Source organism: Marmota monax, unplaced genomic scaffold, assembly GCF_021218885.2.
Source record: "Marmota monax isolate L192 unplaced genomic scaffold, Marmota_monax_Labrador192_F-V1.1 WCK01_AAM20220418_F8-fsc00001, whole genome shotgun sequence".
Lineage (NCBI taxonomy): Eukaryota > Metazoa > Chordata > Mammalia > Rodentia > Sciuridae > Marmota > Marmota monax.
This window is the reverse complement of record NW_026693777.1, coordinates 12399466-12543644: the sequence shown is the minus strand read 5'-3', so window position 1 is coordinate 12543644 and position 144179 is coordinate 12399466.

Sequence of the window (144179 nt, the reverse complement as noted above, 5' to 3'; positions counted from 1 at the left end):
GTGGATGAGTAAGTCACCTACATTTTTCAGTAAACCTACATAAGACATTTTAAAAATTCAAATTAAGTAGCATACTGTATAACAAAATAAACTTTATTTTTATAAAAATAAAATGCACTCTAGTGCCATATTAAAAGTGGTGAAGCAGAGAAAAGATGGGGAGCAGCTTTTTTAAAACTTCCTCAAAACAAACATTAACTATTCTCATTTATCCAAATATCCATTTTAATTAAGTGAATCTGAAATCATTAAGTTTTTCTAAGAGGAATTTCTCTTTGAAGGCTCTTATGTTTTAGCCCAGTATTTTTTTTTAATTTTAAACATTCTGATTTCTTTATTTTTATGAAAATTTTATATTTATAAATATTCTCTATAAATCCACCAGAAGACAATTCATTTACTTTAAAAGATATAATAATCTAATCCATTAATACACCCTAGAGATAGAAAAACACTTCACACTCATCTGAAAAAAAGGAAAAGTCTTCAATTACAGACATAGAGACATCAAGAGTGGGAATAGCTTTAGAACTACAGCTTCAGCCAGCCAAGACCTCAAAAGACAGCTCTCCTTGCTAACAGACATAATATTTCTAAATTCTCTTGAACTCATGAATATACAAATAAGCAAATACACAAAGAAAAATAAAATACAGAGGATATTCTCATCTTTCATGTGATAGTCTTGATCTCAATTCTTCACCTAACAGAGAATACCAAATGGCCAACCATGAGACTCAAGTTTCCATTGTTTTCACCATTGCAAAGTAAATATTCAGTCTACATGAAACAAACAAAAACCGAAATAAAATCATCAATTGAAAAGACAAAAACAAGAAGCTGGAGAGACCCAAAGTCAGCATATTTGAACCCAATCTTGTACCCAATCTTGGGTGCATACACTTCTTCAGAATGGCAGTTTAATGGGCCCCATCAGTTGGATTCACCTGCGTATCTCTGTGGGTGACCTACAAAACATTTAAAATCTTCCAGACTTTACAGCATAACTGCAAAGTAAAATTAATGCTTCAAATACTTTCATTTCATTTGTTAAATAATGGGGGTACAAGAAGATACTAAAAGTTGTTCAAAAAGCACTTAAGAAGTTCAAGAGCAGGACAGAAAAGAGGGTGGGAATGAGGAGGAGAAGAAATGTGGAGAGGAAAGAAGAGGAGAGGAGAATAAAGGAGAGAAAGAGGGGAGGAAGAACAGGTAGAGTCATAAAATTTAATTATTGATTTTGTAGAATAAAGTAGGCATGAGCACTTTATAATCCTCATAATTTGTTTTTCTTACTCTTACAGTCTTTGATCAGGATAAAAGGTTTTATAAACAAGACAGCAGAGTGGCCTGCCTTTTTCTTTGTCATCAATACTCTGAAGACCAGACATCCCCAATTTGAAGAGTACACATTCATATAGGAGATAGTTATTCCATCAGTAAATCAGTGGAGACAAGTTAGCATCACTTTGTACAATGGGACACCTACCACACAACTACTTTAAAAATTGTTCTTTCCTTGCAGTTTATTTATATTTAGAAGGGAATAAGGGCAAAGTTCCTTGGAGACTGTTTAGTGGAAGTCCATGGAAGTTCCCAGTATTAACAGTTCATTTGCTCACTGATTTGAGAGGAAGATCTTGGTATTTGGGTCAAGGAAGGTATCTGGCCAAGTGTAAAATGGAAGATAACCCAAAACAAAAAGAAAACATAGAATTGGACTCTGAAAGCTGGATGGAACTTTACAGAACACCTGATCCTGTAATAAGGATTGTAATGCATCCCACTGTTTTCGTGTATTTAAAAAAAATAATAAAATTAATTTAAAAAAGGACACCTGATCCAAATTTTCAATTACAGTTGAGAAATTTCAGGAAAGATGGATAATAAAACCTTTTCCAAACTTGCAAAGTTCATCCTAAAATCAATAATAATGATGATAATAATAATAATAACAACAACAACACAAATGACAACAAACAATTATGTTCAATTAATGTCACTATTCAAAGAACAATGGGTAAGAGGTACATTTGGGGAAATGCTTCTCTCTGACAGAGTTCTTAGTTACAGCTTACCATGAGTCTGTGGAGAGGAGAAGACCTGAGATAAGGATAAGTTTTTTATGAAAGCATCCCGTGGAAACAAATTTCAGCAACCAATCAAGTGGCGGCAGGTGCACTGCTGATGTTTAGTCTGGCCATCCTACCCTGGCAGAAGCAGTCAAAACAGGAGATAGAAATAAGTTGGCAATCTGAGTTTAATTACAATTAATAATAATGTGAGTATAACCTAACAGCTATTGGGGTTCTGTGTTAGCACATGTTCTCTTCTGTACTTAATCTTATGCATTCTTCACAATAACTGTGATATAGATATTGTGATCATCCCTATTTTGCACATGAAAAAAACCTGGGGCTTAGAGATGAAAAGTATTAAATTGAACTATTTTGGCTGGCAGTTTTTGAATTATTAATCCCCCTGATATGCTAACAAATACAAACCCAATCCTAGAGCTATAGCATAATGGAAATGCTCACTGTCTTATTCATTCAGGAGGAAACCTGAAGGAGTGACAGACCAATTACCAGGAACACATTGTCCAGGATTCCTTCTTTTCTTGTTATTAGTTTCATGTAAAGTCATTCTACATGTGTTGGTATTCTCAGTACAAGTACACCAGGGATTTCTGACATATAAAGTTCCTTTGTTAAAAGAAGCTCCATATGCATGATCCATCTCAACTATATCTTTATTCATGCAAGCTTTTAGCAAGCTCCCATTGGTGTAATTGTTGGTCTCACTGGATAATTAATGAATGCACTGTTTTCTTTAAATTTTATTTTGGAAAGAAAATCAGGTGTGTGTTGTATCATATATAAATCAAGTTGTTGAATGATTTGGGTTTCTGAGCCACAGAGCGAGAGCTTCATAGCCTCATTTAGAATATTACTCTACGATGAAGCTACCCAAATCACAGGCTTAAATGTAAAATTGAAGGAGGTAGAGGCTGATCTTGTCAATTCATTTCTATTTCAGTACAGGAAAGTTATGCAGCCAACAGTTTAGGTAAGCATCAATTTTCTTCAGTCACTTAGAAGTTCTTCCATGATCAACTTAGGGAAGTTTTTCAGTTACTTATAAGCAACTAAGACTTTACCGATGTGAACAGTGAAATTCTCTTTATCATTCACACAGTTCTGCCTTTTTTCCCTTTGGAAAATAGAAATCATATCTAAGATTTAAAGAAGTTCAATAGAGAGTAATAAATATCTACACTGTTACTTTTGTCCCTATGGTGGCAATTGAAAGGATGGCAATCCCACATTTCTATTCTTTCACAAACACTTGGGATCAAATGAGAGGGTTGCATTTAAGTTTGGAGAAGAATGGGAGAAGAGTACATCAACTTTTTATTAGATCCTTTCATTCTCCCAGCAAAACACACTTGCAACTCTAAATTATACACCATGTGGCATGTATTTTATCAATGGGAAATATTTAATCTGTCTTCCTTTCTTCAGCAAAGATTTCCTGATCTTTTCCCTTATGAAAGCCACTATGTAAAGGTATTGGCTGTAGGACCAGTTTTCTCCAGAGGTTCTGTTGTTCTCAGAACAGCTTCACTGCTTAAGAAGACTCCTACAGTGGTATTGAGTTCAGCTAATAATCCAGGATACTCTTACCTTCTCAGGAACCTTAGTTCATCCTTACCTGAAAACATCCATTTTCTATGTTACATGCCATATCCTGAAAATGGAGAGATCAAAACATCTTTGGGAGTGAGTTTTCTGCTTATACTAGTCTCAATTGCTTTTGAATAATGTATACATCTAATTGTTTTCTCTTTTGTTTTGTCAATAATCCACCTTCCCTGTTTTAAAATTTATTTTTAACTGATACTTAAAAGTTGTATGTATTAATGGTGTATTATGTGATGTTTTGATGCATATATATTGAGCATATTAAATCAGGTTAGACAGATCTATATCTTTAAACATTTATCATTTATTGTTGGTGAAAACTTTCATAAACTTTCTTCCAGATCTTTGAAATACATGTTTTTATCTAAATCTTCTTGTTCCTATCTAAGTATAATGTGGTACCCAGGATCAACCTTTTCCCCCACCCCACTCCTTTTCTAGTAACCACCATTCTGCTTTCAACTTTTTAAAAATTAAATCAACTTTTTTACATTCCCCATAAGAGTGAGATTAAGCAGGATTGTCTTTCCATTTCTGGTTTATTTCACTTAACAAAATGATCTTCATTTTGTGGCAACTGACCAAATTTTCATTCTTTCTTATGGCCGAATTATGCATATGTATTTCATTTCTTTATACATGCATGAATAGATGAACACTTAGGTGGTTTGCATTTCTTGCATATTATAAATTTGGGTGCAATGAAAATGTGAGTGCAGATCCCCCTTTGACGTACTGATATCATTTATTTTCACATAAACTCAGTAGTGGTATTTTGGGGTTGTATGATACTAGGTTGTATGTTTTTAATTTTTGAGGAACCTACATACTGTTTTCCAAAATGACTGAATTAATTTACATTCCCACTAACAGTGCTCAAATGTTCCCTTTTCCCCACAAACTTGCCAGCACTTGTTATCCTTAGTCTTCAAAAATAGCCATTCTTAGTGGGATCAGAAATTATTTTATTGTGGTTTCAATCTGTACTTTCTTTATTGATGATATTCAGTATTTTTAATGTATTTGCTGCCCATTTGTATGTCTTCTTTTGAGAATTGTCTATTTAGAACTATTGCCCATTTTTAAAAAATAATTTATTTATTTTTTTGCTATTGAGTTTTTTTTTAATATGGTATCTTATATACTCTGTATATCAATGCCTCATGGTATAGTGTACAAACATTCTCTCCAATTGTGTAAGTTATCTCTGCAGTTTATTGACTGCTTCCTTCATTGTGAAGAAGCTTTTTACCTTTGAGATAATCCTATCTATTCCTTTTCATCTTTTTTTTTTTCTGTGCTTTTGGTGTGTTGACCCAAAATTCTTACCCATTCCAAAACTTTGAAGTACTTTGCCTGTGTTCCCTCTGGTAATTTCATAGTTTTGGTTCTTACATTTATGTCTTTAATTTGTTCCAAGATGATCAGATGCTTATATATTCATGGATTTACCTCTAGACTCTAAATTCTGTTCCATTAGTCTCTGTGTTTGTTTTTATGCCAACACCATGCTGTCTTCATTACTACAGTCTATAGTATATTTGGACTCAGAAAGTGGAATGCCTCCTGCTTTATTCTTTTGCCTCAAGATAACTTTGGCTATTTTCTTCTGTGTGTGTGTGTGTGTGCACGCGTGCATTGTGTGTTTCCATATATATTTGGGGATCATTTAATCTAATTCTGTAAAGAATGCTGTTGATATTTTGATAGGGATTGCACTAATTATGTAAATCACTTTGGATAGTATGGAATTTTGAAAATTTTGATTGTTTCCCCCATGAATCCAGCATGTCTCCCCTCCTTTTATGTCCTCATCAATTTCTTTTATAAATGTTGTATGTTTTTTATAAATATTTTTATAATGTTTTATAAATTTTTTACTTAACACATGTATTCCTCAGTGTTTTAATGATGTATTGCTCTTATAAATGTGATGGCTTTCTTGATTTGTATGTCAGATAATTTTCTATCAACATATAGCTACTCTTTTGATTTTTAAAAAATATTTATTATTTTTTTAGTTGTAGTTGGACACAATACCTTTATTATTTATTTATTTATTATTTTATTTTTATTTATTTATTTATTTATGTGGTGCTGAGTATTGAACCCAGGGCCTTGCACATGCTAGGCAAGTGCTCTACTGCTGAGCCACAACCCCAGCCCTACTCTATTGATTTTTATGTATTGATTCTGTATCCTGAAACTTGCTGAATTAATTTATTAGTTCTGATGAATTTTGGTGGAGTTTTGGGGATTTTCTATACTTGATATTTGCAAACAATAGCAAACCTATCTCCTCTTTGACAGTTTGAATGCCCATTTCTTTCCCTTGCCTGATTACTATGGCCAGGACTTCCCAAACTATATTGAAGAAAAGTGGCAGAAGGGGACTTTCTTGTCCTATTCTGGATCTTGGAGAGAAAGTTATCATCTTTCCTCACTCAGTATAACATTTGCTGTTGGCTTATTATAAATGGCATATCAGCTTTCTTATTACTACTCACTGGCATGGAAGTTTTGTCTTATTTGGAGAGAGAAAAAGTGATTGATGGGAGTATTCAGAAGACTTCATGGAGGAAGAAGGAAAGAGTGAGAGAGAATTAATTATTTTGCAAATCAATACTGGGACTACAAATATAGCTAAAGTAATATATTTTCATGTAATGTTTAATTCTAATTTTTAAAATTGTTTTATGATTTGCTATTGCTATATAACAATTTACCAACTTAAAACAACACACATTAATTATGTAACAGTTTTCATGGGGTCTAGAACAAGTCAGCAAGGTCTTCTGCTTGGGGTCTCACACGGCTGTAATCAAAGTGGGAATGCACCAACTTTCATGCTTATTAGGATTATTGGCAAGTTAATTTCCTATGCTTGCATGACTGAGTCCCATAAGTTCTTATTGGTGATTGTTGACATCCACCTTCAGATCATCAAGATCCTCTTAATTACCTGATATGTAGTGTACAAGTCAAATTTTCATCACTGTGACCAAAAAAAAAAAATACTGAGAAAAAAAAACAACCTAAAGTAGGAATGATTGATTTTGGTTCAAGGTTCCAAAGACTTCGCTCCATGGTCAGCTGGCTCTGTTGACTCTGGGTCTGTGATAAGGACCATCATTGTACTTCTATGATGAGGGTGTGATTAGGCAAAGCCACTCACTTAATAGTGGCCAAGAAGTAGAGAGAGAAGAAGAGTCTGGGGACGAGATATATTACCCAAGGGCATGGCCCCAATGACCCATTGACTTGAAAAAGGTTCCCAAAGTTTCTACTACCTCCTAATAGTCACTATCAATGGATTGATCTACTGATATGATCAAAGCCCTCAAGATCAAATCTCCAAATCCCCACCTCTGAGCATTGGTGCATTCTAGTCCATGCCTGTGATGGTTTGGATATGAGGTGTTACTCAAAAGCTCACAGGTGAGACATTGCAAGAGGGCTTCAGAGGAGAAATGACTGAATTATAGCCTTAACCTAATCAGTGAATTGATCCCTGATGGGATTAACTGAGTGGTGACTCGGGGCAGATGGACTGTGACTGGAAGAAGTGGTTCAATGAGGACTTGGCTATGGGGTATATATTTTGTATCTGGCAATTGGATACCTCTATCTTCTTCCTAATCATCACGTGAGCTGCTTTGCTCTGCCACATACTCCATCATGATGTTCTTTCTCACCTAAAGCCCTGAGAAATGGAGCCAGTTTTCTATGGATGGAAACTTCTGAAACTGTGAGCCCCGAAGGAGACTTTTCCTCCTCTAAAATTTTTCTTGTTGGGTCCTTTAGTCACAGCAGTGAAACAATTACTCAAACAATGCCTTAAACATATGAGTCTCTGGAGGCCACTTCATATCCAAACCATAACATGTGTCCTTCTCCATATACAACTCTCAAAAAACTGTTCTTCAAGCCCAACAGAATTTCTCACTGAAGACTTCTGAGAAAGAGTCTTATAGTCATGTTCATATCTAAAGTAATATCTACAACAAAAGTAATAATCTTTACTTGTAGAACAAAATCTAATCAATGGTATACCATCACCTTTTTTTTGGAGGGGTTAGAAATCAATTACAGAGGATGGAATGCATACTGCTTTTCTATAACTTGAATATATAACAGGTAATTTCAGAGAAAAATCTTACAGCTTATGTCATCACAAACCGACCAGAAGGCCATGTAGAGAGAATATTTGACTGTACAAAGAAGATTATTATCCTCCCTGCTCTGTTCTTAGTTGCTCTCATTATATCAAAGAAGACATTTGGCATTTGTTTTTTAGGGATTGGCTAGCTTCACTTAGCATAATCTGCTCTAGTGCCATCCATTTCCCTGCAAATTCCATGATTTTGTCACTTTTTAATGGAAGGAAACCCTCATTGTTATACAAAATTACATATAAGAGGTTATGAGGGATTAAAATGAAACTGAATCCCTTTCTCTCGCCATGCACAAAAGTGAATTCAAAATGGATCAAGGAGCTTGATATCAAATCAGAGACGCGCCGTCTGATAGAAGAAAAGTTGGCTACGATCTACATTCGGTGGGGTCGGGCTCCAAATTCCTGAATAGGACACCCATAGCACAAAAGTTAATAACTAGAATCAACAAATGGGACTTACTCAAACTAAGAAGTTTTTTCTCAGCAAAAGAAACAATAAGAGAGGTAAATAGGGAGCCTACATCCTGGGAACAAATCTTTACTCCTCACACTTCAGATAGAGCCCTAATATCCAGAGTATACAAAGAACTCAAAAAATTAGACAATAAGAGAACAAACAACCCAATCAACAAATGGGCCAAGGACCTGAACAGACACTTCTCAGAGGAGGACATACAGTCAATCAACAAGTACATGAAAAAATGCTCAACATCTCTAGCTGTCAGAGAAATGCAAATCAAAACCACCCTAAGATACCATCTCACTCCAGTAAGATTGGCAGCCATTATGAAGTCAAACAACAACAAGTGCTGGCGAGGATGTGGGGAAAAGGGTACACTTGTACATTGCTGGTGGGACTGCAGATTGGTGCAGCCAATTTGGAAAGCAGTATGGAGATTTCTTGGAAAGCTGGGAATGGAGCCACCATTTGACCCAGCTATTCCCCTTCTTGGTCTATTCCCTAAAGACCTAAAAAGAGCATGCTATAGGGACACTGCTACATCGATGTTCATAGCAGCACAGTTCACAATAGCAAGACTGTGGAACCAACCTAGATGCCCTTCAATAGACGAATGGATAAAAAAAATGTGGCATTTATACACAATGGAGTATTACTCTGCATTAAAAAATGACAAAATCATAGAATTTACAGGGAAATGGATGGCATTAGAGCAGATTATGCTAAGTGAAGCTAGCCAATCCCTAAAAAACAAATGCCAAATGTCTTCTTTGATATAAGGAAAGTAACTAAGAACAGAGTAGGGACGAAGAACAGGAGAAGAAGATTAACATTTAACAGGGATGAGAGGTGGGAGGGAAAGGGAGAGAGAAGGGAAATTGCACGGTAATGGAAGGAGACCCTCAGGGTTATACAGTGGAGGGGGTAGAGAGAGAGGAGGGGAGGGGAGGGGAGAGATGGGGAGGGGGGAGGGTGGATGATGGGAAAGGCAGCGGAGCACAACAGACACTAGTATGGCAATTTGTAAATCAATGGATGTGTAACTGATGTGAATCTGCAATCTGTGTATGGGGTGAAGGTGGGAGTTCATAACCCACTAGAATCAAAGTGTGGAATATGATATGTCAAGAAATTTGTAATGTTTTGAACAACCCACAATAAAAAATTAAAAAATAAAAAAAAGAGGTTATGAGGGGAATGGGAAAAAAACAAGGAGAGAAATGAATTACAGCAGTTGGGGTAGAGAGAGAAGATGGGAGGGGAGGGGAGGGGGGGTAGTAGAGGATAGGAAAGGTAGTAGAATACAACAGTTACTAATATGGCATTATGTAAAAATGTGGATGTGTAACCGATGTGATTCTGCAATCTGTATTTGGGGTAAAAATGGGAGTTCATAATCCACTTGAATCTAATGTATGAAATATGATTTGTCAAGAGTTTTGTAATGTTTTGAACAACCAATAAAAAAAGAAGAAGATTATTATAGGACAATTGAGTTTTAAGTAATTTGTTATTGACAAGCCTCATTAATCTACAATGAAAGTACTCTTGATTCTCAATGCTTTTGTACCTTTGTGGTCAATATAACGTCATTTGTATAAATGATGTTATTGAGTACTTAATTATATGCTGTCAGGTATTAAGAAAAAACATGAATATAGTAAGAGTCACTGCTTTCAAAAGTTCATTGTCTTCCAAAATATACTAACATGTAAAGATATTATTATAATCTAGTGTAATAAATCTTATAATAGCAACTTTTACACTGGTTAAATGAGAAAAGTATTAAATATTCCTTGTATTGGGAAATTATTACTAGAAAAGTTTATTTGGGGGTTTATTCTTATAGAGAAACTCAACATTCATGAAAGATAAGGGTAAAATAATGAATCCTTTTTTTCAAACAAAGAGAATAGGTCACCAAAAATATGGGAGCAAGTTTTATCATTTTATGGATAAATCAACCTAATTCTTTAGATTGGAATCCTCATGAAACAGACTGAAATGAGGCATTTTGAAGTGTTATATTATTGAGGAGATGTTCCAGTTTACATTAGCATGAGATGAGAAAGAACACAGCTGCATTAGAATATACTAGTGAGCTAATTTCTGTAAAAAAAAATAGGGCTCTGATTCCTCTAGGATCATTTTAGAAAAGAATAAGAATGCTACTTCAAGATGTCTACCTAAAAGACAAGAAGTTAGAGAATTTACCACCTGGTTTTCTATCCCCAATGATGGGAAGTTGCTCCAGGGATACACACTGGCCTCACTTTCTGGCTGTGCTTATTTGTGGCCTGTGTTGATACTTATTGGCACTAGAGAAAGTCCTGAAGTGAAACAGAAAGATAAATCATTCATGGAATTAAAGGATTGCCAAGGCATCAAAGATTCTACTGACATTAAAACAATAAGGTATATTGGGGAATCTACAACAAATGATTTCATCTAGCTAAAACAGTGGGTATCAAATGGATATAGTGAAAGAAAAGATTTTTGAATGGCAGTTCAATAAAATATAAAGGGACAGATGATTTGACTCAAAATGTGATAATAGAACTAGGAGTAGAATGAGGGATTAAATAATAATTTATGATTTCACTAGAGAATTTACCAATACTGATATGTTATTCTTCTCTGAATGCTTCAGAATATTTCATGATTCCTTATAAATGTTTCAATATAATTTATAAATGTATATGCTTACATATTCGTGTGTATGTAGACATAATAATGTGATAATACCAGAAGACATTATTACAATATCCTCTGAAAAAAGAGTTTCTAATATTTGCCTAGTATTTCTTGAAAAAATTGGCCATTTCTTTCATTCATTTTATGGATAAATCAACCTAATTCTTTGATAAAATTTACCTATATGAAGGAAAAACATCTCTAAACATGAATTATGGTTTTATTCTTTTGAAACAAATGTCCTTATAATATGTTCCAGAAGCAGAATTATTTAATTAAAGGTAATTGATATTTTAATAGCACTAAGAATTTCCCTTGTACTGTTTCCCAAAATTGTATTAATCTGTACTAAAGTCAATAGTAGGTGACAATAAGGGTGAAGATGTGGACCATAATAATTTCGATCTTAGCAATAATAATATTGTAGCTCTGCTTCCAAGATTCTCCATCATCCTTGAACCACACCTAGTAATTTTGTTCCCTATGTAGTCTCCTTTCTGCAAATTTAGGATGAGTGTATGAATCACTTATAACAAAAACACTCAGCTCAATCTTAATCTAATTCTTAATTAAATCACTTCTTTATTAAAATGTTGATAGTAGTGTCTTAACAGAATTTATATTTCGCAAAATTTATAAGTGGCAAAATAATTCTTATTGTGGTTTTAATTTTTATATTTTTGATTCTAATGAAATGCATTTTTCAGTCAATAAGAACAGGAAATGAATCTGTGAATAAACAAGAGTATCATTCACATATATAATGATGTCTAATATTTTCATAAATCACTAAGTGCTGTATTCATACATCACTTAGTTCTAACACTCCATGGGAGGACTATTATTAGACACAGTTTACAGATAAGCATTTAAGGCATAGAGAAATTCAATAACTCGCCAAACTGGAAAGCTTTATTATGAAACTAGTTGGTGATGATATTGTAGTATCAAAAACTGTCAAACTCAGAGAATAAAAAGGTGGTTGCTAGAAGTTGTGCACAGGGGGAAATGGAAAGTTGTTTTTCAGTTGTTACAAAGTTTCAGTCTTGTGAGATGAATAAATTCTAGAGAGAGACTACTCAACATTGTGCCTATAGTGAACAATGCTGTATTTTGCACTTTAAAATCAGGTAAAGAGGGCATGCCTGATGTAAAATGTTCTTACTAAAATAAAAAAGAAACAGAAAAGAATTAATCTATTACTGGCTGAGTGTATACATGGTGATTAAAAATTAAGAATTCACTCAATCTCAATTCCATAAATTTACATGATAGATACAAAAGGTGAAATGGCCACATGACAACTTGTTTATGTCAATTTAAGTTTTAATTGTCATCTCCAAGATTCTTGGGGAAGAAGACTATATATTTTTTGTTTTTTATTGTTGTTGTTTGAGTCTACAGAGTAAATAGAATTCTGTTAAATTTTCAGGATATGTAACTTGTATCTAAGGAATACAAAAATCCAGTTGTATTAGCCTAACCTAATTCCCTCTTAGCCATGATTAGGTCTTAAAGTGCTTCATTGATTACCTGCTGTGCAGGCAGCGAAGACTCAATGTTTATTGAATGCAGATTTATGACTGAGGATGAGAGATGAATCCAGACAGACCATGTTTCTTAATAGTGTTAGCGTTTGGATTTCATGCGCCCTCAATGTTCACTGAAGGACGATGATATTTCTCCACAACTTTATTGGTAAATTATAGCATCTATGAGGCTCAGTAAATGGAAAAGCAGGTACAATGTCATACAGAAGGAAAACTTTGAAACTCATTTAGAAGACTTCGTATATAAACATACCTTTTTGCCTTAATGCCTCATTTGCTGACCACTCACTGTATTTTCTGTTATAAACCTAGTCTTGCCAACAGTGTATTCATAGTGCATAGAAGCAGCTGTTTATTTAACTTGTAATGGACTTCCTTAGAAAAGAATAATTTTAATTGTAATATAATACTTAGCTCCAAAAGCTACTCTGAGAGTTTTCTGGGGCTGCCATTACAAAGTACCACAGAGTGGGTGGCTTAAACCAGTCATTTACTTTTTTTACAATTCTGGGACCTAGAAATTTTAGACCAAGGGGTCAGCAGATTTAGTTTCTTCTTTGACCTCTCTCATGAGTTTGCAGATGGGCTTCTTTTATCCATCTTCACATGGTCTTTCCTTTGTATCTGTGTTCTAATATTCTTTTTTTAAAGGATACCTGTTATATTGGGTTAGGGCCCACAAACATTACCTCATTTAATCTTAATTACCTATTTAAAGACCTTTTCGTTTCCAATACAATCACATTCGGAGGTATGGAAGGTCAGGACTTCAGCATAATATTTGGGGGATGATGCAATCAACCAATAGCAGCTACTCTTTTCCCACTATTGCTCAATCCTGATTATAGTATGTGGTTTTTATAAGTCAAATGATATATAACACAGGAAGCTAATAAATATAAAAAATCCCAATTCCCTTAAATCATTATAACCCTAGATATCAAACAGGGCCAGAGAAGGGAAATTAAGTGATGGCATAAAATACATTTCAAAGGCTTTCTAAATGTAAAAAAAAAAGAAAGAAAGAAAACCTTTCCAGATTTTTCTAATCTGATGTATCCTACCCTACAGTACCTACCATAATAATTAATAACTTCTGTGGAAATTTTCTACAAGGATCTGTCTAAACATTTTAAATGATACCACTCGTAATTTATATTATTGAAAAAGTACAACTTATTTATCAGATTAGGTAGCTGCTTTTCACTAAACATCCATTGTTATACATTGTAGAAGAGAACTGATAACTGAACAGGATTATAGAGTTTTATAATATCCAATGTATGTTGATGGAAATTACAAAGAGTGTCACCAGAAATGAAAAAATGATGTTTGAACAAAAGAGAGATTATAAAGCAACAAAATAGGTTTCACTAATTTACCGTGGATGGCTAGGGTCATTGTCAGTCACTCTCAGGATCTCCTAAGTGCCCACTAATTCCTCATTGGCTCTCTTTTCCTCTTTATTAAAGAATCTCTACACACTTTCAAGAGCCACCTGTTCTCAGCCCAGATTAGCTCTTATCCCATTGCAATTACCTTTTTATTTTGGGCACAAGGAAATTTGGTTGTCCTAATTCTACAATGTACAAAATATATGATTTGTTGGATAATGTTCACAAAGAAGTTGTTCCATAGTGGAAACACATAATGTATGTACAATATCAACTGATGCAAGGTATAACATGATAAGAAAAATGTAATTTTTTAAAAAAATAGTTTCAGAATTTAGGGAAAAAAGAGATTTTACCTCTAAATATTTGGGAAGGATTTCTTATGAAAAGGACAACTCCATTGGGTTTTGAGTTGCTGAATAGGTAGATTTTAATTCCAAACAAAACTGCATGATAAACAAAGCAAAAAGAAGAGGCCTCCATGAGGAACAGCAGGATTCATTTGGCTCAAAGAAAGGGTAGATTAAAGGCAATAATGTTGAAAAAGTTAAAATTAATCTTATAAAATTTGAACTTCATCATTTATGCAAATGAGATACAGTGAAAATTTCAGATAACAGATTTGCCTCAAAAGAATTAATACTGCATCAGTACATAAAATGAACTTGAACAGGATGGGTAAACAGTGGATTAAGACAGTGTAGACATGCTGTGTGTTACCAGAAATCAGCTAAAGACTATTTCAAACAATTAAGTCAATGGTTTGTGAGGTTTGGGTAGAAATTTTGAGCCTGGCTGATTGAGAAGATATGATGTGTTTAACAGAAGCAGGTGCAAGATGTTATTTGGTAAGGAACACTATGAATTCAGTTCTATTCGTTGTGATAGGAAAAATTTTAAGACAGCATTCGTCTTCCTCGTGTGCAGACTGTACATGATCCTAAGGGCTATGAAGGAGGTGAATTATACTTATGTGATTAGATTATGTTGCACGTACCATTGTCTTTAAGAAAGGGAGATTATGCAGGTGGATCTGACCTAATCATATGAGTCCTTTAAGAGGAGATCATTTTCCCTGGCTAGGGGCAGCAAAGGAAGTAGGATGTTCAACACATCAGGAGGACTGAATGTTGAATCGCTGGCTTGAAGACTGAGCAAGCTATCTGGCAAGGATGGCAGTTGGCTTCTGAAAGCTGAAAGCAGCCTGTGGGTGTCATTCAGCAAGGAAAAGGGACTTTAATTACTGTACCCTCAGAGAACTGAATTTTGTTAACAACAAGAACAAGCTTGGAGTAGATGTTTCTCTGGAGCCTTCTGGTGAAAACTCAGCTTGGCTGCCACCTTTACTTAGATTTTTTTATAACCTGAGCAAAGAGCCTAGTCATGTTTAGACAGACCTCTAACCTACAGAACTGTAAGGAAATAAATAACAATTAGCTGCTAAATTTCTGGTACTTTGAAGAGAAAATGAATGCAGATATACTGCCTTTGAGTCCTCAGGAAAGTAGTAGTGCAGAGATTCTTGGTACTGTTGACATTTAGTGCTGGGTTAAATTCCTTAATATGGAGATCGGTTGTGTGCACTGGAAGATGCTTAGCTGCATTCCTGGCCTGGTACCCACGGGATGCCAATAGTGCCCAATGTTATTACAATAAAAATGTCTCTAGACATTCTGAAATTTCTTGTTAATGACAAAATTTCCTTAAACTGAGAAGCACTGATTTAAGGTAAGAATTACCAGTCCCTTACAAATAGAGAATGCCTCAGTCTGCTCCCTATGCTATGGCAAAATATCATAAATTTGGACAGCTTATAAATGAGAAAAACTGATTTATGTCTAGTGAGGTTCTGTTTGTCATGAACCCTAGCTTCTCACAGTCTCCTCAGAAGGCAAAAGAAGCAAGGCAGGTATCTCTGATCTCTTTTAAAAGGGCATTAATCCCAGTCAAGAGGACTCCATCCTCATGATCAAATCCTCTGCCAAAGGCTAAACCCCTTAATCCCATCATTTGGGGAGTTAGGATTTCAACATAGGAACTAAGAGGGTGGTAAAAACACTCAGACCATAGCAGGATGCCGGAGTTTGGAAGATGAGGTAAAAGATTTGAACGATTTGTAAATCAGCAGGCTGGAGATGATTGTTGAAGTTGTGAAGCTTAACAGATGAGGTGCAAGAGTTTCAAGAAAAATATCTGGAGTATTTTTCTGCTGAATGTTATGAAGAGAAAGGATGTCTCAGGCCAGAGAGGAAGCAGTCAGAGGGATGAAATAAGAAATAAAAATACTTCAAACAATCCAAAGAATAAGAAATATTGGAAAGCTGAGAATAAAAAGATCATTGAAGTTAGAACTTCATCTTCATTGATTGATTAGTTTTGGATGAATGGTTTATGCAGAAGAACAGCAACAACAGAAGGAGTGAATAATTTATTTGGAGGTGATTGTGAATGGAGTCGTTTTCCTAATTTCCCTTTCAGTGGATTCATCGCTGATGTATAAGAATACATCTGTTTATTGGTGTTGATTTTATATCCTGCTATTTTGCTGAATTAATTTTTTAGTTGTAGAAGTTTTCTGGTGGAATTTTTTGTATCTTCTAGATATAGAATCATGTCATCAACAAATAGTGATAGTTTGAGTTCTTCTTTACCTATTTGTATCCCTTTCATTTCTTTCCTCTAATTGCTTTGGTTAGAGTTTCAAAGGTGATATTGAATAGAAATGGTGAAAGAAGACATCCTTATCTTGTTCCAGTTTTTAGCAAGAATGCTTTCAATTTTTATCCATTTAGAATGATGCTGGCCTTGGGTTTAGCATATACAGCTTTTACAATGTTGAGGTATATTCCTACTATCCCTAGTTTTTCTATATTTTGAATATGAAGGGGTGCTATATTTTGTCAAACACTTTTTCTGCATCTATTGAGATGATCATACGATTCTTGAATCAATCTAACAAAAGAGGTGAAAACTACGGAACACTAAAGAAAGAAATTGAAGAAAACTTCAGAAGATAAAAAGATCTCCTATCCTCCTTGATAGCCACAATTAATATTGTCAAAATTGCCATACTACCAAAAGTGTTATACAGACTTAATGCAATTCCTATTAAAATTCCAATGACATTCTTCATAGAAATAGAAAAAGCAATCATGAAATTTATTTAAAAAAATAAGAGATCCAGAATAGCCAAAGCAATTCTTAACAAGAAGAGTGAAGCAGACGGCATCGCAATACCAGAACTTACACTATACTTCAGAGCTATAATAACAAAAACAGCATGGTATTGGCACCAGAATAGACTTGTAGACCAATGGTACAGAATAGAAGACACAGAGACAAACCCACATAAATATGGTTTTCTCATACTAGACAAGGGTGCCAAAAATATTCACTGGAGAAAAGATAGCATATTCAACAAACGATGCTGGGAAAACTGAAAATCCATATTTACCAAATGGAAATTAAACCTCTCTTACCCTGCACAAAAATCAATTCAAAGTGGATCAAAGACTTAGGCACTAGAACAGAGACCCTGCACCTAGTGGAAAAAAAAATAGGCCTAAATCTGCACCACATAGGCCTAGGATCTGAGTTCCTTAATGAGACTCCTAAAGCACAAGAAGTAAAATCAAGAATCAATAAATAGGATAAATTCAAATTAAAAATCTTCTTCTCTGATATAAGAGGAGTGACTCAAAATGGGGTTGGGAGGGAGAGCAGGGGAAGAAGATTACCTCTAGATAGGGAATAGGGGTAGGAGGGAAAGGGAGGGAGAAGGGGAATAGCAAGGATGGTGGAAGGAGACGGTCATCATTATACAAAATTCATGTATGAAGATGTGAATTTGGTGTCAACATACCTTATATATAAACAGAGATTTGATAAATTGTGGTATAAAGGTGTATTAAGAATTGCAATGCAAAAAAATTATGAATGTAATGCAATCCTCTATTGTGATATATGTAAGAAATAATAAAAAAAATTAAAAAATTAAAAATCTTCTCAACAAAGGAAACAATTAATAATGTAAGGAGAGAGCCTACAGATTGGGACAAAATCTTTACCACATGTAATTCCAATAATCTCTAGGATATATAAAGAACTAAAAAAAAAACACAAAAAAACAAACAAAATAAACAAACAAAAAACAATAACCCAATCGATAAATGGGCTAAGGAACTGAACAGAGACTTCACAGAAAAAGAAATACAATTGATCAACAAATATATGAAAAAATGTTCAACATCTTTAGCAATTAGAGAAATGCAAATCAAAACTACTCTAAGATTTTATCTCACCCTGTCAGAATGGCAATCATCAAATGTTGGTGAGAATGTGGGGAGAAAGGTACACTCATACATTGTTGGTGGGACTGCAAATTGGTGCAACCACTATGGACAGCAATTGGAGATTCCTCAGAAAACTGGGAGTGGAACCAGCATTTGACCCAGCTATCCCACTCCTTGGTTTACACCCAAAGGACTTAAAATCAGCATACTACAGTGATGCAGCCACAGCAATGTTTATAGCACCTCAATTCACAATACTTAGACTATGGAACCAACCTAGGTGTCCCTCATTACATGACAGGATAAAGAAAATATGGTATATATACTCAATGGAACATTACTCAGCTTTAAAGAAGAGTGAAATTATGGCATTCAAGTAAATGGTTGGAGTCGGAGAATACCATCCTCAGCAAAATAAGCCAATCCCACAAAACCAAAGGCCAAATGTTTTCTCTAATATGTGGATGCTAATTCACAATAAGGCAGGGGCAATGGGGAAGAATAGTGTTACCTTAGATTAGGTAGAGGGAAGTGATGAAAGGGGAAGGGAGGGGATGTTGGGATAGGAAAGATGGTAGAGGGATCCAACATGGCAGCGGGCACAGAGAGATCAAGTCTCTGACCTCTTCAGCTGCGCGGGCATAGGGAGTCGTAAACCGTCTAAATGCTGTTTGCTCAGGATCACTAGGCAATGCTGAGCTGACGTGGATCTGGGGAGAACAGTCTGGACCTCCCAGAACACACACCGAGCCCGGATCGGCTGAGTTCAAGCCCCCGTTCGCCTGTGTCTCTCAGACAAACCGCTGTGACTCAGCACTAAACGAGCCCGCTGAAACAACTGGTCGGCCCTTCTGATCCTATGGAGGTTAATGCCAACCGAGCCTTCATAGGCAGTGGCCACAGGATTGAAACAGGGCTTGGGAGAGACAGTCAGGACCCACCCATTGCATTGGTCACCCGGCAAAGGGAACGAACTGTCGCCATTTGCATGGGATACCACCATGGCAGAGAACTGACATCACCAGAATGCGGCGGAGGAGATAACTTCATTGAAACCAGCAGTGACAGGTGTGTAATCCCCTAGCCTTCCCTCTCCACACAGCGGGGAAACCTTAAGGGCCCCTCCCAGCTCTTCCGTGAGCGTGATAGCCAGACCAAGGGAATCAGGAGGGGCGCAGGACCCATGGCGCGGAACTCCCGACTACCACTCCCACCAGTGCTGACAACTGAGGTCTCTTGCACCAGCTACCGGGGGCATGACTACCGGAAGGCAAGCAAAATTCGCTGAGGGTTCTCAGCCCCAAGCTCTACAAACTTAGGGTGTGAGGGAATAGCAAACAGGGAGAGTGTGCCCAGTCGTTCATGAAAACAGGGCTCCTGGAAGCACCAGACCTGTCGTGTAGCCAGTATTGTGGTGAGCGTCACTGGTGAGCGGGGCCTGTCTTGAGGAAAAGTGGGGAAGTGACTAGACACAAGAGAAGGCCCTAGGCACTCAGGATTGAAGACCTGCCCAGTCTGGGAGGAGGAGCTGCTGCACAGTGATTGGTTCCCGCTAATTGAGAGGAGAAGCTTGGCCGGGTGGGCACAGCTCCACCTACTGGAAGAGAAGTTAATCAAACTCTAAGACTGCATTTATTAATTTTTTTTTTTAATTTGGGGTTTTTTCATTTTCATTTTTTTTGTTGTTTTTTAAATTTTTTTAAAATTTTTTTTATTTTTTTTAATTTAAACTTAAATTTTTATTTTTTTATTAATTTTTTTAATTTTTTTTTTATTTTCTATTTTTTTTCTTTTGTCTTTTCATTTCTTTTCAATTTTCTTAATCCCCCTTCCTTGAATTATACCTGCTTACTCTCATTCTCTTTAGTGACTTCTTCCCTTCCCTTCTAATACCTTTCCTCCCAAGCATCAAATAAATTTATAAGAGTAAACAGTAACTCAGCAGTCAAACAGAACAAAAAGTAACATGAGCAGCATGAAAAAGCAAGGAAGAAAAGGAGTACAAACAATGCAGGACAGCCTAAATATTCAGGAGGACCTAGAGTCATCAGAAAAATGGTCAAATAAAGAACTCAAGGAATACCTTAGACAGATGGAATGGAACCTTAAAGAGGATATGAGACAGCAAATTCAAACAGTGAAAGAACACATTGAAAATGAATTACATAAACAGATAAAAGAAGAAATTAAGCATATTTATCAGGAGATAGAGATTATAAAAAAAAATCAAACAATAATTCTAGAAATGAAGGAAACTATAAACCAAATTAAAAACTCAAATGAGAGTATCACTAACAGAGTGGAGCAAGTAGAAGCCAGAACGTCAGATAATGAAGACAAAATATATCATCTTGAAAAGAGTCTAGCCAACTCAGAAAGGCTGGTAAAAAATCACGAGAAAAACATCCAAGAGATATGGGATAACATAAAAAAAAAAACTTAAGAGTCATTGGGATAGAGGAAGGTATAGAGATTCAAACCAAGGGAATGAGTAACCTGCTGAATGAAATAATTACAGAAAACTTTCCAGAAATAAAAAAAAAGAAACAGATATATAAATTGTAGATGCATACAGGACACCGATCATACAAAATCACAGTAGACCAATGCCAAGACACATTGTTATGAAGATATCCAATATACAGAACAAAGAGAAAATATTAAAAGCTACAAGAGAAAGGAGGCAGATTACATTCAGGGGTAAACCAATAAGGTTAACAACGGAATTTTCATCACAGATGCTGAAAGCGAGAAGATTCTGGAACAACATATTTCAAAGACTGAAAGATAATGGATGCCACCCAAGAATTCTGTATCCAGCAAAAATAAGCTTCAGGTATGACAACGAAATAAAAATCTTTCATGATAAACAAAAGTTAAAAGAATTTTCCGCCAGAAAACCAGCATTGCAAAGCATCTTGAGCAAAACACTACACGAGGAAGAAATGAAAAACAATAACCAAAACCATCAGTGGGAAGTGCCTCAGTAAAGGCAAAGGGCAGGGGGAAAGCTAATCATGGAGAAACAAACTAAATTGAGAAAAAAAGATAAATAATCAAACATGGCTGGAAGGACAAACCATCTATCAATAGTAACTCTAAATGTTAATGGCCTAAACTCTCCAATAAAGTGACATAGGCTGGTAACATGGATTAAAAAAACAAATCCAACAATATGCTGCCTCCAGGAGACACATCTGATTGGAAAAGACATACACAGACTGAAGGTGAAAGGTTGGGAAAAAATATACCACGAACATGATCCTCATAAGCAAGCAGAGGTGGCCATCCTCATATCGAATAAAATCTACTTCAAGACTAAGTTTATCAAAAGGGATAAGGAAGGACATTATATACTGTTAAAAGGAACCATTCACCAACAAGACATAACAATTATCAATATTTATGCACCAAATAATGGTGTTGCGACGTTCATAAAACAAATTCTCCTCAAGTTCAAGAATCAAATAGACCACAACACAATAATTATGGGTGACTTCAACACACCTCTCTCACCATTGGACAGATCCTCCAAACAAAAGTTGAATAAAGAAACTATAGAACTCAATATCACAATCAATAACCTAGACTTAACTGACATATATAGAATATATCAACCATCATCAAGTGGATATACTTTTTTCTCAGCAGCACATGGATCCTTCTCAAAAATAGACCATATATCATGCCATAGGGCAACCCTCAGTAAATATAAAGGGGTGGAGATAATACCATGCATTTTATCTGATCATAATGGAATGAAACTGGAAATCAATGATAAAAGAAGGAAGGAAAAATCCTACATCACATGGAAAATGAACAATATGTTACTGAATGATCAATGGGTTACAGAAGACATAAAGGAGGAAATCAAAAAATTCTTAGAGATAAATGAAAATACAGACACAGCATATCGGAATCTATGGGACACAATGAAAGCAGTTTTAGAGGGAAATTCATTGCCTGGAGGTCATTCCTCAAAAAAAGAAAAAAACAACAAATAAATGAGCTCACACTTCATCTCAAAGCCCTAGAAAAGGAAGAGCAAAACAACAGCAAATGTAGTAGAAGGCAAGAAATAATTAAAATCAGAGCAGAAATCAACGAAATTGAAACAAAAGAAACTATTGAAAAAATTAACAAAACTAAAAGTTGGTTCTTCGAAAAAATAAATAAGATCGACAGACTCTTAGCCATGCTAACGAAGAGAAGAAGAGAGAGAACTCAAATTACTAACTTATGGGATGAAAAAGCCAATATCACAACAGATGCTACAGAAATACAGAAGACAATTAGAAATTATTTTGAAAACCTATATTCCATTAAATAGAAGATAGTGAAGACATTGATAAATTTCTTAAGTCATATGATTTGCCCAGACTGAGTCAGGAGGATACACACAATTTGAACAGACCAATATCAATGGATAAAATAGAAGAGAAGCAATCAAAAGACTACCAACCAAAAAAAGCCCAGGACCGGATGGGTATACAGCGGAGTTTTACAAAACCTTTAAAGAAGAATTAATACCAATACTTTTCAAGTTATTTCAGGAAATAGAAAAAGAGGGAGCTATTCCAAATTCATTCTATGAGGCCAACATCACCCTGATTCTGAAACCAGACAAAGACACTTCAAAGAAAGAAAACTACAGACGAATATCTCTAATGAACATAGATGCAATAATCCTCAATAAAATTCTGGTGAATCGGATACAAAAATACATCAAAAAAAATTGTGCACCATGATCAAGTAGGATTCATCCCTGGGATGCAAGGATGGTTCAATATACAGAAATCAATAAATGTTATTCACCACATCAATAGACTTAAAGATAAGAACCATATGATCATCTCGATAGATGCAGAAAAAGCATTCAACAAAGTACAGCATTCCTTTATGTTTAAAACATTAGAAAAACTAGGGATAACAGGAACTTACCTCAACATTGTAAAAGCCTCAGGCTAGCATCATTCTGAATGGAGAAAAATAGAAGGCATTCCCTTTAAAATCTGGAACAAGACAGGGATGCCCTCTATCACCACTTGTATTCAATGTAGTTCTCGAAACACTGGCCAGAGCAATTAGACAGATGAAAGAAATTAAAGGCATAAAAATAGGAAAAGAAGAACTTAAATTATCACTATTTGCGGATGACATGATTCTATACCTAGAAGACCCAAAAGGGTCTGCAAAAAACCTACTAGAACTAATAAATGAATTCAGCAAAGTGGCAGGATATAAAATCAACACGCATAAATCAAAGGCATTCCTGTATATCAGTGACAAAACTTCTGAAACGGAAATGAGGATAAACACTCCATTCACAATATCCTCAAAAAAAATAAAATACTTGGGAATCAACCTAACAAAAGAGGTGAAAGACTTATACAATGAAAACTACAGAACCCTAAAGAGAGAAGTAGAAGAAGATCTTAGAAGATGAAAAATATACCCTGTTCATGGATAGGCATCAAAATGGCGATATTACCAAAAGTTCTCTATAGGTTTAATGCAATGCCAATCAAAATCCCAACGACATTTCTTATAGAAATAGATAAAGCAATCATGAAATTCATATGGAAAAATAAAAGACCCAGAATAGCAAAAGCAATTCTAAGCAGGAAGTGTGAATCAGGTGGTATAGCGATACCGGATTTAAAACTATATTACAGAGCAATAGTAACAAAAACAGCATGGTACTGGTACCAAAACAGGCGGGTGGACCAATGGTACAGAATAGAGGACACAGAGACTAATCCACAAAGTTACAACTATCCTATATTTGATAAAGCGGCTAAAAGCATGCAATGGAGGAAGGATAGCATCTTCAACAAATGGTGTTGGGAAAACTGTAAATCCATATGCAACAAAATGAAACTGAATCCATTCCTCTCGCCATGCACAAAAGTTAACTCAAAATGGATCAAGGAGCTTGATATCAAATCAGAGACTTTGCGTCTGATAGAAGAAAAAGTTGGCTCTGATCTACATATTGTGGGGTCGGGCTCCAAATTCCTTAATAGGACACCCATAGCACAAGAGTTAATAACAAGAATCAACAAATGGGACTTACTTAAACTAAAAAGTTTTTTCTCAGCAAGAGAAACAATAAGAGAGGTAAATAGGGAGGCTACATCATGGGAACAAATTTTTACTCCTCACACTTCAGATAGAGCCCTAATATCCAGAGTATACAAAGAACTCAAAAAATTAGACAATAAGATAACAAATAACCCAATCAACAAATGGGCCAAGGACCTGAACAGACACTTCTCAGAGGAGGACATACAATGAATCAACAAGTACATGAAAAAATGCTCACCATCTCTAGCAGTCAAAGAAATGCAAATCAAAACCACCCTAAGATACCATCTCACTCCAGTAAGATTGGCAGCCATTATGAAGTCAAACAACAACAAGTGCTGGCGAGGATGTGCGGAAAAGGGTACTCTTGTACATTGCTGGTGGGACTGCAAATTGGTGCAGCCAATTTGGAAAGCAGTATGGAGATTCCTGGGAAAGCTGGGAATGGAACCACCATTAGACCCAGCTATTTACCTTCTCGGACTATTCCCTGAAGACCTTAAAAGAGCGTACTACAGGGATACTGCCACATCGATGTTCATAGCAGCACAATTCACAATAGCTAGACTGTGGAACCAACCCAGATGCCCTTCAATAGATGAATGGATAAAAAAATGTGGCATTTATACATCAAGGAGTATTAGGCAGCACTAAAAAATGACAAAATCATGGAATTTGCAGGGAAATGGACGGCATTAGAGCAGATTATGCTAAGTGAAGCTAGCCAATCCCTAAAAAACAAATGCCAAATATCTTCTTTGATATAATGAGAGCAACTAAGAACAGAGCAGGGATGAAGAGCAGGAGAAAAAGATTAACATTAAACAGAGACATGAGATGGGAGGGAAAGGGAGAGAAAAGGGAAATTGCATGGAAATGGAAGGAGACCCTCATTGTTATACAAAATTACATATAAGAGGTTGTGAGGGGAATGGGAAAATAAACAAGGAGAGAAATGAATTACAGTAGATGGGGTAGAGAGAGAAGATGGGAGGGGAGGGGAGGGGGGATAGTAGAGGATAGGAAAGGTAGCAGAATACAACAGTTACTAATATGGCATTATGTAAAAATGTGGATGTGTAACCGATGTGATTCTGCAATCTGTATTTGGGATAAAATGGGAGTTCATAACCCACTTGAATCTAATATATGCAATATGATATGTCAAGAGCTTTGTAATATTTTGAACAACCAATAAAAAAATAAAATATAAAATAAAATTTAAAAATGGTCCATTAACAACTAAAAAAAAGATACTTATTGGTATTCCAAAAGTATGCATTTATAACCCCCAATTTTTCAGGATACAATAAATTTAAGAGACTTGAAAAAAAAAGATACTGAGAAAAAAAAATTGGCCAAATTATATTTTGTGCATGTGAAAATATACCACCGTGTATCCCAGTATACTGTATAATTATAATGCACTATATTTTTTTACAACAATGAAAAGGCAAGCCAAAGACTTGGAGAAAATATTCTGAATATGTATATCCAATAAAGAACTTGTAGTCAAGGATCGAATATAGCTCAGTAGTAGAGCACTTTCCCAGTATGTATGAGGCATGGGTTCAATACCCAATACCATTAAAAAAATAAAAATAACTTGGAGTCAGACTATGTAAAGGATATTTATAATTCAATAAGAGTTATAAATATGTCCAAGAATTTGAGAGATACCTCACAGAAATATCTATCATAGATCAAATGAGCAGATGAAAAAGATGCTTAAGTTCATTAGTCATCAGAGAAATGTAAATTCAAATCAAAATAGGATATTAGCACCTTTCTGCTAGAATAATGAAACTTAAAAATGTTGGCATTATTAAGTATTATCAAGGTTGTAAAGCTTTTAGAATTATCATATAGTGCCAGTGGGTGTGTAAAGTGGCACAACTACTTTGGAAAATATTTTATCAATATCCTATAATATTAAGCAGTACTGACTATAGGATGCACCAATGTTCACTTCTAGGTATTTATGAAAATATACAATATCAGAAAGACCTATAAATGTGAATGTTCATAACAGCTTTATTCATAATAGATCCCAATTAGAAGCTCCTAGAATGTCCATTGGTGTGTCAGAGGATCAGCGGATTGTAATATCTTTGGGAAATAAATTATCATAAGCAATGGGAAAGAACAACTGATTACATGCAAGTATGTGAAAGAATTTTTTTTGAAGTTAGAAAAGTCAAACACAAAAGAGTGAATTTAGTATAATTTAATTTACAGGAAATTCTAGAAGAAGCAAGCCATAATGAGAGGAAATGAATCAGTGTTTGGCTGGTGGGTAGAGATGTAGTGCAAAGAGGTATAAAGAAACTTTTTAGGATGGTAAAGTGTTTTACATCTTCATTGTAATAGTTGTTACAAGGATATATACAACAGACAGAAATAAACACCTAAAATAGATGCATTTTATTGTAAGTAAATTTTGCCTCAATACAGTTGAATTTTAAAAAGCAGTGATCCAGTGTTAATCTTTAATGTCCTATTAATAATTGGTCGATTTTGGAAGTAGCCTAAATGTTCTCCTGTGAAGAATTGTTTCAGTAAATTTTGATACAACAATAAAATGAGGGAAAAAAAGGAAAGATGGTAGAATAAAACAGACATTATTACTGTATGTATAAATGTGACTACATGACCAATATGTTTCTGCAACATGTACATTCAGAAAAATAAGAAATTGCATCCCATCTATGTGTATCAAAGTGCATAAATGTATTCTACTGTCATGTATAACTAATTAAATCAAATAAAAATTTAACTAAAGAGTGAATGATTTAAGATGATAGTGTTTATGAGGAGATGGGGAAATGGTTTTTAAGATGGGAACACAGACATAGAAGAGAAAAAAGATATGGAAAGAATTGGATGAGAGCAAATACTTTAAGTATATATGTGTGGTATCTAAACTTGCCTGTAACAGTTACTTTTCCCAAATCAGGAGACCATAGACTCTCTTTCTGTTTCTACTGTAGTCCCTGGAAACTTCTTGATAATTCTGCCAACTAAACACACCAGCTTTCTCTTGCCACTGCAATTTCTTTGATGTTGATTGGTTTCTTGCTACTCTGAACTTTAATGCTCCCACAGACTTGACCCCTAGAATTCCTCCTTTGAATTTCTAGTTCACTTTAATCTGTTTTTCAGTTTTTTACCTTTACTCCTAATACTGAAGCCATGTTGTTGGATCTCACCTATTTATGTACTAAACTTGCTATCCACTACCCTTTCCCTGGAAAAACCACTCCTTCTCCCCTGTCCAGGAGACTATTTTGAATGTTGTATGTAAAAGCCTCATATTGGGAAATTTCTCAATGTAGCCTCACAATATTTATATAATTTAATTACAGATCAATACTCAAATTTCAACTGGAACAGTTTTCATTTAATTTGTCAGCACCATTCAAAGCAGAATAGTGCTGAGTCTAATCTATGACCTGGGATATTTTATACTTTCATTAATGTTTAACTTTGTAAACTAGAGTAAAATTTGCTTAAAATTGTTAGTTAAAATAAACGAGTTAAAGTAAAATTATTGGTTAAAATAAACTGGGTTATTTTCTTGTTACTAACTGATATATTCAGTATAAGTTATCATTCAATAACTGATATATTCTTTTGCAATTAAAATTCAGGTTCATTACAAATTTAGAAAGCAATAAAAATTAAAATACGTTATGTATATTTAGGTTTTTAAATTGTGCAAACTCTTAATAGTTCACATTGACATTTTAATAGAGAAAAAGATCTAAAGATTTTGTTCAAATGTATATATTACATACATATAATTTTCACCAAAATATAAGAAACAATGTGTATTTTGTAAATACATAAATATTTTTAATATAATGATTTCTTTTTTCCATGATGGATTAATAAAATATAACTAAAAGAAATTTAGCAAGACTTTGTTTATTGTTATCAGACTTAAATGAGAAGTTCTAAAAGAGAATAGGTTTTCATTACCCTCCAAAATTTGGAAATGTGGAAAGTCTCATTCTCAGATAAAGGCATCCATCAAGATACAAGTAAAGTAAAGTTTATTAACTTAGGGAAGCAAGGCAAAACCCAAACATTGTTGTGAAATAAAATCTCTAGAGGAAATGATCCAATGAATCTTACTGTTTATCTGTTGGCTCATAAGTGATTAAAATGGATTAAGTGGAGTAAGTCTTCATTAATTTCTTTCTTAATGTAATAAATGTTATTTCTGAGGACAGAAATAATTATTACTGGTTTCATATGACATCATGCCATTGTAATTGCATAGGTGAGGTGTGTGATTCTTCTGGTTTTTAGAAAATACAGCTTGCTCATTCCATTTAAGGAATGAGATGGATATACTTTGTACTGATGTTGATACTCAATGATAGAGCAAGAAGAAAAGTCACTAACTATTCTCTGCACAGTTATTATCTAGAAACATGTTACATTGGCAAATAAAATTTAAAACACTGATGAAAACAATGAAGAAGGTAATAGTTCTGGAATTATCTTCAAATAGTTTAGAGCTGTGTTGTTTAATGTAGGGGTCACTAGAGGTAGTGGTTATTTAAATATAAAGTAACTTAACTAAATGGAATAAAACTTTTACTCAAGTAGCCATACTGACCATATTTCAAATGCTCGTAAGCAGTATGTTGCACTGGCTACCAAACTGGAAGAGAAAACAAAATATTTGCCTCTTGCAGTGTTGGTATTTCAATGCCATTTTAGTACTCCAGGATTAACACATTAGTAGTGGTAAAAAAATTAGAGATTTAGGAAACATGTTGTTAAAATATGAATATATATTATGATTTGTTTTATTATATCCTATAGAGAAATGTAAAGGGTTAACTATGATAGTTTAAGATTAAAAATTAAATGCATATAATCAAAGTATATTTAATTTTATGCAAAGAATGCAACTATACATCACTTTTTTTTTCAGTGCTGGTTATCAAATCCAAGCACTCTACTATTGTGCTATCTCCTAGATTTATACATCAATGATTGAATTATTTAAAAAAAATAATTGTATATTTTCCATTTGCATATTTGTAAGTTTCTGAATATTGATATGTTGCAATTTTTCATTTTCTAAATGAATATTCAAGTTCATAAAAGAAGAATTTAGATTGTAAATTGTAAAATATTCACCCCTCAGAGTATAAAGCACATATTTTCAGCTTTCCTACCACTGAAGACCACAGGATATATATATATATATATATATATATATATATATATATATATATATATATATATATATATGAAGAGCAGTAAAAACAAGGAGTCTGTCTGGAAATTTTGATCATCCACCACTGCCAAAAATATTTATTTATTTATTTATTTATTTATTAAGGGATTACCAGAGAATGAACCCAGGGGTGTTTAACCATTGATCCACATCTCCAGACTTCTTTTATATTTTATGTTGAGTCTAGCTTATTTTCCTAGGGCCTTGCTAGATTACTAAGGGTGGCCTCGAATTTGCAATCCTCCTGCCTGCACTTCCTGAGTCACTGGGATTATAGATGTGTGCGACCACACCCAGCAAACATTTGGTTTATAAGTAATAAGTCTTTCTTCATTCAAATCAGATGTTATTAGACTAGTTTATGATTTCTTTGGTAGTAAACATATGAGTATTTTAAAATTGTTTTCTTACCCCTCCTTTTGAATATATTGTATAGATTCCTAATTTGGTTTTTGACTCCTATTCTGCATGGATGATTTTTGGAAAGCAATGGCTTCCATCACGTAAACTACAAAGGAAGCAATAAGAATGCCCAGAGCATTTAGGAATGGATCATTGAAACTTTATTTTGCAAGTTCTAAATGTTTTTCTTTTTAAATAATATTGGAGCAATTATTTTGGCCCACTCATGAAAAGAGAAGTCTTTGGTTTCTGCCATGCCTTGCTACTGCTGTTTTGCTGTCAATATTATGCTTTTCAAACTTTCATGAAACATCAAACATCAAAACCCTGAAGACAATAGCAAGCATACAAAATACTTTTGATAATCAAATTAGAAATAATCAAAAAACTGTGAATGAGGACTGAGGTTGTAGCTTAGTGGTTGAACCAAGCCTGGCATGCACTGGGCAATGGGTTCAATCCCTGGCACTGGAGAGAGAATAAAAGAAATTGTGAATGAAAGACATATTTTCTGATGTTTAGAGGCAGCATTTTGCTTAAAATATTTTTCCTTCTATGTATACATCTTTAGTTTTTAAAAACATCTCAGTGATGCTTCTCTATCATTCTTAGAAGGTGATATATACTCTCACACACATATTTCTTTCTTGTTTGTTGCAGTGGTTTTAAATGAGTAGATTTTCTGTCTTCTTAAATGCAAGAATAGACATCAATTATCTCCTAATGAATTCTTATCCATAACAAACTTCTACAGCTACAAAACTTATTGGGTGTAAATGAGAAAATTATGTTACTTCAAATTCTATAAATATAATAGAAGAGTTCTCATATTCTCTGAGGATTTATATTATGGAGATATTAGCAAAATCTGCAATGATAAAGAGATCAGGATCCATGCTGGCATTCAGCCTGAGGATTACCTTTATGAAGTCTACTAATATAAAAATTGCATTTCCAAAATATGGTACTTTTGGTAACAAATGAATATTTCTTCATCTATTCAAATAAATAAGACTTTACTTTCACTGTTTACAATGCAGGATTGAATATATGAAGAACATTGTTAATAAATATTGTGCAGGTGATTATAACACACTGAAAAAAACAATCTCCATTTTGAGGAAGTTAGTTACCCAACATACATGAACTCACAGAAGCTAATTTTTTTTCAAAGTGTTTTTCAATCCTGTACTTTATATTTCTAATTTGTTCATTGATATACATTTATTATTACTCTTTAAAATATATCTGTGATTCTTTCTATGAAGGTCAAATATATTTAGTGGATATGAATCACCCAAAAATGTATCAATTAAGCTAAATCATTAATTTCATAATTTTTTCTTGGGTACCAAGGGCACTTGACCAATGAACCACATTTCCAGCCCCATTTTGTATTTTATTTAGAGACAGGGTCTCACTGAGTTACTTAGTGCCTAGCTGTTGCTGAGGCTGGATTTGAACTCCTGATCCTCCTTCTTCAGCATCAGGAGCCTCTGGGATTACAGGCATGCACCACCACACCAGGTGAATTTCATGAACATTAACAAGAAAAATTGTAGGGAAATATTTATTTAAACACAGACTTTATAACATTGTGAAGATTTCTGATATCATTTTATTGCTATATTATTTGTAAAAACTATTTTAGGGTATAATTTTATAACCTTCAATTACACAGTTAAATCATCTCAGGGTCTGAATAATTCTTGATATTCACTACCCACCACTCTATTATTCCTAACTGTTGTTCAACTTAGGATAACAAGGCAGATTGTTTTACTTAAAGGTCAAAATGAAAGTTCATTGTATTGAACTAAAATTACTGTCTGTAAATTCATAGTCACTTGTTTTTAGGATTTCCCTGATTAAAGCATGAAATTTCCTAAAGTGAATTTCTTATTTTCTTGTGTTTTTTCCCTTTTCTTTGTAGCAATAGTTATTAAACACCTGAGTCAGATAATAAGAATTTAAACATGAAGTGAACTCAAGATTGTAAATTTAAAATCATTAACAGGCCATTCACACCACCTGCTTTTCTGTTTCTCCTTCTTGGTTTCTTCTTAAGTGTCTCCATCAGTCAACTGCTTTTGAGGGCTTTATATCTTTCCTTCAATTACTAGGTTAATATCTGGTCATTTTAACTTCCTTTCTGTCCTCCTCTTTCTGTCTTCTCCTTCTTTTTTTCTTTATTTTTTCCCTCCTCCTTTGCGTCCTCTTTCCCTTCTTTCTACCTAGTGATCACTGCTGATAATTGGGAAGAATTAATTTCATTATTTACCACTTCACTTCCCTCCCGTTTGTGTACAAACACTATAACAGTTATTTTAAATTGGGATGTGGTATTTGCTTAATTAAAAAAAAATCTTGACATTTCTTTTTTTTTGCTTTTAATTTTTATTCATTTTTTACATGAGCTTTATTATTATTATTATTATTTGCATTACACTTCAATACACCTTTATACCACAATTTATCATATCTCTGTATACAAGATATGTTGACATTTCTCATTTAAAAATATGTTAGGTACATTAGCAAAATGCAAATGCATTGTTATAAGATGATACACTCCCATTTTAATCCTTACAGTTTAATATGCATCACTCAGATTAAGAGATTCAAGTGATTTAAACTCTGTCCTAGCCCAATGATTATAGTAATTTTAGCTCTATTTTTTCTTTTCCTCATTCCTGGCAATTAAAAATAAAACATATTTATAAGAAAACCTTTAAGTTTTAAAAAATATCATATGAGTTTTTATGTATATTCATATCATTGACCAACACAGTGAAATTCTTTTTTTGTTGCTTAATACACTTAACATTTTCTTACTAAGTTTGCATAGTCATATTACTGACTACAGTTATCATGAAAACTTGAAAGTCACTTGTAAACCTGACTGAAGAGAAAGTTTATGAAAAAAAAAATAGGAAAATGGTAAATGTGCCTGTGCCCTTGAACTGTGATAATGAACTGAAGAAAGTCTGAGTGTGCTAATGTTGGAATATGCTAATCCTTTGAATACCACTAGATAGGACTTTTCATTGTGACTGATCAGCACAATGGCTCCAGGAAGACCATCCTGATGAGACTGCTATTTGACTGTATGCTCTAAATTGCAAATTGCATCCTACAAAAAATTCTTTCTCCTTTTATAGGTTCAGATCAATTTGGTTTGATAATGCCACTACACAACTTTCTGCACAATTCTGTTTAATCTTCTGCAGAAAGTATGAGAGATTGGAATACCTCAATAAATAACTGACCTCCTCACTGAAAATAAAAAGGATGTCTTAAATTTTAGAAAAAAATAATTTATTTTAGAATAAGTTAATAGTTTAAATGATGTGATAATAAATTACTGTGTAGAATAGCAAAACTATTTTGCTGTGCTTTTCTTAAGACTGTGCTGAGAAAAGAGATGTCACTCTTTGAGGAATCAAGAATGAGTTCACTCTTAGCAAATGTCTTCTTTGTTTCATAAACTTTTTTTTTTTTGAAGTGAGAGAGAAACAGAATGAAACCATAAATACTTGGTTGTCAATTTGGAAAACTGCTTAACAATGTGGTTGACCTTGGTTAGATGTAAGAGAGAATAGTTACTAGACTTACAAGGGTACACATTTTCTTCTGCAGTGTTCCCGCCCTGTCCAAGGACATAACCTTCTTTGAAAGAACCACAGACCAAGATGAACTCAGCAAAAGAGCCTAGTATTTTTTTTTTGAAGAGGAGATTAGAAGTACTACACCCATCTCCTACACTTTTTTTTCTCAAGTATATAATTTTAAGTGCTTTTATTTCTATATTATACAAAAATTGTTACCCTACTACAGAATTGGAAATGCCCCTCATTGATAAAAACAAATATATTACTGCTATTGCATAATATTTTAAAAAGTCACCAAAAGAATATATTTCACTGTCAAAAAATGTGAAGTTAGGTACTATTCTAAACAATACTTAACAGTTTTTGTTATATTAGTTTCAGAATTACATAAACACTCTTTGAGCCCCATATTATTTATGTGACATACTCTGATTATCAGTAAGCCTATGATTTTGAAACAAAATTTTGAAATAGTAGCTATTTATACTAATAGTAGATATTTATACTGATTGCTCCTTTCTCCAAAGATCATGCTATTTTTATATTTTTATTATTTTTGTGACAAATGGTGGAATAATTTCAACTGAGCTTTTAGAATACTATGTACTATGTTATTCCTCGAAGTATGGACAAGGACTATTTATATTTTCATCCCCCCCGCAGGACCCAGAATTCACTGAAATTTGGCATTCTATTAAGAAGTCTTACTATAATGTAAATATTAGCATTTATGAATCAGAGATGTTTTTGGAGATATTGGTTTATATATTGTGTTAAAATCTCCAAGGAGCTCAAGATTCCAGTACGGAAAGCTTCAGTCTGATATTAAAGACAAATTTCAATGATTGGTATCACTCATATTTCTTTTAGGAATGTTTTGAATCTCTTCTAATTGTTAAATAGATGACTTTCTCCATTTTATACAGGAGACTATAAATGGAAAAGGATGAGTACGGTTCAATAAGATATGTCAATGAGAGAGAGGCAGCAAAAAAATCATCACATGTACATGACTTTTGGTACATACATTATATCATAATTTTTCTATTTTATTAATTTCTTACTGTGCCTAACTTATAAATCATACTTCATCACAGGAATGTATTTACAGGAAAAAAGCCACAGTCCCATTCATGGTATTTTGTATGATTCCAGGCACCCCCCTGGCATCTTGGAATGCATCTCCTACTGGAAAGGACATACAATATTTTCAATTTGCTATGCTCTTTTCTTTTATGGAACTGCTGTTGGCAAATCTGTGTCATGGTTTGAGCTAGGTGTCCCTTTCAGTGTGCCCCCTCTGAAAGCCTCAGCTTTTCCTTCTGACTTGGCCCTGGAGGCAGCATTCTAGCTGTTCTCCTTTGCTTGCTGTTATTCCACACTGAGGATGTTCTGCAACTGTTATTTTCATGTAATTATTAAAAGTCCTATTTTAAGATCGTTTGTGTCCTCTTTGCAACATGTCATCTGCTAATGTACTAAATGAGTGGTTGCAAGAGTTTCCTACAATCTATAGCATGAATTGTAGGTAATACGATTTCATTTAACAACAGCTTTCTGAAGACATTAGTTTTTGTTTTGACTGATGACACAATGACTGAATAATACAGGAGAAATTTGCCTTCCAGAAAAGAGGATACACTATTTGGCTTAAATCATAATATTTCCACAGACCTCCTGGTCTGCCAATTCTAGTATTTGCTGTGTTCCCCAAATACTAAAAGTCATATGCTTTTGTTCCCTGATTGGGGGATAATTTGTTTACCAGTGGTTTCACTAAGATTTGAAAGTATTTCTTTTCCTTTTAAAAATGAAACTTTCATGTTAAGTGTTAGGGCAAGTTTTCTGTGTTTCAAGTTAAAACAAACTGATAGTATTATCTATAACCCAACATGATTCTTGGCCATAACAGAAAAATAGTGTATGTGAAAATGTGAAAAATATTGAATGCAATTATTAGAATGTACTAAAAGTTCTCCAAGTTCATAAAAAGAAGGAAATATTTTTCCATAGAATACTGCATTCTAGTATTGTTATGATTACTTATACCATGTCTACCAAAAGTTCATGCATTAGACAATGCAAGATTTTTCAGAGATAAAATAATTAGATTATGAGAGTCCTAACCTAAGCAGTGGATTAACCCACTGATGGATTAACTGGGAAGTAGCTGTAGGCAAGTAAGGTGTGGCTGGAAATAGTAGGTCAAGCTGGGTATGACTTTGAAGTTCATATTTTGTCCCTTGTTAACTCCTGGCAGTCATGTCCGAAGCTGCTCTCCTTTGCCGCTTTCTTCTGCCATGATGTTCTGCCTCACAGCTGTGGAGTCTGCTTATCATGGACTGAACCTCGGAAATTGTGAGCCAAAATCAACTATTTCTTTTATGTTGTGGGGTTTTTGGGTCAACTCGCAACATGAAAGCTGAGTAAAACACATACTAACTTCCTAAGTTAATTTAAACTTGATTAATCCATTATTAGACATGTACCTCTTTTTCTCATTTTTAAGTTGATTCCACCAATTGGCCTCTGAGATTTCTTTTGAAATGCAAATTCTATCTTTTATGGGAATCTGTAAAGAAGTGGAAAACTAAATTGGTAACCTTGGAAGAAAGGATAGATAGTTATTAACACCTGCTATTTGGTTAGAATTTAAAAATTAGCAAGATTATAGAGGGAAATCAATGTTAACAGCTTCTGACCAATCCCCTCTACCTTCGAAGTTGCAAGGAAAAGGTGGAAAAACTCACTGTTTTCTCTACTCATGAGGACTAACTAAAGTGAAATTTGAGTTTAGAGGATGTGAACAATACTTACAGTTATTTAAAAATAGAAAGAGTCATACTTTTGTGGTAGGCTTCAAGTCATCTGGATGGTTCAACAGCAAAATCAGGAGTAGGGACCCACTTGGTTATAAACAATCTTAATCAAAGAAGAGGACTGAGAAAGCTTTGTCAAGAGCAGATTACTGAAAGGAAAACTGGGCCCTGAGAAATAATTCACAAGAGTGGTAGGAAATGCGCCCCAGGCTGGACTCTGACTCAGAGGAACATCAGTGCCAGCTCTGCTCCTTCTAGTCTCTGCCGTCCTGCATGCAGACAAGAACCTAAGGGATGTGGTCCTATGAGCAAGCCCAAAAGTGATCACCTCCCATTGCCATTGAAAGCCACTCCTGGCTGGGAGGAGAATCTTGAGTGATGAAACAAAGAAGAGAATCTTCCCTCACATCTCAAAAATTACTTCCTGACAATAGTTAAGAGAGTCTACTTGGGGAAAAAAATGGCACAGTTGGTATCACACCGTTATAGACTAATGTGGTATCTGCTAAGGTAAAAGATGATCCTCTGATTTCAACAGTTGAAGCAATAGGCTCTCCGGATGAGGGAATCTAACAGAACATTAGGATGTCTGTATCAGGGCTTGGGCTTGGCCAGGAACAGTGTTGCAATCAAGAACAATTTTAGGACAGGGCTCACATCTTCAGAGATACTTCAAGAACCAATAAGGAGACTCAGTTTACTGTTTTCATTCATCTTGTACTCTCCAGTACCTAATCCCACCTCTAAAAACTCTTTAATTCTGTCAACAAATTCAAACTAGAAGGAGATGTGATAATCTTTCTACTGGTGCCCAGTAATGATCTTCTTATTCTATTAGCTGAAATGTACAAAATTCTTACTTCCTAGATTTGAGAAACAGAGGCAATAATATTAAGGAGTACATAATCTTCAAACATCTGCTGTTTGTCCAGTGGCATGAGATTCTTTGCATTTTTGTTTTTTTCTGGCATAGATGATAATTACTCATTAGCTCACAGAATGGAAGACTAGATTCTCTTTAAACACTCATAAGGTAACTTGAAAGAGTCCAGTGTTAAGAGTTGGAGCAGAGGATGGGAAATAATGTTATTTTTTATTGTTATTTGGGGCAGATGAAAGCTTAGTATTGCTATCTTTGCAAATATAAATATGAAAATGGCATTAGTTAGATTAGTGTGTGCTAAATATGATACTGAAGATCCTATTATCTCAAGCATGTTTTAGATGTTCCCTATAGTGACAACACCAAAATATCTCAAGAATATTAAATTACAATAATATATACTTCATGTTTGTATAAATATATCAAAATATACTCTGCCAGCATGTATATCTACAAATAATAAATTATATTTAAAAACAACATTAAGAAAAGTATGCCTAGCAAAAAGATTTGTGTATAATGACATTTACTTCTGTATAAATTATACCACCACATAAATGGTGAAGAATGCATCTATAAGTTGCAAAAGTTGCATTTACCAATACATTCTATGAATACATATTCTATACTTTGAGAAAAGTAGTCTATTAGATACAGAAATACAAAAAGTAACAAATATTACACTTTTGTCTTTATTTTATTGAGTACAACACACATATCATCCCATGTTCATAATGTATCACTGTTTTAATAGCTCTATGATATATGGATCTGTAAATACATGTATAAATGTATATTTATGCATATATGTAAATGTATCTATAATTTTTTAGTAATAACCATCATGTTGGTACATAAAGCTTATTTTCTACATTACTTTTTGTTTATAACACACTTATTTGAAACTTAATTTTTCTTACTCTGCAAATAATCCATTAGGCTAATTTCCAGAAGGAGAACTGATGTATGAAAACAGTTTAAAGCTTTTGGTATTTATTGTCAAACTGAATTGCAAGAAGCTATCCTACTTTATTCTCCAGTTAGTAATGTATATTAGATATTCCATTTTCTTCAGTTATTGCCAGCATTGAATATCACCATGTATAAAATTCTTTATGATTTGATCATTAAAGATTGGGGCTCATTAACATTTTTATTTTTATTTCTTTGTTTATTATTGAGCTTAAAAATGTCTTCATACATTTGTTAGCCATTTAAATTTCTTCTTTTACATGCAACTCATGCATGTCTTTTAAATATCCTGCTGTGTGGATTTATTTTAATTTGCAGAAAACTTATTATTTAATATTTATTTCCTTTAAATATAGGTCTGTTGTGCAATTAATAAAATGTGTGTTCTCAGAACATTTTGTTCAAATTTTTCTACTCTTCTACAAGATCCTGATGCTGAAATCTCAGTAATATATGTCATTTTTCTTTTCATATCTCTGTGTCTTTATTTTAACAACTAGGTTGACAGTTCAGCTCAAGGATTGAATTTTGTCATTGAATTGCTTTCCCAGTTACTTGGGAATGGGAAAAAATTAACCTTGGCAGAATTTAAGAAAATCCATTTTACATTTTAATAAAGATTAATATGAGAAATTCATCTTTATGATGGAGGAAGCATAGAAGTATAAAGTAGATACTACTCAATATAGTGGGATAGACAAAATTGTATGGTTAGAATAGAAATCATAATAATGCTGGCTATGATGAGACATATGGATCTCTGTTAAGTAGACATATGGATGTCATTTCAGTAGAGGGAAATTTCTACAAACAACTTGTTAGCAACAATACTACCAAGAGGTTCTGTGTGTCTGAATTTAGTTATTATATAAGGCAAAAATGTGACAGTCCTGAAATCTCAGAACATTCTTATAATATTCCTTTCACAGGAGACACACAAGTGTGATCTAGAGAGAAGTATTGCCTAATTTTTTTTAAGGAGAGAGACAGAGAGAGAGGGAGGGAGGGAGAGAGAGAGAGAGAGAGAGAGAGAGAGAGAGAGAGAGAGAGAGAGAGATTTTTTTTTGTTTGTAGATGGACACAACACATATGCCTTTATTTTTTTTTATGGTGCTGAGAATCGAACCTGGGTCCTGCCTGTGCTAGGCGAGTGCTCTACCACTGAGCCACAATCCCAGCCCAATATTGCCTAATTTTTAATTGGATATTTAGGATGCTTTTGATAACTTCTGGTGACCTCTACTTGAACAAAAATGTCAAATTGGAGTATATGCATTTTTTTCTCCCATATTCTCCTATTCATATCAGTTGAGGACAAGTGTTTTTAATATATAGCTTCAGGGGTAGGTTAAATGTAGAAGTTTTGCCTTGCGGTTCTAATAGAGACAGACACTGCTACTTGGTTACCTACTGCCAGCTTTTGATAGCACCACACTGGTATTTTTAATTTTTTTTCTTCCGGAATATATGCTTTATGGTTTGAGTTGTCAGAAATAAATGAATTAAATATAAGACTAACATGGAGGGATACACTTATTAGATGTACGTGAAATATTTATAGAATGCTGTGTTTTTTAATTAAATTAAAAAACCCAGATGGAATAGTGCTTTGTTTACTTTTCTAGCATAGTTCCTCTGAGAATATTAAGATTAGTCTAAAGTGAACATTGAGGATTAGAAGGAATCTATAAAGACAAAGGATCTGTTTTTTAACATTAGTTGTTGTGTACAGTTATTTCAATCAAAATTTTTATATCTTTATTTAGCTGCACATTTCCTTGAACACTGTCAGAGATCATGTAGTTCAACCTCCTCATTTTACACACGAGAAAGCAGAGATCTTAGAGGTTAAGTGCTTTGCCTACAGTCACACAACTAGTTAGTGACAAAGTGGAAGCTCAAATACACAGCTCCTAATTCCCAATCAACCTTTTCCTCTTCACTCCGTTGATTTCTAAAAGAGTACAAGACCTTAACTTAACCTTCTAAATAGTTAACTTTTTAAAGATTAGTGACATTTTTTTGTGTGAAGCAAGAAGAAAATGATATTGATTTAACTTTTTTTAACCGTATAGGTAACCTGTGTGATTTTTAAAAATTAAAACACACATATATCCACAAAATATTACATCATCATCATGAAACAAATTTATACTTGTGGCCCAGAAAGTTTGCATATTTAATGAACAATTCTAAAATCAAAGATTATTGAACACTTAGGTTTTTGATTTATTTATTTCAACTTGATTTGTACATTTCATCATGCAGGTATTTCATACTTGTTCATTTCACCCAGAGATGTGTGTGTTAGGGACTGTAAGACCCCATGTCTCTCCTGTCCTCTCCTCCTTCATACTCCTTGATAACTCTGTTTTACCTATAACCTCCCACAGGTCCTGATATAAGGTACAAGAAGCTAAAATAAATTTGGCATAGAGAATTAAAAGACTTTATTGACCTCAAGATGCCTGTTAGCAATGTGTGAGCATACCACAAAAATCTCAAGATAAGCTCACAGGTTTGAACAGTCTTGGAATTTTGTAGATATTAGTCCCCTAGCAACTTTACAATATATTTCTAATCCCTTCCTAATTAACCTCTGTCTCATCACCAAAGGATTTAAAACAATTAATACGTGAAATAATTAACAGGAATGGCAGAAGGCGGGAACATTTGGAGTTTATCTCCAGGATCCCTGCTCTTGCCCATATCATCTTTACAAGAGCTTCGGAGAGCATGTTATGATATGCACTTCTTAATAACACATTCACAGGGAGATATGCTATTCCATAAAAACCTTAGGCACAGATTCCAATTGTGGCCACAGTTGTCCTGCTCAGCCTGCAGTATCTAAAGCATCAAAGTAAATTAGCTTCAAAATACACCCTGCTACAATGATGTTGCTATCCTTGATTTCCTTATTTTACCCTAATTTTACAATGAGCCTTGAAGTGCTAATGCAGTAAAGGGGAAATTCAGGATGGGTCTTGAAGAAACACAAAAATGAAGGAGTTTTAAAGTAGCTAAAGAACATCGAGTGCAAGACAAGCTAGTGTGTCAGTATGTTATACTAATGAAACTCAATGCTAGAGATTTTTTTTTTGTACTGGAAACTGAGAACTAATGTCATATTATATTTTGTCCTTAGGTTGTTTAGAATTATTCACCCTAAATTCTAATTGAATATACCACTTATTTTAGTTTGAACTCTTATGGTATAAATTCTGAGATCGAGAATACCAGATAAAAAGTATATTGTGGAGTTCTCTTCGGAGATAGTGTGTGTGTGTGTGTGTGTGTGTACACACAAATAGGATTAAGTATAGGGAAAATTGATCTAAAACATAGTTGCAACTGAGGCTTCCCCGCAGTCCAGTATAATGTTGTAGATAGACTGACTGAGTTACAACAAACTAGGGGAAAACAGCTTTATATTTTTTCACCAGTCAGTTATCAACTTTGAGTCACATTCTGGGAGGGGCTAGAGACTTGGCAACTGTTGTCATGAGCCATAAATTTATTTAAGAAAGATCACTCATATTTTTAACCACTAATACAAAGTAAAATGTTAAAGCCAGAGAACTTCCTTGACAGCACTTAAGGAAATCCTGATCTTCTCTAGATATCTCTGAAGGGCAGAGAGTGAGAACGAGACTCAAGGTTTAATCATAAAGACGGACAGATTCAGCAGATAAACTACTTAACATCTGTGTTAGGGTGTTTCTGCTGCTAAAACAAAATATCTTAGACTATTATGTAACAGATAGATATTTATTTGTCACAGTTCTGTAGGCTAGGAAATCCAGATCAAGGTGCCTGTAGGTTGGTGTCTGTTGAGGGCCTTCTTGCTACATGCTCACAGGACAGAGAGAGGCAGCTATCTGAAGCTTCACAAGGGTGGGGCTCCCAAGACCTAATCCCCTCATAGACCTTGATGGTTATGTTCCAGCACACAAAGTCAGAGGAGGTTGCATGGTTTCTTTATCCTATGCTAACACCACCATATTTCTTTCTTTTTTCTAAGGGAGTGATAGGGTTTCTCATTCACAATCCTGACATATATGTGTAGGGTAATTAGTTGCATCCTTCCATGGGAAAGACCCGGCCTGCAAGGAAACTGGACAGGTATTATTTGCTCTGAGTAAATAATAATAATCTGCTACATTCCAGAAACCTTAAGTGTGAATAGCAGACAATATAAGAAATAAAACCACACCTTTAACCATTTTGTGTTCTTGAAAAACACACCATGCACATTCGTGTCTTGGTTCTTGAAGTTGTCTCTCTCTGGACTTCTTTTTCCCAAATGTACACATGGCTAGTGTCCTTACTTCATTTAAGTCCGTGATCAAATCCACTTATGGGTTAAAGTTCCCTTGTTCTCGTCCTGAAGAAGTCATTCCTTCCACACTGGATGCTCTATATTTCCCACAGTTTTCTCTATCTTCATAATACTGACTAATATCTAGACATTATGTCTTTTATGTATCATCTTCATCCCTCAATGCTGCTCCCTGAGAGGAAGGGTACCCAGTGATTCAGTTCACTGCTGTGTCCTCAGACCCCTACAAAGTGCACTGGTGGTGCTCAAGGAGAGTTTGCCAAAGTAATTATAAATGAGTAGGAGTCTCTTGCAAGTGTGGTGATGTCGAGGCTGCTACAAATAGGAGTTGAAGTTTAAGCTAGCTTCTGGAGAGAAAATAAAACATGACTCCAAAAAGGGAGCAAGACAGAAGTTTCCAACTGACTGCAGAAAGAAAGGGGAACATAATCAATGCCTTCAGTGTGTTATTAAAGTTAGGAAGAAGACTGATGAGGTTTTACGACTTGGCATAAACATCATAAAAGAAAACGTGGATTCTTATCCAAAACATTTTTAATGAACATATAATACATAATAAAATTATCTATTATATATATATATATATATATATATATATATATATATATATATATATAAAACGCATTTTTTTAATAGAGAGAGTTATCATTTTGGCTAAATTTTTATATTAATTCTTTTAGGTTATTTATTTTGTTGTGAGAACTGCTAAAAGGTTTATGTTTTTCTTGAAGTTTATACTAATTATAAGAGTCAGTATTTAAAAGCGTTTTGGAAAAACAATTAAAAACGAAGCATAAGAAATGACTTTATTGTGTTTTCTTCTTTGCAAATAAAGATATTATTTTATAATTAGTGGGAGCTAAGTGTAAGCCATCATGTTTTCTTACCGTTTAATTTAGTTACTTAAATTAATTCAGGCTAAACAATTTTGTAAAATATTACTTAAATTTTTATTTTCAAATAATAATTTTAAATAGTATTTTCTAATAAAATATGAGCATGAATATTGATATTCTTTTGTATTTCTGTCTTAATTGTTGACTGAAATTATCATGAAAAATTTTTCCCATACCTAAAGCCTAAATGTATTCAGATTACTGCTATGAATTTGCCAAGTGGGTGAGTAATTACTAGTTTCATTACAGAAAAATCTTAAATGCTCAGTGGCTTTGTACAAAGCAAGTCTGTTGTTCATTTATGCCCAATTTAACATGGTATGTCAGGAGAAAGGGAGTAGATTTCCTTCTGTTTGGTGTCTAGGATCCAAGCTTTCTCCATCCTCTGTTCTTGAGATCTCAACACGTGATCCCCAAGATTTTGGTGTTAAGAAGGAGAGAGCAGACAATAGTACACAGAACCTTTAGTGCCACATTCTGGAAATAATACACTACTTTTCTGTTCACAGCACTTTACTTAAATTAGACATGCTAGTCATCTATCTTCAAGGCAGCCTAGGAAACTTAGTCTTCCAAAATACCAAAGAAAAAGGAGGGGGCCCTTCATACAGGTGAATTCAAGTTGTCTCTACTATCCTGGGGAAACTATGATAATATTAGGTCTTTGTACAAAATTAAAAGTTCTCTGTTTAATTTCCAAATATTATAATAAAATTTTTTTTTATTTAGCATGGCTTTCTTTTCTCCAGCTACACTATCTATTGTAATACTTACTTATCTTAGATATGAAAAGCAATAGTTAACCAAATTTAAATAAATAAACTGTTCATTGTTGAAATCCCAAGTCTTTTATGAAGTGAAAGAAATTATTCTGCAGATAGTTCTGTTGCACCATCTTTGTTATACTAAATAATACAGAAGAATAAAGAAATGCTGTCTATACAATTAGGCTACCATTTTTTTGAGAACAAACCTATGATATGTAATAATTTGTAAATTACGGAAGTCATCATATGATTATCATTCCATGTTCTCTAAGGAATCTCCATACTGCTTTTCTGAGTGGTTGCACCAATTTGCAGCCCCACCAGCAATGTAGGAGTACACCTTTTTCTCGCATCTTCGTCAACATTTATTGTAATTTGTATTCTTAATAATTGCCGTTCTGAATGGAGTGAGATGGAATCTCAGTGTAGTTTTGATTTTCATTTCTCTAATTGCTAGAGATGTTGAACATTCTTTCATATATTTGTTGACCATTTTTATTTCTTTTTCTGTGAAGTGCCTATTTTAGCAAATTTATTGACTGAGGGTTTTTTTTGTTGTTGTTGTTTGTTTTGGTTTGGTTTAGTTTTTGGTGTTAGTTTTTTTGAGTTCTTTGTATATCCTGAAGATTAATGCTCTATCTGATGTGCTGATGATAAAGAGTTTCTCCCATTCTGTAGGCTCTCTGTTCATGTACTTGACTGTTCCCTTTTCATTGAAGGAGCTTTTTAGTTTGATATCATTCCATTTATTGATTCTTGACTTTCTTCTTGCACATTAGGAGTCTTCCTAAGGAAGCAGCTTCCTCACCAACATGGTGGAGAGGTACAAAACTTGGAATGGAACAGTGATTTATCCCAGTTATCCAACTCCTTGGTTTATACCTAAAGGAGTTTAAATCAGCATATTATAATGATATAGCTATTTCAATGTTTATAAGAGCTTGATTCACATTACCCAAGATATGGAACCAACCTAGATGAATGAATAAAGAAACAGATGAATGAATAAAGAAAATGTATCATATATACACATGGAATATTACTCAGCCATAAAGAAGAATGAAATTAAGGCATTTGCCAGTAAGTGGATGGAACTGTATAATATCATGCCAAGTGAAATAAGCCAGTACCAAAAACCCAAAGGCAGAATGTTTTGTCTCATATATGAATGCTAACACACATAGCTTTTTCTGTGAAGTGCCTGTTTTAGCCTATTTATTGACTGGGTTTTTTTTATTTTTATTTATTTTTCTTTTTTGGGGGGTGTTAGTTTTTTTGAGTTCTTTATATATCCTGGAGATCAATGCTGTATCTGATATGGGTGGGCATCCATATATGAAGGAGGGAAAGATTAGAAGTTCATTGGATTAGACAAAGGAGAATGAAGGGAAGAGTGGGCAGATGGGAATAAGAAAGATAGTAGAATGAATCAGATATAAGTTTCCTATGCTCACAGATGAATACATGATCAGTGTAACTCCACATCATGTTCAACAACAAAAATGGGATAAAAATTGGAACAAGTTATACTTTTCCTATGTATGTATAATATTTTAAAATATACCCTACTGTCATGTATATCTAGAAAGAAAATAATTTTTTAAAAGTCACCATATAATTACCTACTGAATTTTTTAAAAATTTTAGTTGTAGATGAACACAATACTTTTATTGTATTTATATATATTCATGTGGTTCTTTTTTTTTCTTTTAATTTTTTTTATTGGTTGTTCAAAACATTATAAAGCTCTTGACATATCATATTTCATACATTAGATTCAAGTTGGTTATGAACTCCCAATTTTACCCCAAATACAGATTGCAGAATCACATCGGTTACACATCCACATTTTTACATAATGCCCTATTAGTAACTGTTGTATTCTGCTACCTTTCCTATCCTCTACCATCCCCCCTCCCTCCCCTCCCATCTTCTCTCTCTACCCCATCCACTGTAATTCATATCTCTCCTTGTTTATTTTCCCATTCCCCTCACAACCTCTTATATGTAATTTTGTATAACAATGAGGGTCTCCCTCCATTACCATGCAATTTCCCTTTTCTCTCCCTTTCCATCCCACCTCATGTATCTGTTTAATGTTAATCTTTTCTTCCTGCTCTTCCTCCCTGCTCTGTTCTTAGTTGCTCTCATTATATCAAAGAAAACATTTGGTATTTGTTTTTTAGGGATTGGCTAGCTTCACTAAGCATAATCTGCTCTAGTGCCATCCATTTCCCTGCAAATTCTATGATTTTGTCATTTTTTAGTGCTGCGTAATACTCCGTGGTGTATAAATGCCACATTTTTTTTATCCATTCATCTATTGAAGGGCATCTGGGTTGGTTCCACAGTCTAGCAATTGTGAATTGTGCTGCTATGAACATCGATGTAGCAGTATCCCTGTAGTACGCTCTTTTAAGGTCTTCAGGGAAAAGTCCAAGAAGGGCAATAGCTGGGTCAAATGGTGGTTCCATTGCCAGCTTTCCCAGGAGTCTCCATACTGTTTTCCAGATTGGCCGCACCAGTTTGCAGTCCCACCAGCAATGTACAAGAGTACCCTTTTCCCCACATCCTCTCCAGCACTTGTTGTTGTTTGACTTCATAATGGCTGCCAATCTTACTGGAGTGAGATGGTATCTTAGGGTGGTTTTGATTTGCATTTCTCTGACTGCTAGAGATGGTGAGCATTTTTTCATGTACTTGTTGATTGATTGTATGTCCTCCTCTGAGAAGTGTCTGTTCAGGTCTTTGGCCCATTTGTTGATTGGGTTATTTGTTTTCTTATTGTTTAATTTTTTGAGTTCTTTGTATACTCTGGATATTAGGGCTCTATCTGAAGTGTGAGGAGTAAAAATTTGTTCCCATGATGTAGGCTCCCGATTTACCTCTTTTATTGTTTCTCTTGCTGAGAGAAAACTTTTCAGTTTAAGTAAGTCCCATTTGTTGATTTTTGTTATCAACTTTTGTGCTATGGGTGTCCTATTAAGGAATTTGGAGCCCGACCCTACAATATGTAGATCGGAGCCAACTTTTTCTTCTATCAGACGCAGAGTCTCTGATTTGATATCTAGCTCCTTGATCCACTTTGAGTTAACTTTTGTGCATGGCGAGAGGAGGGGATTCAGTTTCATTTTGTTGCATATGGATTTCCAGTTTTCCCAGCACCATTTGTTGAAGATGCTATCCTCCCTCCATTGCATGCTTTTAGCTCCTATATCAAATATAAGATAGTTGTAGCTTTGTGGATTAGTCTCTGTGTCCTCTATTCTGTACCATTGGTCCACCCTCCTGTTTTGGTACCAGTACCATGCTGTTTTTGTTACTATTGCTCTGTAGTATAGTTTGAAATCTGGTATCGCTATACCGCCTGATTCGCACTTCGTGCTTAGAATTGCTTTTGCTAGTCTGGGTCTTTTATTTTTCCATATGAATTTCATGATTGCTTTATCCATTTCTACAAGAAATGCCGTTGGGATTTTGATTGGCATTGCATTAAACCTATAGAGAACTTTTGGTAATATCGCCATTTTGATGATGTTAGTTCTGCCTATCCATGAACAGGGTATATTTTTCCATCTTCTAAGATCTTCTTCTACTTCTCTTTTTAGGGTTTTGTAGTTTTCATTATATAAATCTTTCACCTCTTTTGTTAGGTTGATTCCCAAGTATTTTATATTTTTTGAGGATATTGTGAATGGAGTGTTTTTCCTCATTTCCGTTTCAGAAGTTTTGTCACTGATATACAGAAATGCCTTTGATTTATGCGTGTTGATTTTATATCCTGCCACTTTGCTGAATTCATTTATTAGTTCTAGTAGTTTTTTTGTAGACCCTTTTGGGTCTTCTAGGTATAGAATCATGTCATCTGCAAATAGTGATAATTTAAGTTCTTCCTTTCCTATTTTTATGCCTTTAATTTCTTTCGTCTGTCTAATTGCTCTGGCCAGTGTTTCAAGAACTATGTTGAACAGAAGTGGTGATAGAGGGCATCCCTGTCTTGTTCCAGATTTTAGGGGGAATGCCTTCAATTTTTCTCCATTGAGAATGATGCTAGCCTGAGGCTTAGCATAGATAGCTTTTACAATGTCGAGGTAAGTTCCTGTTATCCCTAGTTTTTCTAATGTTTTGAACATAAAGGGATGCTGTACTTTGTCGAATGCTTTTTCTGCGTCTATTGAGATGATCATATGGTTCTTATTTTTAAGTCTATTGATGTGGTGAATAACATTTATTGATTTCCGTATATTGAACCATCCTTGCATCCCAGGGATGAATCCTACTTGATCATGGTGCACAATTTTTTTGATGTGCCTTTGTATCCGATTCGCCAGAATTTTATTGAGGATTTTTGCATCTATGTTCATCAGAGATATTGGTCTGTAGTTTTCTTTCTTTGAGGTGTCTTTGTCTGGTTTCGGAATCAAGGTGATGTTGGCCTCATAGAATGAATTTGGCAGAGCTCCTTCTTTTTCTATTTCCTGAAATAACTTGAAAAGTATTGGTATTAATTCTTCTTTAAAGGTTTTGTAAAACTCCGCTGTATACCCATCCGGTCCTGGGCTTTTCTTGGTTGGAAGTCTTTTGATTGCTTCTTCTATTTCATCTATTGTTATTGGTCTGTTTAAGTTGTGAGTATCCTCCTGACTCAGTCTGGGCAAATCATATGACTTAAGGAATTTATCAATGTCTTCACTATCTTCTATTTTATTGGAATATAGGTTTTCAAAATAATTTCTAATTGTCTTCTGTATTTCTGTAGTGTCTGTTGTGATATTGCCTTTTTCATCCCGTATGTTAGTGATTTGAGTTCTCTCTCTTCTTCTCTTCGTTAGCATGGCTAAGGGTCTGTCGATCTTATTTATTTTTTCAAAGAACCAACTTTTAGTTTTGTTAATTTTTTCAATAGTTTCTTTTGTTTCAATTTCATTGATTTCTGCTCTGATTTTAATTATTTCTTGCCTTCTGCTACATTTGCTGTTGTTTTGCTCTTCCTTTTCTAGGGCTTTGAGATGAAGTGTGAGCTCATTTATTTGTTGGTTTTTCCTTTTTTTGAGGAATGACCTCCAAGCGATGAATTTCCCTCTTAAAACTGCTTTCATTGTGTCCCATAGATTCCGATATGTTGTGTCTGTATTTTCATTTATCTCTAAGAATTTTTTGATTTCTTCCTTTATGTCTTCTGTAACCCATTGATCATTCAGTAACATATTGTTCATTTTCCATGTGATGTAGGATTTTTCTTTCCGTCTTTTATCATTGATTTCCAGTTTCATTCCATTATGATCAGATAAAATGCATGGTATTATCTCCACCCCTGTATATTTACTGAGGGTTGCCCTATGGCATAATATATGGTCTATTTTTGAGAAGGATCCATGTGCTGCTGAGAAAAAAGTATATCCACTTGATGATGGTTGATATATTCTATATATGTCAGTTAAGTCTAGGTTGTTGATTGTGATATTGAGTTCTATAGTTTCTTTATTCAGCTTTTGTTTGGAGGATCTGTCCAATTGTGAGAGAGGTGTGTTGAAGTCACCCATAATTATTGTGTTGTGGTCTATTTGATTCTTGAACTTGAGGAGAATTTGTTTTATGAACGTCGCAGCACCATTATTTGGTGCATAAATATTGATAATTGTTATGTCTTGTTGGTGAATGGTTCCTTTTAACAGTATATAATGTCCTTCCTTATCCCTTTTGATTAATTTAGTCTTGAAGTCAATTTTATTCGATATGAGGATGGCCACCCCTGCTTGCTTACGAGGACCGTGTGCATGGTATATTTTTTCCCAACCTTTCACCTTCAGCCTGTGTATGTCTTTTCCAATCAGATGTGTCTCCTGGAGGCAGCATATTGTTGGATTTGTTTTTTTAATCCATGTTACCAGCCTATGTCGCTTTATTGGAGAGTTTAAGCCATTAATGTTTAGAGTTACTATTGATATATGGTTTGTACTTCCAGCCATGTTTGATTATTTATCTTCTTTTTTTTTTTTTTTAATTTAGTTTGTTTCTCCATGGTTAGCTTTCCCCCCGCCCTCTGTCTTTATAGAGGCACTTCCCACTGATGGTTTTGGTTATTGTTTTTCATTTCTTCCTCGTGTAGTATTTTGCTCAAGATGCTTTGCAATGCTGGTTTTCTGGCTGCAAATTCTTTTAGCTTTTGTTTATCATGAAAGATTTTTATTTCGTTATCGTACCTGAAGCTTAATTTTGCTGGATACAGAATTCTTGGTTGGCATCCATTGTCTTTCAGTGTTTGAAATACGTTGTTCCAGGATCTTCTCGCTTTCAGCGTCTGTGATGAAAAATCCGTTGTTAACCTTATTGGTTTACCCCTGAATGTAATCTGCCTCCTCTTGTAGCTTTTAGTATTTTATCTTTGTTCTGTATATTGGATATCTTCATAACAATGTGTCTTGGCATTGGTCTACTGTGATTTTGTGTGCTCGGTGTCCTGTATGCATCTACAATTTGTATATCCGTTTCCTTTTTTATTTCTGGAAAGTTTTCTGTAATTATTTCTTTCAGCAGGTTACTCATTCCCTTGATTTGAATCTCTGTACCTTCTTCTATCCCGATGACTCGTAGGTTTGGTTTCTTTATGTTATCCCATATCTCTTGGATGTTTTTCTCGTGGTTTTTAACCAGCCTTTCTGAGTTGGCTAGGCTCTTTTCAAGATGATATATTTTGTCTTCATTATCTGATGTTCTGGCTTCTACTTGCTCCACTCTGTTAGTGATACTCTCAATTGAGTTTTTAATTTGGTTTATCATTTCCTTCATTTCTAGAATTATTGTTTGGTTTTTTTTTATAATCTCAATCTCCTGATAAAGATGCTTAACTTCTTCTTTTATCTGTCTATGTAATTCATTTTCAAAGTGTTCTTTCACTGTTTGGATTTGCTGTCTCGTATCTTCTTTAAGGTTCCATTCCATCTGTCTAAGGTATTCCTTGAGTTCTTTATATGACCATTTTTCTGCTGACTCTAGGTCCTCCTGAATATTTAGGCTGTCCTTCATTGTTTGTACTCCTTTTCTTCCTTGCTTTTTTATGCTGCTCATGTTACTTCTTGTTCTGTTTGACTGCTGAGTTACTGTTTACTCTTATAGATTTATTTGATGCTTGAGAGGAAAGGTATTAGAAGGGAAGGGAAGAAGTCACTAAAGAGAATGAGAGTAGGCAGGTAGAATTCAAGGAAGGGGGAATAAGAAGATTGAAAAGAAATGAAAAGACAAAAGAAACAAGAATAACAAAGATTAGATAATAAAGAAAGAAAGAAAAGATGAAAAAAATTTTTAACAAAAATAATAGTGATAATAAAAAATGAAAATTAAAATTAAAAAAAATAATAATAATAAAATAAAAAAAATTAAAAAAAATAGAAACATTGAAAAAAAATTAAAGAACAACAACAAATAAAAATTGAAAATGAAAGAAAAAGAAAAAAAAAGAAAAGAAAATAAATGATAATAATAATAATAATAAATGCAGTCCTAGAGTTCTATTAACTTCTCTTCCAGTAGGTGGAGCTGTGCCCACTGGGCCAAGCTTCTCCTCTCAATAGGTGGGAACCATTCACTGTGCAGCAGCTCTTTCTCCTAGACTGGGTGGGTCTCCAATCCTGAGTGTCTAGGGCCTTGTCTTGTGTTTCCTCAAGCCAGGCCGTGCTCACCTGTGGCGCTCACCACAATACTGGCTACACGCCAGGTCTGCTGCTCCTGGGAGCCCTGTTTTCATGAACTCCTGGGCTCACTCTCCCTGTTTGCCTCCCTCAGACCCTAAGTTTGTAGAGCTTGGGGCTGAGATCCCCCAGCGAATTTGCTTGCCCTCCTGTAGCCACGCCCCCGGTAGCTGGTGCAAGAGACCTCAGTTGTCAGCACTGGTGGGAGCGGTAGCCGGGAGTTCCGCGCCGGGAGTCCCGCGCCACTCCTGATTCCCTCGGTCTGGTTATTGCGTTCACAGGAGAGCTGGGAGTGGCCCTTAAGGTTTCCCCGCTGTGTGGAGAGAGATGGCTAGGGGATTGCACACCTGTCGCGCTGGTTTCAATGCAGTTATCTCCTCCGCCCGTGACGCCATTTCTCTGCCATGGTGATATCCCATGCAAATGGTGACCGTTTGTTCCCTTTGCCGGATGACCAATGCAACGGGTGGGTCCTGACTGTCTCTCCCAATCCCCGTTTCAGTCCTGTGGCCACTGCCTATGAAGGCTCGGTTGGCTTTTACCTCTGTAAGTTCCTAAGGGCCGGCCAATTATTTCAGCGGGATCGTTAGTGCTGAGTCACATGAAGCAGGCGAACCGGAGCTTAATTGCCTCCGATTCGGGCTCTGTGTGTGTGTTCTGAGGGGCCCAGCCTGTACACCCCAGATCCACGTCAGCTCAGCATTGCCTAGTGATCCTGAGCAAACAGCATTTAGACAGTTTACGGCTCCCTATGCCCGCGCAGTTGAAGATGTCAGAGACTTGATCTCTCTGCGCCTGCCACCATGTTACATCTCCTCAGTAATATTCATGTTGCCCTTACAGCTTCCTGGTGTAAGCAAGTTCTTGGGATTATACAAACTGCTGCTTCTGTTTCCAGTCCAGATTTCTAGAAATGAAACTCTGGGCCGCGCTGACGAGCGTCCGCGCTTGTCTGCGACCTTAGCAGAGCCGCCCTGGCCTCCGCAGCTCTTCAGCCCGGTGCCAGGCCCCAGGGGCCCAAGCAGCTGCCGCTGCAGCTCTCCGTCCCCCTCCTCCGGAGCACGGGTCCCCTGGCAGGGGGGTGCAGAACGACCCCAGAGCAGGCTCTGCCCGAAGGTGCAGCGGCGAACAGGCCACAGAGACGCTCGAGGCTGCAGTCCAGCCTTCGGAGGACAGGGCTCGGCACGCAGCCCAGCTCCAACCTCTAGGTGCGGCTGCCAGACAGTGTATACAGAGCCATCAAGACAGCAAGCAGAAAGCAAATGGCGGCTCCCGCGGAGTGGATTTTCGGCACAGAAACCACAGCCCCGCCAGCAATCCCAATCCACAAACTCTCCCTGTATAAAAAATATTCAAAAAAAAAGGCGGGGCGCACTGAGCTTTCTTTGCCTCGGGTACTTACAATCCACTGCTGATTACACATTCAGCTTCTCCGCCCGGAGCGAAGCGAAAGAGTATTCATGTGGTTCTGAGGATCGAACCAGTGCCTCACACATGCTAAGCAAGCGCTCTACCATTGAGTCAACACCCCAGCTCATACCTCTGAATTTCTAGAGAAGTGAATTTTATGAATAATAAAAGTTTGGAGGGAGAGTTGTCAGTTTACCAGAACTTTAAACAATGGTTATATTTGGCCTCAATTAATGAGTGCATTCAAAATTTGGGTAAACTTTGAATGTGTTCTTAAAAAAAATCATACCACAGTAGCTAATCTACATTTCCAGAATAAGTGAAGAATTAATTAAATGTTACAGACCCTTTGTAGGTCAGAGTAAATCTTTGGTCTGAAATTTTGATTGCTGACCATTAATTATAGGGGTAAAGACTTTAAGCCTTATTTATAGGTATAATTCAAAGTTATAAGTTGAGAGGATTTATTTCCTCCCATGATCAGATGCTACATTCATATCTATATGCTGAAACATTTATGTTTTAAAATAAGAGAAAGAACATTTCTAAATTTTGTTTCCAAAATGTCTACATCATGGTGATCAACAGACAAAAACAAACTCACTGCTGCTTTCTGCAGGCTCTTACACTATTTTGCAAGTTAGAGTTGTTATGGGCATCTTTCATCAAGAAGTTTAAGTCATTAAAAAAAATCATTCTAATTTCCTTTGAATATATGTTAGTGTTAGTCACTGAATTTCTGTTCAGTTTTCTCAGGAGAAAATATATACATGCGTACATACACGCAGGCCCTCAAGTAATAATTTGGCAGGGTTTTTTGTGTGTTTTATTTATTTTAGTTGCTTGACATATTTACTTTTATTTCTACTCCATTAGTAAGCACTCAGCTTCTATATACTGATTAAATTACTTCTGGACAAGATATATTCTCAGTATTACAACCAGTATCCATATTTTCAGTCACATATTATAGTGACCAGAGTTATTTCTAAAATACACAACTGAAGAGTCAAGCCCTATTTAATCTTGGGATAGATACCAGTAGAAAATTTCATAAATGTCATTATTTTTCTGAGAGTCTCTGGTCTAAAGTGACCATAAAAGGTCTCTGTGTTCTAATAAGAACAACTAATTGCTGAGTTCCTATTATTAATTTGCATCATAATAAACAATTGTCAAGCAATCAATATGAAGACAAGCACTAGGATTATCTAACTAAAGATAAAAATAAACTTTAGTATAAAAAGGGGAAATAAAGTGTAATTATTTCACCTTCTCTAGTCAAGTAAGAGTATATTGATTTTCCACTGAAATCATTACCAGACTGCTATACAGTGCACAGTTTAACAGTATATATCCTGGGACTATCATAATCTTTAGTGTAGAAATGAATTCCTTAGTATGAAGATTTTTTTATAATTTCAGATGAATACATAAAATAAATTAGAAATATACTTCTTCAGATTGATTCTAGTTTTTCAGTATTTTAATAGCCTAATATCATCATTTAAAATTGTATATAAACATTTCCAGAATAATTCCAAGAGGAAACACTCAAAAGAAAACTGCTGAGATTTATTATTACCATATGCATATAACAACTAATTTTTACTTTTTTAACTAATCAAAATGGGTTTGTTTTAGGCCTAAAATATTGTCAAAGTTTACTCTTTCAAATTGATCTAACTAAACACCTAGAACACAGCCTTCTACAATAAAACAGATTTAAGTTACATTAGCAATACTTAATATTCCATAAAGTGATCACGTGTTGCCTTGTTTTGAAAGTATTGTAATTCCAAGAAAATTTTGTACAACAAAATAAATATCAGGATAAGGAAGGAAAAAAAAATCAGCATTGTATTTGTAGGAGCACCATATCGGTGAGATAAACTTAAGTATCCATGCTTGTTTATTTTAAAAGTCATGTTTTTCACAAAGGATAAAGAGCGACAAATAAAAATGCTGAATTTGTCACTGGTGACAAGATAATACTTGCTTTCAGTTCATGTTATTTATTATTACACTTCATTTAAATGAAATATTTAATTCAAAAATATTTGGTTTTGCACCATACTAGCCATTGTGAATGTCTAACACAATTTAGTGTGTTAGGCACATAACCTACATGATATCATCTTTGACTTCTAGCTGTTTACAATCTAGTGAAGGAGAAACTTATGTTTGCAGAAACCATAAAGAACAATATAAAAAGCATACCTTAAAAGCCAAAGGAAGATAAAACATAGGAAAGATATATGTATCCCAGATTGTTCAAATAAACAAAGCCTCCTGGATAAAGATACCTTTCATCTATATAATTAATTGTGGTTAAGATAGGCTTATACAACTGTTAGAAGGTGATCAAGAAAGAAGTATTGTCACTCATTTATGATACCCAATGTTTTATGCTTTCATTTGCTACATATAGTAACTAAATTAAGTGTTGAAATTATCATCAACATGCCAATAAACTAGTGGAATTCATAATAGCTGACAAAAAAAACCGTAAGGGTATTTTATTTATATGTTTTGCTATAACCAGAGAATTAAACAAAGTGAAAATTTTAATAAAAGAAACATAAATACAAAAATTCCCATACACTCTTGAAAGATAAGAAGACAATTGCAAGAAAGAAAACAATTAAAAATTAAGAGCAAAAGTGAAAGAGGAATAGTTTCTTTGAATCAACAAATAATAAAAACAAAATAACAATGATAACACTAATAATAGCAATAAATATTGATAACATACGAAGTATATGCCAGGCACTGTGTTATATAATTTACCTATTAATTCTTCTTTTCTCATAAAAATCTAAATAGTAGATGCTATACATAGCTCTGTATTTTTGTGGAGAAAATGAGATTTTGAAGATTTTAGATCCTGAAAGAGATGAATTGTTGCTTATTTAAATGTTAAATTTGTGTATTCAAAAACTCCTACAGTGATTCTTCAACTAAAAGCTTCAGGACTCTCATTGAAAATGAAGGAAAAGAATAAGAAGTCCCTGTAAATAAACAATCTTCCTTATTCTGGAGAAAAATTTTACATGGACGATGGATACATGAGTTGCAATTCTTACACTATCTTTCTGTCCAGCAAGTTATTTTAAAAAATAGGAATAGAGTTTCAGAAAGAATAAGTATCCCTTGGAAATGATTCAAAACAGCCTTAGGCTCAATCTTTGACATTCATTTTTAGCTCAGAGCCAGGGTTCTGATGGTAACAAAGCAGGCTGTGCAAGCTCAGAATGGATTGCAGAAAGATAGTGCAGTATGAAGATCCAATAAATTGAGCCAAATGAGGTGATTTTTAAAAAATTAAATGGCTCTTGGTATCTTCACAGAAAAGAAAAGTGAGTAGCTACTGATAGTCTGCAATCTCTCAACAGACATGTATATCAAGGACCCAGAGGGACTCTGCTGATTGTAGTTGTCAGCAGAGCAACGTTACCACCTTATTTTCTGCCACCCATTGGTGTGGCGAAGCACAGTGTACCTGTGCTCTGTGAGCATCACCTCTGTTTTCTGCTACCAAAATGAAGAAAATAGAAGTTCTGTGTATAATATAGTGCATTGTTAGAGAAGAACCCACTTATAAATTGACAAGATTATTTCAAATGCCCCCCTCATTAGTGTTTCTAGCTGCATCAAAAGGAATTCGGGGCAGTGGGGGGGTCTTATGTGAATTTGCTTATTCTATCTATCCAAAAAGGAAGGATTCGTTTCTATGTGTATTGATTTTATTAAGAATAAGTTTGAAAAAATATTTTTAAAGATAATCTCTCTTCTTTTTGTGCTACATTTTCTTTCATAAAACAAAACTTATTTTGACAATTAGCTGTTTAGTTCTATTTTTCTTTGTATTTCCCAGGAGACAGTGGAGATAAAAATGCTTAATAAGATGTTAAAAATAAAAATCAGAGCTGACAATGGGAAAGGTGAAGCTGAGCTATAAATCGGAAGAGATGATAAGCAACCTTAAATGTCATAGTAAAGAATTTTCCCATGCTTCAGTAACTACTAGCTGGGAAATCCAGAGGGACCGATGCAGCCATTAGTAAAATCTTTATTAGAATTTTGATTTTGATGTCTGGTGAGTCTCAGCATTCTCTGTAAATAGTCAACATTCTAAAGCTTACCCATAAATAGCTGCAGCAAGTACCATATATGTGTGGTAAAAAGGGACCTATTGAGTTAGAATCTCAGACATCAATGCACTGGATCATTGTATGACATGTTCAAACATGTGCTAAGAGAAGTGAGATTGCACTGTTAGTTAAGACCAAGGAAAATCTTCCCAGTGCAGTATCAATACAGGAGGCTGGCATTAATCATATGCAAATAAAATGAGAGCTAAATAAATACATGCAGAAAGTGGATGAGAAGGTATATAACCACCAACAGCCATTGACATATGGGTATGAGCAATGGGGATTCCTTGAGATGGTGTAAGGAGGAGAAAGGTATGGTGCAATTTGGGTTTTAGAATCATTACTTTGATTTTAATATAAAGAATATGTGAAGGAAAACAAGACTTAGTGCTTCTGATGTCTACTTTCTTTTCTTCTTTCTTTTTTATTCCCATACAACCAATGTATCATGAAATCTGATTTATTCTGTTAGAAAAGTTATAAATTGATATTGAGTTCCTAAGATGATGTACTGGATGTTCTTCTGAGACACTGAAATACAGCCATGAACAAAGAAGGCACAGCCCTTGCTCCCACATAACTGGGAGTTGATGATGGTGGGTAATCTCACATGTGCCTGTGCTTCAGCTCCCAAGAATATTCTGACAATTCTCACATATTTCTATCTGGCTCCCTTTATTAAGTCTCATACCTGGTGAAATCAACTTCTTGCTTTGAAAACTCCTGTTCAGTTTTGTTCTTAAATCCACCTGGACTATAAAGTAAACTCTTTCATTTTCCTCAAAACTCTTGACTTTACCTATTACTTCTCATTTCTGTTAATGATATTACAACAATCCAGCTGTTCAAGCAACCCCAACCTTGTTGTCATCCACCTCTACTGGAGGTCACCCTGAGCCATGCCAACTTTCTCTCTCATCTGTTTCACAGCTACCACATCCTCAGACTCCAGGACGGCCACCTCCAATTTCCTGTGATTCGAAAAGTTACCTTCTAAATGTGAAGACTAAATCATATCACTTTGAGGGTTAAAATTTTCTAATGGCAGTATGTTTTCCTTAGGACAAATATTGAGAGGCCAAAATGGCTTACAAAGTCCTCCACATCCTAACCTTAACTTCTTATCTCAAAACATTTATTATCTCTCCAGAGGTGATTACTGCACACAAATAAATGGGTTTCCTTGTTGTTGCCCAACAATAACTTTCCTCCATGCTTTCAAACATTCGGTTTTTCCTGAAGAATTCTCCTTCTCCTTCTCAATACTCAATTCTCTTTTCAATACTAAATCAATTTCTTTGTGTTAGAACTCAGCACAAATATCCTTTCCTAGATTAATTAGTTAGTTTCCTTTTTTATTTCTCATAACACAATCTTCTTATTTTGTTACAATTAACATATTAATAATTAAGTATTCACTCCCATACATTCAGGATTTAGAGGAGGAACTGGCTTACATTGAGTGCTCATTTTTTTAATTGATGGGCATGTCTAGGCAATGTTGATGGGCAATTTATGTGCACAGCATGTTTGGTAGAGGCTTTCTCTTTTGTGAGCATTTATTTATATTTTTATGTGTTCATTATAGTTTAACACATTATTACTATATTATTATATAATACTATTGTCATTTTATTTATTTTTATTATTTTATATTTTCCAAAAACTCATATTTCCAGTTGATGAACAAATGAAAGAAAACATCCATAGAAATGAGGGACTAGGAGTTTACTTTCACCCAATTTCAGAGAAAAGGTAAAGAGTAGCTTAAATAATAATGCATGGGATTTAATTAGTAAAACAAAACAATAACAACAACAGCAAAAAAAGAGAGAGAGACATAAATTAGGTGATAATTAAAACATGAAGGGATTAAAATGTCCCATAAAGTAAGAGAGTATGATGAAATGAGATGGAACTGGTAGTTATCACAAAATAAGAAGTTCAAATTTCATATTTCTGAAGTGAAATAGTTTTGAATGACGACCAGATTCAAAGTGTGTAGGATAAAATGTTTGGCTAGAATAAAGTTCACTGGAAAGGAAGAGGCCAACAACTGAAGGATTTGAGTCTCATCTTAGTCCCTTATTAATGATACTTTTTAAAAAAGATTACAGAATATTTCTATAAAGCCAGATATACCTGTTTCTCCTACTCTTACTGATTTAATCTGCACTGTTTTTTTTTCTTTTTTTATCAGTTGCTCAAGACAATACAATGATCTTGACATATCATACATTTGATTCAAATAGGGTATGAATTCTCATTTTTCCACATGTACAAATTGCAATCTGCACTGTTTTCAAACTACTCTGTAGGCTACACTTGGCCTGCTGCCAATATCTGAATGGTCCACAAATTAAAAATGGTTTTTACATCTTAAAGTGGGGTTAAAAAGTAACAACAAGAATTGTACCATGTGAAACATAACATTTATATAAAATGCAAACTCCAATGTCCAGAAAAGCATTTTCTTGGAACACAGTCACATCCCTTATGTTGCACATTGTCCAAGGTTGCTTTTGCTCTACCTCTGCGTAGTGGAGCAGTTGCCACAGTGAGCGCACAGCCCATAACATTTGCAAAATGATTCTTTACAGAGCTGCTCGCAGAGCTATGGTCTATGATAATCTAAAAATCAGCAAACTTAAGCTTATTATTGTCATTTGTGTTTTATGTTTGAAAATATTAAATCTGTAACTGATTTCATTGTTGAGTTCACTCTACTTTTTACATTATTCTTCAGAAATATGGGGAGTACTGCATGTTGCTTCAATTCTCTTTAAGCTGTTAAGAACTACAAGGAAGATATTTGGTTGTTAATTTAAGGAGGATGAAACAAGCAGGGCATGGTGGTGCATGCTTGTAATCCCAGTGGCTCAGGAGGCTGAAGCAGGAGGATCTCAAGTTCAAAGCCAGCCTTGACAATTTAGTGATTCCCTAAGCATCTTTGAGAGACACTGTCTCAAAATTTTTAGAAAAGGGGGGGACTGGGGTTTGGCTTAGAGTAAAGTAACCCTTGGATTCAATCCCTAGTACCAAAAAAAAAAAAAGATTATAAAACAGAAGATGAGACCAGCTAAGCAAATTACCCAAAGTCAAAACCCCAGGAAGTTGTTGTGTAGTCAGAAATTGAAGATACTATTTTCCAAAATAAAATTCTTTGATACTTTTTCATATGTGATTTTTCTTCCTACAAAGTTCAGTAGAGTTACTCAGGAACTACTCTCTGTTCAAAGAAAAATAGTGCTCTCATGTCCATCAATTTGCGTTGAAAAGTATCATTAATACAAATCATCTCTGGCTTGCCTGCATGTCAAATCTGTGTTTTTAAATTGCTGATAAACATTGAATTTTAAATCATCATAATTTACTATACTAACAAATTGTTTTGTAATATATAAATTGGTATTTTTGGTCGGGAGGGACAAGGGGATTGAACTCAGGGGCACTCGACCACTGAGCCACATCCCCAGCCCTATTTGTATTAAATTATTTAGAGACAGAGTCACACCTTGCTTTTTCTGAGGCTGGCTTTGAACTTGTGATTCTCCTTTCTCAGCCTCCCAAGCCCCTGGGATTACAGGTGTGGGCCACCTGGCCCAGCTGTAAATTGGTATTCTAATGGGACATTCTGCTAGTATTTCCATAATATTTTGAAATAATAAATAGACCTAAGAAAAGCATCTGTATTTAAAGTTAATTTAAGCTTCTAGACCATAATTTAACTGAAATCTCTGAATACAGGAACCCTATCATAGTGTGAGGTTATTTTTACTCATCAAAATTCTCAATAATTCCTAAATCGCACAGTAATATTTACTTGATAAATTCTTAAGAAAATTAAGTACACTTGCTAATAATTAAGAATAGTTTAAATATTCTGGAAATTAGGGCATTATCTGAGGTATGAGTGGCAAAGATTTTTCTCTGATTCTGTAGGGTCTCTCTTAATATTCTTGATTGTTTCCTTTGCTGTGAAAGCTTTTATGTTTGATACCATCCTGTTTATTGATTTTGGATTTTACTTCTTGTGCTTTAGGAGTCTTCTTGAAGAAGTCAGTTTCTGAGCCAACATGTTGAAGTGTTGGTCATAAATTTTCTTCTTGTAGCTTTGAGGTTTCTGGACTGAAGCCTAGATCCTTGATCTGCCTTGAGTTGAATTTTGTGCAGGATGAGAGATAGGGGTGGAATTTCACTCTGATACATACGGATTTCCAGTTTTCCCAGAACTATTGGTTGAAGAGGCTATCTTTTCTTCAATGTATGTTTTTGGTGCCTTTGTCGAGTATGAGATAACTGTATTCATGTGGGTTTATCTGTGTCTTCTATTCTATTCCATTGGTCTTCATACAAAGAACTCAAAACCCTTAACATCAAAAACCAAAAAAAGAGCAAAAGAACTAAACAGGCACTTCTCAAAAGAAGAAATACAAATGGTCAACAATTACATTTAAAAGGTTCAATATCTCTAGCAATTAGAGAAAGGCAAATTAACACTACATTGAGGTTTCATGTCACTCTAGTCAGATTGGCAATTCTCAAGAATACAAATTACAATAAATGTTGGCAAAGAAGTGGGGGAAAAGGTACACTCATACTTTGTGGGTGGGGCTGCAAATTGGTGCAACCACTCTGGAGAGCAGTATAGAGATTCCTCAAAAAACTAGGAATGGAACCACCATTTGACTTAGCCATCCTACTCCTTGGTGTATCCCAAAGGACTTAAAATCAGCATAGTACAAGGACACAGCCACATCAATGTTTCTATAAGTTCAATTCACAAGAGCTAAGCTGTAGAACCAACATAGATGCCCTTCATCATGTGAATGTATAAAGATAAATATACATACACACACAATGGATTATTACTCAGCCATAAAGAAGATTAACTTCATGACATTCGCTGATAAATGCATGAATCTCGAGACTATCATGGTAAGTGAAATAAGCCAATTCCCCCAAACAAAGTTTGAATATTCTCTCTGGTATGTGGATGCTAACACACAAACGGGGTGGAGAGGAAGAATATAAGTTCGGTGGATTAGACAAAGTGAATAAGGGGAAGACAGGGGTGGGTTGATAGGAATAAGAAAGACAGTGGAATGAATCTGACATAATTTTCCAATGTAAATATATGAATATACCACCATGAATCTCAGCATCATGTAGATCCACAGATTGGGATCCTAATTAGAATAAGATATTCTATGTTTGTATGAATATGTCAAAATAGACTCTACTATTGTGTATAACTAAAAAGAACAAACAAAAATTGAAAAAAAGAATAATTTGAAAATAATCACCCTCTGCAGGTGAATGAATTAATATTAGTCACTTTTAAATTGCCAAAGTTTTAAAAATCTATACTCAAAAAAGCATAATATTAGATGTTGTGGAAGATAATTTTTATTTAAACATCTGGCAACTCACACACTGTCAAAATTAAAAGGAGCAGATGAGTTAATAAAAAATGAGAACTGAAAACTGTTAGCCCATATGCAATTAAAGAATCCACTGTACATTTCATAATGTTAGTTTTTAAGGAGGATACCACAGTCTGAATGCATATGTCTCCCTAAATTCATATGTTAAATCCTAATTCCAAGGTGATAAAATTTGGGAGTTTACGGTGTCATAAGCATGGAGCACTCATGAAACCCTAAAGAGCTCTCTCGTCTTATGAGGATACAAAAAGTTGATACAAAAAGTTGTAAGTCTGCAAATGAGAAGGGAGTCCTAACCAGAGCCTGACAATGCTGGCACTCTCATCCTAAGACTTCCAGCCTCTAGAACTTTCCGAAATTTTTGTTTTTCATCAGCTACTCAATCTATGGTACTTCAGTTTAACAGCCTGAAATAAGACAGGAAGGGACATTCTTGGTGATCAAGGCCGGGGATCCTACAAGAACAAAATTTTTCAACAACTATGCAAAGTTAGAACCTAGATCTAGTTTACATTAAAGGACAATATATTTCACATGAGTTACTTTAAATGTAAGAAACATACTACTGTCAAAATTGGTGAAAAACATGCTATATTTTGGCTGTAATGTTATCAAGAATTATCACTGTATTGAAGTACGTCACTAAATGCAATTATGGCTCAATTTATTTGTCATCAATTCCCATTATCTCTTTTGGTCTGTGTATTTTGCTCTTATATTCAGAGTGATTTTTTATAGCTTCGTTTTGTAGTTCTTTTGCTATTGCAGTAATGATATTACACACCAAGCACAGATTATTTTAATAATAATAATTTATACACCTTTCATTATTCCTTTGTAATTCAATTTAAAAATGTTAGTTTGGGAACTTATGCCACTATCTTGATTATATGATCAATAATGTATGATGATGACTGGTGTAGGAAATAGTTTATATAAGAGTGGCCTTTGGATCTGGTATGGTTGAAAACTACATTAAGAAACAGTGTGTGAAATCAGGTCCACAGCAAAGAAACTCACAGTTGTTTTACAGTGAGCTAGTAAGACTCAACAGAAATTTGAATCAACTCTTCAGAATTGGGTAGGATGGAACTATTGAGGAAGGAATGGAAAGTGTATGGTAGATAAGCTCAGTAACTTGAGTAATTGGGCACAGTTCTTCTAAATGAAGAGCTCTCATGGGAAAATTAGGTCCATAAAGAAATTCGTGGCCTTGGGGAATAGGAAAGCCGGCATTAGTATGTAGGTAATAGTTTGTAACCGGAAATGATTGATTTTGTGTTTTCTGCTCTTTTTAGCAAACATGACATTTTCAAATTGTTGTTTTCAAATACTAATCAGGAGGAATAGAAAATAAACACTAAATTTAAGTGTTATCTGGTGAAAGAAACAAAATATAGCAATAAAAACATTTCAAAGGAGAAATAGGGTTTTGAAGATGGATTTGTAACTAGCTATTAGTGAATGGGAGAAAAAAAATACTACTCTAGTGGCAGCCGAGTTTCCATAAGGGAATTAAAATTTCAGTTAAATAACTGCATTTTGTTCTCACATTGAAGTCCATAAAGAACTGACAAAAAAAGAGAAAAACAAAAAGAAAACTCAAGGAAAACCTATTCTTTATAACCAAATGTCCAGGATGGTAGTTGCTGAACAAGACAGAAAATGGTACAAGAGTTGTTCTGCTCCAGCCAAAGGCCAAATGCCAACAAATAAAAAATAAAAATAAAAGGAAAAAATTAATATTTCTTCCCTCCCATCTTTTAGGAAAGGCCTAATAGGAAGCCAAGATTTCCATCCCAAGGGTGGCAATAAGGTTTCACCCTTGCAGGCAACAAGTGAGAAGAGTCTTCCTGGAAATCAGGGGCAGAAACAACACCTCCACACTTCGTGCTGGTGCCTACCTAAACTTGATGTCCATGTAGGAGTCTCCTAGGGATCCAGGACTACCCTCTTCATCTGGCACTAATGAGGTGTGACCCACGTCCATTACCAGCACAGTGTCAGAACAGGCATGCTTAACAGAAGATGAAACTCAGCTCCACAGCCTCATAATAATCAAAGTGTCTAAGACTTAATAACAAATCAGTCAACAGATCAAAAACCAGGGGATGTATCCACTTGAATGAGAAAAGACAATTAACAAACACTTAACTACCGCTTCATTGTTAGATTATGTGACAAGGATTTTCAAGCAGAAAATGTTTTAAGCAGAAATGTTTTAAGCAGAATTATAAACACTAGAAACCGATGAAAAATCAAGTCTGAGCAGAACAACCAACATACACAAAAATCAAAATGAAATTTTAGGGCTGAAAAGTACAATAACTTAAATGAGAATATCTCAACTTGGGCTGAATAAGAAAATGCAAAGAACAGAGTAAAAAAAAAATCTGTGAACTTGAATATAGAAAAAATGGAAATTTCCTCATCTAAATAACAATGAGATTGGACTGATATGCCTTAAGGACACTGGAGTTATTGAAATTGCAAATGAAGAAGGTAAAGCATTCAGGGCAAAAAACTGCTAGAAGAAATGAGGGGTACAAATTCTTCAAACTGGGTGCAAGACTGATTGCAGAAGCAGAGCAAATTCCAATCAGGGTAAATTTGAAAGAAATATATGCCAAAGCTCTGAAAACTAAAGGTGAAGAATCATCTTGATGGTAGCCAAAAAGTAATAAAACTTCAGTTAAGCTATAAAGAATGCGACAGATAACACTATTTTTGATGAGAATTTAACTGATTTGAACTATATTGATAACAATACATAAATTAACATGCTTATACCACTTAAGGAAAAAAATCAAAATTAAAAATTATTTGCCACTTCAACTTATCTTTTATGAGAATATTTGTCTTTCTTCAAAATTTTTGTGTACTCACATTAAAAATATGAAAACAGAAAAACATACTTTAAGGCAGACTATCCAAAATATGTTTATGTTAAAATGATGTCAATACAAAGTTAATAGTAAGAGAGTTCACATTCTTCTCTTATATTATTATAAAAATTGTCTCTCCATTTAGACAAGTCATGTTCAAGTGCTCAATAGCCCCAATAGCTACTGCACTGCAGGGTGCAGGTCTATGGTGATGGCTTGAGAAACAATGGCATGAAATGCAGTGAAATTCCTGGACCTTATTAAAGCTGTGACAAGACTTTCTAGTATCATAAGCTCACTGACAAGTATTAACAATGCAATAAGGTCAGCATTTTTTAAATACTGAATAAAAACAATTAGATTGCCATTTTTATTGAGACAAAATATTTAAATCATTGTGGTTTATGAATTCCAAGATTTCCGTTTTCATGCCAAAGTTCCTTGGCTGGGTTGAAGTTGCTTTTACAACTTACATCAGGTTTATACAACCTGATGTTTTTTGAGATATTTTAAAAATGCCTATGACCTTAATTTGGAAATGTAAGGTTACTGTCATCCTGTCTTAAAACGCAAATGTAAAACTTAAAGTCTTAATGCAAGTTTTCCTGACGTGAAAAACTGGACTTGGTCATTAGAAATTTTGAATTTATAAATGACAATATAATGATATATTTAAAATTTAAAAACATATTCACTTTTTAAAGGTATTTCCTGTCTTCTCATTAACTCCTTAAGTATACATTAAACCTAATTATACTCTCCCTATAAATCAAACTAAGATATGACAGCAATTATCAGGTAGTGTTTCTGAGTTTTAAAATAAAAATAATACCAGTATTCATTTCTGAAAGTTCAGATCAGCCTATCAGAAGAATATTTTCCAGATCTAGTACATTTAGTTAAAACTTGTAACTACTTAAAAGAATTTATTTGTATAAAGATTCCTTTCTAAATTATGATAACAAAAAATATAGCAGTTCACAGATAAGAAGGCAGACAGCACCATTATACTCATCCAAATCTGTTACAGATTTTGTGCTAATCAAAATTAGCTTATAGTTCTTTACTTTCCTCATAGCAAATAAGCATAAAATTTGAACCAATTCAATAAAATACTCATGTTTGTCCAGTTGATACATTGAAGTGGTTTATGTGTTTGTTTATTTATGTATTTATTTTTCTGTTACTAGGAATTGAATCCAGTGTTGCTTTACCACTGAACTACATCCCCAGCTCTTTTTATTTTCGTATTTGAGACAGGATCTCCTTCAGTTCCTCAAGCCCCCCCTAAAGTGCTAAGACTGGCCTAGAACTTGGCAATCCTTCTGCCTCAGGCTTCGCAGTGACTGGGATTGCAGCTTTGTGCCACTGTGCCCTGCTGTTTAGTGTTTTTATCTGCAAACAAGATTCAAAACTTATCAAGCTTAAAAACAAGGAATAAGATTATAATTATTCAATGATTGATCTCCAGTTTAATTCACTAGTATGAACTAATAGTATAAACTAACATTCTGGTGTCATGGAGATACATAAATGAGAATAAGAGAAAAAAAGAACAAGAAAAATGTCATTAAGAATTTGGGGGGGGGAGGGTTCTGAACTGATTTTTAAGAACTTGGCATGACCACATGTAAATTTAAAGATTTTTTTTTGGACACTATTATGCTCATACTAAGGGTGCTTAAAATATAGCACATCCTAATACACAGGGTGCGTGCTAAAATAATAGCAACAGGATCTTGGCTCTCTCAACACTCTTTAAGTGAATATTTGGTCACAGCTTTTCCCAAAAGCATAAGTGAGTCTCTCCAGGAGAAAATTCATAAGGCTTCAGTCTGGGAAAATAGTGTATCTAAGTTAAGCAATCAAAATATGGCTTTTTCAAATGTGTGAGTAATTCAATTTTACCTTTTCCTGTGTGACTAAGATTTCTGATATCTCAAAAAAGATTGTCACATGAGACTCTGAAAAAGCTAATCTGAATCCTTCTGCTATGCTAATTGGTACTTTTCATTGTCATTCTTTATGAAATTATTCAAAGTATCTTTTAGAAAAATACAAAAATAAATAAATAGATAAGACTATCACTTTTGTGGTTTGCCACTTATGTTACTTTTCATGTTCAAAGTTTAAAATACTTCAGGTTCTGTAATTTTCAAAGCTGTACTCGAAAGTCATAAAGAAAAACCGAGAGTTTCACAAGATCAGCATTGAGAGGAATTAGAATATGGGTCACCAATCAAAGGTGATATGTGAACAACCCAAACACATATCTTTCAGTCACATCTGTCATTTTCCACTAAGGTCATACCTCTTGATAAAAATATTGCTCTGTGTTTGTAGTGCCATTTTGAAATATGTGGACTCCTGAGAGGCAAAAATATAGTATCTACAGTAATAAAATCATTACTGTAATAATACCTTCTTCGTACAGCTGACCCTAAGAAGCATGAGAGTGCCGATACCAAATTTTGCTGAGTGCTGATACGAATGCCTGGATAGAAATATCATCAAAAAAAAAGCAGTTAGGGGCTGGGATTGTGGCTCAGTGGTACAGTGCTTGATTGCCTGGCATGGGTGAGGCACTGGGTTCGGTTCTCAGCATCACATATAAATAAATAAATAAAATAAAGGTCCATTGACAACTAATAAATAAATAAGTAAATAAAAGAAAAAGCTCTTAGTTATAATCATTCATATTTATAGTGAGTGTGGCCATAGCATGGGAGATACAATGGCAACAATCATTCAAATGTCATTTTCCTGACTACACTGCACAGACAACCTGAATGGCCAATAGAAAACTTGGGGCAGTGTTGGCTTGAAGAACCTGCAATAGCCACTAAGAAGATTCCAGGTGGGAAAGAAAGCCTCAGAAATCATCCCTCATTTTTCAGTGGCTCATTACTAGAATTCCAGTTTTATAGAGCTGCCATATTTAAACCACAACTCCTCAGGTTACAGACAATGGTGTGGTTAGTGAAATAAAATGATTGTCATTCTCATGGCAAAGTTTGTGGGCCAGATTGAAGTTAATTACTAAAATAAATATTTCACTAATTCCTACTTCAATCGGCAGCATATGGTGGCTTTCTTTGGAAATGCATTGAATTTAAACATAGGAAATTATTTAAGTAAGTTTGAATTTCAGATTAATATATGGACCAAAGAAAAGCATAAGAAATCCAAATTGATAGAAAAATATCTGTTTTTACTATCAAATGTCAATATTCTAGAAAGGCAAGATGATAGATAAGAAATAATTATAAGCAGAACTTTCTGATTATATTAATAAAATGCATAGAAAAAAGATATGATGATTTTCCTTGTTTACATTCTATGCAATTAATTGTCACACAGCTGTTTAGATCATTACACAGATTATTTGGTTCAGTCCCTATTTGATTCACATTCACACAATGTTTAATAGAAAGATGGTATATTTGGAAAATTCAAAAATATTTGTATCATGTAGAGATAGTCTACATGAATTAAGAAGGTGTTCTTTTGGGCTGGGGATGTGGCTCAAGTGGTAGTGCACTCGCCTGGCATGTGTGCGGCCCAGGTTCAATCCTCAGCACCACATACAAAGATGTTGTGTCTGTCAAAAACTGAAAAATAAATATTAAAAAATTCTCTCTCTCTCTTAAAAAAAAGCTGTTCTTTTGCTCTTTCAGTAAGCATGCTTATTGCACCTTTAAATTACATGTTTCAGAGGAGAAACTGTTACCTACGTAGCCTTTAAAAACATTTCTATAAGAAATCCCATCATTATGAATAATTATAAAGCACCAATAAATAAAATCTTTTCCTTCAATGAGAACTTAGAAACTCAAGCTCTTCATTCTTAAATGGTTGCAACACACATAACACAATAAGAGGCTTCCAATTGGGGCATAAGTAAGAATAAATTGATTTTTAAGAAACTATTTTAAGATGTTTAATTATTTCCTCAATATGAATGTATTTATGACACTAGGTTAAGTAATATCCATGTTTCCTATCATATAATTTCCTAGAAGAGTCCAGGAAAATGTTTATGACACATTTTATTCTTTATTCCAGGAGCTAAAATAAAAGATTTGAGGAGTACCTTGAGGTATGGTGATCCTAACTATATGCAGGACATTACTGGTGAATCTATAAATAGAAAGGATATATGCCCCTTGGCTATATATTTGCCTTCTTACAAATAAACATTAAGATATCCTAACACATTATTTTGGTTATAGTTGCTAAATAATTGTATAATAAATAGTTTATTTTTGTTTAACTGACAAATACCCTGAAATTTGACAAAATAATTCATGACATAGAAGTCTAATGAAAGAGTTCTAAATTAGAAAATTAGTCCCTAAGAGCTGGTTTTCTTTCAACCTAAAGGACTGCTTTACAACTAGATTGTCAATGTTTATATTTTCTTTGACTTCTTAATTTGTGTGTGCATACACAGACACACTGACATATACACAATAATAATAAAATTTTTCACTAAAGACAACAGCTAAAATATTAAAAATATTATACAAACCAAGTTAACCATCCAAAAGTTTTAAGAATAAATCACATAATTTTTCCTTATAAATATATTGTTTCAAAATTTAAAAAGACTCTAAGATATGGAGTTTAAAACAAATTTCTTTCCTAATAGGAGAATTTATATTTTTTGATAGAGATTTTTTAATCCTATGAAGAAAAATATTTTATATTCAGTATATTCTATTTATTTTCTCTCTTCTACACTGAGCCAAGAAACATTTAAAGGTAAGTAATTGTTTTTCTCCATTACTATTCATGTACAATATATGTATTAAATGTATTCTCTTTATTTAATGTTTCCTTAATGAATAGCTATCATTTTTCAATTGAAATATTTACTAAAAAAACAAACATAGCATCATACATATAATATGCCTAATATTATTATAAATCCTAAAATATTTTCAGGATAAAAAATTAATTTATAAGGAAGATTTAGACAGAATATTCTGCTTGGACAGATTTCATTAATCTTCAAATAACAGTCTGTTTAGAGTTTAATTTAGTTTTTAATGATCAATAAGACAACAGAAAACCAGCAGGGCTCTGCTAAGTTTTTGATGACATAAATAACTATTCTTAGTAATAATATTATTAGTTTTTTATTTTGTTTGAGCTTCTCATTTTATTTTCTTTTTTTTATCATTTTATTTTCTAAATGAGTTTTTCTTACTCTTAAATAAAGTTGGAATTATAGATACATGATGAACTTGCATAATAAAAGTGTTCTATATTATAAAGAACTCATGTAACAGAAATAAGTATACTAAATAAATTTTAACTTAATATTTTATTTTAATTTAAATTATTTTATTCTCATCATTATACATACCTCATCTCTATACCAAACATTTTCTCACAAAAATTACCTGAACACCTGTTCATTTTTATCACAATAAAATGATTTATTTTCTATGTGAATAAAATATTGGAAGAATAAAATTTAGAGTAAATATTATGATGAGAAGTCAATTAACTAGCTCCCTTCCTATAGTGATCAGTTTCTCTTTATTTCAAACTCTTCATCTTTTCTCTTCCACTACTACTTAGTCACCATAGACCCAAAAGGAAATCCATATACCTTTTTTCTCAAAAATTGCAAATAAGGAGAGATTAAATGACATTGAGCATTGTGGGACCAACATACACAAAATAATAATAAAAATAAATGTAGAGGTCTAATTAAGTAGTTCATTGTTTGATTTGCAATAAGATGTTGAGGGTCATCTATCCAGATTCCCTGATTAAAAGAAATTTGCCTATCAACTTTGTAACAACATCTTTTATTTTAGAAAGATGAATAGAGTAAATCATTTCAATGTTAAATGAACATACATTCTGTGAATGTATTTTAGACATTTAATTTTTATTTTTCTTAGAAAAATATAGAAAGCTTCTTAATAACATTGATGAAATATACAAATGGCACAGAGAGAAACTGGCGCCAAGTAATACTACATGTATAGTAAAAGGACATGCTTGGAAAAATTTTCTTCCTCAATAAAACACAGTCTACAATTTTTGATAAATTATCTCTAGTTAGATGAAAAAAATTGAATTTACTCAATTGTGAAAAGGTCAGTACCCTAACATTTGTATCAGACAATAAGTAATAAAACATGAGAAATTACATCCTTAATCATCTAAAGTCATTAAATCTTAAAATTTCCTCATTTATATGTGTCTTTGATGTTTGATGATTATGCCATCTACGAGGTATATCCATCTACATTGTGCACTTCAGAACTAGAAAAATTACTAGAAGATAGGTTTAGGATCAAAGAACTCTCTGTGGGATGGACCTGAACTAAAATACCATTGATCATCTGGTATCCGTATTCTGGGTTTTCTGGAATTACTATCAGTTCAAATTCAATGTCCAGTAGTTCCTGAAAGTTCTGATTATTTCCTTTTCTTTAACACACAGTTTATTCTGGTAAAAGGCCATTGGTATCTTAGGACATAACTGAGAGAAATTTATCAGTGTGAATTTCTGGCTGTGTACTGGCATCCTTTCTCAAGGGGGGTCGTGTAATTTTATGATTCGATGTTTCAAATTTTGTCTAATTAATCTAGAACTCTCATGCTTATACGGATATAGTAATAACTCAGTAGACTTCTATGTACTTCACTTCTAGGTACATTATGATCATCTCACCAAATCATAGGTCTAAAAGAAGGTGCTGACTCTGCTCTCCATTACTGTAGCCATGGCTAGTTGTCTTGGGTTGAATACTGACCCATAGTCCCTACCATCTAGGGATAGAGTGCTTCCCATTGCAGTAACTTGGTGGCTCCTGATTAAGCATTCAGTCTCTACTATGACCCTATAGCATACAAGAACTATTTATCAAAAGGTGAATAGTTATTGATAGAGGATGGCAGCATGAGTACTTAAATTAAAAGGCATAATATTAATCATTGGTAAACCTAGGGATTTAAGGATATCTGTTGAAATCTATGGAATAATCCCTAAAGCTTATGAAAAGATGTATATCTAAAATATCAATAGTTAAATTTGAAAAAAAAGTGTAATATATGAATTAATCCAAAAGAGGAATAAGAAACTGAGGATAGACATAAAATGAATAATCAAATGACAAAATTAAATATAAACAGATTGATAATGGTATTAAGTATTAATGGATGATACATAAAAACTTAAGAAACAGAAATTTTTCTGAATGAATAAAAATGCAAATCTAAATTGTATGCCGTTTACAAGATACTCAACTTTAAACCTAAAAATATATACAGTAAATGGAAGGATAGAAATACCAATCAAACAAAAGGTATAAGAAAAAGAGAATGACTAATCTCAGAGAAATTAAAAGGGAAATAACCTAATCCCTATAGTCATACATGATATTAAAAAAATCAATAGAATTGTATCAAATTAGAATATACATTTCTTTATGTGACATAAAACACACACTGTGATAGACCTCATATTAGATCATAAGAAAAATGTCAATAAATTTTAAAAAATCTGAATGCATACAATGTATGTATGTTCTCTCATAAATATGGAAGTATATAAGAAACTAATAAGAAATATGGTATATTGAAAACCTCCATATACTTAAAATTAGACAATTATAAATAAATAATGTGTGCAAGATAAAATCACCAGGGAGATTAAAACATTTATAACTACACAGTAATAAAATAATATACATTAAAATTTCAACAGTTAGCAAGAAATAAAAAGTATTAAATAATATAATGTCTAGTGAGCACACAGGAAGAACAATGAGATAATTATATCTCATACTGTAATGCTAATGTGACTAGGTAAATTCATTTTTCAGAAAAACTTTTTCACGTGTGAAGAATTTTTATAGTATTTAGCAGTCTTAATAAATTTCTCATTATAGATTGCAATTGTACATTTATTTTCCCCTTCTGTATTTTTCTTCACATTATTCACTTATATCTTACTTCAGTAAAAAATGATATCAAGTGGTTTATAAACACATGTAGTAGATCTCTACCTTTAGCACTGGGGAAAAAAAAGCTACACCAATAAAGTGCTCTGGAAAATACAATTTTTTAACTCTGTTACTAATCTTCAATAAGATAAAGGTAATGTCACAGGGCTCAATAATAACCAGAACAATGTAATTAGTGTCAAGTCCAAATTGGGAAATTAAAGAAAGGAAGGGTTGTTTTTAATAAGTGAAGAGAAAAAGTCTATTCCCACCCCCACTTGCACACAGAAGTGGAGGAGCTTGGAGGAAAATTGCAGGGATCACAGATTTGTGGTGCCTGCGGGTGCAGCAGGAACAGATTCTCTCAGGAGGTGAGAAATTCTCAATTTAGGCTTCCAGGTTTTCCTCATATAAAGAGACTAAATATAGGATCATAGCCAAAGCTCTTTAAAATAGTAGTAAAACAACTACAAATGCGAGTCACCAATTATGAATTCATAAGTATTCCCAATACTAAAAAGTATCAAACACAATTAATATATATATATATATATTTATATATATATATATATATATATATATATATATATATAAATATATATATATATTTATATTATATATATATAATTATATATATATTATATATATATTTATAAATATATATATATATATTTATATATATATATAAATATATATATATATATATCAGATGTTCATTGAAAATCAAACCAGAAAAATGAGATCTTAATAAAAGGAAATTAAAGATGATTAGATATATTATTCAAAAAGAACTAATCATTCTCTAATAAAAAAGAAATAGAAAATGAAAAAAATAAATACTTTAAGTAGAATTCATAAACTATAAACTATCACAAAATCCAATAAAGGGAGACATGGATATATAGAATATTAAATCCATTTTAATGCATATAAAGTATTGAACAAGAAATTCTAATATCCAGCTAAATAAAATTACCTGAAGAGAATAGAAAATAGAGAACAGAGGCAAGCTTAAAATGGCTACAGCTGTGCATTTTTCAGGTCAAAAAAAGACATCGGTAAGTGAAAATTGCAAGCCAGTGTATTAAAAAATAAAATTAATATATTGACACTTTGACATGAGACATCGAATATCAAGTAAAATAAAGATGAACTTAAAAGAATCTGAAGAGAAAAGGTAAATCCCTTATGTTGAAGAACAACTGGATAGAATAACATAAAGTTCCAGAAAAATATAAAGGAAGGCTGAAGATGATATAAAGAAATCCTAAAGTGCTGAAAAGAGTCAGCCTTCTATTATCAAAACAGAAATACATGTCTCTCACAAATAAAACAAAGATATTTCTATATTTTGAAAATATAGAGAATTGAACATGTGTACCCTATACCAAAGAGAGTCCTAATATTTTATTAACCCATGATTTTAATTTATTGTATATTTCTGATTGCTTGTTATGAGCTATTTTAAGTTCCAAAACTTCAATCAAAATTCTTCTTATCACCATCTACATTCTCATTTATGTGGCAGATTAAAAAATAAATAAATAAGCAAACATGTAAAAAATGAATAAGGACATTAGGTGCTGTTGGTCTAGAGGAATAAAGTCAACAGAAATTGCTGAGAGATGATTGAGAGAATAGAAATACAGAAAGTCAAGGTTTTTTATCTAAGCAAGTATAAAGACTCTTCAGTTGCTGAAATAAAGTCTCATAGAATAAAAAAAAAATTGGGGGGGCATATCAGTGTTTGGATTTAGAGCTGTTAAGTCTAAAATGCATGTTATACATCAATATTTAGAAGAAGCATATGGGAAATCTGAGTTGAGAATGCAGGGAAAAGTTCTAGGCTTGGAAAGAAACTTGGGAGTCATCAGATGAGACAAGATTAAATTAGTTCATAAATAGAGAAGAGTTCCAACCAATAAATAAATTATTTGAAAGTTAAAATACTATGTAAACACCAATTATTTGAATACTTAAATGAAAGGAAAATAATTCTTGAAATATATAATTGCTATAATGAACTCTAGTAGAAACAGAACATATGAGTAAAAAGTGCAAGAGAACATATATGAAAATCCAAAGTGGTAGTATACACAATTTCACACATTGAAATAATCCACAGGCTAATCCAGATTTGGTGCATTCATATAATGCAATATCATGATAAATGAAAATTAACAAATTCATGCATGTTACAATAATTTATGTGGACTCCACAGCATCATGTGGAGCAGGGAAGACCCCACTTGTCCTTTCATTTTCTTGTGATTCCAATTTTATGAAGGTTGTGTGTAGCCCAAACTAGCCTACCATTGTATATATTAGAATATAGTTGTTCATTGCTTAATGGCAGGGATATAGTCTGAGAAATATCATCATGTCATTGTGTAAGCATCACAGGGTGTGCTTACACAACCTAGATGCTGTAATGTCAGTAGGGAATATAATCCTATGAGGCCAGAGTGCTATGGGCCATCCATTTTTGACTTGCGGACAGAAGCATCATTACGCAATGCACAGCAGTATTTGTTTCCTATGTGGGTGGATAAATGTTAGGTATGCTTATAATGCTCTGTACCTTGATCTGTGTTTTATTATTATTTGAGTCTTTTTTTTATTAGTTACACATGATAGTACAATGATCTTGACAATTCATACATTTGAATCAAATGGGGTATAATTTCTCATTTTTCTAATTGTACAGGTTGCAGAATCACATTGGTCATACAGTCACCTATATACATACAGCAATAATAATGTCTATTTTATTCTGATGCCCTTCCTATCCCCCCCTTCCCCATCTCCTCCCCTCCCATCACATCTCTCTATCCAATCTTAATGTGACACACTTCTTTTTTTTTTCTCTTCACAACATCATACATGTATTCTGTATAACAATGAGGGTCTCTTTCCATCTTCTGTGCAATTCCTCTTCTCCCTCCTCTTCCCTCCCACCTCTCTTCTCTATTTAGTGGTAAACTTCTCCTCATGCTCTTCCTCCCTGTCTCATTTTGAGTCACCCCCCTTATATCAGAGAAGACATTCAGCATTTGTTTTTTAGGGATTGGCTAATTTCACTTAGCATAATCTGCTCTAATGGCATCCATTTGCCTGCAAATGCCATGATTTTGCTATTTTTTAGTGCTGAGTAGTATTCCATTGTATATAAATGCCACTTTTTTTACCCATTCATCTATTGAAGGGCATCTCAGTTGGTTCCACAGTCTAGATATGCTGAATTGTGCTGCTATAAACATTGATGTGGCTGTGTCCCTGTAGTATGCTCTTTTTAGGTCTTTTGGGTATAGTCTGAGAAGGGGAATAGCTGGGTCAAATGGTGGTTCCATTCCCAGCTTTCCAAGGAATCTCCATACTGCTTTCCAAATTGGCTGCACCAATTTGCAGTCCCACCAGCAATGTACGAGTGTACCTTTTTCCCCGCATCCTTGCCAGCACTTATTGTTGTTTGACTTCATAATGGCTGCCATTCTTACTGGAGTGAGATGATATCTTAGAGTAGTTTTAATTTGCATTTCTCTGATTGCTAGAGATGGTGAGCATTTTTTCATGTATTTGTTGATTGATTGTATATCCTCTTCTGAGAAGTGTCTGTTCAGGTCCTTGGCCCATTTGTTGATTGGGTTATTTATTTTTTTGTTGTTTAACTTTTCGAGTTCTTTGTATACTCTAGAGATTAGAGCTCTATCTGATGTGTGAGGGATAAAAATTTGTTCCTAGGTTGTAGGCTCCCTATTCACCTCACATATTATTTCTCTTGTTAAAAAAAATTTTTAGTTTGAATTCGTCCCATTTGTTGATTCTTGGTTTTAACTCTTGTGCTATAGGTGTTTTATTAAGGAATTTGGGGCCTGCCGCCACGTGATGGAGATTAGGGCCAACTTTTTCTTCTATTAGACGCAGAGTTTCTGGTATGATTCCTATCTCCTTGATCCATTTTGAGTCAACTTTTGTGCTTGGTGAGAGAAAGGGATTCAACTTCATTTTGTTGCATATGGATTTCCAGTTCTCCCAGCACCATTTGTTGAAGATGATATCCTTTCTCCATTGCATGTTTTTAGCACCTTTGTCTAATATAAGGTAGTTGTAATTTTGTGGATTGGTTTCTGAGTCCTCTCTTCTGTACTATTGGTCTACCTGTTTTTGTTACTATTTCTCTGTAGTATAGTTTAAAATCTGGTATTGCGATACCACCTGTTTCACTCTTCCTTCTTAGAATTACTTTAGCTATTCTGGGTCTCTTATTTTTCCAGATGAATTTCATGGTTGCTTTTTCTATTTCTGCAAGGAATGCCATTGGGATTTTGATCAGAATTGCATTGAATCTGTAAAGTGCTTTTGGTAATATGGCCATTTTAATAATATTAATTCTGCCTATCCATGAGCAAGGTATATCCTTCCATCTTCTAAGGTCTTCTTCTATTTCTTTCTTTAGGGTTCTGTAGTTTTCATTGTATATATCTTTCACCTCTTTTGTTATGTTGATTCCCAGGTATTTTAATTTTTTTGAGGATATTGTGAATGGGGTAGTTGTCCTCATTTTTATTTCCAAGAATTTGTCACTGATATACAGGAATGCTTTTGATTTATGGGTGTTGATTTTATAACCTACCACTTTGCTGAATTCATTTACTAGTTCTAGAAGTTTCTTGGTAGAACTTTTTGGGTCTGCTAGGTATAGGATCATGTCATCAGCAAATAGTGCTAATTTAAGTTCTTCTTTTCCTATATTTATGCCTTTAATTTTTTTCGTCTAATTGCTCTGGCTAGTGTGTCAAGAACTATGTTGAATAGAAGTGGTAAGAGAGGGCATCCCTGTCGTGTTCCAGATTTTAGAGGGAATGCCTTCAATTTTTCTCCATTTATAATGATGCTGGCCTGAGGCTTAGCATATATAGCTTTTACAATGTTGAGGTAAGTTCCTGTTATGCCTAGTTTTTCTAGTGTTTTGAACATAAAGGGATGCTGTATTTTGTAGGATGCTTTTTCTGCATCTATCGAGATGATCATATGGTTCTTATCTTTAAGTCTAGAATATACCACCCAACATCAAGCGGATATTATTTGAGTCTTAAAGAGTATAATTATTCATCAGACTATATAGTGATAATTGTGACTACTTTTTATGTTCAACTTTTAAAAATTTATTTTTAATTATTAAAAATCAAAATAATCATATAAAGAAAAAATAACCAAAATATATTAGAAACACCACTGTGTGAAAACTACACATATGTGCTATTAAAATATATAGGATATTTAATAGGGTTAAATCTTCTAAAGATTTAATAGGGTTTATATTGGTATGATATTGGTATTTAAAGGAAAAAATGGGTTCAAAAAGGAACTATATATATATATATATATATATATATATATATTACAAAATAAGAAGATAAAATATGCAATATATATAAGTTAGACAAATACAACATATATAGAATATACAAATATATACAATATATAGAACATATATTGTATATATATTATTAGACAATATATATTATTATATAAACATTAGACAATTATAGAAAATTATTACATGATATATTATTATATAGACAATTATTAGACAATATATATTATTGGACACAATAGGAAGATAAAATATACACATTGGACATAGAAAATACCTTTATAAGAGACAAACACAGAAGAAATTGATATGATAAACCTGACAACACATACTTTGAAAATACCTAAATAAGCAAAATAAAAAAAATCATAGGGAAAATACTTAGAACTGATACATACTAGATAGATAGATAGATAGATAGAGATATAGATGTTATTTATAAGATATTTATCTAAATTTTATAGCTCATTAATATAAATATTAACAACCTAACTGGAAAATATTTAAAAATTAGAAAGTGTCTTCAGTATAAAACACAAATATCTTTAAATTTGACTCATGATCTAGTATTCTATTCTATTTTTTTATTTTATGCATTTCCCACATGCTGTAATAAATTTTTACTAAAACTATAAAGACTTGACTTTAATATTATAAGATTTATAAAATGTCCTTCTGTGCTTGGAAATTGTTTTCCATTTTAATTTACTATTATGTTGTGAAATTCCAGAAAGTAGCAGTCTATTTTGTCCTGTGAAAGCTCAAGAAGAATTGCTTTCAGCTTTTAAAATTGCAACCAACTGTAGAGCATTATTTTGCAACACTGCACACACAAGCGCATGTGCTTACTCAGTAGCTAGATGGCATTTGTGCCCACGGCTTGTGATGCATGTAGATGCATTCTTGCTAGTCATCTCCTGGCCCTTCCCATCCAATACCATCCTATCCGACTCAGTTTTATAAAACAAGTGTTAATTTCAAGGCACTTAGTTGATGTCATTTGACTGTGACCCAGTTTTTAAAACATTACTCTAGCAGGTGTTGTATGAGCTCCATTTTAGTCTAAAAAATGAATAAGCTTAAAATTTGGAATATAATAAGGACATCATTGTTTTCAATCATTCAATTTGAAAGCCTGATGTAGAAAAGTACAGCTGTGATCAGAATACTTCTACAGACATTTTGTACCAATCAGTATATAATTGTTGACTATGATTATAGTTCTATGATATAAATGAATATAAAAATTATGTATAGATTTAGTTACCTTTCTGAAAAGAACATTTTGAAAAAGTATGTGGCTTTGTAGAAGAGAAGAATGGAGCTGTAGCTTCTGTGTATATATCTTTTAGAGGAAAGGATGCCTATGTTTTCACGTTAATGGTCCTGTTTTCCAGTAATTATTCACAGTAGAACATGCAAAGTTTCTTTAGAATACTGTCAGGGATTTTTATCATGCCATCAGAATGTTTTAAATAAAAGGAACATTAATGATATTAAACTGGTAGTGACAGCTTTCTTTCCCCAAAACACAAAGCAAATTCCTCCACTCCACTTCCCGCCATCAAAATGATGTAAGCAATGGCCTCTTACTGTACATTTGAAGGCTAAACTTTTCCTCATACTGTTAGGTCTATTATGCCAATTTCAAAGCTGCCACAATTCAAAGTTTATAGCTCTTTCCTCATTGGCATTTTTTATTTTCTGTTACTCCAAGAAATAATGTTAGTTTGAATATTGATGGGAAGTGTCACCTCCTATTTCAGCCTTTTATCAAAAGTTCTATGAAAATTTGAACTATTATGTAAATTTCTTTCAAATCTTTAGAAAATAGTGACTATATTACTGAATTCCACTTAAAACTTGAATTATGTATAAAATCATAATCTTTTCACTGTTGATGAGCAGGGTAAGGAAAACTATGGCCATTGAGAAGAGGGGGTTTGTTATGTTCCTGAGAGTTGATTTGTATTTCATGATTGTTGTGCAATAGGACTTAAAATGACTTGAGAAGATCTTTAATCACAGTAAATGTCTTTGCTTATGTTAAGATCATCACAGAACACAGGTATTAAAAATAAAATATATCAGTTTAATAAAGATATAACATTTAGAAATTTATGAAATTCTATATTTGTTGTTTTAGAAACATGTTCTATTTTATTTTTACTTTGAAATCAAGCCTATAGAAAAGTTATTGTAAAAGTCCAATTCCAATTATTCCTACTTCTCCCTTAGTGGAATTCACCAACTTTTAACACTTGAACATTTGTTTTCTTTCACAACATATTCAAAAATAACTTGCTAGTGTGAATGGCAGATGACCCTCATTTCAAAGTATTTAATGAAGTACCTTCTGAGATCAAGGGCAATATCCTTCATAGCCACAATTTCATCTTCACACAAAGGGATTTAACTTAATATTATGTAACTGGCAATTCATTTACATTCTCTGGTAGTCAATAAAATTACCTGCCATTTTTATTTTGCTTCAATACAGGATTCAGCCAAGAATGACACATCATATATGGCTCCATGTTTCTTTAGTTTTCCTTAGTCCTTTTTACTTTCTTGACTTCACAAAATGGATATTTTCAGAAAGCCTATGCCACTGTTTTATAAAATGCCCCTCAATTTAAATTTGTCTTTTTGTTAACTTATGATTACGCTTTGATTAATCAATTAAAGAGAATATTATAAACATGATGTATGCATTCCTTGGCATTATATCAGGAGACACATGGTAATTTTCTCCATTAATGGAAATTCTATTTGGTTAATCTGTATTGTTACACCATATGAATACCTGTTTTCCTGTAATTTTTCACAAAGGACTTAGCATTTGTTTATGAATATTTGCCTAAGTCATCTTTTTAAATTGGTGACTCATGAATTTCATCATTTTAAAATATTTATTAATTTATATTCTCTGATAAACATAATGGTTCTTCCCACCCTTTTCTTTTTTTTCTGTTGCTATTGACTAATGGAATCTTTTTTATGCAATGCATTGTGGTATATTTCTGTAACCATTTTATGCTCAAGTTATCCTAGTGGGGACCTCTTTCAAATTGACTTCTGTTCCTATTCATTTCATCAGTTCTTTGATTTGTAGCATAGGGTTCATTCCAAGTTCATTTGATTATTTTTCTGCCTCTAAAAAAGTCCTGGTTTCTGATAAACAAAAACTACTTTTATGTTTTTTTCAGTAGCTATTGAGTTGTCCACATTCAATTTATTAAAAAGTCCACCTTATCCTGAGTGATTGTAAGTACACATTTTATCATCCTGTATTTCCATATGTGTCTGTATTTATTTTGGGTTTCAATTCTATTCCATACATCTACCTATGTATTCCCTTGACCAGAACCACACTCTAAAATTGCCAAAGGCTTATGGCATGTGTTAATGTCTGATTTGGTTTGAAGACCCTGCAGTTTTCTTCTATAAACATTTATCTTGATAGGTCTGCATGTTTGATTACTTATGAAATTTAGTATCAACTTATCTGATTTCTTAGCAAAGCTTATCAGTTAATATGTAACTTAATTTATGGAGAACAGACATTTCCATGAGGATTAAATCCTTACCTTGGAAAAGAGATTGAGTTCCATTTATTCAAGTTATTTTGGTATCTGTCAGGAGCACTGTAAAGCTTTCCTAATTTAGAGGTTTCAAATTTCTTGTTGGAATATATTTTTAACTTTGTTTTATATATAGAAAATAATTTTTTGGCTAAAATTCTGCATATTAAAAAATTAAAATATGTATAATTATGACAAAAGTAGTACATGAAATTTCATGAATATTCTTTCTTTTGGATATATTCTTACCTATGTAAAATAATTCTTTTTCCCCAAATATTATAATGTATTTACTACCAATCCTTTTTTGTTTGTTTGTCTAATTTTGTCATTCTATAGTATATAGTACCTTTATTGCTGTTTTTTTATTTCATTCTATCTCCTAGTGATCTATTTTAAGCTGTTCCTTTTTACCCTTCTCTGGCTCCATGTTTCCCTTCCCCCTTCCCATTCTTCATTTCCTCCTCTGTGTATTTCATCTTGTCCCTCCCTCCTCATATCTCCCCTTCTTCCTTTTTTTTCCTCCTCTTTTTTTCTTTTGTGAATTTTTGCTACCTATTATTCTCTCTCTCTCTCTCTCTCTCTCTCTCTCTCTCTCTCTCTCTCTCTCTCTCTCTCTCTCTCCCCTTTCTCTAAGTTCCAAGATGTCATGCATGCTTCTGTTCTCCTGACTCCCAATGGCACATGCACTTTTGGTGCTGTCCAACATCTATAGAGGGTAGGGATGATGGCACTGGTCTGGAATCAAATGTACACTCAGATTGCCACTCTCTCTACATCTTTTGCACATTATCTGCTCCTTATGGATCCTAGTGTCCTTATATCTAAAAGGTACAGCACTTAACTTATCTCACTGGATTACTTTATGCATCAAATAATATGTTGCATATAAACATGTAGAATACGTGGAATTTAGCTCTCATGTTACTCAATAAACCTTAGCACTATTTTATTACTGTTATAATAGATAGAAATGTTAATGATTGTACTTTGGACAGGACCTAGATTGTGCAAATGTTGCTACATAGTTACATTCTTTCCAGCATTTGCTATTAGGGTTTAAGGAGTTTCCACAGCCTTCTGAAGTTCCTGTCTTCTGGTTGTTTTCCAATCTTGCTGTTTTTTTCTCATGGGAATAGTCTCAAAAAAGGAAATCTTTTCTTCAATAGATTTGACATATCATAGAACTTGCAGAAGTTGTCAAAGTTTGGTATGTAGTTCTTGTGGTTCTTTTTAAACATATGTTATATATTTTCACTTTCATATTAATGGTATAAATTAAAAAAACAGTGACTTTGGGGAGGCATAAAACACATGGAATCAGCATATCATCTTTGATCATAAGTCCAACTAAATTTTATTTCAAAAGGGCGAATAATAGAGCAATGTATGTCAAACATGTTCACAAGAAAATATGGGTCATTGTTACTGTTTACAGAAAGAATTTTGGCCTCCCCACCACAAAAAAGTGAGGAAAGGGGAATTTTTCCAACTACCTCACTTCTTTCTAAATGTGTGAATAAGCAATTCTAAAGATCTTCATTCTGATCTGTGTTCTCTCCATATTAGACTAACCCTACTTACGTGACATGGAGAAGTATGTTAGGAAAAGACCAGGTGGTCTGCATCAAGAACAGTGTCTCCAAAGTACGTATGATCTTAGCCCTTTCTAATTCACCATAACTATCCATAGATGATGGATGTGGGAGACCAACCTCACACGTGACTAAGTCACACTCCCTGGCTGGGTGCTGAGGTGCTCAGTCACAGTCGGCTGTGTCTCCTGCATGGGTGTGTCTTGCTACAGCCCCATGGGTGAAGCTATGCTCACCTGTTCCTTTGTAATATAACCCCTGTTTAGGACAGAATCTTCCATGGAAGTGCCTTGTGTGTGTCCCCTTCTCTTACTGTCCTTGGGTGTGTCCTACCCAGGTGTCAGTCAACCTGCTGACAGTGGACATCATGAAGATAGACTCAGCCCCCTGAAACCTGACCCCTTGCCTCATTTGAATAGCTTTTCCTCAATAAAAGGGGTCAGCAGGAGCTCTCGCTCTCTCTCTTTCTGTGGACCCTTAAGGTCAGAGGAGCCATCACAGTGACCTCAAAGAAAAAGGTATTTGTGTCTCTTGTGTGGTTATTTCATGCAGCCTAGTTAGCCCAGTTTAACTGGAGTGACTCCTGAGCCTTTTAGTCGCGAGAACAGAAACCCGGCAGATGGATATATACATTTATCCTTTGACCAGTAAGAATGTCAGAGTCTTCCATTTTAAAAGTTGATTTGTTAAGAGATTTGGAATGCATAATGAATACATCATCATTATTGCAAAAGCAGATGATGTTCAGGAAAAATCTATCACTGACAATATGGTAAAATGAGATATTAAAAAAAAACATTAGTGAAACATTTGTCTGTTGTGTTCCTTGCCTTCTCTTTTAATACCTAATGGGATGCTCTTTTAATAATTCACAGAAAAATGACACAACTAGTTTTATTCATATTAGCTATTTTCTCCATGTATTGGCACTGTACCGCATATTTGAAATTATATTCACAAACTATTTCAGTGTATAATCAGTAATCTTCAATTACTCAGTAGCAAAAGTAAAAGACTGGAAACTTAGATATTTTCTGTTCTATGGCATTTGTTTTTTTCTTTTCCTCACTGCTCCACTGATAATTGCAGTCCTGTTCCTGGGTTCCTGTGCATTGCCAAATAGAGCTGAAATTTTCCTTGATTTGAAACACACATAAAAGAATGAATTCTTGCATACTACCACACATGCCTCAAGTTTTAATTTTGAAAAATAATGTAAAGTCATTTAAATGAAAGTTAGAAAGGTCTAATAAAAATGTTATTGATTCACAAAAGATTATAGAGTATTAAGTGTGGATTTATAATGTAAAACACCTGATTAGATGAATACATAAAATGAAATGTAAGATTGGAACAGACAGACATAATGCAAATCTTAAGCAATAATTTTGTGCAGAATGTAGAATTTGAAATCTTTTAAAAAATACATTACAAGGGCAGGGGTGTGGCACAGATGTAGAACAGTTGCTTAGCAAGCATGGAGCCCTTGGTTTGATCCCCAGTACCACAAGAAAAAAAAATACTGTAATATCAGCTTTGCCACTTTTAACTGTGTGATATTGGATAATTAACCATTTTTGTCCCCTTTAAGAGGATGTTACAATGTAACTTAAAGGATAATGGTCTTATTAAATGCCATAATGTGAACTTTTAAGCATACATTAAGTGCTCAGTATCACAATGCAAAACTATTTTTACTTAAATAAAAGGCAAGATTAGATTTCATGAACAATGAACTCCTTTAGTAAATTTCAAGCATTTTAATTCTCAATAAGATTTTTATTTGATGCATTTTAGAATGTATTTCACTATAGTCACACTGGTCTAATAAAGCATGCACAATTATTGTATGAACAAAGTTAAGGATGTTATTATGGCTTATATAAATTTTAAAAATATATATGACAAAATGTTGACTGTGATGTTTTAAACCAAACAATTTAATATTGAGGTATTTATTTTTTTCACCTTTTATTTTTAAAATAAGTGTAGTTAACCATACATACTGTAAAATATATATTTTTACTTGCTATACCACATAGCTAATTTACTTACTTTTGGCACTATGTTGCACTTTAATTAAGAACATTTTCAGAGAATCACAATGCCAAAATTTTGCTATACTAATTAAGAGAAAAAGCACACTAAGCTGTTTTATTAGAATGTGAATGATACTATTAAAACACATAATTATTTAGGGAAGTAAACTTAGAATGAACTTTAGTGCAGAATACACAAAACAAAGATTAAGTCATATTAATCAATTATTTAAAGTGGGATAGATTATTTCATGGTTACCAAATATTTTTACATCTATGTAATGCAAAATTTTTTTTAGTTACCTATTCTAAAACCTCATGCCTCAAGAATGGAGACTGTATGATTTACCAAAAACGGGAATAATATCATCTAATAGGTAATTAAATTTTTGTGTGCATGTTTGTGCATAAGAGACAACGTGCTTGGATATTACTGAAGAATGCCTATGAAAATATACACTCAACATTCTGCAAACAAACAGAGGTCATCAGTGCTAGGGTTTTTATTTTATATTTTGTCCCCACCAATGTGATTCTGCAGTAGTTAAACTAGCAGAGATAGAGCAATCATTGTCCCATTTTTATTGTACATTATGTTTGTACATAATAATGAAATTCATTGCGTCATATTTATATATTCACATAACATAATTTAATCATTCACATTTTCCAGCATTTGCTATCAAATGTTAGGCAGTTTCCATGGCCTTTTGCTATAATGTATTCTGATAGTTTTCTAGTTTTGACTGACTTTGGACTGTTGAGGCTCAGACTAATAAATTCACATCAACTTTTTGTAAGATTTTCAAAGTAATTTTCATTCCTACTGAAAAGGAAAAAAATTTCTACTGTCTGTGAATTTATATGTTATTATATAGGATTAGACTCAAATTGCTTTAAAGAAATGAAAATATTTGTGCTAATCAAAATATTTCTACACTATGAACAAAAATGTAATGTATATTAAAATGATCCCTAGAAACCTACTGAAAATACATATAGATGACCATAAGAATCTATGTGTTTACAGAAACATTATGAAAACTTAAATTGAGGATACATGTAAGGTAAACTCGTTTATCTATAAGTTGAGCACCTGCTAGCAGCAAGTGAGGCTGTGGGCATCAAGAGGGTGCTGTGTAAGGGCAGAGCAGCTAGAAGCAACTGGCTACCAGCTGTGAGGATTACATGCTCTCAAATTCTTACACTGAATATATCTGACTATATCCTTGAAGGCAAGAAACGTGGAAATAAATAGCACAGGGCAAAGCCTCAAAAATATAATTCCTTGCACTCTGAAGTCCATCACCATATCAATAGGACTGGGGTTTGCCTATTTATTTTAAAGGGTACAAAATTTTTACATTGCTTGTATGTTAACAGGTCAGCCTTCTATGGTATTATGGATATAGGCAGAAACTACAAGATTTTTGATTCAGAAATAAATGAACTTAATTTTTTTAACTAACAACTGTTTTTTAACTAACAACTGACAAACAAAAACCGTATATGTTTATTATGTACAACAAGTTGTTTTGAAATATGTATATGTTGTTGAATGACTAATAGAAATAATAGACATATACATTACATCCTACACTTATGTATTATTCTGAGAACACTTAAAAATCTACTCACTTTGCCATTTTCAAGACTATAATACACTGTTATTGATTATAGTCAGCATGTTATACAAAAGATATCTTGAATGTATTCTTTCCATCTAACTGAAATTCTTATGTTTTGACCAAGGACAAAGAACTTTATTATCTGAGCATAGCAAGCAAAGTGGGTCTTGAGTGTGTTAGTTCACCTTGCACCCACAAGTCCCATGCAGGTACTACAGAGACAGGTTCAGTGGAATGATGCACATGCAGGGAGTTTGCATTTCAGATGAGGAAACCGCATTAGGAAGCGCTAATATTTTAAAGGGAGCTACTAAAAAGTATGTTCCAACCTTTCCTCAGAGGAAGACATACTTAATTCTTCTAGAAAGCAAATAATTAAAATCTCTGCCCTTCCCCAAAGGTGCCACTATCTCTATCTCCCAAGGATGTTTAATATAAAATAACCTTTAAAAAGCAGTCCATAAGATCAAGTTGTAGTGCCTCTGTTCATAAGATGTGGAGAAGTGTTAGAAACTCAAGGAGAACTGTCTCCCAACCATAGTTGTTGATAATCTCTAATAATAGCAGAGATGTGCACCTTTGGAAAGTTTTAAATTAATGCATATTTGGAATCTGATTCCACCTCAGACTTACTCAATATTAGATTAATCAGAAATGTATTCATTTAAATAATTATTGATCACCTATACACAAAAATTTGGTCTTATTTCCTTTATAGAATTAATCCATTTCTGAAGAATTATTTGAACTGATGGCCACTGGTCAGAATAGTATCAACTCCACCCAAGGAGGATTCAATTCTTAGATTGGCACTAATAAGCTGATTTTGAGTTGTATTTTCTCAGTAATAACACACAGAACTTGTAAAAGTGCTGTGCTTTTTTGCATGACAATGTGACTTCTACATCCCAGTTTTGCTGGAGCAATGGAAAAGGCTGCCCAGAGACCAAAGAAGATACCTGGAGATAGATAGGATGTAAGAGGTAAATTTTATCAAAATTCTTAGAAGAAGCGGGTAGCAAGGAACTGAACAGGTGCTTCTCCAGAATGCCCAATGGTGATGGGCTGGACAGATGCACCTCTACTTCACATGGTGCCTCCAGACTTTACCAGAAAATAGCACTGCTGTGCCTCTTGGCACTTTGCCCAGGGATGGTTGCTGCACCAGCACTTGCATCTCCACAGTGCTCTTTTCTGCACCTCTTACCACTCAGGGTGTTGGTGATTAAGATTAGGAAACAGAAGCCCCAACAGCTTAGCTTACTTTGTCCCATGTTATGACCAGCACCCCCAAGGAACTTAATGTGCATTCAAAAAAGCAGCTTTCTACAAATAACAGACTTGCCCTAATTTCCAGCATACATGAGAGAAAGTCAGTGCTTTTCAATATTGTATGTATCTAGACATTCCAACCTAGACTTGCTCTCATTCCTCCTTTAACTTGGCTAGATTTTAGTGTAGGGGAGGGACACTCAAGGACATTATGGTTTACTTTCCTCGTTTTCTTTCAATTGTGGCATGCTAGTTAAATAAACATCTGATTACAGAATGTTACTGAAAAGTACTGCTTTATTCATTCTAACAAGGAAAACATAAAAAAGAAAATATGATCTAAAACATATGAGCAGATTTTTAAAATATCTGAATATCCAGACAAACCATAAATATCTACCTTTACATATGCTTGTAATTTTTGCCTATGATACAAATACATACGAAGTTAAGAAGATTTTACCATATTTAGATAAAATAGAGAAATAACCTCATAAATACTGAATTAAAAAGCATTGGAAAGGGGATAATGTTTCTTATATTTTCTCTTTGAATTTCTCTCCAGGAAACTCAACATGATAACCTTTGAAGATTAAGAGCTAGTATTTGACTTTTTATAAATCTTGTATCCTGTCCTTTCTTCTTCTCTCCTTCATTCTCTCACCATAATTGCTCAGATTTGAATAAATTGGTTGCCAAAGCATGCTTTTTTTCTCATCTAATTTAAGCTTCATACTTTCCTAGGGAAAATGACAGAATATAACACTATAGCTTAAAAGGAATTTCACATCAGGCAAGGTAAGAATGGGTTCTGAAAACGAAGCAGTTGCCTTTTGGTTAAGGGTAATCAGAAAAAAGGCTCATGGTATGTAAGTTAAACTCCAGTAAATTTTATATAATTTACAACAAGCAAAGGAGGGCACATACTACTCTATTAGGGAGAATCTTCCGTTTGAGTTTAGATCCACAAACAGGTGTTCTATTTAAAATTGTAATATAAGGAGCAACTTGAAGCATTGCTTACTTTTTTATATATTTAGAAACAAATGTCCAATGCACTTTGCTCTTTTCTGAACACAGCTCAGATTAGCAATGGCAGTCAAGCAATGCAAAAGAATGAGGTTTCAGCAACAGTATGATCACAGACTTTGTTCTTGAAATATTCTGTAGCATTTATGCATTTCTCTTTTTCTGTGGTATTTTTGCTTCTAACCATTTGTACATTCTTTTGCTTTGTGCTGATAGTAACATTGGGCTTAGAAAGTACTTACTTAAATCTCTAGGCTCCCATTCATACCTGCTTTAATTTCTGAACTTCATGTAAACATTCAAAATATAGCTCATCAAATCCCTACTTGGGTTTGAATATCTCCTCTAGAAATATTCATATCCTTCACATTTCCTTGAAAGAAACTTAGAAGATCCTACAAGTTCTGCCATGTGAGTATGAGAGATAGATGTCCCTCAAGGCCAGGTAGCCACAGAAAGTAACAACCTTAAAATTTTGCGTTCTCTTTGATTCCAGATGTGACTGAAGGTCAATTTGGCCTGTATAATAGATGAGTTATGATTATCAGGCTGTTTAAGTAATGAGTATGAAAACTTCAGGTTATCTCTGAAAAGTAATAGAAGTAATGAAAAATAACTCTGAGGGAAAAAGATTTTCTTCTTTACAGTTTCAGAAAGTATCTGTGTTTTCAGCAGTAAAAGTTTAATGTCTATAAGGTTATCAGAGAAGTAGGTTTGAAATGTAGTGCATGCAGGCAGCGGAAGAGAGCAGAGGCATATAGATTAACTTCAAGGTGAAAGTCATCATATTCTGGATCTCAGCCTTCATATCTGAATAGCGGAGCCATTAATACACGTTGATATCTCAAAAATTATTTATTTTTCCCCTCTTATAAACCTGAACAAGGTTCTTGAAAGTTAGCAGCATGGCACATTAGAAGAGTTTTCTAGAGGCATAATAATCTGATTGTGGGGGAGCTAAGGACAAGCATTCTGTACTTTAATTTATTGCATCCAAATCCTATCTACTGAAGGAAATATTCTGGTTTAACTTTGCAAGATTTTGTCTTACCATGTCTGTGTTATAAATAAGGTAATATTTATAGATCTTTTCCTAAATTCTAATATAAAATAATAGAAATAAGCATGTTAGCAAATAAATCATTAAGAATACATAAAAAGAATAATGAGAAAATACATGATGATCAGCAAAGAATTCACTGACATGCTTTTCTATTGTAATAATTTTAATTTTGATTTTTATATTTCCATATTTTATGTTAGTATTAGTAAGGTGTGTTATACACACATATTTACATATATCTGTATATCTATATGTCCACATACACTGCCATTTATGATTTAGTACTGTGTGCAACAGAAAAATGAACAAAACAGAGATTCTAACTAACAAATTGAGATCTAGTATAAACTGTAAAATATATTTGATCAGAGGCACAGGGAGAGAATAACACATACACATCATATCATCATATTATATGTATAAAAAGTATAATTTGTTATACTTCTTAAAAGATAAAATCAACTTATGTAATATAAATTAGTCATATAGTATATAAATACATATATATAATACACATATAAATACATATGCAACTGTCCAAATTTTAGAGTGAGTATAATAATGTCTTACGTGTAAAGAACTGTTAAAACATTTGTTTTCCATTTCTAAGAGCTACTTTTAGAACAAAGAACAATAATACAAATTTTTAAAAAATCATTTACTTAAATTTAGTGTACTGTAACAGTCAAAAGAACCAGTGTTGAGCCAATTGCAGAAAAAGCTAATTTTTATAATTCTATTCAAAGTAATTTAATGCTGTCTTAAGGAGAGTTTCAACAACTGTACTAATGGGATATGCATTCAGTAAAAATGACTTCAAATTTAGTAAATCATTATAAAATTAATTTAAAATTAAATGACTTGGTATAATGATTCTAAAAGCAAGCAAACAACGAAAAACATCAAACACTATTATAAATTTAAAAATGTAATATGCTATAGTTATTTTAATAATGGACTATATTGTTTTAAAAATATATTTTTATGTCTAATTATCACATAGTAAGTATACATATACATGCAATAGAGTGTGACTTCATAACACAAGTATACAATGTGTAATGAACAAATCACGATGATTTGCATACCCACCTTTTAGACATACATCATTTCTTTGTGCTGGGAGCATTTAAAATCTTCTCTACCTGCTATTTGAAATGTGCCATTAATTGTTATTAACCATAGTTATCCTCTTGTGCTCTAGATCTAGCTATTCTATCTATCCCATGGCTCTCCTGTACCCATTGCTGTTGTCTCTCCTCCCCCACACCCTTTTGGATATGAAATCATCACTATTTTTAAATTATTTTATTCATCTTAATTAGGGAATATGACAGCAGAATGCATTTTTGTTCATTGTACACAATTGCAGTACAACTTTGCATTTCTATGATTGTACACCATGTAGCGTCACATCATATGTGCAGTCATACATGTACATAGAGTACTGATATCCATCTCATGCCACCATCTTTCCTGTCCTCATTCACACTCCCTACTTTCACTCCCTTTTGCCCAATCAAAGTTCCTCCATTTTTTGCATGTCTCCTCCCACCCCCATATGGATCAGCATCCACTTATCAGAGAGAACATTCGGACTTTGATTTTTGGGGATTTGCTTACTTCACTTAGCATAATATTCTCCAACTCCATTCATTTACCTGCAAATGCCATAATTTTCTTCTCTTTTTTATGTGGATTAATATTCCATTGTGTATATATACCATCATTTCTTTATCTATTCATCTATTGAAGGGCATCTAGGTTGCTTCCACAGTTTAGGTATTGTGAATTGAGTTACTATGAACATTGATGTGGCTGCATCACTATAGTATGCTGATTTAAGTTCTTATGTATAGACTGAGGAGTGGGATAGCAGGGTCAAATGGTGGCTCCATTCCAAATTTTCTAAAGAATCCCCATACTGCTTTCCAAATTGGTTGCACCAGTTTTCAGTCCCACCAGCAATGTATGAATGTGCCTTTTCCCCCACATCTTTTCCAACACTTATTATTGTCTGTATTCTTGGTAACTGCCATTCTAAGTGGCATGCTATGAAATCTTAGTTTTGATTTTCATTTCTCTAATTACTAGAGATGTTCAACATTTTTTCACATATTTTTTTATCAAATGTATATCTTCTGAGAAGTGTCTGTTCAGCTCCTTAGCCCATTTATTGATTGGATTATTTGTTTTTGTGGTGTTAAATTTTTTGACTTCTTTATATATCCTGGAGATTTTTTCTCTATCTTATGTGTGTGTGGCAAAAATTTACTCCCAAAATGTAGGCTTCTCATCACCTCATTGATTGTTTCTTTTGCTGATAATAACCTTTTTAGTTTGAGTCAATCCCATTTATTAATTCTTGATTTTATTTCTTGTACTTTAGGAATCTTGTTAAGGAAATAGGGGCCTAATCTATCATGATGAAGATTTGGGCCTACTTTTTTCTCTATTGTTCACAGGGTGTCTGGACTAATTCCTAATGATGAGTTTTGTGCATCATGAGAGATAGAGGTTTATTTTCATTTTGCTGCATATGGATTTTCAGTTCTCCCAGCAACATTTGTTGGAGAGGCTATCTTTTCTATACTGTATGTTTTTGACAACTTTATTTAGTATGAGATAACTGTATTTATGTGGGTTTGTCTCTGTGTCTTCTGTTCTGTATCATTGGTCTACGTGTCTATTTTGGTGCCATTTTTGTTACTATAGTTTTGTAGTATAGTTCATGGTCTGGTCTTGTGATGCCTCCTGCTTCACTCTTCTTACAAAGGATTGCTTTGACTATTTTAGGTCTCTTATTTTTCCAAATGAGTTTCATGATTAATATTTCTATTTCTATAAGGAATGACATTGGGATTTAAATTGTAATTGTATTGACTCTGTATAGGGCTTTGGGTAGTATGGCTATTTTGCAACATTAATTTTGCCTATCCAAGAGCATGGGAGATCTTTACATCTTCTAAGGTCTTCTTCAGTTTCTTATATTAGTTTTCTATAGTCTTCACTGTAGAAGTCTTTCACTTCTTTTGTTAAGTTTATTCCCCAGTAATTAATATTTTTGAAGCTATTGTAAATGAGGTAGTTTTTCTAATTTCTCTTTCAGCAGATTCATTGCTGATATATAGAAATGCCTTTGATTAATGAGTATTGATTGCTATATTTTGCTACCTCACTGAATTCATTAATTAATTCTGGAAGCTTTCTGGTGAAGTTTTTTTGGATCCTATAAGTATAGAATCACATCGTCAGCAAATAAAAATAGTTTGAGTTCTTCTTTTCTTATCCATATCCCTTTAATTTCTTTTGTCTGTCTAATTGCTCTAGCTAGAGTTTGAAGGACTATGTTGAATAGAAGTGGTGAAAGAGGGCATCCTCTTGTCTTGTTTCAGTTTTTAGAGGGAATGTTTCCATTTTTTTTCCATTTTGAATGATGTTGGCCTTGGGTTTAGCTTTTACAATGTTGAGTTATTTTCCTATTATGCCTAGTTTTTCTAGTGTTTTCAATATGAAAGGTTGTTAGTTTTTGTTACTTTCTCTGCATCAATTGATATAATCATGTGATCCTTATTTTTATGTCCATTGATGTGATGAATTATATGTATTGCTTTCCATATGTTAAACCAACTTTTCATCCCTGGAATGAACCTTACTTTATCATGGTACACTATTTTTAATATGTTTTTATATGCAATTTACCACAATTTTATTGGGTATTTTTACATCCAGTTCATTAGGGATATTGGTCTAAAATTTTCTTTCCTTGATGTGTCTCTGCCTGGTTTTGGTATCAGGATGATACTAGCTTCAAAGACTGAGTTTGGAAGTATTTCTTCCTTTTCTATTTTATGGAATAATTTGAGGAGTATTTCTATTAACTCTTCTTTGTAGGTTTTGTAGAACTCAGCTATGAATCCATCTGGTCCCAGGCTTTTCTTGGTTGGTAGGCTTTTGACAGTGTCTTCTATTTCCTTGCTTGAAATTGATCTGTTTAAAGTGTATATGTCCTCTTGACTCAGTTTATGTTGATCATATGCTTTTAGAAATTAGTTGGTGTCTTCGAGGTTTTCTATTTTACTGGAGTATAAATTTTCAAAATAGTTTCTAATTTTCTTCTGTATTTCAATAGTGTCTGTCATGATATTCTCCTTTTCATCACAAATTTTAGTAATTTGAGTTTTTTCCCTCCTTCTTTTCATTAGAATGGCTAAAGGTTTGTCAATTTTATTTAGTTTTTCAAAGAACATACCTTTTGTTTTGTCATTTTTTTGAATTGTTTCTTTAGTTTTAATTTTACTGATTTCTTTTGCCCTGATTTTAATTATTTACTGTCTTCTACCACTGTTGGTGTTGGTTTGTTCTTCTTTCTCTAGGACTTTGAGCTGTAATGTCAGGTCGTTTATTTGTTGACGTTTTCTTCTTTTAATAAATGATCTCCATGCAGTGAACTTTCTTCTTAGCACTGCCTTCATAGTGTCTCAGAGATTTCAATAAGTTGTATTGGAATTCTCATTTACCTCTAAGAATTTTATATCTCCTCCCTGATGTCTTCTTTCATCCATGTGTCATTCAATGGCACATTCTTTAGTCTCCAGGTTTTGGAGTAGCTTCTCTTTTTAATTTTATCATTGATGGATGGAATATTCTATATATGTTTGTTAAGTTCATATTATTGATTGCACTATTGAGTTCTATTGTTTCTTTGTTTAGTTTTCATTTAGAAGATCTATCCAGTGGTGAGAGAGGTGTATTAAAGTCACCCATAATTATTGTGTTGTGGTCTATTTGGTTTTTGTATTTGAGAAGGATTTGTTTGACATACAAATATGCCCCATATAGATATTTATGGTTGTTATGTCTTGTTGATGTATGAATCCCTTAAGCAGCATGAAATGCCCTTCTTTATACCTTTTCATTGACTTTGGTTTGAAGTCCACTTTTTATGATATGAGAATGGAAACCCCTACTTGTTTACATGATCCATGTGAGTGGTACATTTTTTTCCCACCCTTTCGTCTTCAGTCAATTGATGTCTTTTCCTGTGACATGAGTCTCTTGAAGGTAACATGTAGTTAGATTTTGTTTTTAAATCCAATATGTCAGTGTGTGGTGTATCTTTTAATTGATGAGTTTAGGCCATTCGCATTCAGGTGTACTACTGAAATATGATTTGTATTCCTGGGCATTTTGATTTATTTTGATTTTTAACTTCACTTGTTTTCTCCTTTGATTGGACTTTGCTTTTGTGTAGTTCCTCTCTTTGCTAATTTTCATTGTTGTTTTTCATTTCTATCTGCTGGAATATTTTTCTGAGGATGCTCTGTAGTCTGGGCTTTCTCACTATAAATTCTTTTAACTTTTGTTCATCATGAAAGGTTTTTATTTTGTTTTCAAATCTAAAGCTTAATTTTGCTGGATATAAGATTCTTGGTTGGCATCCATTTTCTTTCAGAGCTTGGTATATGTTGTTCAGTATCTCCTGGCTTTGGGGGTCTGGGTTGAAAAGTCTGCTAAGATACAAATTGGTGTCCCCCTATATGAAATCTAATTCCTTTCTCTTGCAGCATTTAAGATTCTATCCTTATTCTCTATGCTAGGCATTTTTGTTATAATGTGTCTTGGTGTAGATATGTTGTAATTTTGTACATTTGGTTTCCTGTAAGCCTCTTGTATTTGGTTTCCAATTCATTTTCATGCTTGGGAAATTTTCTGATATTATCTCATTGAAGAGATTGTGCATTCCTTTAGTTTGAAACTCTGTGCTTTCCTCTATCCAAATGACTCTTAGATTTGGTCTTTTGATGCTATCCCATAATTCTTGGATGTTCTGTTCACGGTTACTTACCAACTTCACTATGTGTCACTATGTGGTCAACTTTATTTTCCAGATTGTATACTTTATCTTCATTATCTGATGTTTTGTTTTCCAAGTGATTTAGTTTGTTGGTGATGCTTTCTACTGAGTTTTTTACTTGGTTTATTGTTTCCTTCATTTCAAGGATTTCTGATTGGTTTTATTTCAGAATCTCTCTTTCTTGTGAATTAATCTTTTGCACCTGTAGTTGCTCTGTTATCTCTTTGTTGGAGTTATCAATTTTTGCCTGTATTTGCTCATTTAGGTCATTCTTTATTTCACAGATCATTTTAATTATGTACATTCTGAATTCCTTCTCTGACATTTCATCAACTGTGCTGTCCATGAGTTCTGTTATTGTAGTATCCTGGTTTGTTTTGAGCACTTTTTTCCTGTTTTTTTTTCATGTTGTCTATGTGTCATACTTTCTTGCAGTGTGGAGCTGAGGTGTTACAGTTTCTACCCTGTATAGTATCCATGCAGATTATCTGTATCTCACATTGGTGTTGGGCTTCCAGACCCTGCAGGTGATCCAAGATAAATGCTACTGGAAGTATAGGTGGTGGCAGCAATAGCAGAGGTAACTGGAGATAGCAGTGAGCAGTGTCCTAAAATGGATGTAACCTCTTTCAGAGATGGGGCTGAATTCACTTACAATGGCTCCAGGGCTGCCTTTTCCGAGATGCACCTGCTTCTAGACCCTGTCTGTTGTCTCAAGGTAGAGGCTACTACATGGGAAAGGCTGCAGTGTCCCAAGATGGAGGAGGGTTAGGGCTGGACTCCTATGGGCTCCTGCACAGGTGGTTGGGCAGTCCTGAGCGAGGGCCTGAGTTCTGTTATAGGTCTGTTGGTTGTCGGGGATGGTCCTGGGAATCATCACTATTTTATTCTCTACTTTGAGATCAACTTTTTGGCTTCCATATTTAAATGTGAAAATGTGGTAATTCTCTTCCTGTGCTTGGCATATTCTACTTAATATATTGTCCTACAAATTCATACATGTTACCACATATGTCAGAATTTGATTCTTAAATGAGTGAAAAGCATTCAGTGTTGTCTATATACCACATTTTTTATGCATTCATTCACTGATGGTTACCTAGGTGTATTCCATATCTTAATTTTATGAAGAGTACTACAGTAAACATAGGAGTTCAGGTGTCTAATTGATATACTAATTTCAATTCATTTGAGTATATACCCAGTATAGGATGCTTCATTTTTTTTAATTTTTGAGAAAATGTCATAACTGTTTTTCAGAAGTACTATACTAGTTTATATTTCCACTCACAGTGTGTGAGAGTTTCCCCTTCTCTGCATCCTCACCAGCATTCATCACTTTTTTTTTTGCCTTTATGTTCTTAGATTACAGAATCTGGCAACTGTATTCATTGCTTATAAAGATGGTATTTATGGGTATCATTTAAAATACCATATTGATACTCAATTTTACTTTCAGAAATGAAAAGACTACATTTTCATGGTTTATTGGTTTTGGTGGTAATTTCTTAAGAAAGAATAAAAATCATAAATTTCTAAAACCTACAATAGATTTAAGAGTATATAAAGTATTAGGGTAAATATCAGATTTGCATAAAATACAAAGTAATTTAAAACTCTTGAAAGGGACATTTTATTGACTTAATTATTTTTGACATCTTTGTTATTCCAGATAATTTTAGTATTTATTCTCCCATAAACAGATTATCACTATGTACTTGGTGGCTAAAATACTTTACTTGTACAACTTTATTGAACTATCTGGACATTTTTAATCCTATGTATGTTTTCACCTATTTCAAATGTTTTCCTCTGATTTAAAATTTTGAAATCATCCTTTGTTCTTTTGTGTGACTCAAATTATTTACCATCATCTCTCACTGCCACAATTACTTAATGGATTTAATACATTCTGATTATTTTTTAAGACACAAACATAATCATTGCCATTTTCCTGTGCAATCCCTCATAATCACAGCCTTTGTTCTTGAGAAATCACACTAGATACCTTATTGTGATTGTGACCTCTTCTCTGCTCAGACCCTCACTTAACCACACAGACATATCATAGTTATGACTCTTCCTTCTCTGCTCTCTAGACTTCTTTATGTAGAATTTTCCAAACAAGGTACATAATCTCCAGAATAACTATAATTGCACATTAAGTATAGGGTATTGCAACTGAGATGGGTGGGATACTAGAAGACATTTGGGGGGGGGGGGCTAGAGCTATTCACATTCCCTCCATTTTGCAGCCACTAACTCTTCTTTGGAAGAAATTTTAAAGAGTTTTCTGAAAAATTTGTGTTACAGACACATCTGAAGAAATGATCCTTGACTACTGATAGATCTTTGCCCTCCACAAAGAAGACAACTGACAATTTATTTTTATTCTACAGGGTACAACCTACATGTCACTTCTGGGAAGTTTTCAATAAAGCCTTATACAAAGATGACAGGACAATACAAGAGAAGAAAGAATATTAAAGATAATGGAAACACTGGATTCTATATGGAAAAATCAATGACAGTGGATCACTGGCCTGGCCTTAGCTTCACCCCCTCAAAACCACAAAGCAGTTGTCCTTATCTGGAAAATGCTGCCCTCCACCTGTGGCAGCCAGAGTGGCAGATCAGACCTCCAACAGAAAGAACTCCAGAGTACTCAAATATTCAGTTTCCCTGAAAGTCTGGTATTCCAATGAGGCTTTAAACATCCACAGAATTCTAGGATTTGAGAGGAAACAAAATGTGTCTCAGAAACTGACAAACGGAGACTTAGGAGATTATTTTATACTCATAATTAAAGCCACTTTTGTCAAATGTCTATCAATTTTTATAAAAGTTTTGGCTAGAATTCTTGTATAGTTTCATGAAATTAAAATCCTCTTCTGAAAACTCATATTTACCCATCTAACTAATCTTCAACTAGTGAGGAGTCTAATAATTTCATTGTTTGTGTATTTATATTTAGATATTTCAAGGAACAAGAACTTTAACCAAATTTATGACTATCATAGAAATCATTTTTTACAAAGCTTTTCTTTCTACCTAGCCCACAGCTGTTAGCCACTCCATCTTCTTATGAAATGGCTCACACGAAAGGAGATATTTCAAACCTTCTTTGTTGCCAGTTCCTTTATAGGAGTTTGAAATGAAACCTTTTTTGTGTGTGTTCTGAAAATCAGTTCCTCTAATAAGTTACTTTCTCAGATTGCATTGACAGTTCTATTCACTAGATAAAGAGTATCCTTCAGAAATGCAGGAAAAGTCATGCATTTACAAAAGTGAAAATTGATGACTGCAAGAAAATACAGTGGAGACAACCAAAACTGATTTCTTAATGAGGAACTACCCTATTAATATTCTTTTCATTGGACAGCTTACTTAGTTTTTTGGTTAAAACCATTATTGTTCAAATTCCCAGAAACTAAAGGTTTTACTAAAGCTATTAATAATAGGTCAAGTTATTTGCATTTAACAAATATTTAATATTAATAGAGCAAATGGAGTTTTTTGGTGGGCTTGAAAAAGCATGTTACCCCCACCCTCACCACCAATACCCTCCTCTCATACCTTCCATTTCTCTTTTTGTAAAGCATTCACCACTGACCCTAGATTCATAAACACTTTTTCCCTCCACAGTCAAATGTCATTGCACTTATCATCTTAAAGTTTCACATCTGAGTGATGGTCTGTGAATTTCCAGAATGTGACCACAAGTTTTTCTATTTGAAATAATTGAGCTATGTAGCATTGATCAGGAGTTCTCTGAGTTTCAGTGTCTTTTTACACAAAGTAAGAAGAATGAATTAAACCTTGAAAATCCAGCCACTACACCTAAGCCAGAAAAGTGATCCCTGAACTAGGAGTTCCTTGTAACTCAAAGAACTGATGTGAGCTTTGGTTGTGCAAAAAGGGGAGAAAATCTAGAAAAAGAATATAAAAACTACATCACAAAAATCTTCTTTAGTCATCCATGGGCACTAGCCCCAATGTACTTGAGTTGTCGCAGGAAGTTTACAACTCAATATCAGCATCAGAGCTTAATTTCACCATGAGAGCTCACAAATTTTATTATAGTACATATTGTCACTACTAAAATCTCATTAAGATCTGCAGTTACCTAATTGAAGTATAGCATGATGTGCAATGCTAATGAAGTGACAATGACTCAAAGTCATTGTGAAGATTTAAGGCAATAACAAGTTTTAAAGAATCTAAAATTTTATGTTAGTATATATGATATGCCACTCATTTCATCAGTAAATGTTTATTATCTCAATAAAATCAACTTACATTATTTGGGGGAATAGAACTGCAGAAACTGTATCATAATATAGGTAACAGATGATAATTTAACCACTATATATTATCTTGCTATAACTGGTTATATCAATTAAATTAATATTTGATACTTATGTATATTTCAACTTTGTTGAAAACATTTAAGATTAATTAAATATCCTCCTGAGTTTTCATTAACTTCAAACCTATTGAAATGGGCATTTCTGAGCATTTACTCTAAAGGAAAGGAAAAACAACACAAAAAGTTTTAAATTTCATTCAGATAAAGGTAAACACAATATTTCATTTTATATGTTATGGTTTCCCCTTTTGTGATCTCATTCTAACATTAAATAAATAACCATAAGGTATATATACCAGAAATCAATGGTTTATTCAAATGTACAGCCCATGGTATAATATCCTTATCCACAGGATGTTTCAAAGATTTCTTGATTGATGCATAGCTGTACATTATTCAATCTTTAGGTCAAAATTTCTCAGCATTTCAACTGATTTCTCCTGTTCAAACACATATTAACTGAAGAACATCAGGGACTAGAAGTGACCTAAGACCTATCTGAAAAGGGCTGTCTTTGCAAACAGTAGTAGATCTGGGTATATAATTCTTGTCAATAATAATGGAAAAATCATTATGTAAATGATGATAAATGAAAATCAATATATGATGTATCATTTAAAGTTATTTTTAAAAAGCACATATTTTAACCTAAAATATTTTATTGAACATCATCTTGGTTGTTGAATTATTATTTAAGTTGTTATTACATCCTAATTGACATAAATTTAATGATAGTCTTCAAAAGAAGCACTTCTGTTTCCCTAAAGTCAGGGCAAGAATGATGTAATTATCTTTCGCTACATTGCCCCATAGTTTATTATGGCATCCACTGCTCAAAGAAATGGTAGGAAATAAGATTACCCTCCGAAGACACTCCAGGCTGAAGACACTAACAAAACACCAGCCTTTCAACCACTTCTTCTTCTCACTTGTAAAATGGTGGTAATTAATCTATTCAACAAATTTTAATTTCATGACTTCCACATTCCAGCAACTATTCTAGATACCAACAGATGTAAAATGAAGTTGCAAGAACAACAGATGAGCTACCTGTTCACATAAATGTTCATACTTATGGTGAGCAAAAGATAACAAAACTGCATAAAAATTTACCAGCTATTGGTAAGTCCTGTGAAAAAAAGAATTTTGGACGCAGTGATTTTTAAAGGCCTAATCAAGGAATCAAAGGCATCTTGAAAGAAGAGAAGGTGTGGTAATTTATGGTAAGAATAGTACTAAAGGGAAAGTAGTTGTTCAACTCCTAAATTGGAAATAAACTTTTTATTTGATTAACACAAAGGACATTTGAAAGTGCAAGGTGGTAGAAGGGGTAAGGAAGGCATGTAGGAAATAAATTCTTCAGGGAATTGAAGAAAAGTGAACAAAATTCACATTTTATTTTATGTAAGAAAAATAGGAAGTTTTTTTTTAATTAAGGCTTTAGAGCAATTTTCTATTTACATAAAAACTGACCAGAAATTATAGAGAATTCCCATATTAACCCTAAATTCCCCATCATCTGAACCCCAGTTTCACCTGTTATTAATGTCTGTGGTGTACTTTTTACAATTGATAATTCAATATTGTAACACTATTAACTGAACTTTATAGTTCAAATTAGGGTTCACTCTTTGTATTATACATTTTATTAATTTTGACAATTATGTAATACCACATATCCACTATTATAGGACCATGCAAATATTTATCCTCTGTGATCCACCTATTCAGACCTTATTAACATTAATTAATCATTCATCGATGTACTCTTTTCATACTATCCATTTAAATTAGTAATATACATTTAAAGTTTCTTTATATATTTCATGGCATGGTATCTAAAGTGTTTTCATCACTGAATAATGTTCCATTTTCTGGAAATAAAAGTTTCTTTATTCATTTATTTATTCCAAGACATACTGATTGTCCCCCAAGTTTTGGCAATTTTAATTGAAGTTGTTATAATTAGTGTGCAGGTTTGTGTGTAGCTATAAATTCTGAACTTTTTTTGTTTAAAGAGCAAGAAGTGAGATTGTTGAATTTTTTGGGTTAAGAGTATTAGAGTCATCAGATGCTGCCTGATTGTATTCCAAGGCAACTGTGGTATTTTGCATTTCCACAAGCAGTAAAGGAGAGTTTCTATAGGTCCACATCCTCTTCCCCATTTGAAGTTATCAGTGTTTGTATTTTAATCCCACTACTAAATATCTAGTAGTAGCTCATTGCTTCAATTGGAAATCCTTTACTGGCATAATGTTGATCTTTTTTCATATGGTTATAGGCCATCTGCATTTCTTTTTTGATGATATGTCCTATTCAGATATTTTGTCAATTTTATAATTCTGTTCTTTGATTTATCATGCATGCTATGAGTTTTTGTATATTTTTAAATATAGAATCCTTATTCAAATATCTTCTTTGCAATGGTAATCTCTGAGCCAGTGCTTTCTCTTTATTATTCTTTTACTGTGTCTTTTGCAGAAAAAAAAATCTGGAATCCAACATACAGATATTTTATTTAATAAACCATGCATTTTGTTTTTATACCTAAACAATGATCACCAAAACCTAGATCATCAAAAATAGACCTAAATATAAGTAGACATAAATACAAGTTAATTTTGTGAAACTTATAAACAATGAGTCAAGATTTGGTTTTGATTTTGTGGGAAGATATTGAGTAGCTACAAGATCATTTTTAGAAAAGGAGCATCCTTTCTCTATTGAATTACCCTTGGTTTGCTTTCTGTAAGATCAGTTGAATATTGGGAACATTAAAACAATGAGAGGGGGTAATTGACTACACACATTATTGTTTTTGAAAATTATCCTGCTATATACAGTATATTGTGTATACTGTATATATACAGTATATACAATATACTGGTGGGGAGAGAAGAAAGAGATAGTTAGAAAATATCTGGAGATAAGTCAAAAGGACTTGTTAATATTTTAGGGATTGAGAGTGAATAAAAAGCATAAAATCAAGATATAATAATGCTTTAGCAGTCTGAATACTATGTATAAACACAGTCGTATTTAACTTGAAGTTCTATACATTTAATGTTACTGTGAATTGTTAAAATCTGGGATCTTGTTTATTTCTGTCTCTTTATATTTTCATTTAAAATGATTGTATGTGCACACACATATTATACAATATATGATTTTATATATATTATATAAACAGTATATAATACCTCCCTGTGGTACTGGAGCTTGAACCCAGGGTCTTGCTCTTGCTAGTGAGTATTCCACCACTGAGCTACATTCCCAGTCATTTAAGTTTGTTTTACCAATTTTTTGGCAGGGTCTCACTAAGTTTCCCATGTTGGCCTCCAGCTTGTGATCCTCCTGTTCTCAGCTTCCTAGAAATCTGAGATTATAATAAGGTGCTTCCTGGATCCTAAATTATTGCATATTTTAAATTTTATTTTAAACCTTAGATAATTTTAATTACTATAAATTATTTATTCTACATACATTTAATATCTCAGTATTGTTAGGAGACAAAAAAAGACCTACTGAACATGTATCCTCAAGTTACCTGCATATTAAAGACCATAACCTACTTTTTAAAATGACAATGACAAGAATAATGATAATCTTTTGCCTTTGACATTACATTCAATAATTTATTGAGATGTAGATCACAAAATGTTGGTTTTTTGTTAAACTCCATCTAAATTCTTTCTGGAAATTTTCCAACATAAAAGAAAAAATTGGTAGTTTTTGTATAAAGTTTTGTCACTGTGTTGATTAGCACTTTTAAAAGGATTGAAGAATAAAAATGACAATAGATTTTAATAACAAGTTCTTCACAAACTGAAACATGGGAAGAAATTTGTCATGCTAATTATAATAATCTTGTACAAAAATATAGTCCACTTATATAATTAAGTAAAACCACAAAGGAGAAAATAACAATTGCTGAAATTAGAAAATGAAATGTCTGTTCTCTTGGGAGGGATGGTCTAATGATTGGAGTAACAGTTCTAAAAATACTGTTTTTAATTTTCTTTTTCTTTTTAATATATTGAAAGCTACAATATTTGGAGGCTTCTTCATCAAATGCACTCTGCCACTATCCACCTTGTTGACAGCTGGGTTCCTGCATAAAACCTGCAAAAAATTAGCACAGTGCTACCTGGGTTGTTGCAGGGCTTCTCCATTGAACTTTCATATACTTTTTGCATATTTCTCTTTGGTAACACTGGCCATAATGCATCCAAAAGATATGTGGTGGCCACATTGTGCAGACTTGGAATTTACTAAGTTCTATCAATGTATTTTATTTGTTGTAATCAATGTGATCTCATAATAATAGTTTGTCTCTATCAGTAACTATCTAATATTTCTATCCACAAAAAAAAAGAAGTAAAAGGAAGGAAGGAAGAAAATATATGCTTTGTGCAAGCCATATCTTAATGAAATAAAAGCTACTAAATTTTATGCTTTGCTTTTTTAATTTATTTATAGCTATGCAAAAGAGGGTAAATACCACCACAAAATGTTCCCAGAAAGTTTGTTTTCTGAGCTTTAAGTGTTGGAGAAAAATATAAATATTATATAATTGCAACTACTAATCTGATAGATGCATTCACACTAAAATGATTTATTCTATGGTTCTCATTCTGGCTTCAAGAATCATGCCATTATTTTTTTAAACCACTAATGCTTAGTTCTTAGCCAAAGCTATAGAATGAAAATGTTTAAGGTTTGGCCTATTCAGGACTACATTTTAAAAAGCCCCCCACACACCCCACACACACCATGAGAATTATGTGCTACAAGGATTGGCAACACTGAGCTTTCTTACACTGAGAAAAGTACTTGGAATCATCTCTGCACATATTCCCTCATATTATATGAACATGATTAATTAAAGAACTCAGAAATCATAGGGAATCAATACAAAAATGCCTAATTTTTATCCTCAAAAAAAATAAAATACTTGGGAATCAACCTAACAAAAGAGGTGAAAGATTTATATAATGAAAACTACAAAACCCTAAAAAGAGAAGTAGAAGAAGATCTTAGAAGATGGAAAAATATACCCTGTTCATGGATAGGCAGAACTAACATCATCAAAATGGCGATATTACCAAAAGTTCTCTATAGGTTTAATGCAATGCCAATCAAAATCCCAACGGCATTTCTTGTAGAAATGGATAAAGCAATCATGAAATTCATATGGAAAAATAAAAGACCCAGAATAGCAAAAGCAATTCTAAGCAGGAAGTGCGAATCAGGCGGTATAGCGATACCAGACTTAAAACTATATTACAGAGCAATAGTAACAAAAACAGCATGGTACTGGTACCAAAACAGGCGGGTGGACCAATGGTACAGAATAGAGGACACAGAGACTAATCCACAAAGCTACAACTATCTTATATTTGATAAAGGAGCTAAAAGCATGCAATGGAGGGAGGATAGCATCTTCAACAAATGGTGCTGGGAAAACTGGAAATCCATATGCAACAAAATGAAACTGAATCCCCTCCTCTCGCCATGCACAAAAGTTAACTCAAAGTGGATCAAGGAGCTAGATATCAAATCAGAGACCCTGCGTCTGATAGAAGAAAAAGTTGGCTCCGATCTACATATTGTAGGGTCGGGCTCCAAATTCCTTAATAGGACACCCATAGCACAAAAGTTGATAACAAAAATCAACAAATGGGACTTACTTAAACTGAAAAGTTTTCTCTCAGCAAGAGAAACAATAAAAGAGGTAAATAGGGAGCCTACATCATGGGAACAAATTTTTACTCCTCACACTTCAGATAGAGCCCTAATATCCAGAGTATACAAAGAACTCAAAAAATTAAACAATAAGAAAACAAATAACCCAATCAACAAATGGGCCAAAGACCTGAACAGACACTTCTCAGAGGAGGACATACAATCAATCAACAAGTACATGAAAAAATGCTCACCATCTCTAGCAGTCAGAGAAATGCAAATCAAAACCACCCTAAGATACCATCTCACTCCAGTAAGATTGGCAGCCATTATGAAGACAAACAACAACAAGTGCTGGAGAGGATGTGGGGAAAAGGGTACTCTTGTACATTGCTGGTGGGACTGCAAACTGGTGCGGCCAATCTGGAAAACAGTATGGAGACTCCTGGGAAAGCTGGGAATGGAACCACCATTTGACCCAGCTATTGCCCTTCTTGGACTTTTCCCTGAAGACCTTAACAGAGCGTACTACAGGGATACTGCTACATCGATGTTCATAGCAGCACAATTCACAATTGCTAGACTGTGGAACCAACCCAGATGCCCTTCAATAGATGAATGGATAAAAAAAATGTGGCATTTATACACCATGGAGTATTACGCAGCACTAAAAAATGACAAAATCATAGAATTTGCAGGGAAATGGATGGCACTAGAGCAGATTATGCTTAGTGAAGCTAGCCAATCCCTAAAAAACAAATACCAAATGTCTTCTTTGATATAATGAGAGCAACTAAGAACAGAGCAGGGAGGAAGAGCAGGAAGAAAAGATTAACATTAAACAGATACATGAGGTGGGATGGAAAGGGAGAGAAAAGGGAAATTGCATGGTAATGGAGGGAGACCCTCATTGTTATACAAAATTACATATAAGAGGTTGTGAGGGGAATGGGAAAATAAACAAGGAGAGATATGAATTACAGTGGATGGGGTAGAGAGAGAAGATGGGAGGGGAGGGAGGGGGGATGGTAGAGGATAGGAAAGGTAGCAGAATACAACAGTTACTAATAGGGCATTATGTAAAAATGTGGATGTGTAACCGATGTGATTCTGCAATCTGTATTTGGGGTAAAATTGGGAGTTCATAACCAACTTGAATCTAATGTATGAAACATGATATGTCAAGAGCTTTATAATGTTTTGAACAACCAATAAAAAAAATTAAAAAAAAATAAAATAAAATAAAATCTTAATAAAATTTAAAAAAAAAAAAGAATGGTAGTATAAGGAACTTAAGAAACCCAGCAAACCTACCATTTACCTGTGGGAAATGATAACCTCTACCTTTATTTAAAGAATCTGCAAATTATTTTATGTGCATATGATTGGAGAAATATTTATTCAAGAAAATATACTACATCTGAATATAGACCGTAAACCTGTGACATTTGAACCAAATGTGACATTGTCTCCCTCGGACTCCCTTCCTACACTCACCCCATCCCCACTCATATATCCCAGCTCCTTGTTACTGAAATTCCTCTTCCAGGTGCTCTACTCTGGGAGATGAGACCCAGGAGCCAGAAGCTCTCACTTCAGCTTCTCTTCTAGGGCTTTACCTTGTAGAGGTAAAGCTCCATGCAGCCCCAGTTCTTGGAGAAACCTTTTTCATGAAGGCACCATTCCATTGGATTGGGACTTACTATTGTGAAAATTCAAGGAAAGAGAGAGCTTCACTGAGGCAATAGTATATTAAATGAAACCCAAGTGGCCAGGAAGCTAATGTAGCTTCCAAAACTGATCATTAATCCCAGGAAATATTAGAATTTGGAAGACATGCGAGTTACTGATAGTTCATCTCTCACAACTAAGGATTATATTTTAGGAAATTTACTATTTCTAATTTAATTATATCTTAGGAATTTCCCTAGATATATTTTAGTAATTTATTATTTATAAAGTATATCTAGAAAAAATTTTCAAAAGTATGTTAAAACAGTCTAAAATATACCATAATACAAATACATGCATGTGCATACATATGCACATACTTACTAAAAATTAAAATACAGTCACATGTGCTTCATTCGTCAAGGACTGCACACACAATGGTAGTCTCATAAGATTTTATTGTCTAGTAATGCTGTAGCCATTTTGGTTTGTTTCAATACACTCCATGATGTTCACATGCTATGATGAAATTGCCTAGAGACCTTTCTCAGAACTCATCCTGTGGTTAGGTGACACATGGCTGTATTCATTTTGTATCTCTATGAATTAAATGCATATATTATGAAAGTGTTTGCATGGTTAAATTGTAGGCAGAAGAATACCTTTAGTTTTCAACATAAATATCTAAAAAGCATAACTCCCAGTGCTGTGGTCACTTAAAAAAATCAAATGATTGCCTTATGAATAAGTTTCTGTATTAACACATCTAGCTTTGTTGTAAAAGAAGCAAAACAGCCACATTCTCTTCACGCCTATTATTTACACTGTAGGTTTTTAAGTATATTTTACTAATTGCAACACCCTAATTTTACTTCATATATGTGTTATGTAAATACATACAAATGTGAAAATATTTCTAGTCTCTCTCATTTCCTCAAAGAGAATCTATCATTAACAGCCTGTGCAGAAGTATTTCAATTCTGTATTTGAAAATGAACAGAGAAAGTAAAGATCACAGAGTTAGAAGTCAGTTCACAAGGATGTGTCAAGTGTCATTATGCAATGTACACAATGAAGGGCAGGAATGGAGAGAAGCTCTGGGAACTGTTGTTTGAGTGGCAATGGAAACAAGAGAAAGGAGGATGTACATGGTGTTTATTATTAAGACTTAGACTCCCAATGATGTCTTTAGAAGATGTGAGCAAGGATTGAATTTTCTTTTAAATTACCCTTTTGAATCTTGAACTATGGTTCTTTAAAGGTTTGTGTGTCTTTAAAATTGCATCACTGATCACTGGTTCATAGCTTCATTTATATGGCAGATGTACAAAACAGATCTTTTTGAATATATGGGGAAAACAAAATTTAGCTAGGATCTGAAGTTAAGTGTGTGACCTTGGGTTTATTATTTAACTCATTTTTTCTCGCTTTAATATGGATTCAGGAGGGGATTAATTCTACAAACTACTGTGAGTTGTATTTATTTATTTGACTTTTAAAAGTTTCATTGAGTAAGAAGCAATTTATGAATGAAGGACCCAAGGAGGTTTAGAATTCCATTGTCAAAACATGTGAGGCAAGGGTTTATTGGACCAGGGGTGGAATGTTGTTGTTTAGGTATTAGGTGTCCCACAAAAGCTCATGTGTGAGAAAATGCAAGATAGTTGAGAGATGAAATGATTCAGTTATGAGAGCCACTTGAATGGATTAACTGAGTGGTAACTGTAGGCAAGTAGGATGTGCTTGGAGGAGGTAGATCATTATGTGTGTGCCTTGGGATTTATATTTTGTCCCCTTTGAGAGGCACTCTCTCTCTCTCTGCTTCCTGGTGGCCCAGTCCTGAACCATTTTCCTCTATTACACTCTTCTGCCATAATATTCTGCCACACCTTGAGCCTAGAGCAAAGAGCTAACTGTTGAAGGGTTGAGACCCCTGAAACATGAGCATCACATCAAAAATTTTCTTCCTCTAAAATTTTCAGGTCTTTTGGTCAGAGTGATGAAAACGCAGACTAAAGCACCAAGAAAATGCAGAACATGCTTAATGCCTATGGGGTGGGGGTGGAGGACAGTTTGGGATACATGAGTGATTTACTGAAGGCATTTACAGAAATTATTTTACAGGTCTATCTTGATAGTGAGTCTTTAATGTCTATGATACCAATAATATTTTTCAGAGGAATAAATACTTTCATTGTTTCTTTCTTCTACAATACAGTTATTTCCCATTTAAGCATTCTCTGGAAATACTAATCATTTTTATATAATGTATGACAGAAGTAGCTACTGTATTCTTAAAACATAGAAAATATAACTCAATAAAAGGTCAGGATATTTTCAAATTTTAGTTTTGCTACCAATGGATGATTTTAATTATATCAGTTTTTTTTTTAAAATTTATTTTTGTTATGTTTAAAGTAAATTAATTTTTAAACAAAGAAATAAGCAAAACAGATGACCTAACTACTACCACTAATAATGTTTGTGATTTGGAATGACTATTTAAAGCTAAATAATTCAATACGACTCACATATATTTAGATGACTTTGTATGAAAGCACACACACACATTTACTTCTTTGTTTCAGATGGCAAGTAATATAATAAAAACAAAAATCAAATAAGCATGAATTATGTGCCTAGTATTGAAAAATAATAAAAATAATATCAAGCATTTAAACTAAACCTTCTTTTGAAAACAATTAAAAATGTTGAATCTACCATCTAAAGCTTATAAAGCACCAAAATATAGACAACATGGAAATAATGTGTCAATTTCTAAAGAAAACCAAGAATCTATAAAACTAAGGACAGGATTGAAGTCATTTAGTCTGAGCACACTTTGAGAACCTAGAGATTACTAGCTTAGGTGTCCAGATTGAAAGCTACAAACCAAAGGAAGGTGCTATCACAGGGAGTACAAGAGGCCACAGCTCAGGTTGGTGGTGATCTGGAAGCAGACATTGCACATCATTCTTCAAGCCATTGGAAGTAGCATTGCCTTACTGCTAAGATCATAGGGGAAAATAACACCTAGTCACCCCTCATAAGGCTTAGTCACACAAAGCACAATTGCCTAGGCATTCCCAAATCTCAGCCACAAATTTAGTCTAAAGTTTCCTATACAGGTAAACTTATTGTTCTGAATGAAAGAAATATACTTTTATTTACGCTTAAATTAATTTCCACCTACATTATTAATAGGGAAACAAAAAGTTTAAAAATGTTCTTAACAAAATATTATGGGTGAGATCCTGCCAAACAACAGATATGACAAAAAGACCAGAAATATTCGTAGATATTTTAAGCATATATCATCTGATAATTATCAAATAAATATATTAAATATAAAGAAATAAAATGCATATTTTCAAATATTTATAATAAATTAGAAACACTAAAAACCACCAGATTTTAAAGAGAATCAAATAAAGCTAGTAATAAAATATTGAATGTATAAAGTTAAAATTTAAAACACCTATTTAATAATATAAAGAACAGAAAAGTGCTGATTTAAGAATTTGAAAGTTAAGGAACTATAGGATTGGACAAAATCCTAAATGCAGCACATATGAAAAAAAAAGGTGGGAGGACTCTTTTGAGAAGTAAGGGATTTGGAGGAAAGAGAAGATCTGGCATATGCCTAATAGGAATTCCAGAACAGTAGAATGAATAGAATAGAACTCATGAAAAGACACCTAATCACATATTCATGAAACACAGTGAATCTCAGGCAAGAAAAAGAATTCTATTCCTAGAAGCTGATAGTAAAACTAAAAATTTAAAATATGTAGCAAAAATCTCTCTATATACCTAATAAGGGTAAAAAGACAAAATTACCCTCAAATGAGAAACAGTTTGACTGTCACAATGTGAAAATGGGAGATAGAAGCCAGAAGTCAGTAAAAACATAATTAAATTGTAGGAGGGTATGTCTCAACTAGCTGAATGATCAGATTTCAAAAAAAAAATTCATGATGCATTCAGAAAAAGCTAGTTTGGTAACTGTGATGGGTTGAACTTTGTCCCCCAGGGGAAAAAAACAAAAACAAAACATTAGCATTCTAAGTGAGAGGTCACAGACATAATCAATGGAGTGAAGATGAGGTCTTTCTTGGGTAGTTACCCACCTGACCATTGTCCTTAAAATATGGCGGCCTCTTGAAGGTATAGACACACAATGGGATGTAATGGCAAAGACAGCAACTGGAATTACATAGCTACTCACCAAGAAACACTAAAAATTGTTAGCAAATTACCAGAAACTAGGAAAAGACAGGAATAAACTACTCAACTGGTATCAGAGGAAGCATGCCCCTGCTGACCCCTCGATTTTGGAATTCAAGTCTTGAGAAAGATGAGATAATAAATAGATGTAGTTTTATGCCAATCCATTTTGGTGTTTTTTAAGGCAGCCCCAAGATAGGGAATAATGCAACATAGTCATTTACAGAGATGTTGGATATCTCTACCTTATCTCTTGCTATTCAATGGAATTGCTGTCAGTTCACTAATGATGTTAAGAGGAAGGCTACAAATGGCTAAATGAATATCAGTTTAATGGGGCTCATGGAGGAGAGTAATTTAGTAAAAGCCACATTAAACAGAAGATTGTACTAAAATTTTTAAAAATCCACAATTGATGTGGTTTATACCAGAATAATAATGACTTATAGTATGTCTTATATAATGGGGTTAGCAGTTTCTAACTATATATATATATATATATATTTTTTATAGTTAATTTAAATTTCTAAATCATAATACATTATTAATCTGTACTATTAAATTGAATGTCAATGTATCTTTATATTCTTGAACTATTTTAATATTCCTATATATTTAAAATTACATATGCTAGAATTTTAAATTCAAATAAAGTATTATTTACAAAATGATTTAGAATATAGAAAAGATTAAAAAATTCTTATAGCTGCTAAAGAAATTGAATAGACAAAATTTTCTCCAATAGAAAATTCTTCTCTAGAGCAAGTTAGATTTTAGTGGCAAGTTTAAGAGAATGTTCAAATAATAAATAATTATATTTTGGCTGAAAACTTTCCAAAAATTTTCTAAAAAATGGTAAAAACTCATATAATTATAAAATCAATATCAAACCCAAACAAGGACATCAGGAGAAAGAAAAAGCAGGCAAGTCTCAATCTCCAAGACACAATGAGCAAACATAAAATTCATAAATTATTAGCCAGCCAGCTATAGTCAGTGATACATAAAAATAATGTTATATCCAAGACTTTTCCCTAGAAATTCAATTTTTCTATTAGAAAATTAATTAAAGTTAAACAGAATAAATGAAAACATAATTTATTTATCTGGTTATAGCATGTGAAAAATATTAACATTTATTTATTATGAAGCAGTAGACAAGAATAGAGGGTGAGTTACTTAATTAATAATAAAATCCTAACAACTATGCTAAGCATATGACCTAGTAATAACACATATTAAAATATTTCTCTATTTGAATGCAAGGTGAAAATACTGGGTAAGTTTGATGTTATTGTCCTTTAACTCTGCATACATAATTCTCCTTCTGCTTTTGGATGAGCTGTGACTGCAAACAGAACAATATAGTATTGCAACAATTTATACCACATTTACATTTAGTATTACAAGTGATCTGGAGACGATGCAAAGTATACAGGAGGATGTTTTTAGTTTATGCACAAACACTATGACAGTTAACATAGACGAGCATTTGCAGATTTTAGTTCCAGGGGTCCTGCAATCCATCCACTATGGATAGCAAGGGGCAGCTGTGTTTCATTTTTCTCTAAGTAATTTCAGATATATTTTAAAAGTGTCTGTGTTTTGTTGAGGTGAATGGTAAGTTAATGGCTGGGGTACAGTTTTTTTTTGGCAAGAAAAATTATTTAGTGGTAAGATTATATTTTAATATGGAAACAGAATATCTTACACTGTTTGATTAATAAAGCTCTGATGGATGATAAAGTAGGCCTTAGGTAGAGCTTTTTCTCTATAACTGTATTCTTTTCTTTTGAGCTGTTTGTGGTATTATAGAAGCAAGTTAGATTAAAGAGATCATATTTTCAAACTTTTAACCTGGGAAGTTTTCATACAGATCTGAATTCAGTAAGGTCACCCATCACATGCTCATGGGTGGTGGCGGCTGGAAGCCTGAGGAAAGCAGATAACCTGAAGCCAGCAGCAAATTCCTGCCATGTCCCTTACTTGTGTCTTTTCTTGGAGCTTGGCCCTCCCCTTCCCCCTCCCCCTCCCCCTCCCCCTCCCTCTCAGAAGTTGATTTCCTTTCAGAGCCAGCTTCCTTCTCTCTGAGCACATTGTTTTCTCCCTTTTGAGAGCTCCAGCTACTAATCTTATGGGTATCTATTTCCAGATGGTAGTTGGTGTTTTCCAGGACTTATTTACTTACTTCCCAGGTCTCTTCTTCTTCCCTTGACTCCTCCTAAGTCCTGATAGGTCCTTTATTGCTTTTTTTCCTGCTTTACTGGGATTTAAGTGAAAAGCCCCCTGTGCTCATTCCTGAGCTACTCCTTGCCAAGCAAGAGTCAGAATTTACTTTGTGTCACTTTAGCATGAAGCTCTCCATAAATGATGATGTCCACAATGCTTAGGCAATAATTAAGGACAGAAAACAAATGAGCCTAGACAAAGGAATTTTAATGACTCTCCATTTCTGTGATGTTGTGTTTTGAAAAGGCAGATTCTGCAAACACACGTTAAAGTTTAAACTTTAATTTTTTTTTTCATTTTGAAAAACTTGTTTTTAATTTTGCCCCTTGGAAAAGGTCACTTACACCTGTGAAATCGTATCTATCCATGGGATTCTGACCTCAAAAGTAAAAGGCCTGTTTAGAAGCAAGTTGTGATACAGTCCTGGAGTTTTTAAATTTTGTGTCTGATAGAGTTCATTTATGTCAACCGTGTGTACTGGCTTTATTCTTCTTATATGTGTATTTATTTTATTTCATTTTTCTTCTGCAGTTATGAAAATAATATACCCTATATGTCTGAATTAGTTTATTTCACTAAATATTTAGCAAACCTTTTAGACTCAGAATAGTGATTTTCAATCTTTGGTGCACTGAGGAGAGTTGAAAATATAGATTCCTAGGGTCAACCCTCAACCAATTATAAAAGAACCTCTGTGTTCAGAACAAAAAGAATCAGTATTTTTAGTGCTTCCCTGAAGATTAGAATGAATTTAAGATATTTCAGTGTATGCTGTTCTTACCTCATAGCTGAAAGGAGTTTATTAAATGAGATAAAATTGGGGTAGAGCAATCATGAAATGGCACTATTTTTCTACTGTTATCCTCAAAAAGTTTCTGGCATATCTCCCTATCCTGCCTTTAAAAGACATGTCAGTTGTCATTAAAATTAGTTTACTAAAGAATTCTTTAAAAATTTGAAAATGATCCTGAGTTAAATTTGTATAGAGTCAGGCATTAAAATTTATATCTATACAGCTTCTTAAGGTATCAATCAAAGTCACTCCTATGAAAAAAAAATTGTTTCCATTTATTCCATTGGTTCCCAAGTCCCAACTAACTCAACCATTAATTCTCAACCTAAATATCACTCTTCAGTACTCTTTTCACATCCTCCAATTTACACTTGAAACCCTTGATATAGTTATTATATATTAGTGTTAAAGTAGCTCCTTCATGTCACTCATTATAGAGATTAGAATGGACACTTGATGAATGTTTGTCAAACTAATATTAATTGCAGGGATTGCTCAACACTCTTTCCCCTAACTTAAAAAAATGATTATTTCATTACCTCTGAGTATTATTATTTTTAAAGACAAATATAACAGACATTTCTTCCTTTTGAGGTATTAATGTTCTGTACCACTTCAGTTTACCCTGGTAAAGGCTGTGTGGTTCTCAGTTAACTAAAACGTCTGACTGACTCATAGTAATGTTCAAATACCAGAAGGAATCTTGCCTGACGAGCATTGTGTTTTGGTGTAGGTTTGTTTGCTGCCTTTTAATATTCCTTATTCTGCTTAGGAATGTTGAACAAGACTAAAAGAGTAGAAATTTGTATTTACATTGAATTTATTTAATCACAACAACAAAAAGATACCAGAGGAACAGTAGCACCTACTCTCGGACCACATTCATTTCAGGGCCCATGTTTCTCTGCGGAATAAATGCTAGGAAGCCACCCAGTCATTCACATTGCAATCCAAGTCTTGGAAAGATCATCCATCTGAAACTACCTTGAGTTCCTCTTGAGAGACACACACTCTATGGTAACTCCTGAGTGTCTGTAGTAGCCTCTGAACATCCTCAGGAAGTATAATATGAAAGGCAATTGCTAAACTCTACCTGCAGAGGACAGACATGTTAATACTCTTGATCCTGGGCTTTGTTTTGTGGCTCACTTATCTCCCTGCAAGGTGTTAAACTGATACCCAAGTGATGATGTTTGTTTTCATTATTACTTTTTGTTATCCACCATTTCTACAATGTACACATTTTTAAGGCATATCAGCATTTTTAAAATATCAGTAGATTAACTGCATTAAATTGCTATTTCTTATGCTTGACAATTATCCAGTTTTTATATTCTATAAGGAAAGCAGAACAGGGTACAGATGGCTAAAAAATCAGTTTAAGGGAAGTGGCCTGTGACACCTGTAGCCAATAGTAGGCATACCTAAGTCTCTGCCGGGATTTCAACTTGAACAACAATAAACATGCATTTTAAAGTATTATTAACTGAAGGGATTGTCTTAAATTTTTTCCAGCTTTCTTAGAATAAATACTATGAGCTAATAAGCAATAAAAATGCAAAATGTTACAATAAAAATATGAGGACGTCAAGAATAGAGTGTGGAACTGAGTCTAAATTTTCTAATATAATAGTATATTGTGAAATTATTTTGTTATATGACCATATGCATAAATCACAACTCAACAAATGACACTCACAAATACACTAGTTTTGCTGATTGTCAATTTTACTCGAAGGAAAATATGTAAACAAATATTAATCAGTGATTGTGTCAGACAGCTTTTCATTCCTGTGACTAAAATAGTCAATAAGAAGAACTTAGAGGAGTGTTATGGCTTGGGTATAAGGTGTCCCCCAATAAGCTCATATGACAGATCATGCAGAAATGTTCAGAAGTGAAATGCTTAGATCATGAGAGCTGTGAGCTAATTCGTGTGTTAATCCATTTAATAGGTTAATAATTTGAAAGACTGCTATACTAGGTGTTAACTGTAGACCAGTAGGGTACCGTTGAAGAAGCAGAGCACTGGAGGCATGCCTTTAGGAATTTATTTTGTCTTTGGCCAGCTGAGTGCACTTGTGTGCTCTCTCCCTGGAAGTCTCTCTGTTTCCTGGTCTTGAGTGGAGCAGCTTTCTGCTGCCACGCCCTTCCATCAGGGTGTTGTGCTTCACTGCAGGACCATGACAATGGAGTGAGCTGACCATGGAGTAGACTTCTAAAACCATGATCCCAAATTAAACTTTTCCTCCTCTAAGTTGTTCTCATCAAGTTAGTTAGCTAACTAACACAAGAAATGAAGACTTATTTTTGGCTTACAGTTTCAGAAGAGTCAGTTCATAATTAGCTGGTTCCTAGGCAGAAGCATCATGGTGGAAGGGCATGACAGCAAGGCACAGCCCAGGAAAGGTGCTCACCTTGTGGCAGCTGGGAGAGAGACAAAGGGGCCAAGGATGGTGTCCCCCAAATCATATCACCAGTGACCACCTCCTTCTTTCATGCCCACCCACCAATTGTTTTTGCCATCTTTCCCTCAGTTCATCTGAATTATTAATTCACTGATGAGGTAGGTCAGAGTCTTCATGATCCAACCATTGCTTAAAAGGCTCACCTCTGAACTTCACTACAATAGGGACCATGCTTTCAACTCATGAGCTATTTGGGGGGACAGCTCAGATTTTATAATGTAAAATTATTCAGGAGATTATATACTAATGCTTACAACATCTTTAAAATATATTTAAAATAATAAGTAAATGACGAATTAAGGACAAAAGATAATTATTATAGTATTTAGGTGGGGAATATATTCAAAATCTAGATGCTACTTATAGTTTGTGGATTTTTTGATATTATAAATTTTCATAATAAAACATTGCAAAAACTATAACCTGGATTATGTTATAAATGACATGACTGTCATGTTTACAATGAAATAAAAGTTATGGTTATATTTTGAAATTTAGTAAAAATTAAGCCATATCTTCTGTTATAATGAGATTTCCTAAGCAATATATATAAGTTGTAATCATTGAAAAAAATGATAAATTTTATTAAATAAATTATATTACAGTAAAAACTTCTCTTCTCAAAAACTGTTGATAAAACAGTAGAGTCAGACCACAAACATTAAATATTTCAACTAAAAAATTCATATTCAAGTTATATGATGCATCAAATACCAATATAAAGGAATATCCAAAACGTCAAATAAAAATGTGATTATTCCGTAGAAGAGCAAAAGAACACAGAGAATAAATGTATAAAAATATCTTCAACGCCATTTTAATACATGTTAAGCCATGTTATGGTTTAGACGTGAGGTGTACCCCGAAAGCTCTGTGGACAATGCAAGAAAGTTTAGAGGTGATATAATTGGGTTATGAGTGTTTTAACCTAATAAGTGCACTAATCTCCTTGATAGGGATTAACTGGATGCTAAGGTAGGCAGGTAGGGTGTGGTTGGAGGAGGTAGGGCTTTGGGGTTATATATTTTGTCCTTGTTGAGTGGAGCTCTCTCACTTTGCTTCCTGGTGCCATATCCCCATCTTCTTTCCTCAACCACACTCTTCCTGATGTTCTGCCTCACCTCAAGCCCTGTGGAACAGAACCAGCTGTCTATGAACTGAACTTCTGAAACTGTACAGACCAAATAAATTGTTTTTTCTTTCTTAAAATTGTTCTTGTCAGGTTTTTTAATTACAACAGCAAAAAAAAAAAAACTGACTAAAACAGACCAGAAATATATAAAAACACATTCTCTGCACTAAATTTATGAATGAAAAAGGCAGTCTAAAGACTACTCCAGTGATAAGGTTTAAGCAAATGGAGTTCTTAGACACTGATAGTGTGAATACCAGTGGATGTAACTACTGTGTAAAATAATTTGTCTTATCTGTGGAATTGTGCTTAAAGCTTTCAGCCTGTAGTTTACTTACAGAAATACAGAAACAGTCTACATATACATATAAAAAGATTATTGTAAGCAGATTTTCGTAATAGTAAAAAACTGAAAGAAGCTTTAATATTCAATATGTGGAAAATGATATGAAATATTCAAGTACAGTAATAAAAGTATATGAGGTATATACAACAACTTTGATGAAACTCGGAAACAGTTCAGTTTAAATAAGGAATTTGCAGTGGAAATTTTCAGTGGAATACATGCAATATTGTTACATGTTAATAAAGTTCAGTCACAATAGCTAGCATAATAGATATACATAAGTGATATTATTTTTAAAATCAAGAGAAAAGTGCCAGGATAGAGTCAGGGTAAGTGGACACATAGTTTAAATTGTTCTCTATCCTTTCCTGAGTTGGATCATTGGTATTCAGTTTGTAATACACTTATTCTTTTGCATGAATCAGATACAACACATATGTGTACAGTCCAGCAATCATCTGCCTGGTTTCCCTATTTGTAAAGTAGAGATGTTCAAAATTTTGGACATTGATTCAGTGAAATGCAGATTGTAACAGGAAGTAAGAGTTCCCTAGTATTAAATGTATTAAGTAGAAGTTCACGTTATGAGTTTAAGCACAGTTGTTTTAATACTAAATTTGGACTTCCTAATTAAGAACTAAAGCAAATCATCTAGGTTATCTAATCCTCATTTATCTGATTTCAAATACCTCCCCGCAGTGTTGTGGGCTTAAATTGTAATTTAAGAAAAAGGATTGAGGACAGTGTTTAGCACATAAATAAACACTGCATATTTTCAGTATCATCAGAACTGTCAGACTTATTACTCTGAATGTTTACTAAATTGAAATTGTATATGAGGAGTACAAAAAAGAAAAGTAAATTCAGTTGGATTACAAAGACTCACAGTTCCTGATTTTTTTTCAAGAGTGCAATATGTAACAGAAAGGAATACACCATTTTATGTTCTTTGCAAAATGTAGCAACATACCCTAAACTATTTTTGAAATCAGAGTATTATCATTATGAACTTGAAGTTTGATGAATCGTCACATATCCTTTCTTTTTTAGTATAATTAACATAAATCCTTTAAAGTATATGTCTGCATTAGAAGGAAAGAAAATTGTGTTATAAAAATCTGTGTTTAGTCATCCATGTTTTAAAAATAATGTTGATGTTATAAATTAAATGTAATAATACAGCACATAATCACCAGGTTAAGTGTTTATCACCAAATAGCTTGACTGCCAGAATTTTTTACTTGTTATTTAGTGTATTAGTTCTATTTTATATCCAGGATATAATCAATTGTAAGACTGTTTGTCATTGACCTTTACAGGTGTGTACCATGACACCCAGCTTAAATTTTCTAAGTGGGATCATATAGTCCTTTGTGCCAGGCTTCTTTCAATTAGTATGTCATTTATGAGGTTTATCCATCTAGTATCAGTGGTTTTTATTTTCCTTTTCATTGCTAAATAGTATATCATCATCTGAATATTCTATATTGGTTTTCATTCATCAGTTGATGGGCACTTAGGTTGTTTGCATTATATGGATAGTATGAATAGTGCTATTTTGAATGTTTCAAGTCTGTTTCAATATAAGATTTCAGGATTTTTTTTGTATTCCCAGGAATTAAATTGTTGTATCATGTTAAATTGACATTTAATTTATAAGAAGCTACCAATTTTTCCAAAGTATCTGTGCCATTTTACCTTTTCTATTACCAATGTAACAAATATTGCAATACATTTTGCCAAGATTTGCTTTGCCGTTTTCATGAACATTATTCTGAATGTCTTCAATCTTTTTAATTACAAAAATAAAATTTCCTCTACATTTTGATGTTAAACTTGGAAAGTAAGAGGCTTTACGTTTCACTTGAAATACTATTTTTAAAGAGCTCTAATTGTTCCATCTAAGTATTAACTCATTCGAATATACATTCCATGAAGACAGGACACTAGTTTATTTTGGTCATTGTATTCCCAATGCCTTGGTCAGAGACATGTTAGATGTTGACTAAGTAGCAATTGAAAGAAATGAAAACAATTATTTTATTTAAACATCTCATTCCTTTGTTACTATTAGTTCCATATTAGAATTATCTTACCCTGTAATTCCTGTTCTTTGCTCAGATAAGTGAATAATTTCATACAGTGAAAGATAAACTCAGCTGTAGGACCACCAGTGCTTACAGTTGGACAGGATATTTTTTCTCGTGTCAATATACATTTTCTGATTATCTCCTTCTGGAGAAGTACTGGTAAACTGTTTTATTTTGCCTTCTAATAATATGCTTGGTGTATTTTTCTATGGGTACATTCTTAGTACAATTTTTCCTGTTTTACATTACATCATATGTCATCATATCGTTTTGAGAGTTCTAAGTCTCTCCCTGCACATTTGTATACTCTGAGGTGTTTAACAATTTTCTTGCCTATGTCAATCAATTAGTTTTGTAGGATAAAATATAAGGTATCAGTCATTCTAAACTTAAATTCAATAAAAGCTTTTCATGTGCTCAATTTTAAAAAAAAATCAATTAAACTTTAATAAGTTGACCTTTCCATATTCACAAACTGAATTTAGTAATAGCATGTGTTTCTAGCCTACACAGAGTTAGATTTTTGTTTCTTTGTGACTGCATTGTGTCTACACTGCTCTTCAATACTGAAGCAGCTTCAGAATTATTCAGAATTTTTTTTCATGTCTCAGTGTTTGGTAAGGATGAATATAGTTTATAAAATGACCTTTTGAAAATTTAGAAACTTACATTTCAAAACTTACAACTTTGAGTTATATATTGAGAGGAATAATGTCACCAATGAAGGGGCAACATCAAATTAGAGGACAGTATCACTTATTCTAATTTTGTTAGGCTTTACTTAGGATAAGCATACATCTCTTGTCCTTGTCCACATTGCACAATTTCAAAGACAACCTTAACAATGACAGATGGGCCCCCAGGCATCTGACTCAGCTACAGGAAGCCTTTGGTTGCATAGCAATAGTCATAATTGCAGACTGAATAAACATCTTTTAATTAGTCCCCAAATATCAATAAAGTTAAAGCAAACACTTTTGTTAAATGGCTAAATGAACTGTTAGTCAAATGAAAAGTTTATATGTATTTCTTGTAAACATCCAATAGGCAAATACAGTGAATATAGATATATCCATATACCCATTAAGTCTAAATTGTAAACTCCATAATAAATCTGTCTCTGAGGCTTTTTTTCTTTTTTCTTTTTTGCTTATTAGAGACCAAATATTGAAATAGTATTGTATTCCTATCAATGATTTGCATATTTGCACATTACAAGAGATTGGCAGTTCTTTTTTATTGACAATATAACAAACTATGCATAACTTGTTTCATTATATTAAGATGATTTTCTTAACCATATAAATAAATTAAAACATTTAATTAGCCTGGCATTAAACCCTCTTTACATACATACTCAGTATACAAAATGAAATGGTTAGTAAGGCATAAGTAACAAATTTTTAAAAAATAATGCATTTTGGCTCAGAACTACTTTCTATTTTATAAAGTGTCAGATTATGTCATTTTGTTACCATATTAAATTCAAGAACTATGTTTGTGGTGGTATGTTATTTTGTAACTTGTAGCCATATGAGTTTGCAGATTTATGCTCTTTTGTAATATATTAGATTCAAGAATAATAGTTATGTTAGTTTATGGCTTCCAGACTGAATAATAAGGAGAGTAAACAAGCTACTAAAAACTCAAATGCTTTTCACATACAAATGGAATTGTACTTTATTTCACTTGTATTTGTTTATGGGTGTTTCCTTTATGCAGTACATTATACCAGGAGTTGGAAGACTTCTAAAGGTGAATAATTCATGGTTTTACCCCTGAAGAAGTTCACATTCACTGGGTTGTACTTTTATTTACTAGAATAATATGAGAGATGGATGTTAAGATCATAAAGTTACACAATCTTTGTGTAGATTCTTGGTCAATTACATTTTCTGTGATTTCTTTTGATGACTCAAATGAATAAATCTGTCCATGAGATGCATTGTCAAATAAAATATTAATGAAAAAGAAAAGAAAAAGAAAGAAACCAAGTATTAAAGTGGTACAGGCTGAACTGTATATAATACATGCTTTCTGCCTTCAAGAAGTGGCAATTTCATTTGAAAGGGTAAAGAAGTAGAGGATTGAAAAAGACCAATTCAGCATTCATATCTTCAGTGCTCCACCCTAGAGAGCCATTATTCATCCCCACTCTGTTTATCTCAGGTGTGGGAAAATAATATGTTGTAACCAATGAAATATGAGCAGAAGTGATGCATCACATCTCAACAGAAGCCTTAAGAACCAAAATGTGGTTTACCATAATTCTCTTTTCCTGTACTTAGAGAAGTATATCTTCTCCATCCACAGACTACTGGATAATTCTGGACAACAGCAAATGGTGTGGGAAAAGGAAATGTTTGGGGTTTTGAAGACTACTGAGATCCTATGAGACTTTATTGCTACAGCATAATCAAGATTACCATGGTTACTGCAGGAAATGAGAATCACAATAAATTTGAAAAATGTCTTTCTAATATTTTATGTCTTTATTGTTCTTAAAATTTCAAAAGAAACAAACATTTACTATTATAATTAAAACAATTGAGATGGGCTTGTGTTTTATTTTTACATTTAAGATAAGTGTGATTCATTCCTATTTTTATCCTGTCTACTCAAAAGTTAAAAAAAAAGTTGTAATTTTTTTAAAATTCTATTTTTATTAAAATATATGCATAAATATAGGGTACTTATTTTCCCCCAGGTTCTAACAGATTCTTTTTATTGACCTGAAACATTTCCCTATTTTGTGTTTTAATATTGTGTATGATTCTACTTAGAAGTTCTATGTTGTTCACATGAAGCTGTTTGCTTCTATAGGTCTTAACATTGGGTCATCTCCTCAAGCAAATAAGCCAACTTCTATGGAATGTGGGTAGAAATTCATATTTCTCTGGGAAATCATATGCCACAAAATTCATGTTTAAACATATAAGAACAGAGGAAGTTTTTCCAATAAAATTCCATATAATTTATAACCATCAGAATGTTGCCATATATTTAATGACAGAGATGGTTTTCTTATGATGCTTGAGTGGCCTTTTCTCTTGGAATTTTAGCTTGTAACTTTTTGTAAAATGATGTGAGACATGGAGAAAATATAAGACATGGGCACTTCCCTACCATTGTTTAGCAAAATGTATTTCAAAAATTTGAAAATAGGTTGCATTGTAAGAAAGGATTGGAGGATAGAGAAGAAAACAAAGGTAATTTTTATACTGACGGTAAATTATACCCTTCATGTAGCATACATTTCAGTAGAGAACTTCATGTAGAGAAAAAAACTGCCAAAATGCAAATAACAGTAGAAAACTCTGGATTAAAAACAGCTTCTGTTCACTTATCTTAAAAAAAAAGTGAGAGCATTGAAAGAATGAGTTCTGTAACTGATAACGCAGATTGAGAAGTTTGAGTTAAAATCTAGGAACTGCATTACAAAGTGACTCAGCATTGTTGGAGATGGCAGCTAGGCAGAGGCCTTAAAATGAACAAGAGCCATAAGAGTAAGATGAGATTCTAAAAGTACAGGAAGTAAACACTTTATAACATGACATACAGATTGTCCTCGATTTAATGATGGTTTGACTCAAAAGTTTTTGACATTACATGATGTAAAAGTGGTATGCACTCAGTAGAAACCATACTTCAAACATTGATTTTTGATCTTTTACCAAAGCTAGCCATATTTGCATATTTTCTCTTAAAATTGGGCATGGGCAGCCACAGTCAAAAGGGAGAACTGCCATTGCTGTCCAGGGTTCTATATTTCCAAGCTGCAATGTTGGGTAGGTTGGTGGGTTAAATGCATGCTTAAGATATTTCCAACTTACAACAGGTTATAGAGATAACTCCATCAGAAATTGAGGAGCATCTGCATAAATGTGCAAAAGCCTACAATTAATAAAACAATGAAACATATTTATAAGTCAATTTTTAATCTTCCAAGGAAAAAACCCTCAACTGAAAGAGAAAAAGGTGTTATTAATAAGGGAATTAATATTTATAATTATTTCCTTAATTCCTATTAATTTTGTTTTGAAACAATATAAATTATTCATTTTCACAGTAAGATGATGGCTGCAGGAAGAGAAATGTAATTATATTACCTGAGAGGTACTATTATTCATTTGTATAAGCTCAAAATTAATCTCTTTAGGGGAGATAACAACAAAACTTCATTTTTATTTTCTTCTGAGAAAATAGTGCGGTGAGTTTTGTGAAATCTTCCAGAAATTTTCTAATGATAAAAATTTACATTTAGAAAAAATGTCAAATGATATGAGTAAACATTCAAATTTATTAGTTAATAAACTGTTCTATCACATAATGGATACTAAATAAGTGCTTTTTTTACAGTTATTCAAATTACCAATATTTTAGACTCATGCTCAAGCATGAATAAGAATGAGCACTTGAAAAGAGGAAGTAATTCTTCCTGAGGTTTGGGGGTTTTCAAAAATTCAGTATTTCATTTCTTTTTAAATAGGCTCAATTCAAAATGTTACCCACTGATAATCCTAATTGACTATCTTTGTGAAACTGTGTGGTTTTAAGTACACATTTTCTTTATCCATTCATCTACTGAAGAGCGCCTAGGTTGTTTCCATAGCTTAGCTATCGTAAATTGAGCTGCTATAACCATTGATGTGGTTGCCTCACTGTAGTCTGCTGATTTTAAGACCTTTGGATTTAGAGCAAGGAGTAAGATAACTGGGTCAAATGGTGATTTCATTCCAAGTTTTCTGAAATATCTCCATACTGCTTTCCAGAGTGGTTGCATTAATTTCATTCCCACTAGCAATATGGAAGTATACCTTTTCCCCCATATCCTCACCAATGTTTATTGTTGCTTTTATTCTTGATATTTTCCATCTAAACTGGAGAGAGATGGAATCTTAGTGTTGTGGGGAAAAGTGCACAGAGTACTGCATATATGGCATATGTTAAGGGCATCTGAGTGGCAGGTCACTCTCCTCGTGCTAGGCATGTGAGTGGCAGGCAGGCTGCTTACCCCATAGGCACAGCCCTGGGCATGAGGCCTTGTGTGGCAGTCCCTGTGCTTGCTCCATGGCCCACACGTCAATTGGTCTCTGCAAGGACAGTTAGCAGAATTGCCTAGGTGACTGCCTGTAATCTGCTTAGCTACTACCTTAGTATATATACATGGTAACTGCGCAATAAAATGAGTCCTGCTTCCTGCTCCATCTCCAGAAGTATTGATTATTGACTCCTCAGCCACATTCTCCTCTACCCTGTTCCGTTAACCTCCTCAGTGGATGATAGAGAGCCCACGCACAGTGTAAGATTAATTTATGTTTCTCTAATTGCTAGAGGTGTTGAACATTTTTTTTCATATATTTGTTGACCGTTTGTTTTTCTTTTGTGAAGTTCCTGTTCAGTTCCTTTGCCCATTATATTTATTTAGTTATTTGGGTTTGTTTCTTTGTTGTGTTTTGTTTTGTTGGTGTTAAGTTTTTTTTTTTTTTTACTTCTTAATATATCCTGGAGATTAATGCTTGATCTGAGGTGCAGGTGGCAAAGATTTTCTCCAGCTCTATAGGTTCTCTCTTCCTTTTACTGGTTGTTTCCTTTGCTGAGAAAAATCTTTTTAGGTTGAATCCATCCCATTAATTCTTAACAGGACTACTGAAGCAGTCTTGTTAAGAAAGTCAATTCAGTAGTGCTTCAGTAGTCTTGTTAAGAAAGTCAATTCCTAAGCCAACATGGTGAAGATTTGGACCTATATTTTCTCCTTTTAGGCCCAGGGTCTCTGTTCTAGTGCCTAAGTCTTTGATCCAGTTTGAATTGAGTTTTGTGCATGATGAGAGATAGGGTTTAATTTCATTTTGTTAGATTTCCAATTTTCCTAGCACCATTTGTTGAATAAACTATCTTTTCTCCAGTGAATATTTTTGATGTCCTTGTCTAGTAGGATATAACTATATTTATGTGGGTTTGCCTCTGTGTCTTCTATTTTGTACCATTTGTCTACATGTTTTAGTGCCTGTAACATGCTGTGTGATTATAGCTCTGCAGTATAATTTAAGGTCTGATATTGTGTTGCCTTCTGCTTCACTTTGCTTGCTAAGGATTGCTTTCACTATTTGGGGCCTTTTATTATTCCAAATGAATTTCATGACTGCTTTTCTATTTCTATGAAGAATATCATTGTAATTTTGATAGGAATTGCATTGAATCTCTATAGCACTATTGGTGGCATGACCATTTTGACAGTATTAATTCTGCCTATGCCTATCCAAAAACATGGGAGATCTTTCTATCTTCTAAAGTCTTCAATTTCTTTTTTTTAGTGTTCTATAGTATTCACTATAGAGGTTTTTCACCTCTTTCATTAGATTGGTTCCCAAGTTTTTTGTTTGTTTCTTTGTTTGTTTTTGAGGCTATTTTGAATGGGATAGTTTTCCTAATTTTTCTTTTACCAGATTCGTCATTGGTGTACAGGAAAGCAATTGATTTATGGGTGTTAATTTTATATGCTGCTATTTTTCTAAATTCATTTAGGAGTTCTGAAGGTTTTCTCATGGCGGTTTTGGGGTCTTCTAAATATAGAATCATGTCATCTGCACAAAGTCACAAGTTAAAATCTTCTTTTCCTATTTGTATCCCTATAATTTCTTAATTTTGCCTAATTGGTCTGGGTAGAATTTCAAGGACTATGTTGAATAGAAGTGATGAAAGAGGGCATTTTTGTCTTGTTTGAGTTTTTAGAGGAAATGCTTTCAGTTTTTCTCCATTTAGAATGATGTTGATCTTGAGGTCTCTCTCTCTCTCTCTCTCTCTCTCTCTCTCTCTCTCTCTCTCTCTCTCTGTCACACACACACACACACACACACACACACATATGGCTTTTACAAAATTGAATTATTTTCTTCAATCCCTAGTTTTTCTAGTGCTTTGAACATGAATGGATGCTAAATTTTTTCAAATGCTTTTCTGCATTTGAGATGATCATGTGATTCTTGTCTAAGTCTATTGAGGTGATCAATTATGTTTATTGATTTTACCTTATTGAACCAATCTTGAATCCATGGGATGAACCCCACTTGATCTTGGTGTACTATCTTTTTAATATGTTTTTATGTGATTTTCCAGTATTTTATTAAGAATTTTTGCCTCTATAATCATCAAGGATATTGCTCTGAAGTTTTCTTTCCTTGATATGTCTTTGTCTGGTTTTGGTATCAGAGTGACACTAGCTTTATAAAATGAGTTTGGAAGGGTTCCCTCCTTTTGTTTTTCATGGAATAATTTGAGGATGATTGGTATTATTTCTTCTTTGAAGGTCTGGTAGAAATTATCTGTGAATCCATCTCGTCCTGGACTCTTCTTTGTTAGTAGGCTTTTGATGGTGTCTGTAATTCCATTGCTTGAAATATGTCTGTTTAAATTTTCTATGTCCACCTGATTCCATTTGGATTGTTCATATGTCTCCAAAAATTTGTCAATATCTCCAAGATTTTCTATTTTATTTAAGTATTTTTTAAACTTTTTAAAAATTTATATATGACAGTGGAATGCATTACAATTCTTATTACACATATAGAGCACAATTTTTCATATCTCTGGTTGTATACAAAGTATATTCACACTGATTTGTGTCTTCATACATGAACTTTGGATAATAATGACCACCACATTCCACCATCATTTATAACCCCATGATTATCATCTGTATTATTGCAATGTCTATATAGATATTTCCTTTTTTATCAAAAATTTTTGTAATATGAGTTTTTTACCCTCTCTCTCTTGATTAGCATGGCTAAGGGTTTATCAATTTTATTGATTTTTTTTCAAAGAACCAACTTTTTGTTTTGTAATATTTTTGATTTTTTTGTTTCAATTTCATTGATTTCAATTATCATTTTAATTATTCTCTCTTTACTATTTTTATTTTTACTTGTTCTTTTTCTAGGGCTTTGAGGTGGAATGTTAGGTTATTTATAATGTTAGCTACTATTTTTTTACTTTATTATTGATTTCTAATTTTATTCCATTATGATCTGATGGAATACAAAATATTATCACTTTTTTTTTTGTATTTGCTAAGAGTTGGATTCTGGTCTAAGATATGGTCTGTTTTAGAGAAGGATCCATGTATTGCTGAGAAGAAAGTGTATCCAGTAATTGATGGGTGAAATATTCTATATATGTCTGTTAAGTCTATATTATTAATTATATATTTTTAGTTCTATACTTTTTCATTTAATTCTTCACTGGAAGATCTATTCAGTTATGAGAGGCATGTTAAAGTCATCCATTATTATTGTGTTGTGGTCTATTTGATTCTTAAAATTGAGAAAACTTTGTTTGATGCAAGTAGATGCTTCACTGTTTGGGACATAAATATTTATGTATGTTATGTATTTTTGATGTACAGTTCCCTAAAGCAGTGTTAAATGAATTTGGGTTGGTCATATGTTTCTTTGTCCCTTCTGATTAACTTTGATTTGAAGTCCACTTTATTTGATATGAAAATAGAAACCTCTGCTTGTTAATGAGATCCCAGTGAGTGATATGCTTTTTATCATCCTTTCTTCAGCCTGTGGATGTCTTTGCCTATGAGATGAATATCTTGGAGAGAGCATAATGTTGGGCATTATTTTTTAATCCAATGTGACAGTGTATGTCTTTTGATTAATGAGTTTAAGCCATTTACATATAATGTTATTATTAAGAAATTATTTTTATTCCTTGTCATTTTGATCTATTTCTTGTTCTTAATATCAATTAGTCTTTCTTTTAATTGACTATTCTTCTACTGTAGTCCCTTCTTTTTCAGGTTTTCAATTTTATTTTTTTTATTTTTTGGCATGTAGTATTGTATTGAATATGTATTGAGTAAGACCTGCTAGCTTTTAGGTTCTAGCATGGGAAATCAGCTGAGATCTGTATTTGTTTCCCACTAAATGTGACTTGTCTTTCTCTGGCAGTCTTTAAAACTTTGTCCTTATCCTATACATTCGGCATTTTCATAATAATGAGTCTTGGTATGGGTCTATTGTAATTTTGTGTTTTGGAGTCCCTTAAGCCTCCTATATTTGATTCTCCCCTTCTTTCTTAAGATTTGGGAATTCTTCAGAGACTGTTTCATTAAAGTGTGTGCATTCCTTTTGTTTGTGTCTCCAAGACTTCATCTATCCCAATAAATCTATATTTGGTCTTTTCAAGTTATACCATATTTCTTGGAAGTTCTGTTAATGGTCTCTTCAAAACTTTTCTGAAAATTAACATTTTTTTCAATATATGTTGTCAAAATACTGATCCGTGCAAAATAACTGTATGTTTCCTTCTCTGCCAGCAACTCTGTCTTCCAAGTGGTCTAGTCTGTTGGTGATGTGTTCTATTGAATTTTTAATTTTGTTTATTAATTCTTCCATTTTGTGGATTTCTGTTTTTTTCTTTCTTATAATCTCTCTTTATTGAAGTGATCTTTTACTTCCTGTATTTTCTCTCTGATTTCACTCTTTACAACATTCTTTATTTCACAGATCAGTTAAATTATGAACATTCTAAATATCTTCTCTCACATTTCTTTCACTGGGGGTATCAATAGATTCTGTTATTGAAGTGTTTGTTTGTTTGGGGTGTTTTGTTTCTTTTCCTTTTCATGTTGTTTGTGTGTCTACCCATCTAACAGTATGGATTTGAGGACATCTACAGTGTAAATTGTTACAATAAACAGAAATAATGTGATCAGTTATTGACCACAGTAAAAACAATAAGTTTGCAAAAGGGTTTACAATTTCTTGTGATAATCAGGGAAAAAACAGAAGAGATGGTGGACGTGATGAATATAAGGGAGGGGAAAGAAATACACAACAGCAGAGTTTGACTGTTAGCAGAAGAAAAGAGGAAAAGAGAATCAATGGAAACAGAAAAGTGAGAGAAAATATATACATGTAAAGTAAAAATGAAAAACTTGATAATAAAAATAAAAGAATATGAAACAAAAATGAAACATACTAAACAAACATTCTAGTCCTCAAAATACTGAACCATGCAAAATATGTTTTTTTAGCATTCAAAAAATGCTAAAAACTAGATAAAATAAACAAATATGTATACGTGTCAATAAACCATTCAGGTCATGATTCAACAGAGAAATGAAAAAAGATCTCTATGAAAAGTTAAAGAATTGTTTCTGTTGTAGTTCAAAAGATTCTTGACTTCCCATCTCAGAAGTGGTAGGTGGAGTGGGCTGAAGTGTGATGTCTGCTCTACCCTCAAGGTGAGGTCACTGGACTGTGAGAGGAAAACCCATAAGTGGACCTCCTGCTGGTGGAGTTTAGTCTTAGGTAAGCTCCAGGTTCTTTGTTGGATGGTGATTAGTCTAAAGATTTTAAATCAGCACACCTTCAGTTCCCAGTGGTTCCAGGTTCATTCTTGATACTGCTCCCCAGGAATTCCCCTGGGTTTTATTCATGTGGCAGAGGAGCCAATCTTTAGTCTCTTCTGTCACATGCAGTCCCCACATTTCCTTGTTTCTCAGGTTAAGTCTCCACACTCAATTTCTCCTGCCCCCACTCTTTCAAATTCCTGCCCATCTGGTTTGTGAGTCACTGGACTCAAGGGGGAGGAGGGAGTTGGGTGTGTTATTCCTGATGTAAATCTCTCTCTCCATGTTTGATTCTCTCCTGGTCACTTAGGTACTCTCTAAGTCATGTGGTGTGAGTTTTCAGGCTTGTAGTTTTGGCTCAGCTTGGGTTTGCCAGGAATTGGCTTCCCCAGCTCCTGTCTTTCACATCACAGCTGCAAAATGCCTCCTCGGGCCTCAGCAGGCATCCAAGAGAGATGTGGTTTCTTTCCCACCCAAGGATATTGTGCAGCTTTCCTTTCAGGTTATTCCAGCAGCATCATTGAAGTCTAAACTCTCTGTATCCAGACACCCCTCAGTCCTCCTAAAAATGTAGCTTCCTTTAATCCTTTTATCCCTCCACTTTGCTTGTGGGGGAAAGACTCCAGTTTGCAGCACTGACGGTCCTGGTGGCTGTAGTGCTGGGAATTTCTCCCTTATTTTATTATATCCAACCTCTTAAGCTTCCAATCTGCTTTGAATACTCAGTATTAATTTCCAATAAAAATCCCTCTTTTTGATTTTTCGCCCACTTTGATGAGAAGCTTCTTATGTGCTTTCTTGCTTTCATGCAATGGAGCAGCCAGGAAAGAAACCTCTTCTAGTCCACCATCTCAAAATATGCTGGCATCTTTAATACAAAGGCTAGGTTGCATTAATTTTATTTTTCTTACATACATTTTAGTGATATAAAATCACATGACCACTGAATAAACACTCTGGGAATATATTTCCTGAGAAAAAAAGCTACTTTCCATAGCATAAATATGACTGACTGAATGAAAGATTACCTATTTCATCGTATGTAGTGAGCTCTAAAATTTGTTTCCAGACATGAATATTGCCTTGGCTACCTTGAAATCTGACCTCTGGTGTTTTTTTTTGTTTTTTTTTTTTTTGGTCTGATATGAACCACCCTCCTCACCTCAGCATTACTTGGAGGAACTCCTAAACCAGCCATCTGTGTGATTTCTCTCTGGCTTGCCTTTGATTAACCTCCATGTTGGCTATTGACTTGACATAGCTCACAGTACTTCCTTCCTACAACTTCAAACCCTCCACTTGTGCCAAGTAATTGCAACATGATTCTTCAGTTTCCAAAATATTTGACAAGTTACCACCTCAGATATTAGTCCACTTTTTAATGAATTGTTCCAGTTCCTTTAATGTTTTGAATAGTTCAACAATATCTAATTATGAATAGAATTTTCATTCAATTATATTTTTTTCATAAGAGTTCACATAGTAGTGGCCTTGATTGACACAACTAGTCAACTTAATGAATATCAATGATATTTAGATATTTATATTAGAGATCATCTAATGTTCATTTATCATCATACTTCATTTAATATTCTTACATTTTATGTTTTTTGATTCAATCTGGTCTAAAATTAGCTTCCTTATTCTTCCCACCTGCCTCACACAGTTTTAAGTATCCAGTCACACTCGCAAAAATTATATAAAGCAGCTGCTGTGTTAGGGTTTCTTGAGTTGAATGAAATGAATTGATTTGTCTTTCTGTAGAACTATTCAGAGTGATGGTTAAAATTTCATACTCAGCAGGTGAACTACTTGGTTGGACCATTTCCTAGCTGTATGACTACAGGAAACCTATCTAGACTCCTTGATTCTATTTATCACATGTATACTGGGCATGTAACTAATAATATCTACCACATAAAGTTGATACAGTTATTGAGAATGAAATTATATTGATGGATAAATAGATAATAGATGATGGATATCTTCTGTGAAGGGAGGAGATCAACATTATATGTAGCCAGAATAGAGTAGATTATTATAATCTTGACTAGATAGATGTTGATTTTATGTGAAAATATTAATGATTAGTATGACAAGAAAATAGCTTAACATGATACATATGGAAGATAGAAGTAAGGATATTTTTTGAAAAATCAGATATGGAGGTATGATAAGAACATAAGAATAGGCTGAGAACAATTTTTTTGGCCTAAGAGTCTGGATAATTGAATTTTAATTTATCTGAATAAGTTTACGATGGCATAGGAGGGTAGTGAGAATGGGAGAGAATGGGAATTTTGGGGTTAAATATCAGGAGTTTAGTATTTTTGAGATATATTTTGGCCAAAAATTTAGTTACCTGGCAGTACAACAACACTTCCAGAACCAGAAATATTCAAAAATTTGATATTTTTGTATTTATATGTGCACTTCAGAGTGGAATTCTAAGGAAAATTATGCAGGGGATCAAATCCAAAATTTCAATCAAGTCTAGGAAGATTGATATTTTTTCTTCCTTTTTGACTATATTCTTGGATTTCAGTCACAGTGGGAAACATTGTACAACATTACTCAATCTTAATGTAACTGTCTTTTTTCTTTCTTTGCTAAATTCATGTACTTCTAGTTCTTTATAAATTGATGCCACATTTTTTATGAAAAATGAAGTTATAATTTTCATTCTTTTCCATTTTCCCTTTAACAAGCTTCAATGTACTTCAATTGCCTTCTATAATTCTCAAAATTATACTTGATGACTTTATAATAACATTTTGTCAATTTTTTGAATACCTATTTATCAAGGTTTAGTGATTTAAATAGACTTAATTTCACAAACATTCCAAATTGAATGAGGAAAGATAGATTTGGACTCCTTTTTCCCATTCCTGATATTATATTATCACTACTTATTTCTATCTGCAGAACTTGAATTGTGCATCACAAATAAGAGACTGGTTTCATTTCCTACAACTAGCTCTGATTAATGACACATCCTTACAGAAGAAAAGAGACAAATATTATCAAATGAACTTATCTTCTGAGATGTTATTGTACAATACCAAATTAAATGATCAACAACTGAATAATAAAAAAAACAATTATTATTGGTATCTCTGTGCAAAAGATAATTAGAACTCACCCTGCTATGTTATCTCAGAATCTTGGCCAAGCTTCTACTGTCTTTCATGATTTCTCAAATAGATGTGGGCAGAGAAAAACCTAAGGCAAAATTCCTGTAGAGTATCAGCAATAACTTTGACTACAAAGTCCAATGGAGAGTTCTGATGAGGTTATCTGGAAAACATATGAACTTAACTAACTCTTAGGCTATAGTACAGATTTAAACCACCTTATTTAATAACCATTCTTTGGGCCCTATTTTAATCTTGATAGCTAACATATTAATATCAATTGCCATCTTTAAATAACTACTTGGTCTCCTGAAATTATCTTTAGGTTCCCATAGATTTAATTTAAATATACTGAAGAAAACCAAACAACTTGGAAAGTGTTCTGAACATGTCAATGGTCTATAATTAATAAGCTACATGTAAAATTTAAATTAATTTAATTAAAGTAGAATATAATCTCTTTTCCATGCATTAAAAACACAAACATCATGAATAATAAAAACTACTGGAGGGAAAATTTGTTCATGTTGTAAATGAATTTTTACCAATTGTGGTGGATTTTAAAAATTGATTCATTTTCATGAATAGAAACCAAATTCATGTCATGTGAATAGAAATGATGGGAAGATGCTATCTTTAGGTTTCATGGATTGCTGAGAGCCATAGCCAAGTAGGAATGACGCATGGCAATTTCCTTGTCAGCCTACCCAATGTTGCTTAGAGGGAGGACTCTCCATTGTGGAAATGGGCTTGCCTTGGACCCAGGTCATTTGCAGTGACATTGCATGAATGTTTGAGAAAGGTGACCCTGCTCAAGGACCAGAGCGGATCCGGGTTTAGGGTGGATCTGAGTTTAGGGTAGATCCTGCTGGGAATAGGGCGGTTCCAGATTTAAGGTGGATCCTGCTGGGAATAGGGCTGCTGCCTCAGGCGCCCCCTCCTTGAGTTCCCATTGAGTTCTTGCGGGTTCTGAGAGTATTTGGGTTGCAGAGCCCGGTGGAAGTGGATTTTCCCAGAACGTGCGTGTAGAGTGCTGGTGACAGTTCGAGAATAAAGAGTTGCTGTTTGAATCTACAAGGTGTGTGGTGGCTCAGTTATTTTGTGCCCAGCCAGACTGCGGCATTTGGCGGCCTGTACAGGGAACGTCTGAAGCTTAGAGGTAAGTGAAATTGCTCGTCCCTGAGGGAAGGCGAGAGAATGGGTGACCATTTCAAAAAACAATGTGTTCTTGTTTTGATTTATTTTGTTTTTATTTCAAGTTGCCTGTTCCTAGAACTTTCTCAGGCAAACTGGGGAAAATGGTTGACTCAAGGTTTGAAGTTGTTCCCCTCCAAGGAAGAGAAATTGTTAGAGGAAGGAGGCACCCCAGTAAGACCAAGAACAGTTAGGACATATGTTGATACAATACAAAAATGTAGCCCATGGCTTTTTAAAGACGAGTTATTAAGTATATCAATGGGACCATCATGGTATCCTGTAGAAGGATTTTTCTTCAACGACAAAGAGATGGCTAGTTCCGTTTACTACACTTGTCTAAGACCTTGGTTTTTACAGACATCTGATTAATTTACAAAGCTAAAGTGTTAAAATATCAATCACTAAATATAAAATCAAGTACTCTTTACTTATTAAATTACATAAGGTAATATATTTAAACATTATGTGTGTTTTCATAAATTGGTGAATGGAAAATGTTTAATATTGCTTTGTGTCTGTGTCTTTGCTGAAACAAGATTACTAAGAGTTAAGATTCTATCATGTGTAATTTATATACAAAGAGTAGAAGAATATTCAGTTGGGTTTCAATTATAGTATTATAGTATCATAAAAAAACATGAAAGTATTTCATCTTATTAAAGTGGAGTAATTTGTCTAAATCAGAAATTTTATAAGAGATGTTTCAGAATGTAAATTTATAAAAAGGGTTAATGGCTAGAAAAGAGATATTAAAAGATTCAAGATGTGGAAATATATTTTAATATAGAAGGTTAAAAAATGTTTCTAGATGAGATAATCTCTGTGTGGTAAAGTAAAAAGTTGTAAAATGCCATTTAAAAAGATTTTGAGGAAACTAGACTTACTTTAAAAGCTTGAGAAAGTAAGAAAGAAGAAAAATATATTTGTACATGGCAGATTGAGAAAAAGCTTCTTAATGGAGTTAAAAAAAAGCCTTTGGTTGAAGGGCAGCCATGTAAACTAACATTGAAGCGATTTAAACAAAATCTAAGCCTCATTTAAAAGAGTGAAGCTGTAGGTGGTGAAAAAGTACATTTAAAAGTACAGTATAGATGATAATTGGAAGGCTTTAAAAGTTTAAATTGAAGGTGGTTAATATGCCTTCATGATGGAGGAAAGATTGCATCATTCGAAGCCTAGTTAATCTTAAAAACATTACTTAAAAAAACCCCATGAAAATGGGAAGATAGGATAAAAGCAATTTGGAGAAAGAATATTAGAAATTTGAAGTGAAAAACTTTGAAGACAGAAGTACAGGAAGGTGAAAAAAAAACAGAAAAGATGTAGGAAGATAAGAATTTTAAACCCACAAAATAGAAAGCAAAAAAAAAAAAAATTGGAGGAAAAAAAGCAACTAAGGGTGAATGTACAAACCTTAGAAGAAAACTAGAAGATAGAAACAAGATAAAAAATGGTTAAAAATGTCACATAAAGGTATTTCAGATAAAAACTACAAAAAGCTAAGACAACTATTAGATACAGACATTCAAGATAGAAAAAGGTAGAAGAGAGAAGTTTAAAGTCAAATATTGGATAAAATAGAAGAATAAGGAGATTATTAATAATTTTTTCAAAAAGCCCATCAATTATAATTTCTGGTGGTGCAGAAATTCGAAAAATTTTCAGACAAGAGCCAATTTAAAAAACATTAAACTAGAAGGAAATTGGTTTAAAACCACATCAAAAAATTAAAAGGAATAAAGTAATTCTAAAAACTAAGGCAAAATGCTTTTGGAAGACTTGAATTTAAAAGGATATTTAAATTTCCAAAGGATGCATATAGGATATTTTGGAACATCATCCCTGAAGAAAAATCAGTTAATGTTTTACTTAATAGGAATCCCATAGAATCCACAGGGACAAGGCATAGTTGAAAGAAAAATGTATTTATTAAAGCAAAAAGAGGGAATTGGGAAGGGATATATATCCCCCAAAGATACACTTAAGATAACCCTTTTTACTCTAAACTTTTTAAATTTGGATTCATCAGGGCTTAGTGCTGTGGAAAGACATATGTATCCAAAAAATGTACATAATCCTAAGGTACTTTGGAAAGATATTCTAACAGGACAATGGAAAGGTCCTGACCCAGTGATTGTCTGGAGTCGGGGTTCTGTTTGTGTGTTTCCACAGGGAGAACAGCAGCCGATTTGGATTCAAGAGAGACTAACCAAAGCAATTTCTACAGACCAATAAGAAGATGATTTGACTCAAATCCATAACAGCTGATATCCAGAGCTCCAGCATGGCTATTCTTACATCTGCGACAGTGATTAACCAGGATGCTTTTTTCAATATCTATTTTATTATTGCCTTTTCCCACATCATAAAGTTCTATTTTATTTTTTGAGCTAATATAGACCTAGGTTAATGTTTTTCTGATCAGTTTTATTTTTTTGACTGTGGAGTTTTTAAACATTGCAATGGAGATTTCACCTGTGTAAAGCTACGAGGCCTTTACTATTGTCTTATGTGTTGTACGTTTGTGTGCACTCTTGTGTTTTGTGTTGTATGTCTGTATGTGCATATGTCCATATTTCATATATGAGGAGCGCTCATGAAATAATGGATCCGAATTTTTTTTATTCATGTGATTTATATGGTTTAATTTAAATTAGGTAAACAGCTGTTAAGGATTGTTTTTAAAGGTGGTTAACAGATCTGTTTGTTTACTTTCACCTTTCCTTTTCCTTATATTTAATAATTCTGTTCAGGATAATGTAATGTTACATAATTTCTTTTTAGCATCATTGCCAGAATTCCTATCTTCATCCCAGTGCCGGTGAAGACAAAGATAAAACCAAACTACAGCTTCTTTGATAGCTATCACAGTAAACTGTATAAACTGATGCATCAATGAATAATAACTCAACAAGAAATCCTCAATCAAGGAGTCGATTTACTTTGGGAGGAAATGGACATATTGATAGATTCCTCCACTTTGAACTGCTTGCAGAACTTGCCTGGACTATGTATCACTTGTATGCATTGTGAACTATCTGTTGGTGCAGCGAATTGTGGTAGTGCTGGCATATCATTGCTGATGGTGTCACCGGTGATACAATTTTTCCAAAAGAGTCATCAATTGGCTTGGTGTCGTGGCATTTCTGTATCCTCCTCCCTTCTGCTAGTGATGGTCTAAAATTTTGGGGCCAACAGAGGTGAGGCAAAGAACCCCACACCCCCCACTGGCACCAAAGCAAATTTGGGGGCCAACAGAGGTGAGGCAAAGAACCTACCCCCCCACTGGTGCAAAGGCCTATCCACAAGTATGGCTGTATGCTGGACTGGTAGTCAGTGACGGGTATGATCCAATTGCAGTGGTACCAACCTAAGACAGGAGGCTGATGCCTAGAGGTCAGATCATCCGATGATGGGTAAGGACCATAGGTTGAATTGGACAACCTAACAGGCACGGTCCCTAAGCCACATTGCTTGTTGTTTAATTAAACAGAAGGAGGGAGATGCTGAGAGCCATAGCCAAGTAGGAATGACGCATGGCAATTTCCTTGTCAGCCTACCCAATGTTGCTTAGAGGGAGGACTCTCCATTGTGGAAATGGGCTTGCCTTGGACCCAGGTCATTTGCAGTGACATTGCATGAATGTTTGAGAAAGGTGACCCTGCTCAAGGACCAGGGTGGATCCGGGTTTAGGGTGGATCTGGGTTTAGGGTGGATCCTGCTGGGAATAGGGCGTATCCTGCTGCCTCAGGCGCCTGCTCCTGAGTTCCCATTGAGTTCTCGCGGGGTTCTGAGAGTATTTGGGATGCAGAGCCCGGTGGAAGTGGATTTTCCCAGAATGTGCGTGTAGAGTGCTGGTGACAGTTCGGGAATAAAGAATTGCTGTTTGAATCTACAAGGTGGTGTGGTGGCCCGGTTATTTTGTGCCCAGCCAGACTGCAGCAATGGATCATATATCTAAATGATAGAAGAAAACATAAGAAAGAGAAAATGCTAAAGTAAGTCATGGTTGAAGAACAAGAGAGCACAAATATCAAGTTTATAGTGACAATTTCCACCAAAAGATTTATTTTTGTGTTGCCCCTGACTTGACTTATGAGTTCACTGTCCTAGAAATCAACAAGCATATGTAGAATCCTGCAGCCAACCTTGGACAGCTCAGTAGGTAAAATGATGCAGAGATATTGAAGCAAGTCCAGAGAATACCAATTTGAATGATTAAAGAGACAGGTATGTATTCAAGAAGAAAGGTTAAAAAAAAAAAAAACAAGAGCATGGCCTAGCCCAAAGTCAGAAGACAGAAATAAAAGTATTGAATTCTACAACTGAATGAACTTTCAACTCTTATCAATCCCACTATTTGACAGACAACATTCTCACCAAAGCACTACATTTTCATATTTGCCTGCCCAAAGTCAATTAGCTTATAAAAAATAAAATAGAAAATTTAAAATTATACTATGAAATATAGCTAAACTTCTTGGGTGTTAAAATATGTTGATATGTATAACTAAAACTAAAGAAGAGGTAGCAGGATATTGAGGAACAATGGTATTTTAAAATTTCATAGGAAATTAAAATATTAGCCAAATATTTGGCCTAGATATATCCCCCCAATTATTTTTGTTTGTAAAATTTAAACCACAAAATTAAAAAGGAGAAGTTCATCATAACTAGATCTGCAAACCATAAGAATATCAGCTAAATAAATAATTTCAAATATATAAATATTCAGGTAAGACAAATTTTAGGTAGAGCATGTATTGTAGTTTATACTAAAACCTAATTTAATTCTTGATCATTGCAACAGTTCAATTGTACATGTAATATGTTTTTAGACATAGTCTCCATTCATTGAGGGATTTATGTGCCAACAACTGTAGTAGGATTTTGTTGTCTTACTGAAAATTTGATAGATAAGTTGTGAATTCACATATGTTCCATCCACATTTTAGAGATAAAGTAGCTAAAAATAATTTCAGAAGGCAAATTACATAATTTACCATACAAGATTACCTACATCTGTGTGCATGTTTGTGCACATATTGCATGTTGAATATATGTATATATACACATGGGCACATATATAATTTCTATCTATTTCAATAATGAGTTTTTCATCTGCTTCAAATGATGATGCAAATCTGTCTGATAAAACTAATGTTGACACTTATAGATTTAAATTATATTTTGTGATGAAAACCATGAAAGAAGATATTTCATTTTTTTCCAGAACAAACACTTCCTGAAAATAACTTCAGTGACTCTATTTTACTAAGAATAATTGCATTAAAAATAATGGAAAGCTGCCTCTGCATAGTTTCATTTTTGTATTTTAGGTTTATCAAAGTTAAGAATGAGACCTTATACATGATTTTAAAATATATGTGAAATTATATGTAATCAGCTTAATTATCTAACCCCCAAACTTTTACCAAACAGAATTATTTAGGAGTTTATATTGAAAAGTTTTCAGAACTTAGTACTATCAACTGTTCCTAAATGAAAACAGCAACATGTTTAAAATTAGGCTTGTCTCTCATATTAATATTTGAAATAGAAATACCTGAAAATGAGCTGCATTTAATTTTTAAAGTTTCAAAATCAAGCACAACCTCATTGAATTTTCAGAATGTGAAAAAAAAAATGGTTTATAAATACACTTTTTAATAGATGTATTTTGAATGGAAACATAATATCTTCCTATATCAATCTATGAATTAGGAGAAGAAATAAAAATGAAGAATGAGAAATTTTCCAAATAAAAATTGTACCACACATAACAAACTTGATGTATACATGTATTTATGTAGAAAATATCTCTTATTTATTTTTTATATAACCAAACTCACTACTATCTACTTAGAAGTCAATACATAAACTATGTAAGGAATATTGCTGCCTTTCTAATGGCACTATTTTTAAACTTACTATTTTTAATGCCACTCAGGTACAAATGTGTTCATTGTGGTTGTAACTAATGTCCCGATTTATGATCTTTATTTGTAACTTAACTTTAATCAGGCAACAAAGTATTTCTCAGATTGAGCTCAAGTGTCCAGAAGCAGTAGCAAATGTGTTTTTTCCAATTTTTTCAAACATCCTCCAGCAGATTGACATATTCTGTGTGTGCATGTATGTGTGTATGTGCTTCATTTCTATACCACATTTCTGCAGAGAACATATACCTGCATCTTTGCAATTTTGTTTTCAAGTAGTTCTTTATTCTCTGCAAATGTAGATGAAAACCAAATGTCCTGAAGTCAAATATTTAACTCTTATTTTTCCATTAAAATATTTATTGAATGCTCTACCCAATGGTATGCACTATAAAGAGTTTGAGAATATAGCATTAACAATGTAAAACTCTGAAAATCTGCTGGATTTAGACACAGATGGGAAAGGAACTATTTCATTCGTATTAAAAAATGCAGCCTCAAGTACAGAATTGAAGCTAATCACCATTTCTGTTTTTCTAAATGTGCATTATCAATGTAATTTTATTTATCCTTTACATGATATCATGCATGCCATTATTTTAAAATATCTGGACTATGATTAGGAATTGTTGTGGTACATTCAGAAATGACCCTAATGACAGTACAGATGGGGAAGTGAGCTTTATGACTTGGAGAGAAAGGTAGTGGCAGCATCTCCTAGAAAATATCATCAAGGAAAATGTAAAGAAAGGGTTCATCAAAACACACCATCAAGTCTTTGTCTCCTAGGAATCACCATAACAGTTAAAATGTTTAGAACATTTACAACCTGCCTCATATTTAAATATTTACATTTTTCTTCATTATAGAGTGCAGAATTTTAAGATGTGATTAATTATGTCAATGTACTATTTAAGGAATCCAACTTCTCATAATTTCTATGCAACTTTCCAGGTGAGTTAGGTAGAATCCAATGAAAGAACTTGAGAGACACTTATACTAATTGTACGCCCACATGTAAGGAAAACTGAGGTGAATGTAGACAGATTAGAATTAATACAATATGGCAAGCTCCCATTAATGTGGGTGACTTGATATTCATGAACAGCTAAATACTTCCTGACCGAAAATGTTTCTGCTTCACCTTAACAAGAATGTGTTTCTGCTTGATCTATTGCTCTCAACTTAAATGTCACAGAGTGGGAAAATGACAACAGTTAGTCATGA